This window comes from Carlito syrichta, unplaced genomic scaffold (assembly GCF_000164805.1).
Source record: "Carlito syrichta isolate Samal-C Ts95f unplaced genomic scaffold, Tarsius_syrichta-2.0.1 Scaffold108683, whole genome shotgun sequence".
Taxonomy (NCBI): Eukaryota; Metazoa; Chordata; class Mammalia; order Primates; family Tarsiidae; genus Carlito; species Carlito syrichta.
Window position 1 is genome coordinate 29,426 of NW_007052779.1, and position 138,579 is coordinate 168,004.

General features: G+C 39.9%; 1 pseudogene; it reads left to right on the plus strand.

Moving 5' to 3' along the window:
• Positions 1 to 49,698: 49,698 nt before the first annotated feature.
• LOC110596518 lies at positions 49,699 to 121,671 on the plus strand (annotated as a pseudogene).
• The last annotated feature ends 16,908 nt before the right edge of the window (positions 121,672 to 138,579 follow it).

A 138,579-nucleotide genomic window follows, 5' to 3' on the forward strand; every position in this document is an offset into this window, starting at 1 on the left:
GTGAGCTCAATTTTCAGCCACTATCCACTGAGGTCTATCTTTTGTCATCAGCAAACACATTTATAAATTACTTGTTCTAAGCAAAAGTGTTTTCCTATAATTAGAACAATTCCAAATATTAGAGAATTATGTTTTGACCAACGACTTTGCATTTTAATTAAATTTCATTGTGAACTACAATATACGTTGATGAAAATGTACAAAGCAGGAATGTACAACACAACCCTCTCTCACATAGTGAACTTCTGTTTAATGACCCTGAAGATTTTTGGCATTGGGGAGTACAAATAGTTTTTGTATGCATGGCTGCGTTGTATAGTGACAAAGAAACCTGGGCTTTGGGTTTGCCCACTGCCCTCACTTGTACACATTTTACTTGATGGGTGGTTTTTTCGACCCTCCACCCCTTTCGACCTTATGCCTTCTGCACTTTCCATATTCATGCATTTCTACCATTCTGGCTCTCATTGTTTCTAATTCTGTCCTGAATAGAATCTTTAGTTAGCTGCAACTTTAAAAAAGTTATCTTTTAATATGTGCTTGTAAAATGCCTACCAGGAAGCTAGGAGTGACAACCAGGAATGGGTCATCTGGGTTGTTTTGGGTATTGACTGTAAGTGAAAAACATTCAGTTGGTCACCATCTGAAAAAGCCTTCCCTGTTGTGTAGCTGTCAGTGCCTTACTGTGCTGCACATACTCTTGAACATTTCTCTAGGATGCTGTAGCTTCAGAGGTGTTGTTTAACTATTTTTGAGCCCGGTATGTCAAGGCTATGAAAGTATTGTTAAATCTTCAAAATTATCTTTATGGAAATGTGTTGTATTATTAGTGTCATCGTCATTACTATTGTAAACTCTTTTGCTTTTCCCCAGTTTGGATGGGACATATCACAGGGCTAATGACTGTCTACTAAAAAAGCCCTTCCCTCTCTAGTTACTGTCTAATCTTGCAACTATTAGTACAGAAATAAAAATATTGCATATTTTTTTAAAAAAAACAAAGCCATCAACTGAAATACCTCCCTCAGATCCTGTCAAAATCGCTACTTCTTTCCTCCAAAAATAACTTGAATCTTACAGTATTTATTTCCTTTCTTTCTTTGTGGTTTTTAACTCCTAAGTACATGTCCTTAAACATTACGATTTATGTTTACCTAATTTTTTTATATTAACTGAATGATATAACCTAGAAGTGTCTAGGCCCTTCTGTTCAGCATCACGATTATGGAAATTATGTATGTAGCTCTTATTCATTCATGTTTTTATTTCCTAGTATTTCATTGTTTGGCTTAGTACAATTTATGTATTCATTTTATTTTCAATGAGTTTGAAATTATTGCTAGCTTGAGATATTACAAATAATAATGCATATTATTTTATGCTTAGTGTACAAGTGCCCACACTTTTGTTAGGTAGAGATGTATGGGTAAAATTGATGAGTCGTGGGTGATGCATGTCTTTAACATTGGTTAATAATACCAAACTTTATTTCAGAGTACTTTAAACAATTTATATTCTTGCCGACATTTTTTTTTTTTTGAGTTGGGGTCTCACTCTGTCACCCAGGCTGGAGTGCAGTGGCACATTCACGGCCACCACAGCCTCGACCTGCTGGGATCAAGCGACCCTTCTGCCTCAGCCTCCCAAGTAGCTGGAACTACAGGTGCACACAACTACGCCTAGTTGATTTTTTATTTATTGTAGAGATAAGGTCTCACCAAGTTGCCCAGGCTGGGCTCAGGCAATTCTTTCGCTTCTGCCTCCCAAAGTGTTAGATTACAGGCTTGAGCCACTGCGCCCGGCCCCTTGCCAACATCTAATAGAGATTCCACAGCACACATCCTTGCCAATTCTTAGTATCTCATGAGTGTATGCACAAGCATGTGTGTGTTTTTTTAATTTTAGTGATATTCTACTATTATTTAATCTGTATTTTGTTGATTACTTGAGCATATTTCATATGTTTATAGACAACTTTTTTTTACTTGGGGGGAGGAGGAGTTTGAAGTGCTGATTCATATATTTCTCCATTTTCTATTAGGTTATTGAAATTCTTCTTTTTTTCCATTTTCGTATTAAAATTTACATAATACAAATTTACAAAATTGACCATTTTAAGTGTACAGTTCAGTGATATTAAATATGTTCATATTATTGTGCAACCATCATCACCAACCATCTCCATAACTTTTTTCATATTGTAAAACTGAAACGATAACATTCTGCTTTCTACCTGCAAAGGAATAATTCCCCATTCTCCCTTTCCCTCAGCCTCTGGCAGCCATCATTCTATTTTCTGTCTCTATGATTTTGATAACTTTCAGTACCTCATGTAAGTAGAAACGAAGTATATGATTTTTGGGGACTGGCTTATTCCACTTAGCATAATGTCATCAGGGCATATCTGTGTTGTAGCATATTATAAAATTTCATTCCTTCATAAGGTCAAATAATATGTTATTGCATGTATATACCACATATTGTTTATTCATTCATTAATCCATGAACACTTTAGTTGCTTCCATGTTTTAGCTATTGTAAATAATGCTGCTATGAATCTGCATGTGCAAATATCTCTGAGACCCTGTTTTCAATTATTTTGGGTAGCAACCTAGAAATGGAACTGCAGAATCATATGGTAATTTTATTTTTAATTTTTTGAGGGATAACCATATTGTTTTCCACAACTGTTTAACCATTTTACATTACCACCAACAATGCACAAGGGTGTCAGTTTCTCCACATCCTGGCCACCACTTGTTATTTCCTGTTTTTGTTGGTTTTTATTGTAGCAACTCTGTGAAATAGTATCTCACTATAGTTTTGATTTGATTTTTCCTAATGATTTGTGATGTGTGATGAGATTTATAATGCATATTTGTAAAGTGCATTTCTACTATGTATTCCTGGCACTCTTGTCAAAGGTCAGTTGATTGTATATGTGTTGGTTTATTTCTGGACTCTCTATTCTAGTCCACTGATCTATATTTCTCTTTTAATGCCAGTACCAGTGTTCTTTCTCAAGATTGTTTTGACTAGTGAGAATTTTCTGTGGTTCCATATAAGTTTTAGTATTGTTTTTCTATTTCTGTGATGAATATCATTGGAATTTTGATTGAAACACAGTGAATCTGTGAATTGCATTAAGTAGTATGAACATTTTAACAACATTAATTATTCCAATCCATTAGCATGAGATATTTTTCCATTTATTTGTATCTTCTTTAATGTCTTTCATCAATGTCTTATAGTATAGACATTGTACATATACAGTGCACAGGTATCTCACCTCCTTGGTTAAATTTATTCCTAATTATTTTATTCTTTTTGATGATATTGTAAATGAGATTGTTTTCTTAATTTCATTTTCAGATAGTTCATTGTTAGTGTATAAAAACACAACTGATTTTTATATGTTAATTTTTTATAATGCAAGTTTGCTGAATTTATTAGTTTTAACACTTTTTGTGGAATTTTTAGGTTTTTCTATATATTAGAAGCTCTTCCTTTCTCTTTTTTATTTATAAAATAACACCAGTCCTTTATCATCTATAGTCATAAAACCAGTCTTTTATCATATATATTTATCAAAAATGTCTTACACAGTTACAGTTCTATTCCCACTCTCACAGTGCTATCTTTTATAAACAACAATTAAGTAAAAGATGGATTAAATGGACTACATTAAAGTTAAGGGTTTTATGGTCTCATAAAAATTAGTTGGGCAAAAATCCTCAACAGTTATTAGCAAATTGAACAGCATATTAAAAGGATTCTTCATCATGACGAGGTAGGATTTATCCTGGGAATGCAAGGATGGTTCAACATAAAAGAATCAATCGATGTTATACATCACATTAATAGACAAAGCAAACACACATACACACACACACAAACACACGCACAATTGTCTCAGTTGATACAGAAAGGGTTTTTGACAAAAATTCAACATCTTTTCATGATTAAAAAGACTCTCATAAAACTAGAAATAGAGTCAAAATTCCTCAACATGATAAAGAGTGTTTATGAAAAACCCACGCTAACACTACACTCAGTGGTGAATGTAAAAAAGTTTTCCCTGCAAGATTAGTAAGAAGATAGGGATGGCTGCTTTCACTGATGCTATTTAGCATTATACTGGAAATTCTAGCCAGAAGTTTGCTTTCTTTTTAATTTAAAAAATGTTTGAGGACCTCCAAAACAGAATAGCCAGAGCTTTAGACAAGAAAAATAAAATAAAAGGCATTCAAATTAGGATAAAGGAGGTAAAACTATCTATTTACAAATGACATGATTCTATATATAGAAAATCCTAAAGTATCCACAGGAAAGTTTCTAGAGCTAATAAACAAATTCAGCAAATTTGTGGGGGTACAAGAACAGCAAACAAAAATCAGTTTTGTTTCTGTATACCAGCAATGAACAATTCAAAAAGGAAATTAAGAAAATAATTCTATTTACAATGACATCTAAAAAAATTAAATTCTTAGAAGTAAATATAACCAAGGAGGTGAAATACTTGTATATAAAAACTACAAAGTATTACTAAAAGAAAATAAGAAATGCCTAGATAAATGTAAAGACACCCAAGTTCATGACTAGAAAGACATATTGTAAAATAACAGTACCACTCAAATATCAACAATACCAAAGCAATATATAGTTTCAACATGGTCACTATCACATATTCAACAGCCTTCTTTATTCAGAAATGGAAAAGTGACCTTAAATTCATAAGCAATTTGAAGGGGTCCTAAATACCCTGAATCTACAAATAGAAGAGTAAATTTGGAAGGCCCACACTTCCCAACTTTAAAACTTACTACAAAGCTCCAGTAATTAAAATAGTTTGGTACTGGCCTAAGGATAGACATATAGACAAATAGAACTGAATTAAAAGTTCAGAATAAATCCTCACATATATGGTCATTTGATTTTCAGCATGGGTGCCATAATCATGCAATGAAGAAAGGATAATCTTTTCAACAAACTATGCTGGATATCCAGATCCAAGAGAATGAATTTGGACTCTTACCTTATATCATATGCAAAAACTAACTTAAAACGGATCAAAACTCCAAACCTTAGTGCTAAGACTATAAAACTTTTAGAAAGTTGAAGAGGTGCCCTAGAATATATTAGACCTCTATGGTTCATAAAAAATAATAGCAATAATAATTGAAGTGAAAGTCTCCTAAATCTTTGTAAGATTTATTTTCCACTTTCTTGGACATGTGTATTACCAGATTATTTTCCATTTCTTGCTTTGACTTCTATTAACTTGATGTCATCATTCACAACTTTATGATTTGGTGGATCAGATCATAGTGAAGAATCAATATTGCCTTTATGATGAAAGGGGTCTGGTGTTATCAGTAAGGACTAGCGTTTTGGTCTGCAGAATATTCAGATGATTAAGATCTCTTGGAATTATGTATGACAGAAAACAGGTGAATGAAGATAAATCTCGAGCAAGACTGTGGATGTATTTTGCTCCAAGTTAAAGCAAATCGCTTCTTCTCCTTCTTCCTGATGGGGTGGAAAACGAATATATCTGCCAAGTTTACAGTACTCCATCATGTTCAATCAGTTTCTTTTTTGCATGGCATGGGCTGGGAAACTTGTCTCCTTTAATTCTCTAAAAATAAGTCCAATCTCTCCTAGTTCACCTGGAATGTGGCATTGCTTCAGAATTTCAATTCTGCCTGGACAGTACATTTTAGGCACTTAGGTCATTACTATGACTATGACTCTCACTCATTTAAAAATTTTTTTTATTTTAAAGATGTGAGGCCGGACTCGGTGGCTCAGCCTGTAATCCCACGCTTTGGGAGGCTGAGGTGAGTGGATTGCCTGAGCCTGAGGGCTCGAGACCCGCCTGGGCAACTTGGTGAGACCTTGTCTCTACAATATCGTAATACTATAAGAAAAGGATTGACAGTGGTGGGAAACTATGGGGGGGGAGGGAGGTGGGATTAGTGGTAGTAAATATCTGTCTGGGGGCAGAGAGACACCCCTTATCAACAAGGGTTCCTGAACGAAACATATTTGTATACCTAACCCTTAACTGTACCCCACAATACCAAAATAAAAAATATTGATTAATAAAAATAAATTAATTAAATAAATAAATAAATAATAAAATAAAATTTGGAAAAAAAAAAACCAAAATTAGCCGGGCATGGTAGCGCGTGCCTGTAATTCCGGCTACTCGGAAGACTGAGGAGGAAGGATCGCCGGAGCCCAGCAGGTCGAGGCTGTGGTGGCCGGGAGCGGCCACTGCACGCCAGTCTGGGCGACAGAGTGAGACTCCAACTCAAAAAAAATAAAAAATAAAAAAATTAAGATGCGAGGTACAATTCAGGGTTAAGTATACAAATGTTCATTATACAGGTACCCTTGTTGATGAGGTGTGCTCCCCTCCCCTGGCAGAATTCCACTACTCTCAATCTTGCCCCAGCCCCAGCAATTTCCAACTACTGCCAATCCTTTTCTTATAGTATTACGATAATTGTTCAAGGTCCACTTATGAGTGAGAACATGTGATACTCAGTTCTTTGTTTCTGTGATGGCTCACTCAGTATTATAGACTCTAAGTTCATCTTAAAGTGAGTGTTGTGACAACTACTGGGTGTGTTAATTCAAATTATCCACTGGGGAAATGTTCACAGAGTTGTTAGGCTGACTGGAGCCACTGTCATATGGTCTTGAGCCATAACTCTATTTATCATCTGGTTCCTATAACTTCCTTTAATAAGGAGGCTATGGTGTTGTTTTTGTACCCCGTGTTGTCAGTGTAAGTTCATATCTTATATCTAACAGTTTGGGGAATGTCTAAGTATCTCCTTTTTAATGTGCCTATGGGTAAATGGCCACAGGTTTTATATGCAATACTTAGGGGAATTGCTACTGTGTATACTTACTATGACATATCCTTCCCTTCAGTCACCGGGCTTTGAGTCTAAGAACTACTTCAATTTTGGAAATTGGGCAAGGGATGAGGATTTTGCGTTACAACAACTAACATCAATCTTTTGATCTCTTGTTTTTGTTGGTTATTTTTATGAATCATATAAGTGTTACTTTAGACTTATGCTTTTTTTACCCCTAAATGCTGCACAGTGTGTCCTAAGAATGAAAAAATTATTTTTCACTACTGTAGTAAAATTATCAAAATTGCCAAATGTAATAGATTCATGACTATATTTTAATCCACGGTATATATTCAAATTACGTCAACTGTCTTATTAATGTCTTTTACAGCATTTTGTGGGGGTTCAAAAGTCAATGAAAAAATAATAAATGAAAATTTTAAAAAGTCAATCAAGGATCACATTTGCATTCTGTTTTCACGTCTCAGTTCCTCAGTCTTCTTTTTTGGTTTTTGCCATGACCTTGACGGCTTTAAAATGAATAGGCCAATTACTTTGTAGAAAAATGATCATTTTAGGCTTGTCTAACTTTCTTTATGATTGCATTTATGTTATACATATTTGGTAGAAACATCACAAAAGAGGTTCTGTGTCCTTCTCAGTAGATCATATCAGGAAACTCATGATGTTTTTTCATCCTGTCATTGGTAGTGATCTGAGTGCTAATCTCTTGGTTAAAGTGGTGCCTGCCAGATTTTCCACTGCTAAGATAACATTTTCCCCTTTGTAATTAATAAATAATGTATGCAAAGACACTTTAAAGCACTCTTTTTTCATAAAAATTTTATTCTTTTTTACACATTTGTTGTTGATTTTGCCTGAATCAATTATTACCAAAATAATGATTTTCTAGTTTTATGATTCTTTCTAAATTTACTAGCTGGCATTTTACTGTTAGGAAGAGCTTTCTCTGTTTTGCATTTATCTGGTTTTTTAAATTATTATTTGCATCATTTAGGACTCAGAGATTCTTATTTTATTCAATGGCATATACTCAGCTATTATTATTATTAATTTTGCTGCTCAAATTGTTCCAGGTTTGGTCAGATCAAACTCTTTTAAGCTCATTTATGTGTTCTTCAGATGCATCTTTGTCATTCATTGTAGACTTTCTGCTTTGTGTCACAACAAAATGTTCCTGGTCCATCTTGTCCATTTCCTGACCCAAAGTTGAATTGTCTGTTTCCCCAAGAATCTCAATTTTTTTTAGTAGAAAATGCTATTTAAAAATCAAGATTTAGGCTTTAAGTGTGTTGTTACTTGAGTGTTATTTCAGTTCTCTTCAGTGATCTATGTTTATATTTATATTTGTATCTATATTTATATGTATATCCATATTCACATCTATATTCACATCCATTTCCACATATCTGTACCTATACCTTCACCTCCATCTATATGTATTTAAAACTCTCTTTTTTAAGCTATCACTTCGTATTTTATTCCCACATGTTAAATACACAGCCATTTATGAAAATATTTTGAAGTTTGAACTGAGGTAGAAACTAACTATGGAATATTTAAAACACTCCAATTCCAATTACAGTTCAACACTATATGATTTACTTTAGTCCCCTCCCTTTCCATATTTGTAGTTCTCTTTACTATCAGTGATAAGCATGGTTTTCATTATCTACATTATATTTGCTGGCTTGTTCAATGCTAGAACATGCAGAATGTAGTTTCAGAATTTCTATCAAATACCACTGCAAAAGTCAAACCTACTAAGTAGAATTCAATAATCATTTGCTGTTCTTTTTCTTTATACTTAGAGTTAATAGTCAAAATATTATGTTCAAAAGTTACTAGAGTTAGTTTCTTGCTAGTTTGCTATTTTGCTTTTCCTTTCAGTGTGGTTATGTTGTTAATTTGAAATACAGTTAGGTTAATTTGCTTCACTTTGAATTCTATTTTAGGGATTTTTTTTCACATCCTTGCTAATTTTGTTTTGTTTTGTTTCAATTCATTATATATTTCAAATACCTAAAACTTCAAAATGCTTACAAGAGTCAAAACTATATGAAATTGTACACTTAAAGAAGTCTTGCTCACCTCCAGTCTCCCACTTCCATTAGTTTCTCTTTTATCCCCTGTAGGTTATCAATCTCACTAGTTTCTGGTTTGCCTTTCTCATATCTATTTTTTTCAAAAATAACAAGATGCATACAGTCTATATTCCTATTTTCTCTTCTTTACACACAAAAAGAAACACACAAATACACATTGTATTTGCCTCCCCCCACAATAAATCCTGTAAATCACTCTACAAGGCGGGACCCCGAAAAACCTGAAATTTATTTATTAAAAATATGTGTTTTTGTTCTTGCATGTGTAAACTTCAGTCACCTCCAAAGTACTCTCCATTTAATGCAATTCACCTATCAAGATGCTTTTATCACTGCTCAAAATAGTTTCTGAACTTGTCAATTTTGATGCCTTTCCATGCTTCTGCTGGTTTTTGTTTCATCGTTTCTACATCAGCAAAATGTTTTCCACTGAGGGCTTTTTCATCTAGGGAAACAAATAAAAGCCTCTTGAGGTGAATAGGAAGGGTGGGGCACGAAGTTCATGCCGTTTTTCGTCAAAAACTGCTGAACACTCAGTTGAAAGAATCTCCAAAAAAAATATACTAAATGCAGTTTCTCACAACGCTAATTGGTACACTGATGCTAATGGGTTCCTAGAACACTTACCCAGCAGGGGAAGCCTGTACTAGAAGGCACCCGCCCTCCAAAAGATAATTCCAGGTTGTTTTGGGTTCCCCTCCATATATCTTAAAATAAACCTTCCAGTGAAGAACTCTTTCTGTGTGTGTGCTATAAATTACTTATTTACTCGTCTATGTATGGACAGTCACATTGTTTCTAGTATTGTTCAGTAAGAAAAAATTGATCACAAATATAATTGTGCTTTTTGTGTGTTCTTCTTTTGCTTTGCACTTTCTTCTCCTCCTAACATTTTTGGAATGTACTCTATACCTAAATTTCTGAGAATAGTACTGTTGGGTAAAAGGGTAAAGGCATAACTATATTTTTTAGATTTTGTCAGATTCTCCACCATAATTATACTATTGAACTATTTTGTATTCTCCCTAGCAATATATGAAAAGGCTTGTCCTCCATGTTCTTACCAACAGAGGGTGATGTTGGGCTCTCAAATTTTTGGCAATGAATATGTGAGAAATTGTGTATAATTTGAATTTACATTTTCCTTTATATAAGAAAAAACTGTCATATTTTAGTAGATTTAAAAATCATTTTGTGTCTCTTTAAAATTGTTTTAAAACATAAAACTGTTAATGTCCTATCCATTTTTTCTATAAGCTTATTTAGGTTGTTAAACATCAACTTTTAGATTTATGTACTAGAATATTAATCATTTATCTGTAATGTGTGTTGCAAATATTTTTTTCCAAATAGTCATTTTTTTCCTTTTACTTTTCTCATGTTTCTTTCTTTTTCATTTTTGGTCATGCAATTTTTCTTTAATTTTAAGCAGTAGACTTTATCCTTTCTTTGATTATATCTGGACATTAAGTCATAATTGAGACAGTTTTTCAGGAGTTTGGATATGCTACTAACAAATAGTTTTTTAGAAGATTTTTTGTTGGAAGGAAGCAGCAGTCATTTTGATGATGACGTGCTGATCTGCTGACTGATCTCATTGATATGAAGCCACACCTAGGCCTGCAATTACTCTATCTTCTTTGAATCTTTTTTTCATTTTTCTGATTTCTGGGCCAACGTGTGATCAAGTTTCCTGTCTGCCTGTGATCTTCTCTTCCTGACTGCATACGCTGTGGATTTCATGTCTTTGCATCAGATGTGGAGAGAAAGCCTTAAAAAGAGTGCTTATCCAGTTTCTACAATTGGGAATGTTATGTAACGAATCTCTCTCTTTCCCCTATAACCTATCTAATCGTCCACCTGTTTGCTTCTCTAGATGAACCCTCTCTGACAAAGAAATGGTTCCACTGGCAAATTAATTGGGGGAAATGTTGCAAGACTTATCCCTTTTTGGAGATTTGAAATAGCCATTATCATATTAATGTCTCTAAGAACATCTGGAATAAAGAAATCGTTCACTATATTTATCACAGCATTGCCATACTTTCTTGACTTATTACCAAACACACCTACCTAAAATTAATTGATATCTCACAGAAGCAATATCCCAATCCAGATGAGATGGATTCAATTATAAAAGAGTCAACAGTTGAGTGGATAAAGAAAATACTGTATACATACCATGGAATACTATGAAGTTATAAAAAAGAATGAAATCATGTCATTTGTGGCAACATGGATGAAGCTAGGGGCCATACTCTAAGTGAACTAAATCAGAAACAGAAAACCAAATACCGCATGTTCTCATTTATAAGTGGGAGCTAAACAATGGTTACACATGAACATAAAGAGAGAAATAATAGACACTTGGGACTCCAAAAAGTGGGAGGATAAGAGATGGGGCAAAGGTTAAAAAATTACTTACAGGGTACAATGTTCACTATTTGGGTAATGGGTACACAAGCTCAATTTCCACTAGTATGCAACATACCTGTGTAACAAACATGCACTTGTATCCCCAAATATGAATTTTTATTTAAAAATAGTTATGTTTAGTCTTTCTTGACATTGAAATATGAAAGCCATAAATTCTGGTTATTCTTTTTTATTTAAAAAACTAAGTCTTAGCCGAGCTCAGTGGCTCAGCCTGTAATCCCGCGCCTTGGGAGGCTGAGATGAGTGGATTGTCTGAGCCCGCGGTTTCAAGAACCACCTGGGCAACTTGGTGAGATCTCATCTCTACAATAAATCAAAAAAACATTAGCCGGGTATGGTAGTGCGCTCCTGTAGTTCCAGCTACTTGGAAGGCTGAGACGGAAGGGTCGCCGGAGCCCAGCAGGTCGAGGCTGCCGTGGCCAGGAGCAGCCACTGCACTCCAGTCTGGGTGACAGAGTGACACTCCGACTCAAAAAAAAAAAAAAAAAACCTGAGTCTTTTTCTAAAGGTTTATTACTTTCGGTCTATAATCAATAAAACTGAAAATCTAACCACTATTAATTTGCCTGCCACTTTTCCATTATTATTAACACAATCCACAGTAACTAGGAGGGTTGAGTTCTGAACACATATTCACAGACAATTAGCCACGAGGGCAAGTGGGGATTAAAATCAATTCCAAGTTCTTCTAATCGTCATTTGCTTCATAGGGCAGAGCTACATCTGCCTGGAGTAAGAAGCATCTTTTCTAATTAGTACTAAGGTTCCTCCTGCACTACAAGATGCATGACTGTGGGGATGTGCACACCTGGAGAAGCATCTATATCTTATCTGAACAAAGATATCATCTTTATTTGTGCATAATGTACCTAAAAATTCTATGAAGATTTTCTTATTTTCATTCTTCCAATAAAGAAATTGTAGTTTGAAGAGGATAAATAATCTGCTCATAATCCCATAGCTAGTAATCTTACTTCAATCTCCGTTGATTTCTTTTTCACTGTAATAGACTGTCTTCTTACACTGTATTACCGCATGCAATGTACTTCATGTGTTATGTTTTCTAATTATTTGTAATGCTTACTTTCTTGTGCATGCTGTTAAAAATCTAGATTATGATCCCACTGTGACAAATGGAAAATGAGTGTCTTTCATTCTACTGTATATTGTTCAAATGTTTACTATATATATAGAACATTTTGATGTGATTTCTGCAATTTTATTTTGAAATTTTACTCTGCATATTTTGAGTTTTCTCTAAGCTCCTGTGTTTTTCTAGCAGTTTTATATCTACAGCCAATCATGAAATAGAAAAATATACTTAAGTATCCTCTATAAAATTTCTAAACTATCTGATATTACAGTGTAGAATACTGCCAGTGTAGAATACTGTTATTTATGTTAGAACCGTAAATAACAGAATTGCACACTAAAAATTATTTTAGTTTTTGAAAGAGTATCCATTTATATTCCATATTATTGAAGTAACATTATACCTTTAATAAACATCTCTAGATACAATTAGTTTCCCTGACCCAAAAACAGTGATGATTCCTTCATTAATTGTCTGAATCATAAAAAGGCAGGGATTATTTTTCAAAGAAACTAAAAAGAAAATGTTTAATGACTGAGTAATTCAAAATACATGGACTAATCACTAGATGGCAGACAACTGGGTATTTTATGAATATAAAAACATAAGTAGATTGTTTGCAATAAAAAAATGAAGCCTGTCAAAAGACATAATATAATAAATAGGTAAAATAATGAAAGGTTTATTTTTAGCATGTTTTAGTTTTCCCAAATATGTCATAATCCTGAGTAAACAAATAAGGGAACCACATTGGTTGCTATGTAAAATGTTTAATCATGTGATTCAGTTTATAGCTTTTAAGATTCAGTGAAAATGTTTAAGTTCAAAGAAAATGTTTAAGTTATATTAGGCAAAAACACCACGTAATGTAAGTGTACGGCAGGGCTTATTGGGAGAAAATTTACAAGCAGAGAAGTGGTAGAACACACACATTTCCCTGAAAACTACCTCTCCCCAGTGAATACTGAACATAGATCTGCACACATCACAATGTAGATAGCAGAAACCTTCCTCTCAAACCTCTAGGATCAGAGAAAAATCTATGAAACTAAGTAACGGAGGAACTCCCTGGTAAGAGACGTGACCTTGCTAGAAACATGGCCCCATAACTGGAATCAGTCTGTTATTTTGAGGAGTTAATTCACTACTTGAGCCAGTCTTCTAAGCTATTAAAGAGGGAGTGACATTAACCCAGGACACTCCTTTCACCTTATGTATTGAAATTGCAGTTAGATGGTTTTAAAGCTTAAAAATATAATGGCAACTTCATATATGCAATGTATAACTTTTTCTATAAAGAAAACTTAATTTCCCCTCCTCATATTATTTTGATAAGACTAAGTCTGCTGAAAATATTTTCTTCTTTCATTGAGCCAGTGGCTGCTGCAAGACCTGGTGTGTCCAATCAGTTTTTCCCTGGACAATATCCCCCAGAGACATGGATAGAGATACTCTCTCTGATGGAGATGTTAAGTTGTAGACTATGAGTCTTGGCTGCCAGCAGCAATTCCTTCCTCACTAAGAGAATCAACATAATGAAATAAGCAGTTGTAAGAGTTGGGGAAAGAAAAAAGAGCTAGTGACATTGTTTAAGCTTTGTATTAACTTATGACTTAACCCAGGTCTATATTCCTTTGTGTACATAATTTCCCATATCATCTTACATTAATTTGAATTGAATTACTCTTTCTTGCATATGAATAAGCCATAAATGGAATAATAAGTTTTAAAAATCTTCTACCCCTATTTTTGCTTTCAGAATGAATTATTCCAACTGCTGTAGAATGTATGAGACTTATATTTCCAATTTTTAGGTAATTGATGTACTTTTTTATTATATTAATATTATGACTGATGGTTGATATTTCAGAAGTCAAAAAACTTAATTTACTCTCTAGGAGAAAAATCATTCAATATTGGAAAGATCAAGAGAACACTATATTAAACACTTGAAGAAAGTATTAAAAAAAAAGCAGAGATTACTATAATCCAATCATACCAGAAGTAGCAGCAATGATATCGTCAGCCACAGGAATTTTCTATTCATATGTACTTTCTTCACTTGAACAATATCATATAAAGCAAGAATCTAATTGTTTACTTCCTTAAGAGGGGAAAAAGTATTTACAATATATTCCATTTACTTTTTACAAAATATTCCAGCTGATAATTTAAAACAACTTTCTTAATTATGTTGCTGGGTTTTACTCTATAAAAGTACATTCTTACTCCTCTAAAAATTCTGTCATCTATCAATTATCCATGTATCTCTATTTTTTAATCAGAAATAGAAAAGGAACACCACTAGTCACATGGGATATGAAGGAAAAGGAAATGTTTCTAGTGCCATTTATTTTATTATTTATTTCTGAAGTTCATAAACTTTAAGAGGTTTTAATGGCATTGTGAATCTTTCAATATTAAAGATTTAAGTGATTAGGAACTTAGTATTTTAATATTCTCTTCTGATCTATGTTTCAGTGATTCTGTTCAGAGTTAATTAGAAAAAGCTTAAAAATGGTAATGAACAAAAGCTTTATTTGTATTGGAATTATGCTGAAGAGTTAGAATATAGAGTGGACTTCTTAAATTGCAAAGACTTGGTGAGCAGTGAATCTATTTCTGGGTTACTTTTTCAAATTAAAGATATATATTAATAAATTGTAATCAGCTATGAAATATTTTATTTCTGGGTTTAATCATAATACAAAGAAAAATTCCAAAAATATTTATAGCTTCTGGCAAATTAAAAACTTGAAGGCATTTAAATGTGTCATCATTTCTTCTTTATTATTTTATATGCTTTTAAAATTATATTGATTAAAATTTTTAATGGCAATAAAATTATATTGATTCATTATGTCCAAATGTGTTCTAAAACTATTCATTCTAAAAAAGGTTTTACTTTTTTAATTTTAAAGCAAAGTAGAAACAGAAATCTTCTGCAAAAACATCTGCAGTGACTACAATGGAGATGAGTCAGATATCTGTTTGTCCTTTCATGTTTAGCATTCATTTTTCATTTTTAGTGTAGGGAGAGTTTAATTTCCTTTTTTTGAGGGACTAGATCTTTCTTCTCTGTCACACAGCATTTTTCCCTACCACTGATACCTCTAACAACATTGGTCTAGCAAACCATATGTACCAAAGGCAGAGATCCTTGCACACTAGCATGGAATTGCTGCAGAACACTTTTTTGCTCTGAGCCTGACTCAAGCTAGAAGCCTTTTGTGTCATCTAGTATATGAGACAAAGCAGTGTCATTTGGCATGGAAATTTTTTTTACTAAACATGAGGCAGGTCACCAGGCTTTGCACTTCCTTCTCCATAAAAGGAAGCCCATAATGTAATGATTCCTCTTTTATTTTGGAGGATATGTCCTGGTATTCAGATCCACAAAGATTGTTTTGATATAGTAGTTTCCTAAATATTCTTCAGATTTGTATTTCATCCCCTAAAATGCACCTGTCTTACCAGCATCTCCGTTGTGATAGTCACTTCTTGATCATCCTGCCTGATCAACATAGTATCTGTGGGGTATTCAGACAGTCCAGAACTCTTCAAACTGTGTTATAATAGAGAGCATTACAGTTAACGTAGCCCTGAGGCAAGAGTGCTAATGAATTAATTTGTCTATTCCACATGAATTCAAACTGTTACTGATCTTTTTTTTCTGATTAAAATAGAAAGAACACATTTTCCAAATCAGTGGTCACATACCATGTACCTGAGGCCATATTAATCTGCTCTAACAATGATACCATGCCCACCAGGGTGACTGTAGTCGAGGCTACTACTTGTTGGAGTTTGCAGTGGTCTACGTTCGGTTTCTGCAGCAGCCAAGCTGGTGAATTAGACAGAAATTCAAATATAAAAAAAGAGACCACCATCCTTGTAGCTTTTAGATCCTTAGAGGTAGCACTACTTTCTGGCAACCCCTCCAAATGCATTCGTGTTTTTGATGTATTCTCTTCGCCAGGGAGGAGAGAAAGTTTCAGAAACTTCCATTTAGTTTTTCCCACTCTGATAGCACTTACCTCGAATTGTTATAAACTCAAACTATCAAAATATGGATAAATTCTATAAAATGAAAAACATTATTGCCAATGCATTGATCACAACACTGTACACTGTGTTTTCATTGTCTAATACCCTAAGCATCATGCTGTTTCCTTTGTCAAAATAAACATTTATTATGTATATTTTTGAAAAATGTCATACACACAGATATATTTAATGGTAAAACAATTTCTAAACTGGAGAATAAGTCCATCATAACACTTGCTATGAGACCAAATTTACACAAAGGATATTGAACATTTTATTCATGTAATTCAAATCCCACATTGATTCAAGTTCTACATATGATTACAGATTCTTATGTATATTGCTTAAACATTTCATCTTAAGAGTATATACTTATTGTAGGTATGGTTTTTTTTCTTGTTTGATTATTCCAGAATACTTGAAATAACCTCATTAAGCCTAGAGCCATTCAATGAATAGTTTTTGAGGATAGATATGATTTGAAACAGTTGTATGCCTGGTCTATGGGTTTATGCTATCCACCCAAACACTTTAATATATATGGCTTAACAATATTGCAAGCCTGATTTCATTTTAATGGTGCACTAGCTGGGTGAGCATGATTTATTGTGACAGAGTGTAAATTCAACTATTGAGTCTTTAACAATAAATAACGAACAGGGTGTGTAATAGAGAACAATAAAGCATTATGTTGATAGAGGCAGAATTGAAATGATGACAAAATATAGCAATCTACTAGCAGACAACATAATTAAAGTTTAGCTATGGGGTGCCAGAATTCTATTATTTTAAGGTGATTTGGATGTGTGCGGGTGTAAGCTAGAAACAATTATTTTCTATTGGACAACAGTATTTTGGTTTCTTATTAGAAAAGAATAACTATATAAATTTTGTTTAAAAGCATCAAATATATGTACTAAGCTTTAACAATAAAATCAAGAGTCATTTGGCAGGGAATCCAGTAACCTGAGAATGGAAACACTGATGAACTGTCATGCATTTGAGGGGCATGCCAGGGGACACTCCTAGGAAACTGGCTTGTGCTTCACCTAAACTCACACTGGACACACAGAAATTCATTTGGTTTGTTTCTCACTTGCTGTTTTGTATCTGATTAATAGGTTGACATTGTAGTTACAATTTGCAAAACAACTCATTGCCACCACAGACCCGAAGGAAATAACTGCCACCAGAATGACAATACTAATTCCAGTGGTCTCTCCCACAGCTTTGCCTCCCATCAGGAATTTAGGGAGATCTGAGAAGTTAAATCTCCCTCTGGCATTGTTCACTATCCTCTGCTTTTTGTCAACTTCTGTCTCTTCTCTATTAAATAAATATACATCCTATACCTTGTGATATTTTTCACACCATTCTGAGAGTTTCAGTGCAATACTTGAGCTCTGTTGGTTTCTGGTTTCTTCATCTATAAAATAGAGATAAAGCAATTGTGAGGTAAACAAGAGATAATAATGGGAGGCTTGGCCCATGTTTCTTGGTATGGTAAGGGAAAAATACACGTTAAATCTTCAATATCACGTCTTCAGATAAACAGCCAAACAATAGAGGCATAGTTATAACTTTTGAGATGTCAACTCAGTTTAAGAGAAGGCTTTTTCTCAATGAAGTATTGCCCCAACCCCTGTATATAGTTGTGTGAGTGGTTGAAACCATGGTAACAGGACACACTCTCATTTTGTGTACTTTTGGATGAACCGGTGTTGGACACCAGGCCTGAGCTGAGTTAATCAGATTCTCTCTCCTAAGAATATGAAATTTTCATGAAGTTAGGCACTGAGATTGCTGAAATAGAGAGACTAAAACGAACTTAGAGAAGGGGCTTTCTTCTTTCTTAGTTGCAAAAAAAAAAAGTCACAGAGAAAATAAGATGATCAGGATAATAAGACTGAAGCAGGTAAAGAAGCAAAAGGGATAGAATGGAAAAGGGTCACCTACATTCCTGTAACTTTTTAAATTTTTGGTCCTAGTCCTCCTTATGTGCTGGCTCCCTTTGAATAAACACTCATTGCTGGTTAAGTTAACTGGAGCTATCTCCCATTATGTGCATTCAAAAGAAATTTAGTTAAAGCTAAAAAGTGAAACAGTGTTCACCAGACTATATTATTTACCAGCATTAATATTTAAATTACTTACTTTTGGTCGGGCTCGGTGGCTCAGCCTGTAATCCCAGAGCTTTGGGAGGCCGAGGTGAGCGGATTGCCTGAACCCGCAGGTTCGAGATCCGCCTGGGCAACTTGGGGAGACCTCATCTCTACAATAAATCAAAAATTAGCCGGGCATGGTAGCGCGCGCCTGTAGTTCCAGCTACTTGGAAGGCTGAAGCGGAAGGATCGCCAGGGCCCAGCAGGTCGAGGCTGCAATGGCCGGGAGCGGCCACTGCACTCCAGTCTGGGTGACAGTGAGATTCCAACTCAAAAAAAAAAAAAAATTACTTGCTTTCTACCTGTTTACAATATAATATCAAAGTCTACATGATCAGTGTGTTAAAGACTTAAAATATTTTCGTAACATTCCCTATTTAATTGGTTATGTTTTATATTTAAGTAAACAAAAATCTTTAAAATAATTTTTTGCAGAGAAAATTGATTTATTTTGAGACCAAAATAAAGTCTTTTACTTAAAATCTAAATAAAAAATACATTATAATTGCTTCAAAATGTTAGCATACGTGTTATTCTAGAGCAAGAGAAATATAACTTTATATAATTGCTTAATAAAAAAATAAAGATTTAAATTAATTAAACCATTATCTATAACATACAACATATAAACACTTATTTTCCTTTAGAAACAAAAAACTATATCATAAATTCTTAATCATATTAATTTAAAAGCTAAATTAGTTCGAGTTCTAACACTTTTTTTTCCAAATTGTGCTCAATGTCATAATCTTTTATCTTGGTGTAGTTACTAGAGTTTTTAAATGGTGAAATGAGAAAAAGGGGAACAAAAACTAAAAATAAGACATTTAAAGAAGAAATTAGGAGAAAAATTGACTTGAGAGAAAAATGCCAAAATAATCAGTGAAAGAAATACTGGAATAGAGTTTCAAAAGAAGATTAAATTCAGTGTAGCAAAGAAAATCATGATTATTTGTGAAAATATGTACAGGAGATAACTTCCGCTGAGTTAAAAAGCATGGTTCGCATGCAGCAAAGAGTGCTATATCTTGCCTCTGTGTCATGGTAGCTTAGTATTCAAAGTGAAAATGCTATGAAACACAGCTGGAGATTAAATAATTCTCTGTTAAGTAGTCGTAGATCTTGTTTAAGAGACTCAGTCCATTTGAGAAGACTATGAAAAATAATGATAACCACTGAGACCACTGATGCTCTGTTCTAGAAAATAACATAGCAAATCTCAGAGGAAATTGGACATCCTATGCAGGAAAGAATTCATGAAAAAATTATTTGACAATAATTCATACTTCATTATTTCTAGTATCATGTGGTAATACAAGCTCCACAAAATAGAATTATTGAAGTTTGCTTTTATCCAAGACATAAAAACCAAAACCACATGATTTGTTTTCCATTTTGATTTATGCTGTTCTAAAATGATTAATTAAGTCTTCTTTACCTTCGTAAACAGCATAGTAAGCAAAACAGTATTTTGTTATAATTCATAGATACTGTTAGTTGTATTGATTTTACTTTGCTCTGTTTTGTTTCAAGTTCCTAATCTTGTTTTTAATATATTTCTGACCTCCTTCCTTGATTTAATATTGTCAACTGCCATACTTTTTGTGCATATACTCCTGCTGCTGAAAGTTCCTTCACGCTAATTTGACACTCCTAATACAGTTTGGGGAATCAGAAAACCAAACAGCTGTAACTAGCATGTTGGGTAGGATAAGAGTACAGGTAACCTCTTTCAGCATCCAATAAGTTTTCTAGAGTTAAAGTGCATGCAAATAAATACACTGTATTTTAACTGCTCAGAAAAAAAATTTAATTTCTCTATCACTGCTTGATTAGGAGTCATTTACCAAAAAATGAAAAAAAAATAACTAGACATATGTTGTGTTTGTGCAGGAAACAATGTACCAAAAAAGAAAATATTCAAACTCAGAGAATATACTACTGGGAATTTGAAACAGTGTACAGTTCTTTTTTGTGAATTTCTTAAAGACCACTTTCCACACCATAATCACATAATTTCTATAAATTTTTAAGACAATCAGTGCTTGTCCTTATTTATGAGTTTGTTTCTATCAAGTCCATGTCTGCTCTTCTGCGTCTACTGGATAGAGAATTTCCCTCAAGGAAGTGGTACCAAATTAAGTAGGTCTGTGCCCATCAATGTTAAGTCTACCAAATCTGGAAAAGAGTTGGAAAATGCATCTAGCCTCAGTCCTGGTATCTGTCCAGTTTCAAGAGTTTGAGATAGATAAGTCACAATCTCTGTACATCAGTCTCCTCTTGCACTTCACTGCTTGTTTTCCTCAGAGCACTACTATTCTAGTCTATTTTATTTTCCATTCCTGATTAGTTCCACTGACAGTGAGAAGTCAGGTATGTCACTCTTGTTTGAAATGAAGTACAAGATTATTCAGAAAGTCTTCATTGCAAAAAGCATCTGCAAGAACCTAGTCCATTAGAACCTCTTTCTAATGCCTGTGGCAAATATCTTACTGATCTGAACAGACGAGGGCAGCACTTTTACTAGTTGGTTGATGAATTTAATCCACATATAGTGAAGCATATTTTCCCATAAAGATGGTTCTGCTTCAATGTTGCCAAAGTCTGCAGGACTTCAAATTCCAAAATACTAGTGCAATATATAGCAAAATACTATACATATATATGACTTAAAGAAGAAAAGTAACTATTTTGCTTTTTTTTTTCCTATTACAGGCATACCTCTATTTATTTATTTATGTATTTATTTATTTATTTATTTATTTATAACGATGTGGGGTACAAGTCAGTATTAGTTACATAAGTAATGTACGTGCAGATGAAGTTTGGGCCTCCAACTGGTCCTCACTTTCCCTGATTTAGAATCAGGTACCCTTTGTGTTCTTACATGCCCTCCTCTTCCTCCCCTCCTTGTCAGTGTCCGCGACTGCCGATCCCTCCCTTGTGCTATTGTGATTAATGTTTAGGTACCACTGTACAAAAACATTCTCAAAAATTTCTTCAATTTGGTGACCTCACTCACAGCTAAAAATTTTCATCAAAGACCAAATATTCTCCTGTACCAGTTACACAACATATATTGCAAATGGCTGTATTATATGAGACATAATAATCCAAATTTCCTTGTAAAAGTGGAATGATAAGAGTGAATAAAAGAGATTCTGACTAATTTTGATGATTATTATATTCTTGTGTGCAATGAGCCTTTTTTTTTTTTTTTTTTTTACACATGACATCCAAAATCCCAGATGACAGATTCCCAAACATAACCCAGATATAGGCAGGTCCAGTCTCACAGTCATCTGACGCTAGACACTTTGACCCAATGTGTATCTCTATTCTAATTTTCTTAAAAGAAGCTGTGTAGGTGTTTTCCACAATGTTCCACAAGTAAAATATTTTTAAAAACTGATTATTCATCATTCTCTCTCTCTAAATTTTGACATTCATTGAAGTTACCTTTGTATCTGCTCTTCAGCACTTTCCACTGAATTTGTTCACCATCAGACTGCCTTTTATTATTTCTTCATCCATTATTTATGATGTTACAGAAGCAAGTCTAGAATTTCCACCTATGCCTACCAGTCTTGTAATATCATGAGCCAGAATGAATGTCTGTAGAGGGAAGGAAGGACAGACCTCTACTTTCATATCAACAGTTTCACTAATATTCATGGAAAAGTTGATGAATGCAATTCTACACTTTGTCACACTAGTTAGAGACAAAGATTTTTTAAGGGTCAAACGAAAAAATATATATACAACATTTCTTATTCATTCATTCATAAGATACTTATAGAGATTCTGCAATGTGGATACCTCCTTACTAGACACTAGAGAAAGTGGACATAATAAAGCAAACGATCTGACTGGCTTTTCTCTATAAAGCCAGCCACCCTCCCTTCCTTTCTTTTCTTTAATATACCTTTTTAACCACTCAGGAAAAAATAAAGCAAAAGATGTGATGTGTAGTCTGCATTCTTCAGAAACATATTGCCCAGATGAAAAGACAATGACAACTGTCTTGGGTAACAGTTATTGAGACTGGCAGTTCAGAGTATGAACATGACATAAAATGTAGAAATGGTCTGCTAGTATAGCTTACACCTAGAAAGTTTTCTCCTTGACTAGCACCTTAATGCTCTAAACTGTGTAACTTATTATTAATATTCTGCATTTATTTATTTTAATTTCTATAGAAATGAGGTCCTGCTATGTTACCCATGTGGTCTTGAACTTGTGGCCTCAAACAATCTTCCTACTCCAGTCTCCAAATGCTCTGGAATTATAGGTGTGAGCTATTGCACCTACCAATAACTTATTATGCATTGAATTTCAATCTCCAAAAGCAAAGTGAAGGAACAGTTCACTATTCATAGCAAGTAAAGTTACACGATCATGCCATTGCTACCATAAGAAAGATCAGGCCCTGAACCCCAATATCTTCCTGGTTGGTTATTAGAGAGTGAAAGCTGAGGGTCTGCTGCCCGCATATGAATGCAGAGAGCGGTTACATTGCTTGAGTCTTTGGTGGAAGAATTCAGTAAAAGTGTACTGTTGTGACTAAATAGAGAGTATCATAAAACATCACAGTGTAGTTACTTAAATTTTTTTGCTTTGCAGAACTTTTCAGTTTGATGAGGTCCCACTGTCTATCTTATCTCTTATGGCATGGGCACTTGGGGTTTTGATCAGGAATTGGTTGCCAGTCCAATTTCCTTAAGGGTGTCTCCTGCATTTTCTAAGGTTCTTGAATAGCTTGAGTTTTTATGTTTAGGTCTTTGATACATTTAGAGTTGATGTTTGTGTATGGTAATAAGTAGGGGTCTTGCTTTCATTTTCTGCATGTGGTCAGCCAGTTTTTCCCAGCACCATTTACTGAACAGGATCTCCTCTCCCCAGTGGTAGGTGGTGGAGGCTTTGTCAAAGATGAGTTGCTTAAGAAATTGAGGTTTTTCTTCTGGAATCTCTATCTATTCCATTGGACTATATACCTGTTCTTGTACCAATACCAGGCTGTTTTGACTATTGTAATTTTTTTTTTTTTTTTTTGAGTTGGAGTCTCACTCTGTCGCCCAGACTGGAGCACAGTGGCCGCTCCCAGCCACCGCAGCCTCTACCTGCTGGGCTGCGGCGATCCTTCCACTTCAGCCTTCCGAGTAGCCAGACTTACAGGCATGCGCTACCACGCCGGGCAGATTTTTTGATTTATTGTAGAGATGATGTCTCGACAAGTTGCCCAGGCGGTCTCGAACCCGCGGGCTCAGGCAATCCACTCACCTCAGCCTCCCAAAGCGCGGGATTACAGGCTAAGCCACCAAGCCCGGCTGACTATTATAATTTTATAATAAAATTTAAAGTCTGGATGTGCGCTACCTCTCGCTTTGTTTCTTTTGCTGAAAATTGTTTTGATTATTCATGTTCATTTATGTTTCCATATGAATTTCTGTATTGTTTTTTCCAGGTCTGAGAAGAATGATGCTGGTAATTTAATGGGTATTGAGTTAAATCTGTAGATTACCTTGGGTAGGATGGGTATCGTTACAATATTGATTCTTCCAATTCATGAGCATGGAATTTCCCATTTGTTTGTGTCATCTTTGATTTCTTTGAATGGTGTTTTGTAGTTTTCATTGTAAAGGTTTTTTCACTTCTCTGGTTAGGAAGACACCTAGTTATTTCTTTTGTTGTTGTTGTTGTTGTTGTTATTGCTATTGTGAATGGGATTGTGCTTTTTATGTGGTTCTTTGCCTATTGTTGTTAATAGCCCTATTAAAATTGGGCAAAATATATGTATAGACACTTCTCAAAAGAAAGCATATGAATAGTCAGTAGACACATGAAAAAATGCTCAATCTTACTAATCATCAAAGAAATGCAAATTAAAACCACACTGAGATACTATCTAATTCCAGTCAGGATGACCATCATCACTAATTCAAAAAACAATAGATGCTAGAGAGGATTCAGAAAAAAGGGAACAATTCTACACTGTTGGTGGGCGTGTAAACTAGTACAACGTCTGTGGAAAACAGTGTGACGATTCCTAAAAGAACTAAAAGTCGACCTTCCATATGACCCAGGGGAACTCAAATCACTTTATGAAAAAGATACTGGTACAAGCGTGTTTATTGCAACATCAGTCATGATAGCAAAAACATGGACCAAATCGTGCTGCCCATCAAAAGTGGACTGGATAAAAAAAATATGTGGTACATATATCAGATGGAATGATATGCATCCATACAGAGGGACAAAATTCTGAACTTCGCAGCAACTTGGATGGACTTAAGAGTCTATAACACTCAGTGATCTATCGTAGAAACAAAGAACTGAGTAACACATGTCCTCACTCATAAGTGGACCCCAAACAATTATCATACTTCTATATGAAATGTTTTGGCAGTAGTGGGAAACTACCAGGAAGGGAGGGAGGGAGACATGCTTTATCAATAAGAGTACCTGATCTCAAACCAGGTGAAATGGAGACCATTGTGAGGTCCAAACTTACCTGTACAATGACCATTTGTATACCTAACCCTGAATTGTATCCCACATCTTTAAAATAAAAATTAAAAATTTTTAATTAAATAATGAAAAATTAGGACACATCATTATTCTATTAACCTTGTGAAAAATGTGAATGTCAATAAATAGCTGCCTAGTGGTTTCAAATGTTATTGGACCAAAACATTTTTTAGGTAAAATCTCCCAATATGGCATTGAGTATAACAAATAAATTGTCACCAATCACAAAGTGTCTTTAAATTTCTATAACTTTTAACGCTATCTAGCTCTCTAAACCCCCAATTGATAATAACACATATTTCATATTCAGTTGAAACAAAATAAAAATGTACAACTATGACTATCAATGTTGATTGAAATATAGCTGAAATAGTTCTGTTCTGGTATACTGTACTTCAGAAATATGCCTTTATATGTTGTAGGTTTGTGATATCAGTTCATGTTTTATGATTTCTGCTTCTGGCTCTATGAAAACTTCTTGGCTGAATCTCCAGTAAATGATATACGACTTAGTCCCTTTGCTTGAATTAAAGTCTCCAAATGTATTTTGTGTGATTTTATATCATTTTGAACTTTATAATGCAGGCCATAAATAATTCACTTCAGTTGAATAAGAGGCATCTAAAGGTGAATAAGTGAATAACTAGAATGATGCATTTTAAATATGGTCTCAGGGCACTTTAAATTCCTAAGCTGTTTTGTAGGCCAAAAATAAGTGTAAAAAGGGTACACTAAGGTTTGAAAGGTTGTCATCCAGATCTCAAAAATAAGCACAGAAGTTTGCAGCAAAAACAGGAAGCAACAACTCCAATAGAAAGTGTACAAAATGATAAATATAAAAATTAAAATTTTTAAATACACTGGTAATAACAAAATATTAAAACAAAAAAAACTGCATTTTCCTTAAAGAAGGTAAGAAGGCTGCTGTCCCGGGTCCCACAGAGAGTACCAAATATCACAAAACAAACCAAAAATTTCTTAGAAAACATGCAAGTTTCTCTGTCGCTTGTAATTTTGTTAGTATAAAAATTACAAATCTTGCTTGCAAAATATATATATAATTATGTTTTCAAAAGTGTAGCTGTTTTAAATAATTTTGAGTTTCTTGAGTAAAGTGCTTGAGGTTTTTATTTTAATAGATAATTTTGAATTTATTGGGAGAAAATTATTTTTTAAATCATGGGAAAAATGTTAATTTTCTTGTTTCTTCATATAAAATTTCATATATATCTTATTTTTCATATCTTTATTTTCTCTATACAAACTTTCCTAAGCCTGCCACTACAGTACAAACTCCATAGGAGCAGGTGTTTTATCTGTTGCTTCTTTGCACCAAGACCAGATCCTGGCAGTGCCTCAATACATATTTTGAATGAAGAAGTAGTACAACTAGGGATGTATGAAGAGGAATGGGATGGACCATAATAATTAAATGAAACCTTTTCTGCAAATTAATTGCCTTATTGCATTCAAAAATAGAAAAAGCGTATGAGAAAATATAAACAGTGATTATTTTTATGGTAAGAATAGGGTTTTTAAAATATTTTCGTGTACATTAAAAAATTACCAAAGTTTAAAAATGACTCTCAAAAAATGAGATTAAAAAAATCATTACTAGCCGGGCTCGGTGGCTCTGCCTGTAATCCCGCACCTTTGGGAGGCTGAGGTGAGTGGGTTGCCTGAGCCCGTGGGTTCGAGACCCGCCTGGGCAGCGAGACCTCATCTCTATAATAAATCAAAAAATCAGCCGGGCATGGCAGCACATGCCTGTAATTCCGGCTTCTCGGAAGGCTGAGGCGGAAGGATCGCCGGAGCCCAGCAGGTCGAGGCTGTGGTGGCCGGGAGCGGCCACTGCACTCCAGTGTGGGCAACAGAGTGAGACTCCAACTCAAAAAAAAAAAAAAATCATTACTGATACAAAGGATATGCAAACACTTGATATTCTTAATCAATATTGCCAGATTTTTAAAAAAATAGAAAAAACCCAGTACCGAATAATAAATTAATATTTTAAAGACAGTCTAATAAATCTATTTGATAACATTTTAAATAGCCATTAAGTCATATGCTGCCACTCAAAACATCTAATTACATGATAAAATGTTTCAGATAAAATTTTAAGTGAAGAAAGTAGGTCATGAAACAGTGTGCAGAGCAAAACCTTCAATATTCTGTGTGTTTGTGTATATATATGTACTGGGAGAATTTATGTATTGAAAAAATGTGTATTTATTATTACATATTTAAACTTCAGTCACCTTCAAAGTACTCTCCATTTGATGCAATACACCTATCGTGATGCATCTCCCAGTTTTTGTTTCACCTCTTCCACAATCACTCATCATGAAATGGACAACAGTGTAAGCAGGTGCCCCATAAGTCACCCATCATGAAACAGGCAAATGCTTTGAAAGAATCTCCAAAAAAAAAAAATTACTGAAGCCTAACGCAGCTTCTCACAACAATGCTAGTTGGTACACTAATGCAGATGGGCTCCTAGAACACTAACCTAGTGGGCAAAGCATGTACTGCAAGTGGCCTGCCCTCCAAAAGATAATTCTGGGTGTTGAAGTTTCTCCTCATATTTATGTATAAAACATAAACAACAAAGAAAACATATAACATTTTAACAGAATTTCTTTCTAAGAAGTGCTTTTTAATACTTTTAAAAATTCTTGTGCAAAATTGTATAATCAAAAAAAGATACAATTTTTTATAAATCAAATTCACTCTGCTGTATTTTATTTCTGCACTTAATAGGGTTATCTGATATTTAGGAGCATTTATAGATTTGTTCTAGTAGTTGCCATTATAATATGTTCATACAATTAGCTTTAGTCTTTTATTTCCTTATACAAGTGTAATATTTCTTATTGTGGGTGGATATATTATTCTCTGATATCTTTTCCTTTCATTTCCTCCCTCTTCACTATTACACTTTCCAATTTTATTTAAAAGTATCACCTTTCTTAGTTTTTGCCTTTGTATGGTTTTGTTTTTATTCCCTCATCTTTTATGATGACTACTCACTGAATATTATAATTTTCTGAGCCTCAAAATATAGATGAAATGGTCATTGTGTAATCACAAAATATTGTGGTTATCAGGTTCCATAAGAGTGTGTTAGAGCCTGTAATACAAAAATTATCTATGCTTCTCATGTTTGTGACTACGAGTCAAGCCTTTAGAATTAGACACAAACTTTTTTTGTTTTTGTCATTGTTATTACTGTTATTATTATTATTATTATTTAAGCATTCTTTGCATTATATGACAAAATAATTTATAAGTAATAATGCTTGAAGCTTTTCACACTCCAGTAAAAGTCCTGGAGGAAACAATCTATTGTTGTTCAAATGAAGAAACATTAAATAAAAGTCTCCTTATGGAGGTGTGAGTAGATTCACGGCAACAAGCAAGGATTCGCACCCACAAACAAGCTCCAGAAGAAAACTTTCAGCACGCTAAAGTCTGGAGATGAAAAGTAAGGAAATAGTGTCACTGGATCCCAGAGAGAGCTGGTACCAAAGAGAAGAAGCCACTAAGTGGAAAATATGGTTGTGAAAAAAGCGGCAAGAAATGTAGCACCACAATAAATACAGAATATGGAAGAAATGTTCTACATCTCTCTAGTCACACTCTGGTTTTTCATTGAGATAATGCCTCTCACTGACTGAATCCAATGAACATCCAGGAAAGAAGGGAGTTTTCAAGATTTAGTCACCCGGGCTTAGCCTTCCAGGTGACTGATCAGGGAAGAGAAGGGCAAAAAGGCATGTGTGTGTGTTTGGTAATGGCAATGGAGAATAACTCTCACAGGCTACCACTTTTGCCACTTAGCAAATATAGAAAACTTTACTTTTGTCTAATGCTAGTATTTTTTGCAGGCTCATCTTCAAACCAGACCTATTTTTATGACAGTAGACTATTGTTTTGATCATTGTAACTTTGTAATATAATTTGAAACCAGGAAACATGATGCTTCCAACTCTTTGCTTTCTCAATATTTCTTTGGCTATCAGCTGTCTTTTTTTTTTGTTCCATAGACATTTTAGAAGTGTGTGTGTGTGTGCCATGAAAAATTCCATTGGAATTTTTATAGGGATTATGTTGAATCTGTAAATCACTTTGGGTAGTATGGATATTGTACCAATATTAATTTTTTTAATAAGTGAGCACAGGATATCTTTCTATGCCCCACTAAAAAGATGTAGATTGGAAGAATGGATAAAACACACACACACACACACACACACACACACACACACACACACACACCTCAAATATCTGCTGCCTTCAAGAGACCCAGTTAACTCATAAAGACTCCTATAGATTCAAGGCAAAGGGGTAGGGGAAAAGTATTGCATGCAAATGGAAACCAAAAATGAGCAAGAGTAGCCATCCTCATACCAGATAAAACAGACTTTAAATTAACAACAGTGAAAAAAGACAACAAAAGTTATTATATAATGATAAAGAGATCAAGTCAATGAGAAGACTTAACAATTTTAAATAGATATGCACTTAACACCAAAGTTTCCAGCTTCATAAAACAAATTCTACTAAATCCTCCCCAAAAAAAGTTAGACAGCCATACAATAATAGTGGAAGACTTCTGCACCCCACTGACTGCAATAGACTGATCATGAAGGCAGAAAGTCAACAGAAAAACATTGAAGTTAAACTGGATTCTAGAGCAAAGGGAACTAATAGTCATCCACAGAACAGTCCATTCCAAAACTGCAGATATACATTTTTCACATCAGCACATGGAACATTCTCTAAGACAGACCATAAGATAGGCCACTAATCTAGCCTCAATAAATTCAAAAAATCAAGGTCATATCAAGCACACTCTCAGATCACAGTGGAATAAAACTAGAAATTAACTTCAAGAAGTACTTGCAAAACCATACAAAAACATGAAAGTTAAACAATCTGCTCCTGAATGATCTTTGGATTAACAATGAAATCAAGATGGAAATTTAAACATTTCTCAAAACCAATGACAACAATGCATTGGGACACAGTCAAGTTTTACTCAGAAGAAAATGTTTAGTGTTTAAAACCTACATTAATAAGACTAAAAGATCACATATCAACAACCTAACATCACATCTTAAGGAACTAAAAAAAATGAATAAATCAAACCCAAAGCTAGCAAAAGAAAAGGAATAATGAAGATCAGAGCAGAACTAAATGAAATTAAAATTTGGAAAAAAATAGCAGTACAAAGGATTAATGAAACAAAAAGTTAGATCTTTGAAGAGATTTTTTAAAAATTGATAGACTGCTAGCTAGATTAATTAAGAATTGAAGAAAGAAGATTCAAATTCAAATTAGCACAATCAAAATGAAAATAGAGACATGACAACTGATAAGACAGAAACTCAAAAAATCATCAAAGGCTATAATGAACACCTTTATGCAAACAAACCAGACAATCTAGAGGAAATGAATCAATTCTTGGAAACATACAACCCCCTAACCTTGAAGCAGGAAGAAATAGAAACCCTGAACAGATCAATAGTAAGAAGCAAGATTGAAACACTAATTAGAAGTCTCCCAACCAAAGAAAAAAAAGTCCAAAACCTGATGGACTCACAGAAGAATTCTACCAGAACTTCAAAGAAGAACTGACACCGATTTTACTGAAGCTATCCCACAAGATTGAAGAGAATTCTCCGTAACTCATTATACGAGGCCAGTATCATCCATTACCAAAGACAGGAAAGGACACAGCAACAACAAAAAAACTATAGGCCAATATCCCTTATGAACACAGATGTGAAAACCCTCAACAAAATATTAGCAAACTGAACTCTTCTTCAATTTCTTTCTTCATTGTTTTATAACTTTCTGTCTACAGATTTTTCACCTCCTTGGATAAATCTATATCTAAGTATTTTATTCTTTTTGATGCTATCATAAATGAAACTGTTTTCTTAATTTCTTTTTCAGATAGATTGCTGTTGGTGTAATGAAATCCAACTAATTTTGATAGATCTTGTATCATGCAATTTTACAGAATTCATTTATTAGTTTTAACAGTTTATGAAGTTTTTAGAATTTTATCCATATAAGTTTATAGCATCTGAATACAGGAGTGATTTTACTTTTTCTTTATGACTTGGGTGCCTTTTACTTCTTTTTCTTATCTCACTGCTCTTGTTAGTACTCTGAGTACTATGTTGAATAGAATTGGTTAGAATGGGCATCCTTGCCTTTTGCCAGATTTTAGTTGAAAAGTTTTCAATTATTCCTCATTGATTATAATGTTAGCTGTGGACTTTTCATTCTTTTTTTATTTTGTAGAGGATATGTCCTTCCATACCTATTTTTTAAGAGTTTTTCTCATGAAAGAACACAGACACACAGAGCAACAGAATAGAGAATCCAGTAATAAACTGAAGAATATTCAGTCAAATAATTTTTGATGTGGGCACCAAGAAGACACAATGGGAAAAAAATAGTTTTTTCAATGAATAATGTTGGGAAAACTGGATGTCCACATGCAAAAAATAAAACTGGACACTTATTTTTCATCTCACACATACACACCCACACACACACACTTCAAAATTAATTAAAGACCAAAACATAACAACTGAAACCATAAAACTTCTAGAAGAAAACATGGAGAAAATACTCCTTGACATTGGCCTGTTTTATTTTTGGATACCACACGAAAAGCTCAGATCACAAAGTCAAACATAAAAAAGTGGGACACACCTAACTGAAAAATTTTTGCATAACAAAAAACAACTAACAAAATGAAAACGCAGTCTATGGATTGGGAGAAAATATTTGCAAATTATATATCTGATAAAGGTAGATATATAGATAGATATAATAGAGAAGGAACTCATAACTCAATTGCAATAATAATAATAACATGATTAAAACATGAACAAAGGACTAGAATAGACATTTTTTTAAAAAAGAAGACATACATTTTTATCACAGCAATGTTCACAATAGCAAGAACATGGAACCAACCATGCTTCCCATCAAAAGAGAACTGGATAAAAAAATGTGGTACATATACACAATGGAATATTGCACAGCCATAAAGAAGAAAATCATGAACTTTGCCATCTGGATGGACTTAGAGTCTATAATATTGAGTGCTCTTTCACAGAAACAAAGAACTGAGTATCACATGTTCTCATTCATAGGTGGACCTTGAACAAGAAAAGGATTGACAGTAGCGGGAAACTGCAGGGGGTGGGGGGCGGGGAGGTGGGATTGGCAGTAGTGGGAATCTGCCTGGGCAAGGGGGGCACACCTCACCAACAAGAGTACCTGCATAATGAATATTTGTATACCTAACCCTGAACTGTACCCCACAATTTTAAAATAAAAATTTTTTTTAAAAAAGAAAAAGACATACAGATTGTCAACAAGTGTATAAAAGGGTGCTCAATTTCACCAATTATCAAAGAAATGCAAATCAAAGCCACAATGAGACATCACATCACATGTGTTAAGTTGGCTAGCATCCAAAAGACAAAGAATAACAAGTGTTGGTGAGGATTTGAAGAAAAAGAAACTCTTGTACACTGTTGGCGAGAATGTAAATCAATACAGCCATTATGGAAAGCAGTATGGAAGTTTCTTAAAAATTGAACTACCTTATGATTCAGCACTCGAACCAATAGGTACTCATTCAAAATAACTGAAATTAGGATCTCAAAGAGATACTTGCACTCCCCTGTTCATTGCAGCATTATTCACAATAGCCAAGATATGGAATCAACCTAAGTGCTCAATGACAGTTGAATGGATAGAGAAAATGTAAGATATAAATATATACACGATAGAATATTTCCATCCTATAAAAAGGAAATTATTTCATTTGTGACAATATTGATGAATCTGGATGATATTATGCTAAGTAAAATAAGCCAGGCACAGAAATACACATACTCCATGATCCTACTTATATATGAAATCTTTAAAAAAAATAACTACAGAATACAAAAGTTGTTATCAGGAATGTGGAAGGAAGAAATAAGGGGATGTAAGTCAATGCCACAAACTAGCAGCTATGGGATGAATAAGCCTAGAGATTTAAAGAACAGCATGAGGACGATAGTAAATAATTATTTTATTGTATACTAAAAATTGATTAAAAGAGTAAATTTTAGGTGCTCTTATCACCAAAAAAGGTAGCTGTGAAGTTATGGATATGTTAATTTGCTTGACTGTAATGATCATTTCACTAAGTACCAGAGTGCCAAAAAAAGTATACGTATTTTAGGTATGATGTTTGCTCAAAAGATGGTGTTAATCAAATGAATGTTAGTGTCACCATGCAACAGGAAGGACAGTCAAAGAAAATGACAGAGGTATGGTTGAGCAAACATCATACTAAACATTGCTACTGTAATTCAATTCAACTTTGAAAAGTAATACATAGATAACATTTCTTAAAATATGTACACATTTTTTGGCACCCCCTTTATATTGAAACATCATGTTGTACACCTTAAGTATGTACAATAAAACAGAAAAGAAAAAAAAAATCAGACATACATACTTTTCCTGTTCCATTATCTGGTCATAAAGAACTCTCCGTAAAAACATAACTATAAGCTGAAAGTAAGGTAGCAAAGCAGCAAGAATGAACATTTGAAAAAAAATAAATCTCTCTCCTCTGGAACTGCAACTTCTTGCTGGTGACTTCCATTAGTTAAACCCCACCAGAATGCAGAGGGCTAGGTAACCCAGGAGATAGAGTCTGCAGGCAGCATCTTAACAGAGAAGGATAGAAATTTGCTGCAAGGGTAGGGGGACATGAGCAAATAACCATTGCAACTTGAATCTGTTAAAACTGGGTCTTGAAACAATCAATAAGGGTACCTGAGCTCAAACAAGGCGATGTGGGGACCAAGGGTAAGCCCAAACTTGTCCTTTATGATGACCACTTGTATACCTAATCCTGAATTGTACCCCACATCTTTATAATAAAAATAAATAAATAAATTTTTTTTAAAAAAACTGGGCCTTACAATGACCCAACTCTTAAAACTGCATCAATAGAAAATTAGAAAGGGCATACTTTAAATGAATAATTTTAATAATGTCATCCCTATACATATGGTTCATGTAATATTTCCCTTTATTCAAAGTCTACAAGCATGTTTTAGTGAGGGTATGAATTTGAGAGTAAGGAGAATCGAGAAAGATGTTATTTCACTATGTTAAATCAATTTTTGTCAAAGATAATTGGCAAAAAATAAGGAAGTAACATGTTAAATTTTCCAGATCATTCTAACCTGTGATGGTTGACTCAATAGGTTTCCCAGAGAAATATATTCCCTTATCGTTTAGTTAGCCACATGGTCAATAGAATCACAGCTTTTGGATTTCCATACATTCTAGAAGTGGTTTCTAGAACACCATAGCTTTCACTAATGACAAATTACTTCCTGTGATTCTCACAAAGCTAAATAATTTTGTTTGTTTTCTACATGATAGTATGAACAAATAAAACTCTGTATTCTTTCTTTTGTGACCATTCATTCTGCTTTATACTTTGTAGGATGTTTCTTTATGTCATAAACTCTTCTTTTTGAAGTTAATATTTCCAGGACATGCACCAGAGATGCTTCAAATTTACTTTAAATGCCTTAATATGATATCTATAGTGTGACATTTTTGTTTAATGCAAATTAAATAAACCTCTCCTAATAGAGTTTATAAAATGCTGGGATGGTCATATGTTCATATCATATTTATAACATAAAACAAACAAATTTTGAAACATCTTTTTTCTTCACTCTACCTTTGACATAAAAGTCAAAGTCAGTTTATAAAAAGAAGGAAGTATAGATTATTTTATCTAATATTGTGCATTGGAAAATATAAAATAACATTTGTATCCAGCATATCCTTCAGCCTTCACACAGTGTCTTCTTGTCCAGTTTTTAATTTTGCTATATCTAACTATTTTATTCTGATACACACTCACACACAATGATGTACAAATCAATGATTCATCATAAAGTCAACAATCTGTAACCACTGAACTAGATCAAAAATATAACATTGCAGCATCATAGAAGACTCTCTTGTGCCACCTTCTGGTTACAACCATCCTCCTTCATAAAAATGACCACTCTTATCTCACTTGAGAGTATAATAATCAAACATTCCCTTTCCTGCATAGTTTTACCAAATAGGCACCTATTCTTAAATACTTGGATTTAATTGTGTGGTTTTCTTTGTAAAGATGTTATTGTACGGAACCTTTAGCTTAATATTATATTTTTGAGAAGTATCCATTGCATGCACCTTGTTTTATCCATTTTCATTATTTATAGTTTTATTTATTTGTTTGTTTTGAGTCAGAGTCTCACTCTGTCACCCAGGCTGGAGTGCAGTGGCATGCTCCCAGCCACCGCAGCCTCAACCTGCTGGGCTCAGGTGATCCTTCCACCTCAACCTTCCAAGTAACTGGAACTACAGGCATGCTACCACTTCCGGCTAATTTTTTTTATATATTGTAAATTGGTCTCGAACCCCTATAGTCTTATTTTTAATAATATACAATAATTAATTCTGTGGTCTTTTTATTGGTATATATTCATGAAGTCAAGTTCAATTTTTAGGGCTTTGAGTGCATCCATTACTGGAGCAATGCACACTGTACCTACCAAGCAAAATATACAATAATCTATTCTTTCATATGACTCTTGATTTGGAATTTAGGTAAACTATGGCTTCACTTTTATAAATATTGTCGTTAAGGCCACTCTTTTATATGCCTCATTGCACAGGTGGAGAAAATTTAAGTATTGAGCAGTCCAATTTTGGAAGTATACTCTTTTATGAAATTTAAGTCATGTTTATCAAGTAACCACTACCACCATCTGGATACAGAATAGCTCTCATGCTATCACTTAATAGTAACATTATTGACTCAATACTTTTACATATGATAAGAACACCCAGCATGAGGTCTACCCTCAACAAATTTTTAAGTGCCCGATACATTATTATTATTTATAAGCACTAGGTTGTACAGCAGATCTTTAGAACTTACTCATCTTGCATAATGCAAATTTAATACCTATTGAACAACCTCCCTTTTCCCTCTTCCCCCAGGCCCTGGCAACCACCATTTTACTCTCTTCTTCGATGAGTTTGCCTACTTTAGATATTTCATGTAAGTAGAATCACATAGCATTTGTTTTTTTGTGTCTGGCCTACTTCACTTAACATAATGTCCTCAAAGTTCATTAATGTCACAAATGACAGAATTTTCTTCTTTTATAAGGCTAAGTAATAGCCCATTGTGTACATATACCACATTTTCTTTATCCATTCAAATGTTAACAGACATGTAGGGTTGTTTCCACACTCTATTGTGAATAAAATTTCAATTAATTTGAATAAATACCCAGAAATAAGATTGATGGATCATATATTTTAATTTTTTGAGGCACTTCCATACTGTCTTCTATAGGGACTGGACTATTTTACATTTCCATCAATAGCACACAAGGGTTCCTTTTCTCCACATCCTTGTCAACATTTGTCATTTATTTTGTTAACAGATCAGGAGCTGATTACCTATGTAGCTATGCAACACAGTCAAGGTTACTATTTTATTATTGAACTTTGCTATATTTAAATGGAAATTTTATTTTATTTTATTACAGGAATGTGGGGTACAAGTGAGGATTAACTACATAAGTAGGCTGAATGCAGATGAAGTTTGGGCTTCTAACTGGCCTTCACACCCTGGGTAACAACCCAAGTACCCTTTGTGTTGTCATGTATAGATGCAAATATTTTTCCAGCCAAAGTATATTATTGTTTTTCAGCAATTCCCACCTTCTCTAATTCCCACGTCCTTCAAATTTTCCCACTCCTTTATTTCTCCTGGGGAGAATATTTTCTTTTTCTCTGATTATATTTTGCAGAATTATTGCAGTCATTGATAATATAGTTGATAATTTATATCAAAATAACATTTATCTTTTGAAGACAATAAAATGGTTTCTTTTAGAATCAAGTAGATACCCTTAAATTCCAGCTTTGAAAAAGAGCCCTATAAACATGTCATAATGCATGAGTGATACACAGAATACTACTTTCTGACCTTCACACAAATTCTTCTTATGCCCCACTGCCTAGAGGGTTGAGAGCCCTTTAAACTTTCTGACCTACTTAGCCTGACTGTAAATGTCATTCTTATTCATAGCAACATTTAATGCTTTCCTGGATTTTGCTAAACTATTTTCCACAATGATATATTGCAGAATTGAATTCCACAGCTTGATTGTGTATTGCATAAAGAATTGTATTGTTCATAAGTCTAAAATGGAATGTGATTCATTTTCATTGAGAGTCACCTTGTTTCTATGGTATGAGAATAGGAGGAGAAAACACCTTGTGTTTTCAGTAAAACATTCATTACTTTTATAGCTGTTTTCTTTTTCATAGTTTACTTCTCTCCATGACTAAGTAAATCACACTATAATGTCTCCCAGACATAATTGTTACATTTATTTTGGTCTTTTTATCCAGCTTTAACATTTGCCCTGATTTTAATCTGTCACATTTTACATAATCTTCCTTATAAATTGACTACTGAGTAAAACTGATGCTCAGAAGAAATCTGCAAGCACTGCAAAGAAAAGTCACCAGCATCATACAGTTAGGAATAAAACAGAATTGAAAATTCTGAATTCTTAGGTTCTATTTATATGCATGCTCCATGTTGTTTTCCCCTTATTATTTCTGCTAGAAAATTAGAAAGAATTTCTTTTATCAGAATAAATACTTTTTTTTAGAACAAAAGTTTTATTTTTATTTTGAAATTTAATTTTACATTTTTAGTTACAAAAAACAAGTTTTTCATAGATTGTACTTTTGGTGTTCTTTTTTTTAATCAATATTTTTTATTATGATATTGTGGGGTACGGTTAAGGGTTAGGTATACAAATATGCTTCATTCAGGCACCCTTAATAAGAGGTGTCTCCCTGTCCCCAGACAGATATTTACTACTGTTAATCTCATCTCCCTTCTCCTTCCCCCCATAGTATCCCACCACTGTCAGTCATTTTCTTACACTATTAACTTTGGATGTTCAAGGTCCACTTTATGAGTGAGAACATGTGATACTCAGATCTTTGTTTCTGAGAGAGATCACTCAGTATTATGGACTCTAGTTCCATCCAGGTTGTTGTGAAATTCATGATTTTGTTCTTTTTTATGGCTGCATAGTATTCCATCATGTATATGCACCACATTTTTAAAATCCAGTCCTCTTTTGATGGACAGCATGGTTGCTTCCAGGTTCTTGCTATTGTGAACAATGCTGCGATAAACATACGTGTGCAGGTATCTTCTCTATAGAGTGATTTGAGTTCTTCAGGGTATATTCCCAGTAAGGGGATTGCGAGGTCATATGGAAGGTCAATATTTAGAGTTGTAGGAATCGCCATACTGTTTTCCACAGAGGTTGCACTACTTTACACTCCCACCAACAGTGTAGAAGTGTTCCCTTTTCGCCACACCCTCTCCAGCAACTGTTATTTTTTGAGTTATGATTTAAAATAAATACTTACATATAATCAATATTGAAATAAGTTATTAGGTAAAATTTATCTTTTACATATGTGAAAGTAAGTGTACATATGTTCATGTTAACTCTAAACCCAAATGGCCTCAAGTGAATGTTCTTTGTAAAAGCATTTAGAATTGGTACTTCTGCCCATAAAAATACTTCAAGAGCACATTACTAATACCAACAGAAAAGGAATACAATTATTTTAGCTATGAGAAAATTGTTGACAATAACATTCTTGAGTACTAATCGTAAAACCACTGGTATATGCACATTCTAAATTATTTCCTGTGCATATAATGCCAACTGAAAACTATTTTTTAAATGGATTGAAAATAAAAAACATATCACAATTGATAATTGATAATGTTCATAATCACGCTGATCCTCAAAAAAAGACCATAAGAATTTCATAAAATTGAACTTGAATAGTTAATTTTTTGTGCATAAGTTTAGATAATATTGAAAGCTCCTTATTAGAAATATCATTGATTTGATTTGTTAGATTCTTTTTATATTTTATTTCAGACATTCTTCCTTAACTTTTAATATTATATATGATCCATGATCACCAAATCTAGAAAGCTGCTAGGTAAACTTTTCATAGCAAATGTACTGCTTTTCACACATTAACTAATTTAATTGTTTAAACAAATCAAATGTATGCATATTAATAATCATATCAAGATCTCTAACCCCTCCAGACTACAATAATAAAGTAATTTAACAGGAATTGCTTTGTTCTTCTACAAGTCTGTCAGATCTAGGTTTTAATTATCATCCCACCACCTCTAGGTCTTTTCATATTCAGATGATATGTAAATTAATGTAGTCTTTCATTTTGAAAGAGTTAAAGGATAAGAATTTCTTGAGAATATTTCTCTCTTCCCTGACTTAACCACACATTGCCTTCCTATAGAATGGAATTCACAAAGAAAATACAAAAAGTTAATTCTGGAGAGTAAAATGGGTAGGAAAAACTTCTGTTTCTCAACAAAATAAACACTAATAAACTTTAGGATGTTCAATGTGTAATTCAAGGAATATTAGCTTACAAATTAATTTTTTCACAAATTTCAAAAAAAGCAACACAACATTCTACCTTCATTCAAATAGGTTTACAAACATTTACAACAAACATTTTTAAAAACACCTACATTTTTGAGATGCTGTTCCAAACTGGGCTACAACCCTGAACTAAAAAGAAGGAGCTTCTGTCTTTACTTACATCTTACCTACTAGGGGAAGAAGATAGACAATAAATTCTGAAACACACACATACATGTACACACACACACACACACACACTCCCACCTATAGTCAGAGATAAGAAAATGAGGTAATGACAGGGAGTCAATGAGAAGAAAATCTAAGGACTCACAAAAGGCTTCTCTTCATACATGAAAGTTTAGCAGAGAATTTTAGTAATGGAGTGAAACATAGATATCTATAGGGAGAACATTAGAAATGATCAAGTTTAATTCCATACTTTAGAGTCTGATAGATTAAACTAACAAGATAGAATTACCATTAACTGAAATGTAGAAGAAGACTGGCAAAAATCAGGAGTTTGGATTTGGATTTGGGCATGTAACTTTTGAAGTGCCTATTAGACTTCCAAAGGGAAACCTCAAGTAGACAGTTTGATATGAATCTAGAATTCTAGTGAAAGATCTGTAGTGAATTGTAAATTTGTTAGTCATCAATATATAAAAGATATTTGAAGTGTGATCAATAAGGGAATAAGAAAATGTGAAGAGAGGAGACCTGAAGATTGAGTCCTGAAGATTTCTGGTATTTAGAGTCAAGAATAGGAAGACAATATAGCAAGAGAGACTGAGAAAAAGAACTCATGTGATCAGGGAAAAACTAAGAAAAAGTGCCTTGGAAGTCACGTGAAGAAAACTTTTTAACTAAAAGAGAATGAACAATTGTATCAAATGCTGTTAACTGTCAAGTACAAAAAATATTGTGAACTGACCATTGGAACTCACAAAGTGAGGACCATAATAAAATGTCACTAGAGCTATTTTGATGGAGTTGTTTGGGTAAAAGCTTGCTTGAAGTGGGTTCAAGAGAGGACAAAAGAAAATAATTAGAATCAGAGTGTACACGTTTCTCAAGGGCTATATGCAAAGAGAAGCAAAGAAATGGAGAAATAGCTGTAGAGGTATGTTAGAGTGGAGTGAGTTTTCTTTAGTGAAGGACTTAGCAAAGCCCATTTATGTGCTGGTGAGAAATATCCAGGAGAGAGGGAAACTCAAGAAATAAGACAAGAAGAAAGCTATGTCAAGGCAAGAAAAAATGATATAACAAGTATAAGAGTTAGACTTGGATAGCATCAATAATCATTCTTCCATGGCAATGGGAGGGAAGGGAAAATATATGATTACAGATGAAAATAGATCTGTAGATGTGGTGGTTAAAGTAGAATGTTTTATTTGTTAAATTTTATTTAATCAGGAAATAAGAAAAAAGGTAATTAAGTGAAAGCAAGTAAAGAAAAGGAAATATTCGCATTTTGGGGAAAAGAAACAAAGTATGAAATAGTCATCTACGATAGCAGAACAAATGCATTAGAAAAATATAGCATGATTAAGACTCATGCATGTACAATGAGATCCTGTTAACACCTTTATGTGTTTTTCTCATTTAGCTGCTTAGGTGCAGACGTGAAACGGGCAAGGGATTATATTTAGCTATGGTTGGAGTTTTGTTAGCCAAGTACAATGAAGTGAGAGGTGACAAGGAAATTGAAAGTGTATGTGAGGGCAGCTAGGCTGGGGTAAGAATAAAAGTGGTGACTGAGGAGTTAAAGGATAGGGAGAACACAAAGTTCAATTAATTGGTAGTCCCTGAAGTTAAATAATATTGAGAGTCAGTTTACAAGGTGGAAAGAAGTGGGGGGGAAAGGGAACAGTTTATCAGAAAGGATTATGAAAATGAGATAAGGGAGTGGGTACAGATATCAGTTATATACCTATGAGACAGAGAAAGAGAAAGAGGTGAGAGAGAGAGAGAGAGAGAGAGAGAGAGAGAGAGAGAGAGAACATATGAGCTGACTCCTTATTCTATATTGAGCCAGGAAACAATTGAGTCATGGTTTAGCATTTGTTTCATTGGTACAAAGACCCCAAGATCCCAGGATCCTCATACCATAAAACTGAAAATTCTTTAGCTTGTCATTATTTTCTTTTTTGTCCTTCTCTCAGGAAATCAGATGTGGGAGAGAATTGTTAGTCCAAGTGAATTATTATTGGATTTGTGAGTCATCCAGACTTTATTTTTGTCCTGCCTGCTAACACCTTGACCAATAGCTTGATAACCCAACTCAGCATCTGCCTTCATATAGCATCCTTGGTTCATTATCTTCTGATAAAGGACTCCTTTCTCTGGAAATCAGCTTGGTTTTGTGCCTCCAATCTTCTTTGATAATCCTTTAGAAAAGTTTGAGCTCTATTTTATTTAGATTTATCTGGATTTTACTATGGAAGCAAAAATATTCTGCATGCCTTTACATCCTCCACAGAGTGGAATTTGCTTGATGCACGTCCTATTTATAAACCTCATCTCTGGGAATAACCTTAACCAATGCCTGACAAAAGAAAAAGAAGCAAATATTTTTCATATTCTTTCTGAATGACCATGATCACTTTTTCTTCCCTGAACTTCCATAGTAATCAGTATATTTGGAGACACATACCACACTCTGCTTTACTATTCTCTCTCCAGTATTATTCTTGCAAATTCTTAGGAGGGATTCTTATAAAATTTCTCTTAAAAGTCTAGCCTCACAATTTGGTCTTCCACAATTCTCATGATTTTCACCTCCATTTTTCTTTAATCAACCACAGCTTAGAATTCAGAACTGTTCATCACTCCATCTCTTAGTATACCTGACACAACGCTTTGCCAATACTAATCAGATTCATCATCATATTTTTCAGCTGAATGAATTCAAGTTTGTTTATAGTTCTGTAATATGGCATCTACAGCTGAAAACACCCCTCCATGTTCAAGAGCCATGCAATAATATTTCATTTCTTTACTTTATCATTCCAGTTTATGATGTCTGAATTTCTTTAGTTTAAACTGCAATGAGAAATTTTTGGTTTGGTTTCATATTAAGCTTCTAGTCAAGAAAACTATCTGGGTCACGTACTTTGGAAAGGAAAGCAGTTTAATGTAGTCAACTGCCTTGTCATTGTGGAGTGACAAACAAGTTGAGCAAAAAGTCAAGATGTTATTTCTTTTGCAATTGATTTTTTTTGTTACAAATCATAATTACACTCTATGATATCTTACTAATTATTCATTTTCATCCAATGTACTAAGTATTGACTCATGTTTTTAAACATAAAATTTTTCTTAAACATTTTCTAGAGTTTTAAAAAATCAGCTCTATTGTGGCATAATTTACATACAATAAAGTATACTCAAAGTGTACACTTTGATGAGATTTGACAAATATATATATATATATATATATACAAACTTTTGTAACAATCTCCTTAATCAAGGAAGGAAGCATTTCATTCAATGTTTGTCCTTCACTACTGGGAGTATTATTCTAAGATTGATTTAATTATGTCACAATGTATACATATATCAAAATATCATGTTGCATACCATAAACATACAATTTGCCATGTTGATTAAAAAATATAAAAAGAGAAAAAGAATATTCCATCACCCCAAAATAGTATTTCATTCTCCTTGGTAGTCAAGTTTGCTCACCACAGTCAGGCACTGATAAGATTTGTGACACTAAAATGTTGAAGAAATGGAATTTGAGCATATACTCCTTTTTCTCGTTTCTCTCATAATAAAGTGTTTGGTTTTCCACCTTTATTGAGTTATAATTTACAAATAAAAATTGTATACATTCATTTTTTTTATAATCAATATTTTTTATTATGATATTGTGGGGTACAGTTAAGGGTTAGGTATACAAATAGGTTTCGTTCAGGCAACCTTGTTGATAAGAGGTATCTCCCCGTCCCCAGACAGATATTTACTACCGTTAATCCCTTCTCCCTTCCCCTTCCCCCCCATAGTTTCCCACGATTGTCAGTCATTTTCTTATACTATTATGTTGGATGTTCAAGGTCCACTATATGAATGAGAACATGTGATACTCAGATTTTTGCTTCTGCAAGAGGTCACTCAGTATTATACACTCTAGTTCCATCCAGGTTGCTGCGAAATTCTTGATTTTGTTCTTTTTTATGGCTGCATAGTATTCCATGGTGTATATGTACCACATTTTTTTAATCCAGTCCTCTTTTGGTGGACAGCATGATTGATTCCAGGTTCTTGCTATTGTGAACAATGCTGCGATAAACATACGTGTGCAGGTATCTTCTTTATAGAGTGATTTGAGTTCTTCAGGGTATATTCCCAGTAGGGGGATTGCGGGGTCATATGGGAGGTTGATATATAGAGCTTTTAGGAATTGCCACACTGTTTTCCACAGAGGTTACACTAGTTTACACTCCCACCAACAGTGTAGAAGTGTTCCCTTTTCGCCACACCCTCTCCAGCAGCTGTTATTTTTTGAGTTGTTGATAATTGCCATTCTGACTGAAGTTAGGTGGTATCTCAGTGTGGTTTTGATTTGCATCTCCCTGAGAATTAGTAAGGTTGAACATTTCTTCATGTGTTTGTTGGCTGCTCGAATGTCCTATTTTGTGGAGTGTCTGTTCTTATCTTTTGCCCATTTTATAATGGGGTTGTTTGTTTTTTTCTTTTCAGCACATTTTAGTTCCTTATAGATCCAGGATGTTAAGCCTTTGTCAGACCTGGTGTTGGCAAATACTTTTTCCCAGTCAGTAGGCTGTCTCCCTGCTCTCTTGATGGTTTCTTTGGCTTTGCAGAAGTTTGTCAGTTTAATAAGGTCCCACTTGTCTATCTTCTCTCTTATGACCTGTGGGTTTCAGGTTTTGTTCAGGAATTGGATGCCAGTTCCAATTTCCATGAGGGTATGTCCTTCATTTTCTAAGGTTCTTATGATTTGAGGTTTTACATTTAGGTCTCTGATCCATCTGGAGTTAACCTTTGTGCATGGAAATAGATAGGGGTCCTGTTTCAATCTTCTGCATGTGGTCAGCCAGTTTTCCCAGCACTATTTACTGAATAGGTTCTCCTCTCCCCAGTGGTAGGTGGTGGAGGCCTTGTTGAAGATGAGTTGGTTGAGAAATTGAGGTTTTGCTTCTGGAATCTTAGTCTATTCCATTGATCTATATATATGCCTGTTCCTATACCAATACCAAGCTGTTTTGATGATTGTAGCTTTATAGTAAAGTTTGAAGTCTGGTAATGTGATACCACCTGCTTTGTTTTTTTTGCTGAGGATTGTTCTGGCTAGTCTTGGACATTTGTGTTTCCAAATGAATTTCTGTGTTGTCTTTTCTAGGTCTGAGAAGAATGTTGCTGGTAATTTGATGGGTATTGCATTGAATTTGTAGATTGCCTTAGGTAAGATGGACATCTTCACAATGTTGATTCTTCCAATCCATGAGCATGGGATATTTTTCCACTTGTTTGTGTCATCTTTGATTTCTTTGAGCAGTGTTTTGTAATTTTCATTGTAAAGGTCTTTCACGTCTCTGGTTAGGAAGATGCCAAGGTATTTCATTTTTTTGTGGCTATTGTGAATGGAATTGTGTTTTTTATTTGGGTTTCTGTTTGTTTATTATTGGTGTAGAGAAATGCGATTGTCTTTTGTACATTTATTTTGTATCCTGAGAATTTGCCAAAGGCCTTTATCAGTGTAAGGAGGTTTTTGACAGATTCTCTTGGGTTTTCAAGGTACACAATCATATCATCTGCAAAGAGAGATAACTTGACTTCCTCTTTTCCTATTTGGATACCCCTGATTGCCTCCTCTTCTCTGATTGCTCGAGCCAGGACTTCCAATACTATCTTGAACAGAAGGGGTGAGAGTGGGAATCCTTGTCTTGTTCCGGTTTTCAGGGGAAATGGTTCCAATTTTTATCCATTTAGAAGTATGCTGGCTGTGGGTTTCTCATAGATAACTTTTATTATTTTGAGGTATGTTCCTCGTATGCCTAGATGTTCAAGGGTTTTTATCAAGAAGGGGTGCTGGATTTTATCAAAAGCTTTTTCTGTATCAAATGATATAATCATGTGGTTTTTGTTTTGACATCTGTTGATGTATTTAATTACATTTATGGTTTTACGAATGTTGAACCAGCCTTGCATCCCAGGAATGAAGCCTACTTGGTCATGATGGATGATTTTTGAGATGTATTGCTGAATTCGGTTTGCTAGGATCTTGTTGAGAATTTTAGCATCTGTGTTCATCAAAGATATTGACCTGTAGTTCTCTTTCTTTGTTGGATCTTTACCTGGCTTGGGTATCAATGTGATGTTGACTTCGTAAAATGATTTGTGGAGAGTTCCATCTTTTTCAATCACCTGGAATACCTTCAGTAGGATTGGTATCAGCTCCTCCTTAAATATCTTGTAGAATTCTGGAAATCTGCTGGAAAGCCATCTGGACCGGGGCTTTTTTTGGTAGGAAGTTTTCTTGTTATGTAGTCGATTTCCTTGATTGTTATTGGTCTATTTAGGGTCTCAATTTCTTCTTGTTTCAATCTAGGTAGGTTGTGTGATGTCAGAAAGTCCTCCATTTCCTTAAGGTTTTCAAGTTTGTTTCCATACAAGCGTACGTAGTAGTCTCTAATGATCTTTTGTATTTCTTCAGGGTCAGATGTGACTTCATCTTTTGTGTTTCTGATTGTGCTTATTTGATTTTTTCCTTGTTTTTTCTAGGTCAGTCTAGACCATTGATCTTGTTTATCCTTTTGAAGAACCTGATTTTTGTTTCTTTTTTTTTTTTGTATTATCTTTTTGTCTTCTATGTCCTGAATTTGGGCTTTTATTTTGGTGATCTGGATTCTTCTGCTGAAATTACGGTTTTTGTGGTCTTGCTTTTCCAGCTTCTTTAGGTGGCTTGTTAGGTTGTGAATTTCTGTTCCTTCCATTTTCTTCATGTGTGTTTGTAGGGATATAAATTCCCCTCTTACTACAGCTTTCAGGGCATCCCAGCGATTTTGGTAAGATGTTTCTTCATTTTCATTTATTTCCAGGTATCTTTTGATCTCTGTTTTGATTTCATCATTGACCCAGGAGTTGTTTAGCATCATGCTATTTAGTGTCCATGTCTTTGTGGGTTTTAGGGGGACTTTGTTGGTGTCAATGTTTATTTTTATTCCACTGTGGTCCGAGAAGGTGCATGGTACAATTTCAGTCCTTTTAAATTTGCTTATGCTTGATTTATGGCCAATTACGTGGTCGATCTTAGAATACATTCCATGTGGTGATGAGTAGAGTGTATATTCTGTGGTCTTTGGATGGAGTGTTCTGTAGGTTTCAATTAAGTCCATTTGATCCAAAGTCACATTGAGGTTCCAGATCTCCTTGCTGATTTTTTGTCCTGATGATCTGTCTAGGGTTGTGAGTGGGGTATTAAAGTCCCCAGTTATGATGGTGTTAGAGTCAACATCTTTCTTTAGTTTTCCTAGAAGTTGCTTTATGAAAGTTGGTACACCTATGTTGGGTGCATATATGTTTAGGATAGATATTTCTTGTTGATGGATTGAGCCTTTTATCATTATGTAGTGGCCTTCTGTATCTTTTTTGATTTTTAATAGCTTGAAGGGTATTTTGTCTGAAATTAAGATCGCTACTCCTCCTTTTCTTTTGTATTCCGTTTGCCTGAAAGTTTGTTTCCCATCCTCTTACTTTGAGTCTGTGGGTGTCCTTTCTAGTGAGGTGAGTCTCTTGAAGGCAATAGATTGTTGCCTGATGATATTTTATCCATTTTGCCATTCTATGTCATTTCAGTGGTGCATTTAGTCCCTTCACATTTAGGCTAATAATTGAAATGTAAGAGTTGATCCCTTTCATAAAGTTCTTACAGAGTTGTTCCTGTTTGTTTGTTGTCTTTCTTTGGGTTCTGAAGTTGGCTCATGTGTCTTTTTAATGTTTTGCCTGTACACGTGTGAAGAATGTTGTTGTTCTTTTTTCTTTTTCTTCTGTGTTCAGTACTTTCTTAAGTGTTTCTTGTAGAGGTGGTCTGGTGGCAGCGTTAGTTCTTAGGAATTGGATATCTGGAAAAGATTTCAATTCTCCCTCACTAATGAAGCTTAGGTTGGCTGGGTAGGTTATTCTTGGTTGAAATTGTTTCTCTTTTAGAACTTTGAAGATAGGGCTCCAGGCTCTCCTGGCCTGAAGGGTTTCTGTGGATAAATCTGCTGCTATTCTAATTGGTCTTCCCTAGGTAGTCTGGCCTTTTTCTCTTGCTGCCTTTAGGATTTTTTCTTTTATAGCTACTTTGTTTAGGCGAATTATTATGTGTCTGGGAGTTGGTCTTCTCATTTGTTGTCTTGCAGGGGTTTTCTGAATCTCTTGTGTTTGAATTTTTTTCATCCTTGATGAGATGAGGGAAGTTTTCTTGAATGATTTCATGAAATGTTTCTTCCAGTGTGGCTTCTGTTTCTCTCTCTGCCTCAGGAAGCCCAATTACTCTTAGGTTTGGTCTCTTGAAGTGGCCATTCATCTCTTGCAGGTTTTGTTCTGTCTTTTTGAGCTTCTTTTCTATGCTTTTGACAGTTTGGGTTAGTTCTGTGTTTTGGTCTTTGAGCTCTGAGATTCTTTCTTCTGCTTGGCTGATTCTGCTTTCCATGCTTATTAGTCTGTTATTCATTTTCCTCACAGTATTCTCTACTGCTGTTATTTCTGACATCAGCTCCTTCCTATTTTCCTCTTGTCTCGCCTCAATTTTTTTAATTCTTTAATTCTGTCTTGATGTCTGGGTTTGTTGCATGTGACCAGTCATTCTGGGGGCTCTTCAATGTTTGTGTTCCAGAATCTGTTTTCTCAGTGTCTGATCTCCCAGGGGTCTGTGTGAGACCTATATTCTTCTTCTGGTTTTTCTTCATTTGTGTGGTTTTTTCCCCCTCCCTACTTTTTCCTTCCCTCCACATCACCATCTTATTTAATTCTGTTATTCAGGGGTAAAGGGATTGGTTTTACTTCTGTTTGTTCAATCTCCTATTCTTTATGTATGCCCTCTTACTTTGTTCAAATCTGGATTGCACTGTAGGTTGGGGTGGTCCTTTTTGCAGTTTTTGGATTTACTCAAGGGGGGAGCTGTGATTCAAAATCTATCTGCAGGTCCTGGTATTCGCTGACAGGTATGTGGATAATCTGGAACCCACTTTCCACTGCCTTGGAATCTGTCCATGCAGTGGGGCTGTAGGTTTACTCCCTCAAATAAAATGTGGTTAGCAGAGGGAAGAGAATGGAGCAGTCAGTGGGTTGAAGAGCAGGCTGGAGAGATAGAGGAGTAAGGGGGGGAACAAACATGTGCCAACAAATGGAGAGAGAGACCTACACTGAAACAGATAAAAACAATAGACCACAGCTACAGACGAACCAACTCCCATATAAAAAAAAATAAAACATATAGTGATGCTAACATACAAGCTAACCAACCACTTTATTGGTGTGCTGTTCCTCTATACAAAGATATGGTTTACAGAGAGAAGAAAAGGAAAAGAAAAAGAAAGAAAGAAAGAAAGGAACAATACAGTAGGAATAGAATTAAGTCACTAAACTAACAGAATCAATGAAGCACACTCTGAGACTTTTCGTTTAAGTCCAATGTCCTTTCAGTTCTGATTTCTAGCTTTCTTTTCAAGCTGGCAAATTAGTTTGCAGTTAGGGTCAGTTGCCCCTGGTCTGCTGTGAAGGATAGTTCAGCTCACCCTCCGTTCACCACTCTGGCCGATGTCTTTTTCAAGCTTGTTTCTCCTGTTTCAGTGTTGTTACCTTGAATCGCCAGCAGGTGGTGCTATCTCAGCTGCTCGCCCCAGAGGGGGCGGGGCCGGACAAGAACCGGCAGAGACTGGAGATGGATGCCTGCCTCAGGGCAGATGGCAGGAGACTCAAGGTGGGCAGGACGTCTTGGTCACAGGAGAGGTGGCAGCGATCCCAGCAGATCTTCCCTGAAGGGGCTTCAAGGACTGAAGTCGTGCATCGCCTCCGGCCTGGGTGGTGCAATGTGCTACCGGCGGCGGCAGCAGTGTCTGCGTTGCAGTGGCTGTCCAGTCCACTGCGATGCCCCAGCAGTGACAACGGCCGAGCTCCATATGAAGAGCAGGCTGCGATGTTGGGATCCGTAGCCCCCGGGGTGAGAACCAGAGACCCACTGCAGTTCTCCTTTGCAGAGGGTTTCACAGACCAGGTTGCCCCCTCACCATCTTGCCAGAAGTCCCTAAATAATATTCTAAATATTCTTTCTATTGCAGACATCACCTCGCTCCTAATATGACATCTGAGTCTTTGGATTTCAGTTCCATACATCACAACTCTCCCGGAATAGCCAAGTAACTGGGCAATTCTCTCAATCAACCAATAATTACTAATGTACCAATACTCTGCTAGGGAATAGCACACAGTAGTGAACAAACAGGTACCCACTCTGCCTTCATGGAACTTACCACAAGGTGGGGTGTTGTCTTAGTTCATTTTCCTGCTATAACAGACACCTAAGACTGGGTAATTTATAATGGACAGAAATTTATTGGCCCAAAGTTCTGGAGGCTGAAAAGTCCAACACAAAGATTCCAGCAACTATTGAGGACATTCTTGTTGCATCATGACACGGCAGAAAGTGAGAGCAGGAGAGAGTAAGAGCGGGGTGAGCCTGCCCTTTTATAATGGCACCAACCCCACTCATGAGGGTAGATCCCTCATGGTCTAAGCACCTCTTAAAAGTCCCACTTTGTAATATTGTTACGATGCCAATTGAGTGTCAACATGACTTTCGAAGGAGACATTCAGACAGTAGCAGTTGCCTTAGTCCATTCAGGCTGCTTTAAACAAAGGACCATAGATTGAGTGACTTGATAACAGCAGAAATTTATTTCTCACAGTTCCAGAGGCTGAAGTCTGAGATCAGGGTGACAGTATGATTGCATTCTGATGAAAGTCCCTTCTAGGTGGCAGACTGTCATCTTGTTGTGGTATTCTCAAATGGTGGAAAGAGATTGAGTGCTCTCTGGGGTCCCTTTTGTAAGGGCACTAACCTCATTCATTAGGAGTGCACCCTCAGGACCTAATTGCCTCCCAAAGGTTCCATCCACTTCCTGATAATGCCGTCACACTGGAGGTGAGGATTTCAACACAGGCATTCTGAAGGGACCAAACATTCAGCTCATTGCATGAAGTCTTCCTTGAACAGTTAATTATAAAGTTTATTATTCAATTACAAGGGTATCAAATTCTGAAAAAGAAGAGCGTAGAGTATAAGCATAAGTAAAGGGAGTTTGACCAGGCCTAGGAGAGCATGGAAGATTTTTCTGAGAAAGTTATTTTCAAGGTAAGTCTTGAGAAATGAGTACACAAGGCCCCGAATACAGGAAGGAAAAGAGAATGACACTTCTGAGACACATAAAGCCAGTGTGGCAGGATTGCAGAGAGCCAGGGAGAGTGTGGATGTGACAAGATTAAACTTTATATTAAGCACTAGCATTTGTTTTTCTACAAAAAATGCAACTCTGGCTTCAGTGAATATCAGAAGGCAGCAAATGTGTGATCCATGAGGCAGGAAACTGCTACCAAGAGATGATGGAAGCTTACACTACGACATTAAAAAGAAGCAGCTGATCAAACTTGTGACATGATATCCCTGCCCCACAGCAAATAATTCTAATTTTCCATTCACAGTATTACAGAATATTAGAAGTAGAAGCAAACCTCAAAATTATAGAGTCTAGTCCAAACTCCTGTCTCTAAGTCAGGAAACTGAAGGTCAGGGAGCAAGGGGTTTGTTCACGGTGAGTGGACCTTGGACAGAGCCGAAACTGGACTCCATGTCTTCCTTTCCCAGTTGTTTTTCACTGCTCTAGCATGTACATAGTTCTTTCCCACACATCACACTTTCCCACACAACACACTAATTATAACAACAACTAATTATAAAGTTTGTTATTTGACTACCAGGGTGACAAGTGCTGAAAAAGAACACAGGTTTGCCTCTTGACAACTTTAAGTAGGCAAGGCAGATATTAGGATTCTAATTTTATTCAGGAAGAAAGTGAGGACAAGTTTATGCAAATTTCCCATGACTAATAGTGCCAGAGTCAGAACTAAAACCCAGGGCTTTGGCGTCTCGGCAACTCAGTTAATACGGTTAGCATTGACAGAGCACTTGCTTCATGTAAACTGCAGTGAAAAAGCCAAATTAATAATTCAAAGACTTTATAACCCAGCAAGGGAGAAACTTTACCCCTGTCACTTCTGGTGTCTGGGAGTCTTTGAGGAAACACATAGTTTTCTCTTGACTATCTTGTTCTTACTACATCCAGGAAGACTGGAGTGTGCAGCCTATGTGTCCGGCCTGTAGCTATTGGGTAGGCCTTTATAAAAGCTAGACTTCTTTGGTCTAGCTAACCAAAACTGGCTGCTCAGCATAAACAAAGTGCCTTTACTTGAAGATGATCACAGAACTTATGGGAAGACTGGAGAATCAGACTTAGAAGCAGGCAGAGCCCAGCTGCTCCTGAGGCTGAGAAGTAAAAGTCAGGAATTATCTTTAACCATACCTGTCTGCTAATGGGATGCATGGATTCCTACCACATTCATCTCTTTCCCCTCTACCCAAGATTCGTATTCCAGGGAAGGAACATCTAGTTGGTCTAACTTGGGACAAATCTGACCTCTTGGATAGCGAAATGCAGGGGACCTGATTCTAGTTCCTGTGCAGACAAGGAAATGAGTCTAACATGACACTCTTAGGAAAGGGGAAAAGAATTTAGGCAGACAAAGAGGGAAAAAAATCCACAAAACTCAGTGCATACTGTAGGTATTAGAGTAACAGAATATCAATTTCCTTCCCGAGAGCATAAACCCGAGCAACAATCATCAGCTCTTAGTCTGTAATGACTCCATGTGAACCACTACTGGCTTTTCTTTCTAGCAAAATAATGAAAGAATTTTGTAACTGTTAGTGGCCCACATATCACCTACCACTGTTGCAGCATGAGTACAAAAAAAATTCCATATTCCACCATGCTGAGCTTGAGATACCCTTCTTCAGGAACACAAACAATAATTGTTAATGTGCTCCTGCCACTTGTGATTACTCAATGCTGCTGATTGGAGAGAGGGGTAAAACAGAATAGGAATAAGAAAAATAACTGTAGCTAGAGGACCTACTGTGTGGCAGAAATTTTTCCACACACCACGCTAGGCATTGTGCACACATTCGTTTTTCAGTTAGTCACACAGCATTATGGTGTGCAAAATTCACGAATTGCAATTTTATTCGGTCTCATGGTTGTCTTTTGCCAACATTTTTTGCTTTTTATTTCTAGAATTCTCTAGGGATTACCTCTGTCACCAACAGTGGATGCTATAGGTCTAGTTGAAAACAAGAAAGATATTCTGCAGAAAGGGCTTCCAGAGAATAAAAGTTGCAAAGAATAATGCCTTGAGCTTTCTCAGGGGCCAACTCCTGCCAGTCTGCAATCTTTCCTCTGGTTGAAGTATTTTGCTTTTTTATTGACTTTGTAGGTGTAACATAAAAGAGAAAAATCAAATTGGCTTGCAGAAATAGATCACAGACTGACCTGAGGCCCTGTTCCTGCTGGGCAACGGGTAACCTGAAGAATTTACCTTTCCAGTCAGTATCCGGGAAGAGGCGGAGGCTGCTTTGCACTGGCTGCCTGCACCTGGTAAGCGACAGGCACATTGCCAGGGTCTCCAGAAGGGCCAAGAGAGGCCAAAGAATATAAAGATTCCCACAAGGTGACAGGTAATCTTCTTGTGCCTGGCAGAATCCTCACTCTGTACAGCAGGTTGGAAGGTTTGATGAGTTGGAGGAGCCCATTTATCAGTGTAGGAACACCTTCGTGTCTATTTTGTGTAGTTATCCTAAAGCAGGTGGTTTTTATATACTTTGCAATCGAATAAATGCTGTTTGCATAAACGGTATCTTTCAGTGTTTTTCCATCAGTCACAGCACCATCATGTACTGATGCACACACACAACTCCTCAGAATATTCCTGATTCAAACAGAGGCAGGTTGAGGGAAGAGAAGAGCTATTGAGTCAAGAAGTGTTGGTCTCCAAACTGGATAAATGGAGAAGAGGGATTTTATCTGAAGCACATAAAGGTGGCAGTGGGAAAAATTAATCTCATCCAGATTAAAGTCAAGGACCAGCTGAAGATAAAGCCAAGCAAAGAATAAACATGTCAAAACACTGAACAAAAAGAAAAGGTAGGGAGAAGGCTAATCTTAGAACACTGTGCATTTTTTTAAACTATAAGATTGGAATAATGTAAGGAATTCAGGCCATTGTTGAGCACCAATGGCAGATACCTGGAAATAGAGATAGGAAGACATTGAGATCTTAGCCAATATCATTTAAGGTGTTAGACTAAAATGGACATTATTTCAGGGAAGGCAAAAGAAAGAAAGTGTAGATGAAAGAGTGTATTTAGACTTTTTTGAGATGGTAAAACTTATTAGGTCCCCATTATATTATATTTGGAGGCATACTATAAGGATAGGTGAAGAGTGAGGAAGCATAAGAAAATATCTGAATAGCCGAAGGTCACTCTGAGGCCAAATGCCCAATGTCAAGAGAAAGAAGAGGCTCCACCAAGAGCTAGAATCTAAGTTTTCCATTGTTCAGGTCCAGCAACAGCTCTGGGAATCCAAGTAATCATACCATCCCATCAGAAGTAAGATTCTACAGTTTCCAGCTGCTTTATTTATGGATTTGTATCTCAAATTCATATTTTCAAAAAACGGGTTTGATCAGGTCAAATTCAGAACACCATGCATGTTCCAAATTGCTACATGCATCTTAATTTCCTGTGAGTTCAAACTATATGGTGTGGCCTTTTCATCAATAATTTCAACAAATGTTCATTGAATACCTGCTATGGTTAGTCATTGGCTCAGGTACTTAGGATAGAACCAGAATACTAAATAGGATAAATGAGATCCCTGCCCTCACAGAGTTTACAGGATGGGGCTGGGGAGGTGGGCAAACATAGAAAGTATAAAATAATAAACATAACAACAGTCTGAGAAAGACATGGTGCTCTTAAGAACATTAGAAAAGGTGCCCAACTCAGACCTGGAAGGTCAAGTCTGTTTCCCAGAGGAAGTCACACCTACAATAAAGGTGTTGTCCCAATGTACATGTGTGTGCATGTGCACATGAGTGTGTGTATGCACGCATGTTTGGGGAGGAGGGATGGTCCTAATTCAGGAAGAATCAAATATACAAAGGTCCAGAGATAATATGGCCCCTGGCCTTCATGGCAAAAAGGTACACAAAGTAAGTTTGGTGGGACTGGAGCCTGCAGTGTGATTGGGTGGCGAGGAGAGTTAAGGCTACAGCCAAAGACAGCAATCCATCAATACAAAGGGAAGCCACTTCCAAGTTTTAGGCAGAGAGTGACGTGATCACATTTCCATTCAAGGAAGATCACTCTGGTTGGTTATTCTGGCTGTCGTGAGGAAGATGGGAAAGAATAAGAATGGAGGAAGAGCCGGGCTCGGTGGCTCAGCCTGTAATCCCCCGCCTTTGGGAGGCTGAGGTGAGTGGATTGCCTGAGCCCGCGGGTTCGAGACCCGCCTGGGCGGCGAGACCTCATCTCGACAATAAATCAAAAAATCAGCCGGGCGTGGTAGCGCGTGCCTGTAATTCCGGCTACCCAGAAGGCTGAGGCAGAAGGATCGCCGGAGCCCGGCGGGCGAGGCTGCGGTGGGCGACAGAGTGAGACTCCAACTCAAAAATAAATAAATAAATAAATAAGAATGGAAGAAGATTATGCCAGGGAGGAAAGCCAGAGATAGAGGGTGGTCGAGTGGGTGGGGATTTGGGGCAGGGCGAAACTGCAGAGAAGGAGGTAATTGTGGAAGATCCTTAGGAGGTGGCATCAATAACACTTCACAATTCGTTGACTGTGGGGGTAAGGGGAAAAAATGAGATCAAACTGAATAGTTTGCACCATTTATGAAGATGGGGAATCAAGAAAGAAGTACAGGTTTGAAGAGGAAGATGACGAGTTCAGGTTTGAATATGTTGAACTTAAGATGCATGTGGGACCCATGAAGAAATCTAGTAGACAGTTGATATAGGGATATACAGAGAGAGAGAGAGTTGGCTGTCTAGAGTGAGCTCATCAGAACAGTCTACCGAGAGATCTAGTTTTGAGAGGCATCAATATGTGGATGGTAATAAATGCCAGGGGTTTGACATGCTTTCCCAGCACGAGTCAGCTGGGACCAGAGGGCAGGGCATGCTACATAAAACTGCCAGTTTCAGCTCTTTGAAGAAAACAGGATATTGGGTAATAACCAAAAAGGTTTTTTTTTAATTTTTTTATTTTTTTTATTTTTTGAGTTGGAGTCTCACTCTGTCGCCCAGACTGGAGTGCAGTGGCCGCTCCCGGCCACCACAGCCTCACCTGCTGGGCCCCGGCAATCCTTCCGCCTCAAACTTCCAAGTAGCCGGAATTATCGGCATGCACTGCCAAGCCCAGTTGATTTTTTTTTTTTTATTGTAAAGATGAGGTCTCGCTGCCCAGGCGGGTCTTGAACCCACGGGCTCAGCAATCCACTCACCTCAGCCTCCCAAAGGCACGGGATTAAAAAGGTTTTATTAAGAATAAATTTTTGTCAGGTTAATCCATTCTGTTTCCAAGATAGCAAGGCAGAACTGGTAGATTGAGGGGTGAGGAGGGGAGGATGTGTAGTTTTGTGAAACAGGGGTGAATGACACCAATTTGCTGAGAAGATACAGCCATACAGCTCAGCAGATTCAAACTACATCGACTATCTGACACGGGGCAGACACCTATATGTCTGTGAACATGTAACAACAACAACGGCTCAAAGATCTTGATGAAAATGCTGAAGGGTGGTTATCACCATTCTAGAATTTCAAATTCAATGAAAATAGTAGCATTTCTCTGACTCTAAAGCTTCATCTTTAAATGGTACTTATCAAGCAATTATAAAATAGAAAGAAATCAATCAGGTCACCCACTAAAAGTAAGCAATTATAAATACTCAAAAATCCTCCCCCAGGATCCAAATTGCAAGGCAAGAAATTTGTATTATTAATATTTGACAGGTTCCATTGTCTAGTTATGCTCCCTGAGAAAAATAACAGGTACTTGCCTTAGGAAAAGAAAACCATACCAGTCTCAAATATTCTGTCTTTTGAATAACATTTTACACCCATGGCAGCTTGCTTCTGAAGACTTCAAAACACTGTGCAAACAATTATGATCTCCACAGTCCTGAGCTGTTAAGGGAAAAGGAGCTTTGAGAAAATAAAGCCTGCGCAAGGTGACCGTGTGAGCCAGTGGTGCATATAGATGAAACCCTTAAATCTCCATTTCTATCTTCCTGTTTCAAATTTCTCACTCAGGAAAAATATGTATATTATTTCTGTATTCCTGTCAAATACATGGCCCCAAGAATTTTAAACTTGAAATGAAAAGCATCTTGTCACTGTCACCAGCTGAAAACATAAAGACACATAAATATATCAGAATAATAGAGGCACCGTGATCTGACCATTGTGCTCACAGCCCCCCACCACACTGCCTGGCATATGATAGATATTCAGTAAATACTTTTTTAAATTAGTTAATCCAATTAAATATCCACCAAGAAAGCTATTTCTCTCATGTACAAGTATATAATCAAATTGACCCAAATCCATAAATCACACACTTGGTTGTTTGGAATGGAAAGTTTTTAAGTTTCTTTTCCATAAGAATATTAAAAGCTTTCCCACATCCACAATAGCTATGTCAAAACAGAATGGTTTCTTACTTAAATTTAAACTTCTCCACTAATGCTATAGAATGTGGGTTCTGAACTCAAGGAAGCATTGTGCTATGAATTCACATCAATTTCTCTCAAAGACTCTGAAAAGAAACTTTGATCAGTAAAATTGGGGCAGAAAATCATTAGGTACTTAAAGTATAAATGAAAACCAGAGATTTGATTTCCAAATATGTTTAGATGCCAGAAATTACTTATTAAGAACAAATAATCAAAATATCACCAGAATACATCTAAAAGGAGAGAAAAGGCAGAATACAGAAGTTAAAAAAAAAAAAAAGACTGTATCTTGCATAAACCAAAAGCACCAACTCCAGTCTCAAATGTTCTGTCTTTTGAATAACATTTACACATGTGGCAGCTTACTTTTGAAGACTTCAAAACACTGTGCAAACAATTATGAACTCCATAGTCCTGAGCTGTCAAGGGAAAAGGGGCCAAGCACAGAGACTGAAAATTTGATTTCTGATTAAACTAAATTTTGATTTTTGACTCTTTCTGCAGAAATACTTTTTTAAATAATCACCCATCTGCTACTCTAGATACTGAAGTATTCAAAATTTATTTGTGCATTTTAACCTTTGAATGACCAATTTTGGGAACTTTTAAAATATTGCCTAATGAAGAGTATTTTTCATATTCATGTATCAGAGTGAACATATGGACTACTTCAGACTCACTTTCACTTGAGGCCCCAAGATAGGAACCAATCACACTCATATCTCAAAATGAGCTTGGTAGACCACCACGCAGGACTGGCAAAGGAAATGTTCATGCCCCTTGGGCACAACCTCACTGAAGCTAGAAGTTTTAAATTGAGACAAGAGACCAGAGACTTCTCTGGAAGAGCTGTATGAGCCCCACTTCCCCATCCTTTATGGGGGGGGGTGGATAGGGTATTTTGTCTTCACCTCAAGCCTAGAAACAGGGTCTACATGGAAACCACTCAGTGAGGGTTATATGGCTCCCTTGGAACTTGGGGCACAGTGGACTTGGCTCTGACCCACCTCTGAGGGGTGGCTATGAGTGAAGTTCCCTGCCAAGAAGTTAATGACAAGAGTGCTATGTTTGGAAAATAACTAAACTCCCACAAATGATGAATAAAAGATGCATATTTTAGGTAGATCAGCTATGGGAAGTGAGGAGGAGTGGGGAGAGAGCAGAGGGGGTGGCTGATATGACGTTATCTTAGATCCTGATCAAAAGATCATCCTGGAAGATGCAGGGCTCCCAGTAAAGAGACTGGAGAAGAAAAGTCAGATTCCAGGGAAAAAAGCACTAAGCAAACCCTAAGCAACTAGTCAAAGCAGGTGCATTTGCTTACCACAAGGGAACTATAAGCGAACTCCAACACGGGGGAAGTCTCTGAAGAACCCAAAAATATTACCCCGAAAGACACTCAGCTTTGGTCACTCTCTGAGCCCAGCAAATACCAATGAGTTCTCAGCCTTACCAGTAGGTCAGACAATTCCTGCCCTCTTGTCCTCATCCCATCCCCAACTTAAATACCAGCTGAAAGTGTAGATAGGAAGATAGAGGAGGAAGGCATGAAACTCAGGTGGAGAAGCACCATATAATTAGCCATTCCTACTTTCCCCATAGCTGAAGTGCAAAGTAAACTTGATTATAACACTGGGTCAGATACACCAAACTGAACGGAGTCTTTTTAGAGTACTCAAGAAGACAGAAAACTTTTTATTCATGAGGCAGAAGATATAGAATCTATCTTAAAATTCCATTCAAAGCTAGGCTCGGTGGCTCAGCCTGTAATCCCGCGCCTTTGGGAGGCTGAGGTGAGTGGATTGCCTGAGCCCACGGGTTCGAGACTCGCCTGGGCAGCAAGACCTCATCTCTACAATAAATCAAAAAATCAGCCGGGCGTGGTAGAGCATGCTTGTAGTTCCAGCTACTTAGAAGGCTGAGGTAGGATTGCCGAAGCCCAGCAGGTCGAGGCTGCGGTGACCGGGAGCGGCCACTGCCCTCCAGCCTGAGTGACAGAGTGAGACTCCAACTCAAAAAAAAAAAGTTCCATTCAAGTGGCAAACAAATGAGAATGCTTATGTGTCGGCTATTGTGGGACAATAAAGCTGATTTTATAATTTTGCCTTTATATTGTATATTTCAGTGTCAAGTTTACATCAACACATAGAGAAATATTTGTTCCATGAAGAGCACATAAAATATAAATCTCGTTTTTCTACCAGATATTTCATTTGCTCATTCCATCCTACATTCATTCATTTCAAGTCACTGAATGCACATCATATGCCAGGTGTAACTGCACAAGTGGCTATTGGGAACAGCGATTAAGTAAAGTCCTAAAGAAAGGAGGCATGTTAGCATATTGAAAACCAACACAAGTTGTTCATTGCCTGTTTAACACATCCTGCCTCTAGGGTGATGATAATAAAAAGTAAAATAAGTAACAACTTTGTAAAATCAGTAAAGCAAGAGGCAAGCTGTTTAGATAAGTGATCCCCAACCTTTTCGGAATCAGGGGAGGGTTTCATGGAAGACATTTTTTCCATGGACAAGGTTGGGGTGGAGAACGCAGTGAAACCTCACTGCTAATGTTAATCTGTATTTGCAGCTGCTCTCCAGAGTTAATATCACTGCCTCAGCTCTACCTCAGATCATTAGGCATCAGATTCTAGTAAGGAGCAACCTAGACCCCTCACATGCAGTCATGATAGGGTTCTTGTTCCTACAAGAATCTAATGCCACCACTGATCTGGCAGAAGATGGAGTTCCACTCACTGGCAGCTCACCTTCTGCTGTGTGGACCAGTTCCTAACAGGCCATGGACCAGTACTGGTCTGCAGTCCAGGCTACTGGGGACCTCTAGTCTAGATTGCTAGAAACATAAGCCATCTTGGGTTCGAATTCCATACTGACTTCATGGTGCCTCAGTTATTTCATCTGTATAATGGGATAAAAACACCACCTACTTCATAGAATATTTGTGTGGATTACATGCAATTTGCATAAAACAATGCTATCCTATTACTGTTGTTGGTGTTCTTATTAGATCATATTAACAATATTCTGCTGAATACGGGGGGGATGAGATTTTTCAGAATCATTAAATGTTTTAAATTTTTTTTTAAAAAAGAAAGAAACATAAGCCAACTTCCACAGACAACCAAAAGAGGGAGACTTTGCCCCTATACAGTCATTGTTACTTTCAGGTCCAAACTGGAGCACGATTGCAGATACGCAGCTACATGACATACCTGCACTGACTCCACAAGAATTCCGTGGAAGAAACAAGTCACAACACTCAGTAACTTTCCTAGGCATGTTGAGCAAAGTCACCTCCTTAATACACAACTTAAAATCCTTTCCCTTCATGACTTTCTTGTTCATCTAGGCCACAAACCCATCTGACCTCCCCAGATCTTTTCCCAAGAAGGACCTAGCTAGGGTGTTTGCAGCACCACTTTTAATTACTTTTGACTGCCTTTTTTTTTTTTAAGTGGGAGTCTCACTCTGTCGCCCAGACTGGAGTGCAGCGGCCTCGACCTGCTGGGCTCCGGCGATCCTTCCGCCTCAGCCTTCCAAGTAGCTGGAACTACAGGCACGCGCTACCACACCCGGCTAATTTTTTGATTTATTGTAGAGATGAGGTCTCACCAAGTTGCCCAGGTGGGTCTCGAACCCGCGGACTCAGGCAATCCACTCACCGCAGCCTCCCAAGGCGTGGGATTACAGGCTGAGCCACCGAGCCTGGCATTAACTGCCTTTTAACATAATGCCTTCCTCTATCCTCAATTACAACTTTATTAGTATGAAGTAGGGGCGTCATTTCTAAGTCAACAGGACATTGAGCTATTCCCTCTGCCATGTGTGAACAAACTACGTTCTTAGTTACCTCACTGTTCTAATGAAAAGATTGCAAACCACTACTACTGCTTTCTCTTCGTGCTTTTTCTACAAGTATCCTTAAATCTGCTGACTTCACATTTTCTATTTCTACTGTTTAGCCTCGATACCTTCCCTCCCCTTTTCCAATACAATAGCTTGTCTTTCATGCGGATATCACTTGCTTAAAAGAGAAAGATATATGAATCTCAGAATATCTATTCTCCTACTTAACACCTAAGACACACGTTTTTCTAAAACTTTTCACACATAATATTTTCTAGGTACAGTTGATGCCTAATTAGGCAAACTAAGATGGTAATAGGAATACAAATAATCTTTAAAAGTTACCTCTGTGTGATCTAGTGAACATTGTGCAATCTTTGTTTTGATATAGTATCCACCAGTTTATTTTACTAACTCTACTTTTCTTGAGCAGATGTTAAAGTAAGTTTGCAATCCACAGCACAGACTAAATGGGGTGGGAATTTGGAAGCAAAATGACAGAAACATCATATATATATGATATATCATATTATATATGATATATATATAATTTAACATATCTTTAGCTAATTCACAAAGCAAAGATGACAGACTACCTAGTAAAGCATAGGGATGAACAGTCTTCCACAATGAGATGCTATGCATTATTCATATGCCTGTACAGCATCCATAGAAATTATCAACCAGTCCATTTACAACTGGCACCAATTTTTCCACAATAGCTAAAGTGCAAGAAATGTCACATTTCTTTTTATGATTATTATTTTAGATTCAAGGGGTACACAGGTAACATACCCCTGTAATGTATTTATTGCATGGACATATTGTATAGTGGTGGGGACTGGCCCATTTCCCAGATAGTGAACACTGTGCCCCATAGGTAGTTTCTGAACCCAAGTCCCCCTCCACTCCCCCTTATTAGTGTCCCCAGGGTCTATTATTTTCATTCTTGAGACCATTTAGCTCCCACATATGAGTGAGAACATGATGTGTTTTTTATTGAGTCAGAGTCTCACTCTGTCAGCTAGGCCGGAGTGAAGGGGCATGATCACCGCTACCACAGCCTTGACCTTTTGGGCTCATGCGATACTTCTGCCTCAGCCTTCCAAGTAGCTGGAACTACAGGCACGCACCCGGCTAATTTTTTTATTTATTGAAGAGACGAGGTCTCATCATGTTGCCCAGGCTGGTCTGTAACTCCTGGACTCAGGCAATCTTCTCACCTCGGGTTCTCAAAATGCTGGAATTACAGGTATGAGTCACTGTTCCTGACCCTGTTTATTTTTCTAAATCAAATCAAATGCAATTCAAGTTCCAAATGGTCAACACTGACAAGAATAAGATCTATCAGATGTCAGAGATGTCTTATAAGAAGAGATCAAAAATCAAAAGCAAACACAAGATGTTAGGACTTACATAGTCCAGAAAATTGAGAAGGCCTAAGTTCATGTAAGGTTATGGGTTTCTAATATTCAATGTTGCCCATGTAGCATTCCAACCTAGGTTAGTCCTCCTCTAGGGGCTGCTTTCTGGTAGAATTAGAACTCCTTAAATTCCTGAACTACCACCCCATTTCTATACCAATCTCAGGGAATCCAACTGCATGCCTCCAGAAGGTGGACCACTGCTCTTCAACCTTCAAACTTAAAAGTTCTAATCAACAAATGCCTGAACAGTCTAGCCAAATCATCTTGGTATTCTGCCTTTGAAGTAAAAAAGATTTCTCTCCTATTTGTGAAGAAAGGATGAAAAATCATGGTGGAGAAAACATTTTAAATAAAACTAGTTATAATTGGAATAAACTTCCAATATTAGTGACTCAACATAGCAGAAAAAACTATGAATTTTCTCAGTGAGCATAATTCCCTTCTCCATCCAGGCTGACAGTAGCTCAATCATTTTCAGCTGGTGCCTCCAAAGTTGTACTGGGCATTGACATCCAGCAAATTGAATGGGAAAGAATGAAGAAGGCTTCTTATTTATCTTGACTCAACACTGGCATCCATTAAGTTTTCTTATATTCTAGTGGCAGATCCCAGATACTCTTGCACTTAAGTGTACATAAGTACAAAAGCACTGATAAATTCTATACTATGGAAAAGAAGTATATATTTTGATTTATAACTAGCCACCTCTGCTACCAATCATAGGTAATCCAAAAATTTATTTGCTCAGATGCTCTTCTCATTTGGTAACGAGACTCTCAAAATGGCCAATGAGAAGAGGGTATATACAGAAGAGGAGCAGAAAATAAGTTAGATCATGACCCCTCTGCATAATGAAGAGTGCTGGACAAATGACAAATCAGAAATTCATAGTGCAATAAAGCTGTGAAGGACATAGGTAGAGACTGTCTGACTCAACTCCTTAATTAGCAACAAGGACGTTAAGTTACTTTCTTTAAACCACAAAACTAGTTCATGGCACGGAAAAGAAATAAGAGCTAAGATCTCTTGAGCTTTGTCAGGTGCTTTTTCCACTAAAACTTAGTTTCGTCAGTTTTTGTTTTTGTTTTTAGCAAAAGACACAGACCCAACTCTTTCTAAGTAGAATTTTAAGACTCCAAATTGTGACTTGAGAGATGTAGGAAAAGCAAAACAACTTTTCCTCCATTCTGGGGCATGCAAATTAAAGTGACAAAGGTTAGATTAACATGAGCAGAGGCATAAAAACAGTATTCATGTTCTTAATTTTATGGACACAGGGATTTCACAAAAAACTGAAGACCCCAAAGAAGCAGTTAGACATGGAACCCTTTTTTTTTTTTTTTTTTTTTTTTTGAGTTGGAGTCTCACTCAGTTGCCTAAACTGGAGTGCAGTGGCAGCTCCTAGCCACTGCAGCCTCGACCTGCTGGGCTCCAGCAATCATTCCGCCTCAGCCTTCCAAGTAGCTGGAACTACAGGTGCACGCTACCACGCCCAGTTAATTTTTTAAAATTTATTGTAGAGATGAGGTCTCACCAAGTTGCCCAGGCAGGTCTCAAACCCACGGGCTCAGGCAATCCACTCACCTCAGCCTCCCAAAGCGCGGGATTACAGGCTGAGCCACAAAGCCCGGCTAAGGAAGCCTGTTTTAACAAAGGAAAATAAAACGTGGAGCCTGGACGAAGGAAAGGGGAATTGGGCTTCTAGGGCCAATAAATTATGGGAAAGTGACTAGGAAATATGTGGAAAAACCAATGGAAGTTAAGGGTTATTTTGGTAACGTTTGTTTATGCAGGCTCATCTCAGTGTCAACTCTCCATCTCCTTATCCTGATACAGGAGAAGGGTAGATTTTATGCAGGAAGGAGGAGGAAGTCATTTGATGCTTCTCTAAGTGGCTTTAGCTCAAAATAGTCAACAGGTTGAAGTGGCATATGTTGAAATGGCACATCCTGGTCCCCTTTGGGGGAAATACGGAGAGAAAGAGAATCTTCACATTCTTACCAATTACACCTAAAATCAATTGCTGAACTCAGTGTATACCAATGATCAAGGTATCACTTTACATCCCCACTGCCACTAATTATCAGCAAGGGCTCTGCTTTACACATTTACAAGCAAATATCTTTAAATGGTCAAAATGTTCCCATCTTGAACCACAGACAATTTCATTAGGTAATTTTTTTCCTCTCTGGCAGCATTCTTTCCAAAAACTGTACAAATTTATTGCTAACAAGAAGTGCACTTTAAAGAGTCACAAAAAAGTAAAGACCCCAAAGAAGCAAAAAGCCTTTTTTTTTTGGAGTTGGAGTCTCACTCAGTCGCCCAGACTGGAGTGCAGTGGCCGCTCCCGGCCACCGCAGCCTTGACCTCACGATGATGTGTGGGGAAAATTGAAACTTCAATTTGGGAATAATTCTGCTTCAGAATTGAATCATGTTTTTTCAGAGTGGTTTTCATCGCATTTGGAACAGTATGCTTGGAACCCCTAAGTTTATTGGCTCCTGTTTTTTATTCTTCACCTGAAGTCATCATCTCAGTTTCTGATATTAAAATCTGTTACTATGGAAACAGTGATGGTTGTGTCAAGAGACCCAAAGATAATGACTTCACAGTAGCCTGAGTAGCAGGAACAGACAGAAACCTCAGTAACAAAGATACTATTTTTACACTGAAGTTGCTAGTAAGATGTGTTAGAGAAAGGGGTGATAAGAAAGAAAAATAAAATGTCACTTGGATGTGTCTGCTTTCTTAAAGAAAACCTGTTAATCTTAGTTGGAATAGTAGAAGTATATTATAGGCTCATGATCCCTCCAGAGTATTCCAGAAATACCATTTCACATAATTTACCTAAGTGCCAGAGCCTCTGTGCCTGTATTGGCAGAAGGCAACTGTAACTCTTTCTGTGAACCTTCTCTTTACAGAAGAGATGCCAAGACAGGCAACAGGGCCAGGGAGACTCACCAAAAATGGCAACAAAATAGAATGTCAAATGGAGTTTCTCTGTTGATCATGAATTTCAGCAAAGGTCACAAGGTGGAAAGCTACAGGTTATTTGTACACCCTACATTCTAAAGAGAGCCGCTCAGGGGACACAGCCACAGCACCGTGACATTTACTAACAAGTGCTGCTACCATCACCTTTCATCCCACTAGACTATATCAGTAGTTTTCAAACCTGGCTGCACATTAGAATAAGCTGGAGAGCTTAAACAAAACTCCTATACCTGAGCCCAACTAATCAAGTCAGGATTTCTATCGTTGAGTCTAGACATTGGTATTCTTTTAAAGCCTTCCTAGGGGGATCTAATAAAAAGCCAACGTGGAGAACCACTTGTTCACAAGAACAGAAGGTTAAGGATTTTTAGGATTGTACAGTGTTGGCTTGTGGTAAGCGCTCTGGCTTCTCTCTCTTCTTCCCTGGGCCCAGGTCAAGGAACTCTGCATTGAATATACCTCTGACTATGTCCAACAAAAACCCACTCATGTACCCTACAGAGAACTAGCACTTGGATGCCAGCCACACTGCAGTCATAGACACACAGGCAGGGAAGGACTGCAACAGAAGCAATAAAGTCAAAAGACTTTGGTTCTTTTCCAAGATCTTTCTCATCTGCTCTAACCCATGAGGAGCTAAAAGCAGAAGAGGAAGGAAGGAAGAACAGACTGTGACCACTCCCACTTATATAAATCCTCAAGCTGAGTCCTGGCTAACTGTGGGGTCAGGGAGGTGGTCAGCACTAAATTGGATGTAAGATAAACCAGATAAGGCTGGACTTTTCAATATCAGAAAATAACTGAAGATTTTTAGGATCTTCCTAGGATGTTCTTAAGGGACACAAAAAGAAAAGGCGATTCAAAAGGGCATATTTGAAGGAAGTAGTGGGAGAAAAACAAACCACTTCATATTTGAATCCCACTGAGTTAAGACGGTCAATAAGCCACTTGCAGTCAGTGGCTATACTTCCTGTATGGATTAATTACACCATGAGTTGAAGACATGAGAAAGAAATAAATTACATGACCTCCTGTGGTCCCTCTTTCAATGATCCCATCATAGAAAAGATATCAGACACTTTAAAATAAAAAAGAAAGAGTTTGATTACAAGATGAACAAGTTCTGGGGGTCTAATATACAGCATGGGTGGTAATGGATGTGCTCACTAATTTGTACTAATCACTACACAATGTACACATATATTGAATCATCATGCTGTATACCTTGAATATATTCCATCTTTGTCAATTAAATTTTTTTTTAAATTTTAAAAAGGAGGAAATTTCAAAAAGGAAAATACTCTTCTTTATTTTCTAAATCTAACCAAAAAGAGAAGCTAGATAGGCTAGGGTCCAGAGAGTTAGGGTGGTCCTCTTGAGATCATTTTACTATTTTTGTGAAATGTACTGAGCAGAAGAATATCTGGTGTTGGGAGCCGGCCATGGAGGCCTACTGAGGGTTAGGGATCAGGAAGGGCCGTTGACCCCGAGACCACTAGGATGCGTTCAGGAGCTATTGACCCCATTTCCTCCCCCTTTCTACTCAGCACTAACCAGATTAAGCACCTGTGAGCTCAAAACATAAAAACTCTGAGACCGGGACAAACACAAGCTAACTTTAGAAGCTCATTGCTCCCATTCTTCCTTGCTCTGCCTGTCTCTACAGAGGGGTCCTATCCGTCCCGAAAAAGAAAAGGAAAGCTTACCTTGAGGCCCCACGTCAGGCGCCACTTGCCGAAGACCAGCTTCAGCCAAGTTCAGGGTACCCCAAGGGTGGAGATGGCGTCGGCGATTAGGGGGAAGAAAAGAGAAAGAAAGAGACTAGACTCCAGTCTAGTACAAAAGCAAATGAGTGTTATTGGGAATTACAACGGGTCTTTTATACACAAAGTCAGATGTGGGAGGGGTGTCCCCCACCCACCAGAAACCTTAATCCATGAAAATTTAATCAATGATTGCCTTTAAACCCTTTTCATATGAGAATCTTAAAATCCCATAACAAATGATAACCTAATCTGTGACTGACATATTCTATAAACTTTTTTCATCCTAAGCTGATTGATTTATGCCAAGTTAAACAATTCTATAGAAGCTTAAGTATTTACTTTACAAATGAAAGTGGCCCATCCCAGAATGTTTGGAATGTGGCCCAGTCCAAAGTTCACAGTGGGCTACCTGCAAGTAACCCAGCCGCATTCTTTCAACAAAATGGCTGTCTCCTAAAACTGTATTCTACAATTTACACCCTCAATAAATCCTAAGATCATGACCCAGAAACCTGTGACCAATACTAAGGCTCTTAGATGTGACACGAGTTTGAATTATAAGTTGTGTGAAAGTCAAAACTGCAGTTTGCAGAAGAATGGGAGCAATGAGCTTCTAAAGTTAGCTTGTGTTCGTTCCGGTCTCAGAGTTTTTATGTTTTGAGCTCACAGGAGCTTAATCTGGTTAGTGCTGAGTAGAAAGGGGGAGGAAATGGAGTCAATAGCTCCCGAATGCATCCTAGTGGTCTCAGGGTCAACGGCCCTTCCTGATCCCTAACGCTCAAAGGGCCTCCGTGGCCAGCTCCCAACAATCTGGGAGTCAACCACTCCCTGGACATTTACCTATTAGAACTGCTGGAGTGATTGGACGGTCACCAGAGTGACCTGAGACCTTCACCTCAGCTTCTGAAATTCTTGAAATTTAATAGAGAGCTGGAAGTCCATTTGAACTGAACCACTCATAGGTGTGGATTTCTGGAGCCTCCTGTTATCCGATCTTGCTTTATTGTTATCATAACTGACTATCTTTCTGACTCACCTTCTGGTTACATTTTACCCATGAATGAAAGATGAAGGCAAAGTTACAGAGACCCACACCACAAAGAACCATAAAGAGTAAGCCACCACACAGCTCCTTGAATAAAGAGGTTGGTTCAAGCCGGACTCGGTGGCTCCACCTGTAATCCCGTGCCTTTGGGAGGCTGAGATGAGTGGAGTGCCTGAGCCCGCGGGTTCGAGACCCGCCTGGGCAGCGAGAACTCATCTCGACATAAATCAAAAAATCAGCCAGGCATGGTAGCGCATGCCTGTAATTCCGGCTACTTGGAAGGCTGAGGCGGAAGGATCGCCAGAGCCCAGCAGGTCGAGGCTGCGGTGGCCGGGAGCGGCCGCTGCACTCCGGTCTGGGCGACAGAGAGAGACTCCGACTCAAAAAAAAAAAAAGAGGTTGGTTCAGTAGTTAACTAGGTTATCCTGAGGAAGAGCATCTTGGCAAGAACATAATTGTACAATACAACAAACCATAAAAGAAGAGGAAAAGAAAAATCTCTTTCCACAATCAAATCCCCAAACCACTGGATGTTGACTAAGAGGTATCCCACCGACCTGCTGTTTGTATTATTATCAGTCAATTAATATGGAATTCTTTTCATAATCACTAATAGATAAAAGTTCCAAAGGGTAGATATCACCTCTAGGAAAACCAAAATAAACTGTGTATATTTCTTTTTCTTTTTTTTTGAGTTGGAGTCTCACTCTGTTGCCCAGGCTGGAGTTCAGTGGCACACTCAAGGCCACCCCAGCGTTGACCCACTGGACTCCAGTGATCCTTCCGCCTCGACCTTCCAAGTAGTGGGAACTACAGGCGTCCGCTACCGTGCCCAGTTAATTTTTGGATTTATCGCAGAGATGAGGTCTCGCTAAGTTGCCCAGGATGGTCTTGAACCCGTGGGCTCAGGTAATCCTGCTGCCTCAGTCTCTCAAAGTGCTGAGATTTACAGGCTAACCGTGTATATTTCTTAAGATTAATTCTATTCCATTAGTATAGCATGTGCTACATATATCTGTATATTGGGTAGATGGATAAATGGATAAGTGAATGAACTGCAAACAAATGAACAAAGAACATACATGTTCAAGGTAGGGCAAGTCTAGAACAATGCCATATTGGGGAGGGGCCTGGGGGAAGTGAAAAAAGGAAAAAGACGCCACAGAGGAAAAGAGACCTAAAAACAGAATTTACATCTAATTTTGCTAGAACTATCCTATTAATAATTATTAAAACAAAAGTGTCATCCTTCCATCATTAATACATTTCTACAGTCTCTTTTTTTAATGATCCAAAGTTTAAAAGCCATGGTTTGTCCGTAAAAGGTGACCTAGCCTTGGTCTTCCCATTTAAAACTGCCAGACATTTTTTCTCGATCCACAGCTGGCAAACTGCAGTTTGAACCAGACATGAGCAACTATATACATAATGAAACTTCAACTAAGCAAATTCTCTGAACTCAAAGATTTCCCGCAAATTAGGCATGTCCTAGGAATCCACTCTTGATAAAACCGACGCTGAGTCGCCCTAGACAGTCGCATCTACGCATTTGAAGGCTTTGACAATGCTGAGTGCTGAATTTGTAATTTCAAACGTAAGTTCTGGTTATTTTAAGCTATTCCTGTCTCTTTGATGGCACTGTAATGAAAGAACCTCGGAGAGTGTTTTTGTTCTCTCATTAGTGTTTCTAGCAAAAAAATAATTTAAAAAATACTCATTTTATTTGTGGGAATTTTCCATTATCTAAAAAATGTATCCATTCCATAAAAGGATCAGTTATTAAAAGTATTCATCAGGACATACAGAATAGAAGCCAACTGTCCGGCTTGACTTCTCATTAATCAAAAATGACTTAGGCTTTTCAATTTCCTGTGAAATCAACATACAATTTATCTGTTGATAGATGTGCAGCTACAAACCATTAACAACAAACCCATGAATCTCTGTGATCAGGTCATGGGTTCATCAGTTTCAATGAGATGCAGCAAATGGGTAAAGGCCATTCTAACTTATATCTCTGGGCACTGGGGAACTGTTTGTATAATATAAGAATTCCCCCAAGCCAGGCTCGGTGGTTCAGCCTGTAATCCCGCGCCTTGGGAGGCTGAGGTGAGTGGATTGCCTGAGCCTGCAGGTTCGAGACCCGCCTGGGCAATTTGGCGAGACCTCATCTCTACAATAAATCAAAAAATTAGCTGGGCATGGTAGCACATGCCTGTAGTTCCAGCTACTTGGAAGGCTGAGGCGGAAGAATCGCCGGAGCCCAGCAGGTCAAGGCTGTGGTGACTGGGAGCATGCCACTGCACTCTAGTCTGGGTGACAGAGTGAGACTCCAACTCAAAAAATAAAAATAAAAAAGAATTGCCCCAAAAGCCAAGATCCTAAAATGCATACTTCGCTGCTCTGGAATGCTACATTTGAGTCATTCCTTTGGATTAGATGAGGTCTTTGGAATTAAAAATAATTGAAATCTACACTATTGGCAAAAATGTATTCCTCCAATCCTCATATGGAGGGATCTCCCTAGAACAACATACATGACCTCACCCCACATTCTCCCTCACTCCTCTCATTGGAAGGACTGGCCTCATCGTACTTCCTGCATTTCAGCAATAAACCCTCTAAAAGACAAAAACAGACCACTATGAACCCTGATTTTTTTTTTTGAGTTGGAGTCTCACTCTGTCGCCCAGACCGGAGTGCAGTGGCCGCTCCCGGCCATCGCAGCCTTGACCTGCTGGGTTCCGGCCATCCTTCCACCTCAGCCTTCCAAGTAGCTGGAACTACAGGGGCGTGCTACCACACCCGGCTTATTTTTGATTTATTGTGGAGATGAGGTCTTGCTTGCCCAGGTGGGTCTCGAACCTGCGGGCTCAGGCATTCCATTCACCTCAGCCTCCCAAAGTGTGGGATTACAGGCTGAGCCACTGAGCCTGGCCCCTGATTATATTTTAACATTATTTAAGTAAAGTTTTCACTGGAGTATAATACACATACAGAAGAGTACACAAGTTCACAATTCAATTAATTTGTATTGAGTATACTTACTCATGAAACCACCATCAGATCAAGAAATTAAACATCAGCAACAACCCAGAAGAATCCCTTGTGTCTTCCCTCAGTCATTTTCCCATAGGTGGCTTTAAACAACAAAGATTAGTTTTGTCTGTTTTTGAAATGAAATATAAATGAAATCCTAGAGTATTGTGCCTGGCTTTGTGGTCTGACTACCTTTGGTCCACATTATGTCCCTGAGAGAACACATGTTGTTCCTCGTGGCTGTAGTTGTTCAGTCCCTGCTGTGTACTATTCCATTGTGGGAATATGGCACAACTTTATCCATCAGATTGTTAAAGGAGATTTGAGGTGTTTCAAGTTTGGGGCTATCACAAATAATGTTACTATTAAAGTGCGTGTATATGTTTTTGATGCAGTCATGCACAAATTTCCATTGACTATCTACCTAACTGATTGCCTTTTGACTACTGATAAAGATGAGTCAATGAAGCTTCCTGCTAGGGAACTGTTTATTTGTTTAGTTCATATCTATTGAATGATACACTGCACCATCTTCCGTTCCTATTGATTGGTTCCAGAGTAAAATGAGGAAACATTACCGCCCACAGAGAACTTTCTCATAACTGTGCTCAGCTGGAGAAAGAATTATATGACCCGCCCAGTGGGCTCATTTAGCTAAGATGGAATTTTATGGAAGAGAACAGCACCTGTTATGAATAGAAATGAACTGTGATGAGGCTAGATGTGATGGAAAGGACTAGACTCTTCTGGGGGACACCGTGAGCATGAGAACTTGGGTCCCACCTGCTATTTGCTCAGCCTGGGGACTAGTATGAGAGACCAGCAACTTATATAAGACAGAAATACCAGCCACACTCAGTTGTATGGGGTTTGGGTTTTGTCAATTTACTGCCAAACTTTGTGTGCCAGCATCAAGCAATGTCATGCAGAGCCCCACCCCGCCCCGCCACTGTCCGCTAAGTGGTAGGGAGGCTGCCCCCACCCAACATGCTGGTTTGAACAGACCATCACAACATATGCCTCTGTGATGGGCAACAGTGCAGTGGGAGGTCACAGAGACAGAGAGATTAAGAGTTAACAATAGAGATAACAGTAAATTTCCTCTCTCCTACTAAGTGCTTTTTCATGGGCCATTCTGCTTCACTGTGTCTCCATTTTTTGACAAAGAGGACCATCCTGATGCCACTTATTTCACAGGCCCTATGGCTATTCTTGGACCTACCTTCTCCTACTGTGGGAGCATTGTTGCCAACTCAGCTGCTGTTGCAAACATTAAATTCAACATTGTATCTGGCCATGAAATTTTGTATTATTCTGTAAGTAAACAACAAAATTGGTGATTTTGAAAATGTACTTATGAAAATGATTATCAAGATTTTTTAAATTGCCATTTATAGATTTTTTAAATTTCCATTTATAGATAAGCTTAGAGAATGTGTATACACACCTGCACACACACATAAGCATGCATGCACACACACATCATCTCCATCACCACAAATGGGGCCCAGTACGCTCTCACGAGCTGTGAAACCAGTCCTGATTTCTGGGTCTAACACAAAAGAGGCCTAAACTCTAGATTATTTTATTCAACAAAGATTCATTCTAAAATACTTATTGAGCACCTAATGTGTACCAAGAAATTATGAGATTACCAGCAACAGAGACATACTTCCTCCGGTTAGAGTCCTACACTCTACATAATTATTTGCACAGAATCTCACTCCTCAGAGAATATCTGGTAGAACACTTACCCTCAAGAAACTTCACTGCAAAAGGGTTCTGTGGTCAAGTAAGTTTTGGAATCCCTGCCTATCATGATACTTCTCGACATTAAATTGTTCATTTTGTGTGTGTGTGTGTTGGAGTCTCACTCTGTCGACCAGACTGGAGTGCAGTGGCCGCTCCCGGCCACCGCAGCCTCGACCTGCTGGGCTCCAGCGATCCTTCCGCCTCAGTCATCCAAGTAGCTGGAACTACAGGCGCGTGCCACCACGCCTGGCTAATTTTTGATTTATTGTAGAGATGAGGTCTCGCCAAGTTGCCCAGGCGGGTCTCAAACCCGCGGGCTCAGGCCATCCACTCACCTCAGCCTCCCAAAGGCGCGGGATTACAGGCTGAGCCACCAAGCCCAGCAAATTGTTCATTTTTATTAATAAAAAATGCTTAGGGCTATTAGTACAATATCTTTGGAGACAAAAGTTTCTACATCAGCCTTCATGGTAGCTCTAACCCAACAATGCCAGTGTTCCTAATCCCAGTAATGGCTAGTTCTTACTTATATTTCTTTGTATAAAATTTAAGCAAAACTCTATAAGACATGAAGGTGGGAGATGGCAGGAGTTGGGAGAGAGAGAGATGCATACACACATATCAGTGTATGTATCACAGCAATACATTTTCAGTTCAAGACTTTTAAAGTAGGCTTTACCTCAATGTAAATATAAAGGATTTAGATTATGTGAATGACTGGGAAGAATGAGGTTTCATCCCTCAACACAACAAAATTTCACACTCAGTTTTTTAAAAGCATAAACCATTTAAAACCCACTTTCCTTTATCAAGAGTTAAACCTGGCCGGGCTCAGTGGCTCAGCCTGTAATCCCGCACTTTGGGAGGCTGAGGTGAGTAAATTGCCTGAGCCCGCGGGTTCGAGACCCACCCGGGCAACTTGGCGAGACCTCATCTCTACAATAAATCAAAAAAATTAGCCGGGCATGGTAGCACACGCCTGTAGTTCCAGCTACTTGGAAGGCTGAGGCAGAAGAATCGCCAGAGCCCAGCAGGTCGAGGCTGCGGTGCCCAGGAGCGGTCCCTGCACTCTAGTCTGGGTGACTGAGTGAGACTCCAACTCAAAAAAAAAAAAAAGAGTAAAACCCAAGAAATTTACTTCACTGAAGCCAAAGCAGGAGGATACTGCCAGAAAATTGCATATACATAATTCAGGCAAAGTAGTATCCACAGAATTCCCTGGCAGGATGAATATGGATCATTCAAGGGAACCATGAGTTCTTCTTTTCAGGAAATGTTTAGAACAAGATAAAATCCTTTTGGAACCATCTAGCAAATCTCCTTGAACGTCAAGAGATAAACAAGAAGAACAACCAATCTTTCTCAAACCTCTTCAAAGCGTGTTATCACTGGGTCAGAAATATAGTAGGAAAGAGCACTGACAAGACAGAGTCAACTTTAGGTGATGGCCATATGTCAAGCCTTCCAGTCAGCTGGAATGGTCTTTGGGCCTGTTCCTTTTCACTGTGAAGATTTATTACAGAAGGTTCTCAACACATAGAGCGCTTAATGTTCCTCTTGGGCCCCCCTCAACCTGCACTTAGTTTGATGAATCGCTTTAATATGCACTAAAGGATTGAAAAATTAAAAAGTAATGTGTGCTGATCAGTAAGAGCTTTAGGAAAAGTCTCCATTTCTCAGTTTTGTTTGACCATAAAGGGAAACTTGCTTGTGGTTCAAAAGTGTACTAAGTAAAAAGACTAATAATGTAGAAACTAAGCTCTGACTGAACCAAAGTCATTGCCAACTGGTATATCACAAAGCAGAATGAGCCAATTAGCCCCTGAGTTTCTGTGTCTTGTGATTTCACATAATGAATTGCCAGAAAGAGGGGCAGCCAGAGAGCTGACACAGTCCACAAAGATGCTCATGGTTGGTTGGAAGAAATTTGGAGATCAGATCTTATGGCCCTTGTCCCTTCTATCTTATTCCTAACCTGGGTTATCCCAGGGGGCACTTGAATCTGCAGGAGCAGCTGAGAGGGAGTCCCCATGTCATTCTGATTTGATGGGCATGGCTAAGAGATAGCCTGACTATAAACGTCTCCCCCAACTCCAACCACCATGGAGCTAGAAACCCCTTCTTTTGAGCATCTTATTGAGATAAGCCCTGGAAGCCTTCTTTTTTTTTTTTTTTTTTTTTTTTGAGTTGGAGTCTCACTCTGTCGCCCAGACTGGAGTGCAGTGGCTGCTCTCGGCCACCGCAGCCTTGACCTACCGGGCTCCAGCAATCCTTCCGCCTCAGCCTTCCAAGCAACCGGAATTACAGGCATGCGCTACCACGCCCGGCTGATTTTTTGATTTATTGTAGAGATGCGGTCTCCCTGCCCAGGCGGGTCTCGAACCCGCGGGCTCAGGCGATCCACTCACCTCAGCCTCCCGTAGGAAGTGGTAGAGCATTATGATTAATGTCATTAGCAGATGACAACTAGTAGAACCACATAAATCAAATTATCTGGTTTCTATACCTATGAGCATTCCTCCAGAGAAGGATAAAGGTAGACTTGGGGAGGGCAACTTAAGGCCAGAAAAAAACCAAAGCAAACACGGTTCATTTCAGGGCTTCCCTACATCATCTCCTGGGAATGGCAATCCAAAATTAAGCCATCTTTGATTGTGACAGCCACTGTGTCTTGACTGCTTCCTCCTAGGCATTTGACTGCATAGGAAAGGGAGTGAACTGACAAGTCTGCATTATGTTAATTGTGTTATGACAAGTTCTTATCAATACTACTATCTATCCAGAAGGAAATTCTGTTTATGAAAGTTGAGATCTATACTGTCTGGATAGATTATCTTTGATAAGAACTATCTTACTTAGCAGAAGTCAAGAATTTCTGTTCAATCTGTTCTGTGCTGTAGCCGGGGAAAGCAAATTTTTTTAATGAAGAAAAGAATTTCTGTTCCCATTTCTAAGAGTAAAACCTTCTAGAGTGAAAAGAATACTTCTAGCTCTCATCTCTAATAGCCTATGTTCTTGCCCTTTGTGTAATTACCTAGTCAACAAATGACTTTCTCTAATCTTTAATAGCATTTTCTGTCTTTTTGAAGTGTTGCTTCTTCCAAGATTGGCACAAGGTACTTGGACACACCTGTGCATGCCTGAAAGCCTCACCCACTCTGCTACTCTCTCCTTGTTCCTCCTTCATGAGTCGAATCTTCCTAAGTCACTCTTTTTTCTCTCCAGTAGTTTTTGTTGTTGCTGCTGTTTGTTTGGTTGGTTTGGTTTTTTATTTTTATTTTTATTTTTTTTATATATTTTTTTTGAGTTGGAGTCTCACTCTGTCACCCAGACTGGAGTGCAGTGGCCACTCCCGGCCACCGCAGTCTCGACCTGCTGGGCTCCGGCGATCCTTCCGCCTCAGCCTTCCAAGTAGCCGGAATTACAGGTATGCACTACTATGCCCAGCTGATTTTTTGATTTATTGTAGAGATGAGGTCTCGCCGCCCAGGCGGGTCTCGAACCCACGGGTTCAGGCAATCCACTCACCTCAGCCTCCCAAAGGTGCAGGATTACAGGCTGAGCCACCGAGCCCGGCTGGTTTTTTAATTTTAGATTAGTAGAAGTACATGTTTGTTACAAGGATAAGTTGCATACTTTTGGGGATTGGGTTTCAGATGGTCCATTCCCCAAATAATGAGTATTGTAGCCAATAGGTAACTTCTGAACTCTAACCCTCCTCTCTACCTCCCCTCTTTTAGTGTCCTTTTATTTTCATCTTTGTGGTCATTTAGCTCCTGCCTGCAAGTGAGAACATGTAGTGTTTGGTTTTCTGTTTCTGAGTGAGTTCACTTAGGAGAATATTCTCCAACTCCATCCATGTTACTGCAAAGGACATGATTTTGTCTTTTTTTTTTTTAATGGCTGTGTTGTATTCCATGGCATATATATATACCACATATTCTTTATCCAGTCTATTTTTGATGGATATTTAGGTTGGTTTCATGATTTTGCCATTGTGAATAGTGCCACAATGAACACATGAGGATGGGTATCTTTCTTTAGACAACAATTTATTTTCTTTGGGTAGATCCCTAGTAGTGGGATTGCTGGGTAAAATGGTTGTTCTATTTTTAATTCTTTGAGAAATCTCCATAGAGGCTGAATTTGTTTACAATTCCACCAACAGTGCATGAGCATTCCCTTTTCTCTGCAATCACACCAAGGTCTGTTGTTCTTTGACTTTTTAATAACAGCCATTCTGACTGGTATAATATGAGATGCTCTTTGTGGTTTTAATTTCCATTTCTCTGATGATTAGTGATGTTGAGCATTTTTCAAGTTTCTTGGCCACTTGTGTGCCTTCTTTTGGGAAGTGACTATTCATGTGCTTTGCCTGCTTTTGGATGAGTTTTTTGTTTTTTGTGTGTTAAGTTGTTTGAGTTTCTTGTAGATTCTGGATATTAGTCTCTTGTCTGAGGCTTAGTTTATAAGTGATTTCTTCCATTTAGTAGATTTTTTGTTCACTCTGTTGATCATTTATTTTGCTGCGCAGAAGCTGTTTAGTTTAATTAAGTCCCATTTGTCTATTTTTGTTTTTGTCTTGTTTGCTTTTAAGGTCATAACTCATCATAAATTGTTTGCTTGGGCCAATGTCTGTAAGAGTTTTTCCTAGGGTTTCTTCTAGGATTTTTTATAGTTTCAGGTCTTATAGTTAAGTCTTTAATCCAACCTGAATTAATTTTTGTATATGGTAATTTTTGTATAGGGGTCCAACTTCATTATTCTGCAAATGGCTAGCCAATTTTCCCAGCACCCATTATCGAATAGTACATCCTTTCCCCATTGTTTATTTTTGTTGGCTTTGTCAAAGATCAGTTGGTTTCGGTATGTGGCTTTATTTCTGGGTTCTCTATTCTGTTCCACTGATCTATTAGTCTATTCTTGTACCATTACCAGACTGTCTTAGTTACCACAGACTTTTAGTATAATTTGAAGTCAGGCAATGTGATGCCTGGCAATTGTTCTTTTTACTTAGGACTGCTTTGGCTATTCTCATTTTTTGTTGTTGTTATTCCATATAAACTTTATTTATTTACTCACTCTGTCGCCCAAAGAAGAAGGAGTGCAGTGGCATGACCACGGCCACTTCAGCCTCAACCTGTTGGGCTCAGGCAAACCTTCAGCCTCAACCTTCCAAGTAACTGGAACTACAGACGCACACCCCCACACCTGGCTAGTTTTTTTCCTTATTGTAGAGACAAGGACTTGCCATCTTGCCCAGCCTGGTCTCAAACCCCTGGACTCAGGCAATATTTTCACTTCTGCCTCCCAAAGTACTGAGATTACAGGCATGCACCACCACGCTCATCTTTCATATAAACTTTAGAATTGTTTTTTTCTGATTCTGTGAAAAATCTTTGTTGCCATTTTGCTCAGGATTGCATTGAATCTGTAGATTTCTTTGGGCATTATGGTTATTTTTACAATATTGATTCTTCTGATCCATGAGCATGGGATGTTCTTTAATTTGTTTGTGTCATCTACAATTTCTTTTATCAGTATTTTATAGTTCTCCTTGTAGAGCTCTTTCACCTCCCTGGTTAAGTATATTCCTAGGTATTTTGTGTGTGTGTGTGTGTGTGTGTGTGTGTGTGTGTGTGTGTGTGTGTGACTATTGCAGATTGGATTGCACTCTTGATTTGATTCTCAGCTTGAACTTTATTAGTGTATAGAAATGCTACTGATTTTTTTTATTTTTATTTTAAAGATGTGGGTTACAGTTCAAGGTTAGGTATACAAATTGTTATTATACAGGTAAAGTTTGCTACTGATTTTTGTACATTGATTTTGTATCCTGAAACTTTACTGAAGTCGTTTATCAGGCTTAGAAGCCTCTTGGAAAAGTCTTTAAAGGTTTTCTAGGTTAACAATCATGTCATCAGCAAACAGATAGTTTTACTTCCTGCTTGCTGATTTGAATGCCTTTTATTTGTTTCTCTTCCCAATTACTCTTGGATTTCCAGTGTGATATTGAATAGGAACGGTTCCAGTCGTTTTCTAAAATACTTTTCTACTTGGAAGATAAGTAATTAGTACATGTGAATGCCCCCCATAAACAAAATGTCTGTAACTGATTCCAGTTACTTCTTATGCACCTGCCGCCACCCCTTGGATTTCATGAAGCCAAAAACACCACCATCATTGACACTGCCATGGTGTGTGTCTACTCTCACTTCCCCATAATGATGCAAAAGTTCCTCTCAGACCTCAAGGCCAGTCAGCCCCGCTATGTTTCCTGTGCTTGCCTTCCTTGGTCTCAACAGCATAGCCCACAACTTGGCAAGACCTCATCTCTACAATAAATCAAAAATTAGCCGGGCGTGGTAGCACGTGCCTGTAGTTCCAGCTCCTTGGAAGGCTGAGGGGAAGGATCGCCGGAGCCCAGCAGGTCGAGGCTGCGGTGGCCGGGAGCGGCCACTGCACTCCAGTCTGGGCGACAGAGTGAGACTCCAACTCAAAAAAAAAAAAGTAATCCATATCTATAAATCTAAATGTTCTAGTAGCCACATTTAAAAAGTAAAATTAAATGGGTGGGATTTGTTTTAATAATATATTTTATTTAACTCAATATATCCAAACAGCAACATGTGATCAAGATAAGAAAAATTATCAGTGCCATATTTTACATTCTTTTTTTATTACCTCTTTGGAATAAAATGTATATTTTACACTGATGGCATGTCTCAATTTTTTTTTTTTTTTTTTGAGTTGGAGTCTCACTTCGTTGCCCAGGCTGGAGTGCAGTGGCACACTCACAGCCACCCCAGCATTGACCTGCTGGGCTCCTGCAATCCTTCCACCTCAGCCTTCCAAGTAACCGGAACTACAGGTGTGCATTACCACACCCAGCTAATTTTTTATTTGTTGTAGAGACACAGTCTCATCAAGTTGCCCGGACTGGTCTCAAAACCCTCAGACAATCCATTCACCTCGGCCTCCCAAAGTGCTGGGATTACAGGTTGAATCACTGAGCCCGGTCCACATCTCAATTTTATTGGAAGTACTTGGTCCGTAACTAGGTTTCATAAAATTTACAATGGAAAAGTAGATTCACAAACACAAGCTGTTCCAAAAACACTTAAAAGTTTTCCAATAACCAAATTAGTACCCATTTTTAAATTTAAATTAATGAAAATTAAAAATCAGTTCTACCTGCAGCCAGACTCCTGAGAAGCTGTTCTTCTCCCACACCCCGTGTAGCTTCAGAATCAAGTGGGGGTGTTGCATTTCTCTTTGTTCATTTATGCCACTCTCAACTATGCTTGTAAAATGTCTTCCTTCTTTGAAGCTCCATCTCCTCTGGCTCATCATTGCCTACTGACCACTGAGTTTTCTCCTTCCACTTACCAGACTCTGGCATCTGGTTTCCTCTCTTCCTCTCACCCCAAGTCCTTCCACTCTCTGGATGATCTCAGTATTCTGTGTCCCAGTCAACAACCTCAGAGTTTGCTGACCCCTGAATTCCAGTGACCTTCAATTCCTTTCCATCCAGCAACTTAGATCAATGACTACCTTCTAGATTTGGTCATAACCCCAAACCACTCCACACCTCAAATCAGGTGCTCACCCTGCTTGATGTCCATGCTCCCCTAAGATCTGAGACTTTACAGAAACTTCCCTTTCCTCCCAGTCAAACCCCTAACCTCTATCCTCACAGCACAGAGGACTGAGGAACAAGTTCCCTGCAACCAAACTCCCTGGGGTTGCATCTAATCTCTGCCACTTGCTAGCCATGTGACTTGGAGCAAGTTATTTAACCTCTCTGCACTTTATTTTTTCCCTGTCTAAAATAAGGATAGCAACTCTATCAGGGAGGCTCTGTGAAAATCAAAAATAAAACACTTAGTAACATGCAGTCATTATATAAATTTGTTCAATAAATTTTTCTACCCAGCCAGGGTAGAACAATACTCTCCTCAGCAAACTCAACTGTTTTTTTCCTTTGTCCTTCTGCCCTACCCACTAGGCAAAACCACAACCCTGGTCAATGCTGCTGGCTGCTTTCTTGTTATCTACACCAAGGCAACTAAGCCCTACTGGAGAAAATTCAGTGTCTCTGATGTCAGCATTACTGGATGAACAATTGTCTTCAGCCAGCCCTACCTATCATTTTCTACACATAACTAGCTTTTCGCCCATCAGAACTGAATTCTATGAAGGCCAGGGTAAGCTCTAGCAAAACTCTAATGAGAAATTTGGGGAGAACTGAATATTAGTCATAAAATAAATGGGTTTTCTGCTTGACTTCAAACTGTAGCATAGGTATGTTATAGGAAAATGTAAATGGCTTCTGCCCAGGATAACCCATCTAGGGAGCAGATTTGCCCACAGCCTGGAGGAACTGGAATTTCGTAATCACAACAGAGCAGTGAAGAAGCAAAAGAAAAAAAATTAAAGAAGATGTGGGGAGGAAGCTGAAGAGAGGAATTTTCTTTGGAACAAAGTGAGGCTTTTAGAGGCTAGCTCGAAAGAGAAGTGTCACTGTCCTTACTCTTAAACATGGTATGGTAAGCTAAATAATGACCCCCAAAGATGTCCTCATCCTAATCCCCAGAACCTGTGAATATCATCTTATAGGATAAAAGGGAATATAAAAATGTGATTAAATTAAGGAGTGTGTGTGTGTGTGTGTGTGTGTGTGTGTGTGTGTGTGTGTGTGTCTCACTCTGTTGCCCAAGCTGGAGTGCAATGACCCAATCATGGCTCACTGCTTCCTGGGCTCAGGTGATCCTTCTACCCAAGCTCCTAACTACAGGTGTGCACCACCATGTTCAGCTAATTTTTTTGACTTTTTGCAGAGACAAAGTCTCCTTGTGTTCCCCAGGCTGATCTCAAATTCCTGGTCTCAAGTGACCCTCCTGCCTTGCCCTCCCAAAGTGTTGGAATTACAGACATGAGCCACTGTGCCTGGTCAAAATTAAGGATCTTGAGGTAGGGAGGATATTCTGGATCACCCAGTATAGGCCCTGTCATCCCAAGTGGGAAGCAGAGGTAGATTTAACATTGAAGTGGGAATAGGCACAGCAGAAACAAGAGATTAGAGAGATGTAAGAAAGGGGTCTTGAGCCATGGACTGCCAAGGTAGCCCCTAGAACCTAGGAAAGATAAAGAAACAGGTGTTCCCCTATAGCTTCCAGTAGAAACCAGCCCAGTGGAACTGATTTGGGACTTCTGAGCTCAAGAAGTGGAAGAGAATGAATTCCTGTTGTTTTAAGTCACTGAGTTTGTGGTCATTTGTTACATCAGCCAAGAGGAAATTTATATACACAGGTCGTGTAGAAAACCTCATGTGCTACAGGAGCATTTCTAGGTGACAGGTTTGGGCTGTGCCGCAAGAGAACATGCTCAGGTTTAATCGCTGGGGCCTCAGCCCTGATGCCAAGGTGAGACTCCAAAGGCCAGCCATGAGGACAGCTGTGGACATACGTGGACCTGGATTTGTGTGGCTCTGACAGACGGTACCTCCTAGAAGGAAGCAGTTGCTCAGAGGGAAAAGTGACCAAGGTTTGCCTGGAAAATGCGCACTTTTGGAGCTCCCAGAACTAATTGACTCTTGACATATCTCTCACATTGGGGACCCCACCAGGCCAAATTGAATGGTGTATGTTAGGAAAAAAAAAGTTTTAGGTAGAACCTAAGGAGACAATAGATAGTGCTGGCCTGATACATGGTAAATGTAAAAAAAAATCAGGGTGGAAAGAGAAACAGGTTAAAAATGTTAGAGCTCAGCTGGACCTGCCTCAAAGAAAGGGGAGGAGAGAGGAAAGCACAGACCTTCTGCACCTCTGCTGTTGCAATAACTGGCAGAGAGGGGTGTTCCAACACCTAAAGGTGCACCAGGCCCCCAGAGGCTTAAAAAAATTACATGTTAAGAAAAAGGAAGTCAAGGGGCCAGTGAGGTGTTCGCTAGAGCCCTGGGACACTAGTGCTGGAAATACCAGGCTCAGTCTCAGTTCAAGAATGTGAGGGTGATTCTCTAGCTGAAGTGACTGTAGGCACAGAGTAGAGCAGCCCAATGGTTCGAGGGATCACAGGGCAAAAGAGAGCGGTGTGGGGGTAGGGTCTGCATGTCTCCTTCCAATTCTCCGGGTATAGGAACCACCGCTGAGAACGCCTTGGGATATTGAGGGAGAAAATGTTCAGAAAAGCTGAACCAGCAGAGACTGTGAGGAAAGCATTCGTTTCTGGGCCTTATTGATTATTTACCTGCAAAACACAGCTCACTTTCATGCACAGCACATCCACAGTTCTTACCCAACTCCACCGAGCAGTTGCTCTTATAATTGCAAAACAACATGCTTCTATAATTAATTGTAGGCTTGCAACAACAGCTACAAGAAGGGGAAAAAGAGCAGTTTATATTGAGAACTGGAAAAGAATGTTACCTGAATGACATGGAAGCTGACTTCTCAACCAGGTCATAGACTCCTTGAAGGAGGGGCAGATGGTTCTTCAATGAGGTTCAACCCCCACCGTAAAACTGGGGGTTTGTAGTTGGAAGTCTGGTGGATTTTTGAGCTGCCTATTGATCCCACCCTTTTCTGATTATGGCCATAATTACTGAAGAACAAACAGAGGAGCACTAAGTCATAACAGATTTGTAGTCATTACTCCAGAGCGAACATCTTCTAGAGAATCAAATGCAGGAAACACTAATTGCAATCAACTCAGATCGGGGTTGAAGCTTCTTAACAGAAACTTCTCAACCCAATCCATGGTGGGTCAGCAAGTGATGTAAATCAGGGAAACAGGAGTCTGGTCCAGAGAATAATTTTAACATCCTGACTTTGTTCCATTCATTGGACAATTCACATGCCTGAAGTCATTATCCAATGCCTTGTTATTTTAAAACTTTCATCCAGGTCTCCTCTCCCACACATCCCACCCTCAGGGGTCTGTTTTGCCAAGGTCACTACCAGCTTCAAAGGTCTGTTCCTTGAAGACTCTGGTTCTCATGGGCCTCCCTTTCCAACTGTTCTTAAGAATGGCTAATGGAAGTTAATCATTTTCTTTCGAATTCCTCCACAACTCCACAACTTAGCCTCCACCACCCAAAAAAAGACAAGAAAACACTAATCACTCAAGCCTAAGGAGTCAGAAAGATTTGCAGTGTGGCAAAGCAAACAATAAACAATCTTAAAGTGAATATTAAGGATCCCTGTTCCAAAAGGGTGAGATAAAAATAAAATCCCAGCTGGGTGCAGTGGCTCATATCTGTAATCCCAGCACTTTGGGAGATAGAAGTGAAAAGATTGCCTTAACACAGGATTCAAGACTAACCTGGACAACTTGGTGAGACCTCAAATCTACAATAAATAAAAAAAATTTGCCAGGTGTGGCGACATGTGCCTGTGGTTCCAGCTACCTGAAAGGCTGAGGCAGAAAAATCACCTGAGCTCAGCTGATCATGGCTGTGGTGGCCATTAGAGTGCCACGGCACTCCAGCCTGGGTGACAGAGTGAGACTCCAATTTGATAGATAGATAGATAGATAGACAGATAGATATAGATAGATAGATAAATCCTAAACCCCCTAGCTGACTGAATGGACCCCCTCTTGGCCAAGGGGACCCAAGAGAAACCTTAAAAACTGAGTTCTCTACCATGATGGGATGGGATGTCAGACACACCTCAATACGTCCCTTCCTTGTTAACCTTTAATAAGACTTATTCCTAAGGAGTAGGCAGAAACCAGCTCTAGAAAACAAGAAACAGATAATTCATTCTTTTATTGCCTTTAGTCAATCATCTGAAACTGAGACCAGACACACTCTCCTTTTTGGCTGTTTCACAACTCATCCCTTTCTAAAAACTGACCAGCGTCTCCAGAACAGTTTTGGCCAACACATGGAGAATGCAAGGTGAGGGTTTTCATGTCCTCTGCTTCACCTTTTGACATCAGAGGGCCAAAAACTCCACCTTCAGATCGTGCTAACGCCACCATTTTTTGAACATGTGACCCATGAAGAGGCATGAAGCTCTATTGCATGTGTGCATGTTTCACCTTTCATAAATACTCATGACTCCTCCTACAGCTTATTAAATATGTATGTTCGGTCACCTGTGTCAGCATGAATTTCTTTTCTCTTTCCTCCTCCCTTGAAGTCCTTGCTCTCCACAGAAGCCAGAGGCTTCTCTTCCCAGCCTGTGGTGGCCAGCCTACAGACTGCAATCCTTTATGAGAAATGAAGCTCTCCTTTCCAGATTTATGAATGTCGTGATTCTTCAGTTGACAAGGACTTGCCCATTCTTCCACTGGCAAGGCCTCTTGGACCACCTCTTTCCCCAGACTCCAACCTCCTCTCATGTAATCTGGCCTCAATCCTTACACCAAAATACAAACATCTTTTGTAGGAGACCGAAATATACCATCCCAAAACATACGCTTTGGCAGAGGATTATTTTGAGTTGAAGGTAGTTGAGAAGAAATACATACAAGAAAAGCTAAATGTATAAAGAAAAGGTGTACTCTTTCCCTCTTTACCAGGAAGGACAAGAGTTGGTCATTGAAACAACATTTGGTCCTCATCAGCCTGGATACAGTACCCGAGAAACCTGGATGACAAACTTGGCTGACTCCCACGCGTGCCTCTCCACAATTTATTTTTTCTTTTCTTTTCCTTTTTTTTGGAGTCAGTCTCACTCTCACTCTGGAGTTCAGTGGTACAATCACAATTCATCACAGCCTTGACTTCCTAGGCTCAGAGGACCCTTGCGCCTTAGCTTTTTAAGTAACTGGGACTACAGGTGTGTGCCAACACCATGCTTGGCTAATTTTTTATTTTTTTGTAAAGACAGGTTTCACTATGTTGCCCAGGCTGGTCTCAAATTCCTGGACTCAAGTCATCCTCCTGTCTCAGTCTCCCAAAATGCTGAGATTACAGGCATGAGCCACCTCACCCAGTTCCTCCCTACAATTTGCTGCCTCCTAGAGACTCAAAGTTCTTTTTCTTTGTCTTGATACTTCCCTAAAAATTCCCTGTTCTTTATTGAAGATGCCGTATAGGCCAAAGGTTTGATCCACCTCTTGGAGAATTATTCATTCCCCTGGGTATCTCCCAATTATATATGAAATATATATATTAATAAATTTCTGTTTGTCTTTCTCTTGTTAATCTGTCTTTTGCTACGGGGGAGTGTGTCCCAGATAAGAGATCAAAGAGTAAAGAGAAAGTTCTTTTTCTTCCCCTACAAGGTCATATGAAGATCATATTCCTTCCACACTGCCAGAAACTCATCTCCTGCTCCTAACTGAATTACAACAACTGACCTAGATTAAAACATTGCCCTCCCTAAGACAGTTTCTGGTGCCAATAACTAAGATGAAAAGGTTTTTTTATTCCCAATACTATTCAGATCTGGTTTAAATTGGTTTGGAGAGTTGCTTTTTTTTTTTTTTTTTTTTAGGCCTACTTGTTTTGCTTTATTTTTTAAAGCCAATTAATGTGACTTGTTCCATTTTTTAGTTTACTGCTGCATTTGGCTCAAGTTTCTGCTTCTAAATAAACCTACTCTGATTCACCTATTCCATGCATTTTTGCTTTGTATCATGTTTTGACAAATTCTGACAAAGTTAAAAAGAAATATGAAGCAACCAACTGCCTCTACTTCAAACTTATGTTAAGAAGTTAAATTTTCTTCTTGCTAAGAATAGCCAGCAAAAGGGTACTCATAAATATTAGGAAAAAAAATTTTCTCTAAACACACACAAAAAAAATCACTCCTTTGTAAAATTACTTGTACTAACAGAGTGTAAGAAGTTTATATCAGGTTATTAAATTAGTCACAAATGTATATGCTTCCAATTCTGGGATAACATTGGAACCTATAAATGATCTCATATATACTTGGACCCCCACAGTGCGTTTAAATTCCTTTCATCTCATGGTAAATTTTAAAAACAGAAGAAAAAGAAAGCAGGATTCTTCTAATAGGGATGGATTGGCAACCCTGTTATGTCCTGCAAATCCTGGAGTTTTGCTGTTTTGTTCTGTTTTAACTCTTCCCTTCTTCCCCTCACTTCCCACCTCTACTCCTCACCTATCTCAGGAGTTCCATGTCTCTACTTTCTAGTCATCCCCTTAAAGAGTGAGTTCTATTTGAGTGGAAGTAACTAATTTAGTGAAAAGAACACAGATATATGGTTATTTAAATTCTGGCTCTGTCATTTCTAGTCATATAAGCTTAAACAAGTTACTTAGTCTTTTTGAGATTCAATTTTCCCATCCATAGATTGGAGTTACCAGATAATTTATCCAAAATCTTGAAACTAGTAAAATTAATTACCTGGGCTTCTTTCAGTTTAGTACTCAGTTTTCCTTTCTATTGTCTGAAATTTTTTAAAATTTACATTGTAAATTTTTGTCCAATAGAAAGGCAAATGATTTGCATCCAGTAAAGATATAACCACAAAGATAATGGTTTGTGGCCTTATTGAACATTACTCGGGTTTATATCCTACCCAGCAATCTCATCTCAAAATTGCCTACAAACTACCTCACTTCTCAAATGCTCCCTGAACTAGAGTTCACATCTTAATGGCTCTTTCATTAATTGGTGTAGTAAATAAAATCTTACTGGCATAAGACCCATGATTTTATCTTTCTGAAAATTATGCCTTAACAGAGGTAATCACCTCTGTCCCCTTGGATTATCAGAGGATTCAACGAAGTGATACAATAATGCTAATAATATTTATATTTTATTGACCACTTACTCTGTGCCAGCACTGCTCCTAGACATTCATGTTACAGTGGCACAACCTTGTAAGGTAAACATCATCCCCATTTTATAGACAAGCAAACTGTGGCGTAGCTGATAGAACAAGTTACCTAAGGTCATAAAGCTAGTGAGTGTCAGAGCTGGTATAAAACTATTCAAGAAAGGTAAGGGACCTAAGTGCCCCTACTTGGCAGAAGCCTTTCTCTTCCTTTTCTAGGACTTTAGTTGTCCCTAAGATTCAACCTCTGAAGAGAACATGGTAGTTAACAACTCCTGACCAGCCAAGCATTTGCTGGGTAATCAGTAGATTGCCTGAGTGGAACCACCTTCCCTCCAGCCATTCACCCAGCCACACCATCCCCTCATCCAACCTTCCTTCACATTCAGCTCCAGAACACGTCCACCAGGTATTACCCCAGCCTCTAGGGATGTTCCTTTCTCTGAACTCTGACAACAGTCTTTAAGAAATTAAAAATACTGAAGCACTCTGTTAATTACTATTGCCAGTAACAAGATGCCCCTCGAAACAGCCTAATACTTGAGGAACTGCAATTAACTTAAGGGAAGACAAGGAGACACCTGGAGAGTTTCTTTATGTCATTGTTCTCGGATAACAATTCTCATGGCTGAAAAACTGGTTATTCTGTCCCAGGCTTATATGAAAGAAAGGAAGATGCAAGGATAGAACTTTCCCTTTCCCACGTGCATAACACAATGATTACCACCCACACTTTTGGAAAGAAGAAATAGAACATTACCAGAAAAGACAAATCAGCTGGCCCTAGTAACCTTCACCTTCAACCTAGAAACATATGTTCCATTCTGTCTTCTCTTTGTGCCTTGCTGTCCTTAAGTGCTGAAGGATCCTGACTTTTCTAGTCATCCTGATGCCTAGGTCTCTCTCCTGTGTTCAGCCTCAAAAGACCTGAGAAATAGCCATGATTACACCACTGACACATATCACCTGAAAGATCAATCCCTCGGAGTCGGGGTTCTCAAAGTGTGGCTGCAGACTCTAGAGTGTCCCTGAGACCCTATTGGGTGGTCCATGCAGCTGAAATTGTAGTCATTACAATACTGAGACATAATTTGCCTTTTCCACTGTTTCTCACACTTGCTGCAACACTATTGGGTAAAACTGCTTCCATGATACCACAAATAAAGGCAGTGGCACCAAGCTGTGCTAGTGATCATTGTATTTTTTTCCTACCATTTACTTATAGTTAAGAAAAATGCCAGTTTCACTTAAAATCTCTTGATGAATCCATTAAAAAAAACAACCAGCAATTTTATGAAATCTCAACCCTCACACAAATTTCTAAAAACCTTTGTGTCAAAATAGCACATAAAGCACTTCTGTGATCTTAAGATTGTCTCAAGGAAAAAGCACTTTGATAACCAAGTTGAAAGCAGAACTAGCTGCATCTCCATGGAAGGCCATCTTATACTTGAAAGCATGACTGACACACAAACTGGTTGCTGGACATTTTCTCTACATCACACCAAATAAGCCTGTCACGCCAAGGAAAACTGATAATATTTGTTGGCAATGACAAAAATTTGTGTTCTCAAGCAAAAATTAGAGTTTTAGGAAACTTCTATTCACCATCATGACCTTGAAAGCTTCTGAATATTTGAAGACTTTTCTGATGAGATGGGTGATGACACCAACGATTGTGATTTTTTTATATCATATTAACAATATGCATCAACATTTGGAAAAGCTGCATAGCTCAGCAACCCAATATTTTCCAAATGATTAATGCATTATGCTACAAAATCCCGTACAGATTTTTTTAAAATACATTCAAAGAGAGAACAATGGGTTTTAATGGACAGAGGACAAAGAAAGTATTGATTTGTTCTCAGACTCTACATTGCAAGTAACTCTCAAGAAACTGTCTCTTGTAGAGTTGTGGTTTAGTATCCAAGAAGAATATCCTGAGTTATCTGAAAAGGCTAATGAAATACTTGTCTTTTTTCCAACTCAATATCTGGCTGAATCCAGATTTTCTTCACATGCTTCAACCAACACAACAGATTGCAACAGATTGAATGTGGAAACAGATATGAAAATCCAGTTGTCTCCATCTAAGCCAAACAGAGAGATTTGTAAAAACGTAAAACAATCTCACTCTTCTCACTAAATTTTTGTTTTGAATAATAAGATATTTTTCATAAAACATCTGTTATTTAGGTTAAAAGTAACAGGTTTATTATTTTTATTTTTAAATATTTTATTTTTAAATATGTCCATTTGAAGTACTAATACGGTGGCCGGGGTTTAGGGATCCCTGGGTTAGAGGACTGTCCCTAAGTACGGAATAAGAATAATTCCCATTTATATCAGAAGCTGCCCTAACACAATGTCTCTCTTTCTTTATCTGTACCATATCCCTCTCTGCAGCAAAATATAAGCATCCTTGTGGATAAGAACCATGACTTCTCTTTCAACTCTGCCAAGTGCCTAACACGTGGTAAATACTTTATGTTATGGATAAATTTTCATCAAGAAAATATATATCCTAAGAGGCTATGTTCTTCTGTAGATGGACTCAGTCAACTTGTTGTAGCACTTAGATGGCTCAGGATGAAGCACACACTGCCTCTTTCAGGAAGGATCATTCTCTTCAACCAAAAGGGCCATAAGGAGGGGAGAGGACTTCCCTCTGGCCAGCCAGACCAACCCAGACTTTCTCAATCTGATATTGCAACCAGATCCCCCACACCTGAGCCAAAATTTTGCATCAAGAAGCATAATAAAACAATTAATATATGCATAGCAAATAAGGAGGAGGCAGTTGAGTTTAATAATTTTACATTTGTATAGCAATTTGTCCTTTCCAAATCATTTACATCTCTCACTGGATTCTCACAACACCACTGTGAGATGGGGTGACCATTATTACTTCCCGTTAACCAACACGCCAGCTGAGGCAAGGAGAGATGAAATCACATACCAGAACCTATACAACAGCTTGGAGCCTCTTTAACACTGGAAGCCAGGTCTCTTGACCACCAGCAATGGTGCTCTTTCCATTCCCTGTGGGCACTCTGACTTCCATTGCCATTTTGGTGTTGAAGCGGACAAGAAAGCCAGCAGCCATCTTTGCTCCTTTATTCTTGTTTCTTGTAAGTTCTGCTCTAATTCTTGGGTTCAGATACAAGACTACTTGATTCTTAAGTAAATTACATCTTGGCCTGGGATATTTTCACCTTAAAAATATGTCCAATATGTCTAGGTGGTTTCTTATCGTTACCCCCACAAATCACAAGTCAATACACCTTCTCCAGAAACAAGCAAACTTTGCTCTGTGGTATAGTAATGTAATTATTTGCCGTCTCTCTGGTCTCTTGCCTAGTAAGGTCTGTCAAAGTGCTGACGTTGTAGCAGATAGAGACGTGTATACTCTGGCAGTACATATTTCTATATTGTCCAGATGGTTTGTTAGATAGAGACCAAGTCTGGAGAGCACCTTCCAACTGTTAGAAAGATATAGGAGCTGAAAACCAAAATACTCAAAATTTCAGGGCTTCCTGTTTCATATCACTCATTGTTCCAGGTGTCTGAAATAACAATTTTGGGTCCAGAACACTACTAGTACAGCACGTGGGTGGAAAGCCTTCTACGACTCTATGAGTAAGATTGTGGTGGTTATACACAGGCACACTTGTTTTTGTCCCTAGGCTACAACTATACAGAATGTATTAAGAGGTTGGAAACAGTCTGGATGCATATTTTCAAAGACATTATGGGTCATTTTTAAGCAGGGAAGATTTGTACTCAGATTTGATAGGCCACCTTCATAATAGTGATAATCAAGTTATGACTGATTTCACCAGGAATCTCCCCACCTTCACCCACGTCAAACCATGGAGATGAGAACAGTTAGACTGTCCTCATCTGATATCCAGCCTCCCATTCAGAACTCAGGTCTTCCAGAGATGTGCATCTAGCAGAGGTTTGCTCCAGCTTGAGGTTAAAGGGAAGCAAAATATGCAACCCCAAAATTTGCCACTTTGGCATAAGGATTATTTTGAGTTGAAGGCAACTGAGAAAAACAGATACAAGAAAAGCTCTCTGCTCTCCTGCTATTTGTCCAAAAGCAGGACATAAATTTGCAAAGCTCCCCCCGCCTCCTCTCTCTACCAGGATGGACAGAACTTAATCATGAGAGACAAATGTAGACCCTCTTTAGCACAAAGACAGCATTAGAGGAGTCTGCAAAAACAAATGTCACTAGCTAACCCTTACCTTTCACTAGTTTCTCCCATATATTTACCTCCCCATCATTTGCTGCCTGTAGAAGCTCAAAGTTTTTTTTTTCTTTTGCCTTGTTATTTATGTAAAAAGCTATTGTTCAGCCTGGGCAACATAGGGAGACCTCATCTCTACAAAAAGTAATAATAAAAATATTAGCCAGGCGTGGTGATGTGTGCCTGTAGATGTGTCCCAGCTACTTGGGAGACTGAGATAAAACGGTCACCTGAGCCCAGAAGGTCGAGGCTGTGCTGAGCTGTGATCGTGCCAAGTTCTCATCATCTGTTTGAGTTACTTATTTCTGATTGCTGTCTCCTGTGTATGGCCCCAGCCAGTGAATCTAAAAAGCGCAGAAGAAGATATTTTCCTCTTCTACAAGCTCCTTTCAAATGTGTGGATTCTTGATTTCATGAACATTAATTAAGGCTAGAAATGCTGGACTTGAGGCAATTCTGTTTCTTTTTTTTTGTTTTTTTTTTTCCTTTTTTGTTGTTTTTGTTTTGTTTGGTTTGGTTTTTGAGTCAGAGGTCTTACTCTGTCATCCAGGCTGGGATGCAGTGGCACAATCACGGTTCACTGCAGCCTTGATCTGCTGGGCTCAGGTGATCCTTCTACCTCAGCCTCCTGAGTAGCTAGGACTACAAGCACACACCACCATGCCCTACTAATTTTTTGATTTTTTTTTTTTTGTAGAGACAAGGCCTTGCTATGCTGCCCATGCTAGTCTTGAATTTTGGCAGCCTCGGCCTCCCAAGCTGCTGGGATTACAGACAGGAGCCACTGCCACTGGCCACAGCTGCTACTTTAAATTTCAAGGTGATCAGAGTTTGCAGTGGTCAATGGAGAGATCTATCCTACTTTTCACTTCTTATTTCTTTCTCCTGCTTTCAGTTTTCATGTCTGCCAATGCCTCAGGTCCATCAGACAAGCGCCTTCAATGAAACCAAGACACACAGAGCCCTTGGATTGCCCTACTGCTAACTCCTGACTCTGGGAGAATGGGATAACACTGGGTGGGTCATGCCCTAATTACACAGTTGATTTTAGCACATTTCCCAACACAGCTGTTGGAAGCAGAGGCCTACTCAATCAACTCCTCTTGAACTTTTCCCAATGACATGTACACGGTTTTGATGCTGAACTTTGCCAAAACATGACTAGAATGTTCTGAGACTTGGTTTTTGAACTCAGACAGTCCTAGTTTCAAATCCCAACAATGGTCAGGCTTAATGGCTCATGCCTGTAATCCCAACACTTTGGATGGCTGAGGCAGGAGGATTGCTTGAGCCCAGGACGGCCAGGTCGTGGTGTGCCATGATTGTGTCACTATGCTCCAGCTTGGGTGACACAGTAAGACCCCCGGCTCAAAAAAGAAAAAACAATCTCAATAGTACTCCATATGTAGCCCTCAAACAAGTTGCTTAACTCCTCTGAGCCTTGATTTTTTTTTCTTTGTCTGTAAGTGGGGAACAAAAACATCCATTTGTAAAGATTGAAGGAGATATTTTTATGTAAAGCTCCAAGAACAAGGTCTGGTACATAAATGTAGTTCCTCTGCGTTTCATACTATTATCAAAAGTAAGGAGAGAAAGTCAAGTCAGTCACCACAGAAGAGCAATAGCTCTTCCTAAGGACTCTTCACATTACATTTGTTTATCCAGCAGAAGGTACTACACTTAGCCTCTTAGTAATCAAGACTTATAGCCCAGATACACCCCTTTCTTTGGTAAGGAGGAGGATATTGACAAAAGTCTGGAAAGATTAGCTCTCTCAACTGCAGGTTAAACCAACGCTCTTTTTTTTTTTGAGTTGGAATCTCACTGTGTCCAGGCTGGAGGGCATGCTCCCCGACACTGCAGCCTCCATCTGCTGGGCTCAGGCGATCCTTCCGCCTCAGCCTTCCAAGTAGCTGGAACTACAGGCAGGCACCACCATGGCCAGTTAATTTCTTGATTTATTATAGAGGTGAGGTCTCCCCAAGCTGCCCAGGCTGGTTTCGAACCCGTGGGCTCAGGCAATTCTCTCACCTTGGCCTCCCAAATTGCTGGGATTACAGGCATGAGTCACTGTGCCTGGCCTAAACCAATGTTCTTAACTTGGCGGCACCTTAGAATCACCTGAGGAGCTAGAACAATGCCAAGGCAGGTTCTACCCTCAGAGATTCTGATTCAATCGGTCTAGGGTGAGGCCTAAGCACCTATATTTTAAAGGCTCCACATGATTCAAGTGTGTAAAGGGCTAAGAGTCACTGATTCCAGTTGAAAAATACATGGGTTACCCTGAGACTTTCCCAGTCTCTTCTCCATAGATAACCCTGTCAGAGGTTGATTTATAACATTAATGTTAGTTTCCTCAGGGCTGGCAAGCAACTCTAACCAGATATTGTTAGAGGGAACCTTGCTCTATTCAGTTATTCACACTTTGAATTTTAAATTCCGTCTCAAAGTCTCAACCTTCTGATCTTGTGTAAAGGAAATACAGCCTCCACTGTTGATGGTGGGTTAAGGGGGTTAGGCATCTGGCTCTTGTTCTTTCTTTTGTGTTTGTCTTGGGACATTGTGTGCTCCTAACTTGTGGTCATACTTTTATCTATAATTTATTTCCGTGATATCTGTCATTACTGATTCCAGACAGTCCAACAACAATAATTGGTTAAACCTTAAAACATTCAAGCAAAGAAGAAAGCATCATGTATATTCCTCTCTCCTCAAGTGGGAATTAGATTGCATAAGAAACTTTAAAGAATTTCCAGTTTTATTCTCTTGTCTCATGTAGAGAGATCCAAACAGACACCGGGGAAGGAGTTGGAGGAAGAGTAGCTACAGCCAAAAGAGTAAAAGTCCCTTAGAGGAAGAGTTTTCAGACAACCACGTTCTGTAGTTCAGGTTAGTTGAGCCCTGCTGGAACACCAGTGTCTGGTCAAGAAGCAAAGACACTCCAGTAGAGGAATGTCCAGGCTTCTTCCAGGTTTTCCTCAAGGGATCCCAGGTAGATGAAAAGAACTGGTGGCTGTGACTTCTAGTGTGTGCTGCCACCTTCTGGGGAAGGTATTTATTTCAGCCCACAAGCATCCTTAGTAGAAGTTTGTACCACAGCCCAATTTACAGACAGGGAAACAGCCTTTGGGAGGCAAGTCACTCAGCCTCAGCCAAGATCAAGATCAAATCCCTGTCTTCCAAGTTGTGTCTCTTCCACAAACCCACATGTGACTAGGACGATGCTTTTTTTCTTGAAGGCACGAATCTCATTCACAATAAAAGTAGATGTACGTGTCTGCTCTGAAATCACAAAGAACGCTGGCCCAGTCATTGTTGGGCAGATTTCCAAGGGTTGGCTAAGTTCTCTGAGCAGCTGACAGCCTGGTGAATCTGACTGAGCATTAACGATTTGCTCCCTACCCAAGCAAAAACTTTGCATTGTTTGTTCTCTGACACAGTCAATAGAAACTCGCCACATGGGTTCCCTCAGCCTTCAGGCCCAGCTGAAATCACTTATCCTCAGCTGGAGCTGGCTGCATCCAGGTGCCTCTTCACAAGTTTGTCCTTTTTTTCTGAATTATCCCTCAACTCACCTGCAGCAGCTGTCTGTCTCCAAAGACAGCAGAGCAGGGTCCTGGCAGTAATCTCTCATTTTGGAAGAGGTGAGAAGCATGCCCACCTCTCTTCCAGTTCTCTCTCAGATGTTACACTGAGAGATAAGAAGGCCTAGGTGAAGCCACCCAGGTGCAGGGAGCCTTCACGGAAGTCAAAGAGTCCATCACAAGTAGCATGCATTCACTACCACAGAACGAGGTTGATAGGGAGAGTCATGAAAATAGAAGATGCTTTACACCACCACAACGCTTCCAGAAGCCTATTATCAAATTGGGTGGGAGGGATGGTTGATACCAATGTTTGCAACCCTCATCATGCATCACAGTTACTGAACCTTGCTCCCAGAGATGCTGATAGGAAACAGTCAGCAGGACCTTGTAAAAGATGACATGCATTTCTAATGTGAAGCCAGCATTCAGATCCACAGACCTAGGCGAATGCAACCAAGATAAACTGAACATAGTACTCACTCACAAGAGGGTGCTGTGGAGAAATATGCAGCCCAACAAGGCCAGCAACAATTTGGTAAATTATATTAAGGAAAGAGACCTCCAGATAAAAATTTACCAAGAAACACTGATAACAGCGTAGAGCTGTAAAAGACTGGATAACCAGCTGGAAAACATTTGTTATTGGTTTCACAGTCAACAAAGAAAGTAGTTAACAACTCACTGCTAGTGCTTGGTTCCATGACAAACAAAAAGACAGTCAACTATTGCTGTTAACTAACCTGATCTTACAAAAGACCACCATCAAATCAGCACTTCACAAACCTCTGGAAACTTCCTTTCATAGACCACCCCCAGAGACAACTCCCCTGGCCCACACTGGACCCATCCTATAAAAATGACCATCTAGGCCAGACTCGGTGGCTCAGCCTGTAATCCCAGCAGCTTGGGAGGCCAAGGCAAGTGAATTGCCTGAGCCCGGGGAATCGAGACTCACTCGGGCAACTTGGCGAGACCTCGTCTCTACAATAAATCAAAAATTAGCCAGAGGGTGGTCGTTAAGGTGATTGGGTGGTGGTCAGCTCCACAGCATTACAAAGGGGCAAGTAAGCACAGGTACTGATGTCAGGTGATGGACAGCAAGCAGATGGGTGGCCAGTCACATGACTGCTGCCATGGTGATGAGTCTGTGTCATGAATGGCTGATTAGTTTAGCTTGTTTACGCAACAAGCTGGGGAGGGTGAAAGGAGGTAACTATAGAAACCGAGAATAAACTCAGATTAGTGTAGTCTCTTTGCCTTAGCATATCCATTTTTGCTTAGACTTTACCCCTGACATGCTTTGAATCTAGTTCAGGTTAGACATATATAAATTTCCAATAGGCAGGTTTTAGGAAGCGTTCAGATATTCTACTGCAGGCCACGGAGCCCTAAATTGTTCAAGTAACAGTGGGTGGAGACCATGTTCCCACCTGCCTCCTCACCTTTTTGTTCAAACTTGTTAACTATAACAGCTCCATCTGGGGTTGGAACCCAGTATTCTTGAATCCCCAAGTGGCCTTCTCCAGTAGCTCTGGCCCCAACACTCAACAGTCTCCTGGGGAGCTGGGCTGAACTGGGCATGGTTGGAGCATTGCAGGTCAAGGGTAGGAGAATGCTTAAGACATTGGACCAAAGCAGGCCTAACAGACCCTGGGCCTCTTTCCCTTATCCTCGTTTCAGCCTTCTATACTGTATCACTCTGATGATAAATTCCAGGAAATGCTTTCCTAGGAAAAGAGGGGAGAGAGAGGCTGTCTCCTAAGAGCCTCAGGTGGAGCTGACCAAGTCACCCTCTCAAAGTCTTCCCATGCCAAGAGCACATCCGGGCTCATTTTAGCCCCACCCCAACTATGTAAAATAAGAGAGAGAAGCTGTGCTTGAATATCCTAAGGGAGAAGGTTTCCAAGAAGTCTTGCCTTAGGGAGCAAAAGCAGTTCAGCCCCTTTGCATCTAAACGAGAAAGCTCCACATGAGAAACCGTGACCCAGTAAATGTCCCGGAACCTTGCCACCCACTTCACAATGCTCTCCATGGGTGGAGGACTGAGGGGTAAAGGCCTAAAGCATGGAGGTGGGGCAGACAGGAGGCTGAGGTCTCCTTATGAAGCCCAGAACTCGAATAACCCACGCTTTGCCTTTGAGGGCAAGAAGACTATCCTTGGTTTCACCAGGGATCCCCCCCTTCTGTTGTTCATAGGAGCATGTTCTGAAGCTCGAATCTGGGGTCATTTTCTATTTGAAGGTGGTAAGCACTTTGTTCCTAGCTCCTTGAACACTGAATTTTCAAGTTTGCCAATGATTGTCCAAAGCAACCAACAATTTGTTTCTATGTCTGCCTCCCCTACTGGGCTGCAAATATCTTAAGGGGTAGGGTCATTATGTTTTTCGTTTGTTTTCATTGTTTTCTTCTTTTGTATCCCTACTGCCTAGTATATAGAATCTAACACAAGAAGAACTTAATACTTGTTGAATACAAAAATAAATTAATGCTTTTCTCAGCACTGCCCCAAGTTCCAGCATTACCAGACTTGCTCGCTTCCTCAAATACTTGAAAGTTCAGTCTTTCTCCAGCCTCTCTTATCCCAATCCTTTTCATATTTCACCCTAGGACCTCCTTTGTAAACTTTTCACTGTGAACCAGTGACACCTTGCATGATTACACTCAGATGTTAATGGAATCCTTTAGGAAAATTTGCTCCTGATGCTAAACAACAAAATATCGGCCCTTCATCTGTTTTCACCAGCAATGCAAATTTTTAAAATATTAATGAAATTCTGCCCTTGGCACATACAGTTCAGTACGTTGAGCTCTTCAGAGTAGTAATTATATTTAAAAATTGACAATAATCTCCTTCAGTGAAGCGAGAAGTGCCTCTCCAGTGTAGCTGACTCTGAGAGATACTAGAGCAATTCTCTGAAATCTTTCTGAAGTTTTTCTGTGAGCTTCAAAATCAGTAGAACCTCATGTTCTCTTTGTAGGAAACAAAAGCTTTGACCATCAAAAGGCATGGAGTCATTTCCAAAATGGAAATAAATCCCCCTCTTTAATCAGTTGTCTTCTTCCTGTTCTTACATAGGTACCAGTGAACCAGTCTTTACTGAACACCTACTGTGTACACACTGAATTTCTCTTTACCCATGCAGGGGAGGAAAAATCTTTTCTCTATTCACCTTAGGTTCTTGGCTGGGTCCCTGTAACAAAAGACATACTAACAAGAGAAAAGTATGCAAATCTACTTAATATAAGTTTTACTTGACAAGGGAAGCTTCATAAAGAAAGACTGAGGCGGAAGGATCGCCGGAGCCCAGCAGGTCGAGGCTGCAGTGGCCGCAGCGGCCACTGCACTCCAATCTGGGCGACAGAGTGAGACTCCAACTCAAAAAAAAAAAAAAGTGATGAAAAGTGGAAAGTTGTGGAAAATATGAGAGGGCAAAAGGGTGTTAGCTGAGAGTAGGAAACTGGGGGAAACTTAGCAAGACTTATTCATTCAGATTCCTCTGAGTCCCCCTGTCTTTGGAGATATGGGTGTTTCATGCCTCCAGATATAGGGAGGGCACCTCTCACATGAAAGGCTTATGAACTGCTTCAGAGGTCAGAAAGTCTTTCTGGCACCTGTGGTTTCTGAAATTCTTTCATCTTAAAAGATTCAGTATGCCAAGTTGCCCTATCTTGAGGAACTGAAAAAAGGGACCGTGAGATACTTAAAATAAACTAAGTTCACATTTTTGCCTCAGCATAACCATTTTTGCTTAGACTGACATGTTTTGAATCTAGCACAGGTTAGTCATCAATAGATAAATTTCCAATAGGCAGGTTTTAGGAACTGTTCAGATATTTTACTGCAGGCCAAGCTGGCAGCCTACCCCACAACCTCAGCAAATCTCTATCAGATGCAAGACAAGGACAGCACAAATCTTTCAATTCATGGTTTAGCATAATAATCTCTAAGAAACTTTCAGGTTCCTTATCAAAGCGGAAGGTCAAAGATCAGGCCTTAGCTGGCCAAAGCCATAGAAATGATAATAAGACAACCTTTTTGCTAAGGAGCTTGTGGATTGGAAACATCTGACAGGTCTCTTGCAGGAAAAACCTTTCCCCTGTTGAAATGGTGGTTTGGTAACTCCATTTTGTAGTAGTTCTTCTGTTTTGTCTTCCAGTTCCCTTTCTCACCCCTCTTCCATGAGATTGCTCTAATCTTTCCAGTAGGCCATAAATCATGTCCTGTGATTTATGGCTTTTTCTTTCCCTCCCCTGGAGGACTATAACATTTCTAAAACAGTTCTGTCATGCTATGTAATTTACACGTTCCCCCACCCGCAGTTTAACGATCTGTACCTTGAAAAATCTCCTTTGTTCCCTACCCAGAACCAAAACTCTGTAACCTTATGATTTTTTTGCCCTATAAACCCCTTGTTTGCTGCAGTTGGGGTCAAGAGTTTCTTTCTGGCATGAGCCTGCTCTCAACGGCCAGCAATAAAGGACTAAAATTTTGACTCTCAGTGTGTTGGTGACTTCTTACTCATGGTGCAGCTATAACATTCCAAAGCCATAGAAATGATAAGACTAACTTTTTGCTAAGGAGCTTGTGGATTGGAAACATCTGACAGATCTCTTGCAGGAAAAACCTTTCCCCTTGTATCCTCCCATCTAACCCACCAACAAGGCAGCAATCATGTGACTAACCCGCCCATCTACCTGCTATCACCTGACATCAGTACCATCACTTATCTGCCCCTTCATGATGACATAGAACAGACCACCACCTAATCACCTTAATGACCTTCCCCCATCAAAGGGAAAGATTAAAAGGACTCAACCATAAGCAAACCAGCCACCACTGCCTTGCTAAGCTATGGTGTGGCCATGTGCTCTTGGAGCTATGGCCAGGCCATGATTCCTGACTTTGGCTCCCCGCCCCTACCTTGGGAAGGTGAATTTCTTCTTTCTCTAATTTACTTTCTAAATAAACTTTATTTTCCTATCTAACGTCTGTGTAATCCTTTGCATCTTTCTTTTGGCACTGAATCGCACACCAAACATCCACACCCCTGGTGGGTCTCAGTTAACATTCTAGATACCCTCACTGGGAGTGTGACTTTCTGGAGGTCCCTACTGGGAATGTGACCTAACATTTTTGGAGGTCCCACTGAGATCTAACAGGTACCATACCCTAAACCTCACCACCCACAAGTCAGCACTTAGCTCAGATTATCTCCCAGACAAAATTAAGCTCTTTCTGACTTCCCAAAACACAAGGCTAGCTCCAAAGAGTCATATAATATGTGTTGGTGAATATTTTGAGTCCTCCCCAAGTCTTTAGAATAAAAAGAATGTCAATTTCCTGACTGATAATTTACCCACAAAATAGCAACAGGATATCAATCACTAGCCTCTCATATAGAATTGCATGTATCACCAAAACATCTTTATGAGATAGATAAGGCAAGGCCAGATTCACCACAGGCAAATTATACAAAACCTTTATAAAGTAGATCAGGAAAAGTAGAATGATGCCAGCTTCTGTAAGTTATGTTTCAAATCAGTAATCACTCCCTGAGATCTACAACATGCCAGCACACAGCTGAAGGTCAAGACTGGGAGACATGAAAAAAAGAATGTTCAAAGCTTGTGGAAAGTACTATCAAAGAAGTTTGTGCAAAGACTATGGGAGGCCAGAAGAGAGAGATTCATCGACCCTGAAAGAGCTGAGGATGGCTTCATGGCACAAGTGACATCTAAGTAAGTGTTGGGATGCATCAGCACTTACCAGGCAAGACTCGGGGAGAAGGTGACAAATGTCAGGCACAGGAGAAAGCCTGGGGGTTGCAGCATGGGGGCTCTTGGTGGGGGTGGGAGGAAGGCTCTGAGCCTGAAGTTTGGAATGCATCCTATAGACAACAGGGAGCAAACTTGTGTGACTTTTAAAACAGGATGTCATATAATAAGTATCTAGAAATATCCGGCAGACGTGTGGAAATCAAAAGGGAAGAAATGGGTGAGGAAAGAGGCAGGCAAGCTTTAGCTTTCCTTCAGAAAATGTGCAAATCATCCCTGTAGGTGTTGTTTCGTCACCTGGAAGTAGCCTTGAGGCATTCTGGGGATTCATACCCTATCTGTAAAGTCTGCATTTCAATACCCACTACATGGAACTTGATTTAGGACAACTGATGTTGCAGAGGAAATTGTCCTGTTTTTAGCTCAGTCATTATTTGCCCATCAAACACTCTAAAACAAGATGCAATGGTTCTATTTGCAAATATTCTGTATTGAATTCTTCAGTTTCTCAAGATCCTGAGTTTCTAACACCATTCTTGATTATTTTAAAGTCACAATTTCTGTAGCAACTATTTTCATATTATCAGACAAGGTATTTGTTAACCTCTTCCAATGACAGAAAAAATGTCTAAAGGAACTTGTCTTTGATCCTGTAAACTGCAGCAACAGAGTCAGAGCTGAATTTTTGAAGCTCAGAGTACCAAGTCCACGTTGGAGTATGAGGAAATATGGCGACCAAAGCTGCTTCCCTTAAAATGAATTTTAGAAAATCTAGAACTCTATTCCTTATTCTCTTCTAGAGCTATAAAACTGCTTCCTTATCTTTAGACTTTCTTATTTTTCCAGGAAGAATGAGTGAACTGATCTGCAGTTTCTCCTTACCCCTGAAGAAAGACCAATTGCTCCAAAGGCATTATGAACCCTCTTCTATTTTAAATGACATCTCCCTATAAAGTCAAAATAGACCCATTGAGTCCTTCAGCTCAACTGTCATAGAAAAAAAAAGATGCATCAGAATCAAGCCTTTTGAGGGGAAGGACTGCCTGCTGAGCTTTCTTTTCAGTCTGGAAAACAAGAGATTTCCTGTCAGACAATGAGAACACACACAAAGAGGACAGTGTCCCCTTGTCTCCTAGCACCATCAGACCCGCTGTCATATCCGGTTTTCTTGTCTGTCTTCCCATCCACATCTCAAGTGAGGTCTGAGTCTCATTAATCTCCACTGGCAGCGTCTGTAACGGTGGTTGACTCACAGTCATAAGGATGGCTAATATTAAACGAGGGCCCACTCCACAATGGGCACTGGGCTGGTTACTTCTGAGAGACGTGGCATTACTTGATTTACCTGACAACCCTATTTATATATGGAAAGGGTTATGATCTCACATCTACATATGGAAAACTGAAACTCAGAAGGTTTAATCAACTTGCTCAAAATTACCTATATAGAAAGAGTCAGCAAAGTTTTCAGCTCCGTCTTAAGACTCCAACCCTCTGCCCATTCTACTGATCACTGGTCCCTCCAACAGGGAGAACTGGGCTGAGCAAGGGCTTCAGCTCTTGAGTGAATTCTCCAAAGTGCAAGTAAGTGTGTGTGGACTGATTCACTTGGCAAAATTACATTTCAAAGCAAGTGGCAGTGTCCAAATGCAAATTTCCATTTGACTGCACTATAAAGTCAGAAAAATAGTTCCCTAGGAAAAAAAGTCCTCTGGTAGACCAAGGTGGAAACTTGATAGAATAGCAGTTATGATTCCTAGCATGAGCAGCATCTGGGAGCCTTTTAAAGTTTCAGAATCGGCCGGGCTCGGTGGCTCAGCCTATAATTCCAGCACTTCGGGAGGCCAAGGCGAGTGGATTGCCTGAGCCTGCAGATTTGAGACCCACCTGGGCAACTTGGCAAGATCTTGTCTCTACAATAAATCAAAAATGAGCAGGGCGTGGTAGTGCACCCCTGTAGTTCTGGCTACTCGGATGGCTGAAGGGGAAGGATCACAGGAATCCAGCAGGTCAAGGCTGCGGTGGCCAGGAGTGTGCTACTGCCCTCCAGTCTGGGCGACAGAGTGAGACTCCAACTCCAAAAAAATAAAAATTAAAAAAAATAAAGTTTCAGAATCTCAGGTTTTGCTCTACTGGAATGGAAGCTGCATTTTTAAAAGATCAGATGATTCATGTGTGCATTACAGTTTTAAAAACACGACCCTCATCTTTATAAACCTTTATAGCACTTCGCCCAATTATCCTCATATTGTCTTAACCATCTCACCTCTTGCCTAAGTTTCAATCTTTCTTTGCAAGATTTCCACAATTTCACCCTCGCCAACTGGTATGCCTCCCTAAATATGATTGACAGAATGAATACTCACAACCAAGCTCAGAGTTACAATCTAACCACAATGTACTTGAGTAGATTGGTATCCATATGTTAAATTAGCAACTTAATCCAGTGGGTCTAAACCCTGGATGCACATGAGAATCACTTGGGGAAACTTTTAGAACATACTAATGTGCAAGTTCTACCCAAGTCCACTTGTATCAGATTCTAGTGGGCAATAAGGTCAAATGCCTAGCCTAACCTATCAATTATAGTGTCCTGTGCATAGTAGATGCCCAATAAATGCTTGATGAATCAATCAATTATATCTGAAATCCCATTATTTACTTAGAGGGACATTTAATGTCACTGAAAATCCAGAGCTTTTATTCAAATGACTTATTTAGTTGGAGTTTTACTCTCCCTAATTTGATCATAAAGCCAATTATCTTGTCTCTCTCTAAAATACCATGCATTTAAGTGAGCAAATATGGACTGCCAGGCATTACATTTATAAGCAGCTCATGACAGTGATTGGCCAGTAGCAGGAACGAGGGGCAGACAGGAGAAACCAGTAGGGTTGGATTCTGATCAGAGCTGCATTTATGGTTTAAAAGTCTCTAAGTGTTCCCCAAGGCAGCTGTGACCCTGTAAAATAGCATGGCAGCTTCCAGAAGTTTCTCCCTGTGGCATGTGGTAAGTGGGTTCCACTGATGGCCCAATAATGCTTTCTGGGCATCCAAGTCCCTTGCAATGTGACTTTATAATGTAACAATATAGAGAGGTAGAGTTTCCTCCCTATATTTTGTATCTGGTACTTGTCTAATAAAATGTTTTGGAAGTGATGGTGGACCTGTTCTAAGCCTAGGCCTCAGGAGGCCTTGAGCATTCCTATTCTATTCTTTTGGAACCCTTTTCGGCCATGCAAACAAGTCTACACTAGCCTGTGGGAGGATAGGAGCCACTTGAAAGAGACATCAGACATTCTAATGGAGCTTGTAAGAGCCTAGCCAAGATCAGCAGAGCTGCACATGCAACCCACAGCTGAACAAAGTCACATAAGTCATCCAAACTAAGACCAGAAGAGGCACTTAGCTGTGTGCAGACACTAAGCAATAAGAAGCATGTCTTGTTTTACAGCTAAATTTTGGAGTAGTTGACCCCACTGGGCCAAGGCAAATGACTGATGGGCCAGTTTCTTTAAGGTAAGAATGGTTTAACTTGGTGATGAGGGCCATCTTCCTGGTCCACTCACGAGAAAATTTATCTCCATAAAAACCAGTCATGTCTTACCTGAGGATTTATAGTATGAATGCATAAATGTATTGCTTACCAGTTAAGATATAGGATTCTTTTTATCATTATCTTGCCAGTTGAGCACAAAGCAAAGAACAGCCAGTCTATCCTATTATTAACCATCTGTCATATTAACTGTTATTGACTATTAAGTTGAATTAACTTTGGTACTCTGATCAATTTTCAGTCAATCTACCAGGCTAAGTACAAAGACTCCATCAATAGAATCTCCATGATGCTTTGCAAACACATGCAAAGCAGTCAATTCTGCCCAACTCATAAGAAAATGATGAGAAGTATTTCCCCTAATAAGTAGAACTCATAAGCCTTCAATAGCTCCAGTCTAGCCCTAAGCAAATCCTTGAGGTTCTTCCCTGGAGTATTCTGTAGACCCCCACAAGGTTGGAAACACATAGCCAGATATGACAGACCTGATGGTGCTAGGAGACAAGGGGATGCTGCCCTCTTCTTGTGAGTTCGAGATGGAAGAGAAGCAAAAAGTATCAGCCTGGGAAAAGGGCAAAAGAGCAACCCAAGACAAGCCACCAAGCACTCTTGGGTCTTAGCAGGAGGAAAGAGTAACTTGAAATCGAAGGTTTAAATTGTCAGTCATTATACTGGACTACATATATTAATCACAGATGGGAGGATTCTTATTACCTAAAAGTGACCTTAAAAGTCATGGAACTGCCCTAGATTTTCTTTTCTTTTCTGAGTCGAAGTCTCACTCTGTCGCCCAGGCTGGAGTGCAGTAGCACGCACGCTCACGGTCACTCCAGTGTCGGCCTGCTGGGCTCTGGCGATCCTTCTGCCTCAGTCTTCCAAGTAGCTGGAACTATAGGCACATGCTACCACGCACGGCTAGTTTTTGATTTATTGTAGAGACAAGATCTCACCAAGTTGCCTGGGTTGCTCTTGAACGTGCTGGCTCAAGCAATCCACTCGCTTCGGCCTCCCAAAGTGCTGGGATTACAGGCTGAGCCACCGAGCCCAGCCACAATTTCTACAGCAATGGAGGAAGAACTAGATCTACCCAAGGAAGTGAAAGATTGTGCTCTGCTCATACCACTCGAGGCTGAGTTCTTCATTATGACTTTATAAGCATTTGGTGCTAACTCCAGGTACACAAACCTGCTGCAGCCAAAAATCCATGGAGCGAAAGCAAGTCTAGAAAATAGACCAAAAAATAAATAGACAAAAAAACCAAACATCTCTATATACATAAGGAACATTTTGTCCTCCTGCTACTTCACAAGCTTCTTCTATAGTCCTTCAGACCAATTCTGAAGTAGTGACTGGGGTGGGTGACTGGACCCCACTGCACCTCAGTTTCCTGTGAAGAGTAGTAATAATACCATGGCTATTGAAGGGTTTTTAATAATTTCCTATGGCTGCTGTAATAAATGACCTCAAATGTGATGGCTTCAAACAGCAGAAATTTATTTTCTCACAGTTCCAAAGGCCAGAAGTCTGAAATCAGTTTCACTGGACCAAAATAAAGGTGTCCACAGGACCACATTTCCTCTGGACGCTCTGGGGGACAGTCTGCTCCCTGCTTTGTTCATCTTCTAACAGTCACCAGCATTCCTTGCCTTGTGGCTGTGTCACTCTAATCTGTGCCACTATGGCCACATTGCCTATTTCTCTTCTGTCTACTAAAATCTCCTTTGCCTCCCTCTTATAAGGATACATGTGATTGCACTTAGGGCCTGCTCTTTTTTTTTTTTTTTTAAGTTGGAGTCTCACTCTTGTCACTCAGGCTGGAGTGCAGTGGCACGCTCACGGCCACCGCTGCCTTGACCTGCTGGGCTCCGGCGATCCTTCTGCCTCAGCCTTCCAAGTAACTGGAACTACAGATTCATGCCACCACACCTGGCTAGTTTTTATGATTTATTGTGGAGACAAGTTCTCACCAAGTTGCCCAGGCTGGTCTTGAACCCCCGGGCTCAGTCAATCCTTTTATAATCCCTGGACCCACTTTTATAATCCAATAATCTCCCCCATCACACATCCTTAATTTAATCTTTTGCCATATGAGATAATATTCAGCAAAATATTATATATATATAAAATATTATATATATAAAATAATAATATTTTTTCGTGTAAGGTAACATCACAGTTTCCAGGGATTAGAATGTCTTTTTATGGGGGTGGGAAGGGTAGCATCATTCATCCTACCACAGATACTGAGGGAATTAAAGAATGCATTTAAGGTGGGGTTTACACCTAATGAATAATCTGAGGCACAGGGCGGTTAAGTCACTTCCTTAAGGTTCCACAGCTACATAGTAGGTGAGTCAGGTTTTGAAAAAGCTGAGCCTCCTTCTGACTAGTCACAGCTTTGCATTCTACCATACACGGTGACAAATGGCATTAGGATCCTTTATTTGCTGGAGCTATTTTCAAGTTTTATTCAAGCATATTGCAATGGTTTCTTCAAGAAAATCTCTGGAGTCTTCTAGAAAGACATGAAAGAAAGAAGTTTCCAAGGAACTCAACATGCTAGAGTTCTCATCCATTTCTGCTCCAGTATTATTGAGAGACCTCACAGACCAAAGAATAAAACATGGAATTTCTTTTCTGGAAGGGAAGGTGCTGGAGATACAATAAAACAACACCAAGCAGTGGTCACAAAAGTCTAGCTGTAGAGAGTTCTCAGTGAGCACCTCTTTGAGCAGAATCATGTCCAATCACGAAATTACGGAGCAGAAGAGCCAGCCAGTGCTTGTTACCAGCCTCTCTATTACCTAGGTGTAGACAGAGCTTATTATGGGTCCCTGTGTTGATGTGGGGTCTAAGCGTTTGCTTCACGACACTCACACACAATTTACCGAGAGAGGTTTATTAGTCAGGTTTGACTGGCCAGGGCCACCCATTAGACTCACAGGTCTCTAGGCGAGGGCCCCACGTTGCAGCAAGGGCCTTTCTTGAAAGCCCACCTAATTCACAAGGCCGTTATAATTTAAATTCGAACAACACAAAGCCCACCAGAAGAAGGGCTTGCCCACCACAATTCAAACAGAGAAAAGCCTGCCAGAATTTGAAAGGGGCTTATCGCATGACACTTACACACTGCCAGCAGGGGATACAGAAGCAGAAAAAGCTGGTTAACTTATCTAACATAGCCACTTGGGGTTTCCAAGTAGGGCGTTCTTTCCCGGGTTTCCAAGAATTACTAAGTTTTAGGGGAGAGGTCACAGCACACGGCTTCAGCATACTTAATATATGAGGTTATAGTTTGATTACATTTCACATAATTCATCACACTTAATATATAAGACTTCACACAGGTTTCACACAATTCATCACCTCTTACATTTCCCCCTTTGAGTTGTTTTTAGAGTCAAATCACTGACGCTTCGTATAGGGGCCTGGCTTGGGTTCTTAGTATTAAGTTTGTGGGCATTAACCTGTGCTTTATGTAATTTAGAAGGGTTTTAATCACGCCCTACGATTACACATATTAGAACTAAGAGCAGAGGTTCTGCAATGGCTGAGACCAAGGTTTGTGAGCCAGGGAGACCAGGAAAATAAGGATTGATACCAGTTTTTTGAGGCCTGTATTTTTTGCTTTCTGCGTTTAATACTTTCTCTGACTAGGGCAAGAGTTTCTTGGATTATTCCTGATTTGTTGGCATAAAAGCAACAGGTTTCCCCTGGAAACCTTCTTTCATGAAGAGGAGGTCCAGCTCCCTTTTATTTTGGAGCACTACTTCAGTAAATGAGTTTACCTGTTGTTCTAGCTGGGATATGTTAGTTTTAAGATTTTGGAAGCTGGGCTCGGTGGCTCAGCCTATAATCCTGCGCTTTGGGAGGCTGAGGTGAGTGGATTGCCTGAGCCTGCGGGTACGAGACCCACCCGGACAACTTGGCGAGATCTCATCTCTACAATAAATCAAAAATTAGCTGGGCATGGTATCGCGCACCTGTAGTTCCAGCTACTTGGAAGGCTGAGGCGGAAGGATCGCCGGAGCCCAGCAGGTCGAGGCTGCGGTGGCCGGGAGCGGCCACTGCACTCCAGTCTGGGTGACAGAGTGAGACTCCAACTCAAAAAAAAAAAAAAAAAGATTTTGGAGATTCGTGTTAACATGTATGCTTAGCTCTCTAAGATTTTGGCTTCCTGCAGTTAGGGCTGCTACACCCAAAGCCGTTGATCCTGCAATTCCTAACCCTACAAGGAGGGGCACCAAGACGGGGACTCGTTTAGTCCCAGTAGGGGTTAGAAGTTCAAGTTGCTCCCGCCCTGCAGGCCCTTCAACAATATATACCTGGGGAAATATGTGTACTAGAATGCAAAGTTCTAAACTGTCTTGGAGGAACTTCATGGCAACACACGGAGTTATGCCTCGTGTTCAGGCAAACTAGGTAGTGGGGGATGCAACAGCTGTACAGAGGCTTCCAGGAGGGCTAAACTGGGAGACATTTATTTTAGTAGAGGCCATGCCGGTTTTTCGGTATGGGGAGCTTTCTATATTATAGGATGAAGTATGGAGGCAGGTTTCTTGGCCTTGGAGATTTCCTAAGGTGAGGGCCGGATCTTCACCCCAAGGACATAATCCCCAAAACTGGGCAGTGGTATAGTTGAGAATGCGTATGTGCTTCTCAGCATTAACTATTGAGGAATTGACAGCTAATCCTACATAATACCGGGGACGGGGGTCTAGGCATAACCAACAGTCCCTTGCCAAGTTAGGGCGTGTAGCGGTAGCAAGCTGGTGAACTGCTGACAACATGGAAAGGAAGTGACTTACACTTCCGGGTAGGACAATGGGGAGAGCAACATTTGGTTTTCCAGGTTTTGGAGTAATTATACCTACCTGGGTAGAATTGGCTGACTTGGATTTTTTCTGAGTGGTTCGGGAGCTCGTGGCATTGGCAGGAAGAAATTATGGTTAGGACCTACGGGGGTATGGACATGGGGTATAACCTTTTTCTGTATAGTGAATCTCATTCCGGGACCCACTGCCAAGGCATCCAATCTGAAGCGCCATGTTTTCCCTGACTGCCATTTGTCCCGTTGCAGAACAGTAATTTTTAGTGGATTGCAAGTTCTAATTTATTTGCAAGGGGAAACAGGCTTCTGTTTATGAAGGCTTGTGAAGGCTTGTTAGTTCCCCAGGTGGCTATAGTTACACAGCCTCATGATGCACAGTGGAACTGCTGCCATTGGTGGCCGTGGTTGGGACCAGCAGCCAGGCAGGCATAGAAGTTCCACTTTGTAAGCTGTTTTTCTGCTTTTAAATTGTTAGCACTCCATCCCCATGTTAAACTAGGTTACAATTCCCAAAGGTCAAAGTTAAAGACTGGTTGCCCATTTCCATAATAAGAAGAGATTACAGTTCTAGTTTCAGCATTTGTTAGGTCCCAGGAATATTTTCCTGGGGCATAGTGATGAGCTTCATAATGGGGAAGGTTTAAAAGAATAAGGAGGGCTATGGGCCCCCCTGAGAGGGCGGGACACAGTTGTCTCCAGTTACACGATGGACCTAGGGAATCAGGACCCACAAAAGTCTTATCTTTAGTGGATCTTCTCTGGCGGCTGGCTTGATGACCTTCCATTTCATTGGCAGTTCCTCGCTGGTCTCGGCAGGGGGGTTCTGCCTTTTTTAGTTGGGAATGATGGATCCAGGGATGGATACCGGTGACCTTTACTGCCGTTGGGGTAGTCAAGATTACTACATGTAGGCCTTTCTATTTTGGGGTTAGAGCCTTGGTTTTGTGCCGTTTGACTCATAGTTGGTTTCCGGGTTGGTATGGGTGAGGATTTACCAGACCTGGTTTTTGGAAGACGGCTCATATGGTCTGTTACTGAGTTTAATACTTTCTGAAGTGACTGAAGTAAATTATGCTTAGACAGTTCTAGCACTTTTTCTAAGCCTACTGTTGGAAGTAGAGGCGGGGGCTGCCCGAAAAGGATTTCAAAGGGGGTTAGGCCCTTGATGTAGGGGGCACATCTTGCCCTCAGGAGGGCATAGGGAAGGAGCGTCACCCATCCTTCGCCGGTCTCTAGGGTTAATTTGGTTAAGGTCTCCTTAAGCGTTCAATTCATTCTTTCTACCTGTCCTGAACTTTGAGGATGATAAGCACGGTGTAATTTCCAATTTATCCCCAGAACCTTTGCTATACCTTCCAGACAAAGGCCAGACCATATTTCGGGATGAGATAGGGAGACCATATTTCGGGATGATGTCGTTTGAAAGCTTTTTAACTGTTACAGATGCAGTTTCTGCTTTTGTAGGAATTGCTTCAACTCATCCCGAGAAAGTGTCTACCAAGACTAACAAGTATTTATATCCATAATGCCCTGGCCTTACCTCTGTAAAATCTATTTCCCAATGTCTCCCAGGGGTTAATTTCTGGGGTCGGGCCCCTTGGGTGGATACACTGACCTTAGTAGTGTTAGTCTGCTGGCAGGGTATGCAGTTTTGGAAGAGTTCCTGGGCCAGCTGGTCCAGGTGGGGCAAGTAGAACTCCTTTCTGATAAGTTCAGTTGGTTTGGTTTTTCCCAGATGAGTGCCTCCATGAAGTTGTTGTAAGAGCTTGTGTCTCAGGGCTTGGGGAAGGAAGGTCCTTCCGTCTTGGAGCTGTATCCATTTATCTAGCTTCGTGGTCGCATTTAGTTTTTGTGGCGCACAGAAATCTTCGTCTGTGTAAACCAGCGGCTCATATAGTACCGGAGAAGGAAGTGTCAGCAGGCAGACAGCGCAGTGGCAGGCCACCTCTTTGGCCATTTGATCCGCTTTCCTGTTGTCAACCGCCTCATTTGAGTCCCCTTGCTGGTGGCCTAGGCAGTGTATAACAGCCACCTTTGTTGGGGCCCAAACTGCCGCCAAGAGGTTTAGAATTTCCTCCCTGTTTTTTACAGTTTTCCCTTCAGCGGTAAGCAGTCCCCTTTCCTTGTAGATTGTTCCATGTACATGCACAGTTGCAAAGATACCTGCTATCAATATAAATGTTAACAGTCTTTCCTGCACCTGGCTTTTAGGGCTTCAGTTAAGGCGTTTAATTCTGCCTTTTGGGCTGAGGTCCCGTGGGGAGGGGCTCGGCCCATATTGTGTCCTGTAGCGTTACCACCGCTGACCCCGCGTACCTGGTTCCATTCTCTATAAAGCTACTACCGTCTGTGTAGAGGGTTAAGTCTGGTTCTGGTCAGGAAACATCTGTTAGGTCTGGGCCGGCTTCTGGAGGAAATCAGTGAGCTTGATGCAGTCATGGGTGCCGCATGTTGCTGCCGGCAGTAAGGTGGCAGTGTTTTGGCTGGCAGTACGCTGGAACATGATGTATGGCTGGTTGAGAAGTAAAGTCTGATAATGGGTGGGTTGGGCGTTGGAAATCCATTTAGCTGGGGCCCCTCGGAGAAGGGCTTCTATTGCATGTGTGGCTGTGATAGGTCCTGTCCTAGTGTTAACTTGTCTAAGTCTTTTATCAGCATAGCCACAGCGGCAATGCTTCGTAGGCAGGTTGGCCATCCTGGCACAACTGGGTCTAGTTTTTTTGATAAGTATGCCACTGGCCCATTCCAAGGCCCAAGTTTTTGGGTTAGGACCCCCTGGGAGACTCTCTGGTTCTCATCTACAAAGAGGTGGAAAGGCTTTTCGAGATTTGGTAGGGCCAATGCTAGAGCTGAAATTAAGACTTTCATCAAGGTTTGGAAGGCTTTCTCCCTCTCTGGGGTCCATTGGAATTCTTTTTCTGGGCCCTTAGTGAGCTCATATAAGGGCTTAGCGATTTCAGCAAATCGCAGAATCCAGAGCCTGCAGTATCCTGCTGCTCCCAGGAATTCCCTGACCTGCTTTTTTGTTCCTAGGACCGGGATGTTGACCACAGCCTGGACATGCTGACTCGATAGAGCCCTCTTACCTCCCTGAAGGACGTACCCAAAGTAGGTAGCTGCAGTAGTGCAGAGCTGGGCTTTCTTTGTCAACACTCGGTACCCCAGCATTTCCAATTCCCTCAGGAGGTCTCTGGTGGCCCATAGACAGTCTTCATTTGTTTTGGCAGCAATGAGTAGGTCATCTACATACCGCAACATGGTTACCTGAGGGTTGCTCCTCCAGAAGAACAGCAGGTCTTCTTGGAGGGCTTCACTGAACAGTGTGGGAGAGTTCTTAAATCCTTGCTGGAGCTGTGTCCATGTGAGCTGGCCATGTTGTCCCGTCTCTGGATCTGCCCATTCAAAGCAAACAGGAGTTGGCTCTGTTTGGCCAACGGGATGCTGAAAAAGGCATCTTTGAGATCTAAAACAGTGTAGACCTGTCACTCAGAAGGAAGCTTAGTTAAGAGAGTGCACAGATTTGGGACTGTTGGGTGGATGTCCTCCATTCTCTTGTTGACTTCCCACTGTACTGGACGGCAGTCCCCTGTACCAGCTTTTCTTACTGGAAGCAACAGCGTGTTCCAAGGTGATTGACAGGGCACCAGAATATCAGCCTCCTGGAGGCAGCGGATATATCTAACTATGCCTTTTTGTGCTTCTTGGGATATAGGGTACTGACGAACCCAGATAAGCTTGCCTGACTTTTTAGGTGCACCACCACTGGGGGGGCGGTGACTTGCCAGCCCCAGTGGGTTAGTTTCGGCCCAAACACTGGGGAGCTGGCACCAAAGCTGGGTTAGGAGCTCTGAGTCCATCTTAGGTGATGGAGGTGGCTTACCTTCTGCCAACAGATACTCGTCTCGGAGAGGCACTATTACGAGGATCTTGGTTGGTTCTTTTAAATCCACTGCCGCTGTAGTTTCCTGAAACCCTATATTTGCTTTGAGTTTATGCAGAAGGTCTTGCCCCAAGAGCGGGTATGGGAAGTCAGGTATTACCAGGAATGAGTGAGTTACCTCTCCTTTTCCTAGATTCACAGTTCTTTCAGGGGTATAGTTGAGTTCCAGTTACCCTCTATACCAGAGTATACTTATCTTGGAGAGAACCATTATATATTTTGAGAACTGAATGCTCTGCCCCCTGTGTCCACCAAGAAGTGGACAGTGTTACCCCCTACCATAAGTTCAGCCCTGGGCTCCGGGGGATTTTTCTTCCTGTACCCTTTCCTCTGCGTTCCCCTGTCTGCTGTATCGGCAGAGTCCTTTCCAAAGCTGCAACCATTACTTTAGCTAGTTTCTTTGCCTGTCTATCCTCAGAAGAATCTCTGCTATTATAAACCTTTTGGGCTACCTCAGTTAATTCTGACAAACTTTTTCCTTCAAACCCTTCAATTTTCTGCATCTTCTTTCTGATATCAGGGGCCGACTGGGAGACAAAGGCTATGACCAATGCCTTCTGATTTTCTGGGGCTTCTGGATCTATCAGAGAATATGTCCAGTAACCCTCCATGAGGCACTCCAGAAAAGCGGTGGGAGATTCCTGTGGTCCCTGAGTAACCTTGCTTACCTTAGACAGATTTGTAGGGTGCCTTGCGGCAGCCCGGAAACCCCCCAATAGAGTCTGGCAATAGGCGGTGGACACTCCCTACCGTGATCAGTGTTGAGATCCTAGTCCGGCCTGTCAGAGGGGAAGATACGCTCCAGACGTGCATGCTCAGTTGGTCGACCGTCAGGTCCCAGGGTTAGCTTTCTTGCTTCCTGCCGAATTTGCTCCCTCTCTTCCACGGTGAAGAGGACCTGGAGAAGCTCTGGCAGTCATCCCATGTAGGCTGGTGCATATAGAAAACAGTTTCTAAGAGAGAAATAAGGTTTTGGGGTCTTTCAGTGAATGGCGGGTTTTGTTGCTTACAATTGTACAAATCACTGGTAGACAAAGGGACATAGACCATGAAAGACTGGGCTCCCATCCCCTCCACATTCATCCCCATGGCTTGCCACAGAGGAAGGATGACCAGGGTTTCCCCGCGGTCTCGGAGGTTGAGTCCAGACTTGTTGGCTGGTGGGGGGCTGTTAGACCCTCTATGGAAGGCAGAGGGAGAGTGGGATAGAGGGACTGGTAAGAGGAACCACTCCTAATATGTGCTGGACTAAAGATTTCTCATTCTCCCTGTCCCTGTCCCACCGCAGGATATGGTGGTGGAGTCTCGTCATCCTCCAGCGGAGGCGGGAGGACTGGAGGCTTAGCTTTAGTAGTTTCCTGTAAGCCTAAAACATGAAGAGGGTTAGATTCAGCCTTCCTCATCCATGACGGCTGCTGTAGGACAAGGTAGTACCAAGCAGTGATGTGTGGGATCTGGTTCGGGTGGTCAGTAGATGATCCATTGAACTTTCTCTATTGCTGAGGGGTTAAAAGTTCCTTCTGATGGCCAATTACTGTTTGCAAGATTTGGCCATTCAGAAGAACAGAGAGTAGTTAGCTTATTCCTAAATACCTGATCTTCTGTTTGCTGTGCAGCATTTTGGAAATCTTTAAAATGATGCAAGACCAGTTCTGGGGGGGGTGTTTGGCCGAGAGCCTGACTGCCCCATGACATCAACAACAATAAGAGCAATAGAAGGCACGACAGTTACAAACACAAAGCACAATGAGACAAAGACAAGGACCGGCCTGATTGCCCGAGGGCAGACCCAAAACAGGGGACCCTGGTGACGTCTCACCGGGACCCTGGACTCAGGAAGTAACGCTGCGTTCAGCTTCCCTGGAAGTCCAAACAGACATGCACACATACAGAACAGGAACCTGGTGTACCTCTCTGAGGACTCCAGAGGCATTATGAGTCTGCCAGGGATGGCGAACACTGAGCCCGCCCAGTAGTCGGCCACCTGAGAGTCCATTCCAGGCCCGTCCAACAGCCAGCTGCTCCAGTGCTAACAAACGTCACAGGTATATAGGCTAGCAGGCTCACAAGACCAGTTGGCGTAAAGGACCATGTCAAGCACTCGATTCCCAGCCAGCACACCAAATGATGTGGGGTCTGAGCGTTTGATTCACGGTGCCCACACACAATTTACCAAGAGAGAGGTTTATTAGGTTCAACTGGCCAGGGCCACCCACCAGACTCGCAGGTCTCTAGACGAGGGCCCCACACTGTGGCAGGGGCCTTTCTTAAATAGGCAAAAACCTGCCTAATTCACAAGGCCATTATAATTTAAATTCGAACAGCACAGAGCCCTCCAGAAGAGGGGCTTGCCCACCACAATTCAAACAGAGAAAAGCCCACCAGAATTTGAAAGGGTCTTATCGCACGACACTTACACACTGCCAGCGGGGGTTACAGAAGCAGAAAAAGCTGGTTAACTTATCCAACATAGCCACTTGGGGTTTCCAAGTAGGACGTTCTTTCCAGGGTTTCCAAGAATTACTAAGTTTTAGGGGAGAGGTCACAGCACACGGTTTCAGCATACTTAATATAGGAGGTTATAGTTTCATTACATTTCACATAATTCATCACACAATATATAAGTTTTCACACACGTTTCACACAGTCCATCACCTCTTACAGTGTCTGGGAGGTGCAAGCCATAGTCTGGATTGAAAGAAGCAGGGAGGATTAGCCCAACACTGGTGAACAATGAGGGTAAGAGTCAGCATTTGGAGAAGTTCCCAAGCTATCCTGTTACCAAGACTTCTGCAATGCAGGAACACAGGCATTGAGTTCATGTAGATATTGGATCTGGGACAGGGAAAATTGGAAGAGAAAAGACCTAGGGGCACAGGAGAGCTATGAAGTGAGAATCAGCTCCTGGTGGGCCACCTCTCTGGGGACCAGGGGACAAGGTAAGAAAATGGATGGCCTGGGATGGTTAACATTCACAGAACGTTATAGGGATTTCTGCATCACTATCAGCGTGGGAAGCTGAATTTCCATGGCAGTCTAAGAAAAGTCAAAGGAAGTTTAGATAACTTGAGAAGATCTTGTCTTAGGCATCATGAGATCAGCAGGTTTTGCAAACTGCACTTATTTTAAAACCAGTGGCTGTCAACATGCTAAATGCTAAAAATATGTCTGTCCCCTTCTCCATTTTATAGACCTGAAAATATTGAAGTTACAAGAATGTTTCCACCTCTGCCACCCACTTAGTGTCAGTTCAAAGGTGAAACAGTGTTAATTAGCCATTTTCAAATGATCTTGACTTTCTTCTGCCTTCTTCCAAATTCAGGGATCCAAAATCTGTTAAAGATGAACTTGCCTCTCCCCCCCACTCCCCAAAATTGTCAGCTAATTATATCCTTGAGTTGAGCAAACTTTGTTTGCTTTCCTCTTCCTGGAATCAAAAAATTCACTCTTTCCCTTTCTGAGGTGCAGAAGGGGATAGTGACTCTTTCTGGATTTTCCACTCAGGCCTGACTTCTGCAGTCTCCAGACTAACTTTCTATCAAAAAAGAGAATCCTTTACTTTCATTGATTTTGTTGATTTTGCACAGATTCAGCCCAACACTGAAAGTGAACGCAAGGAAACTGACCTTCACACACACAACCAAAAGTGTGTTTAACAACAGAAAATACAAAAACAATGGAAAATATCTGAGCTGACTCAGACAAACAGTTCTCCCCTCAATTCTGAGTTCACTGTTTATGGCTCCAAGGTCCTGCTCCTTGGAGGCCCCTGTTTCTTTATTATCCCATTTTCCATGTCAGTTTTTAGTGTAAAGTAACATGGCAGCTAACCTTATAATGTTTTCAGGTCAGAATGATGTTACCTTTCAACTGCCACCTTGGGTTTTTCTATTTGTTTGTTTGTTTGTTTGTTTGTTTGTTTGTTTGTTGAGACTGGGTCTTACTCTGTCACCCAGCCTGTAGTGCAGTGGCACGATCATAGCTCACTGCAGCCTTGAACTGCTGGGCGCAGGCGATCTTCCTGCCTCAGCCTCCCAAGTAGCTGAGACTACAGGCATACACCACCACGCTTGGCTAATTTTTTATTTTTGTAGAGTCAAGATCTGGTTATGTTTTTATTATTATAGAGTCAGAATCTGGCTATGTTGCCAGACTGATCTCAAACTCCTGACATCAAGCCATCTTTCTTCCTGGGCCTCCCAAAGTGCTAGGATTATAGAAGCCATCCACCATACCCAGTCCCACATTGGGATTTTGATACAGACACTTCAGTCTGAAGACAAGGCCCACTTAGCATTTCAATCCAACCCATGATCATAAATGGCAAAAATAATCCTTCTGCTTGCCTACACTGACTAAGGTGACTGCTTGTTGAACACTTCTGGGAAGGATTCTGAGGCTACAAACTGGTTCAGTGGGAAAGAACACCATACCGATCTGTAAGAGCCTGGCAGTTCAATCCCATTCAAAATGGAGTCACCTTAACATCAGCAACCCTTGATCAAGTGCATCCTGGCCTGCCGCACACAGTTCTGGATACTCATCTGTGGTCAATCTCCTGTGATTTCAGACAGTATCTCTTTGCTTTACTTCCTCCTGCAGGAAAACAGTCTGTTGACAGTAATCCCTCTCAGGGGCACTTGAAGATGAATGGGCTACTTTGAAAGCACATAGAGCACTTGGAAGGAGAAGCACTCCATAAATACCAAGCAATAGTACTGTTATTGTCTGGATTGCCTCACTAAAGAAACAGGTCTCCCAGGTCATTGGAGTTCTTTGACTGGATGTCAGTTTCTGTGAGGTATAAATAAATTGCTACCACAGGAGGCTAAGACAAATTGACCAATAAGAATACTTTATAGGTTTAATCTATAATTGAAGAGTTTGACATGCTCTGGTAGCATCATCTGGTCAAATCTCTGACATGCAAACAGAGCACAGGACTGGAGGATGTGATCTCATCTGGTCAAATCTCTGACATGCAAACCGAGCACAGGACTAGAGGATGTGATCTTCTCAAGCACAGACCAGAGATGACCTCTACTCTCTTGCCGTGAGACTGGTAGAGTCTGGAGCTGTGCCCCATGCCTCTCTGGACCGCCATTCCCTTGGTCACTACACTGTTCTCAGTCTCCTGAGCCAGTCATGCTTCCAAGGAGCAGAGTCAAGGGGCTTATCAAAAGATAATCCCAGGGTTCATTTTACCTCAAAGCAGCAGATGTAGGGGCTTCTGTAGCTGGCACCCTGAACAGGAAGCAAATATCGGCAATGGCCTAACACATAGACATATATACAAGACGGATGTGTATGTGTGTATGCGTGTGTGCATGCGCACATATTTCTTTTTCTTTTTTTTATTCTTTCTTTTTTAGAGACAGAGTCTCACTCTGTCATCTCCTAGGCTGGAGTACAGTGTTGCAATCACAGCTCACAGTAGCCTCGAACTCCTGGGTTCAAGTGATACTACTGCCTCCTGAGTAGCTAGGACTACAAGTACACACCACCACACTCGGATAAGTTTTGAATCTTGTGTAGAGATAGGTCTCACTATGTTTCCCAGGCTGGTCTCAAACTCCTAGCCTCAAGCAATCCTCCAGCCTCAGCTTCCCAAAGTGCTGGAGTTGTGTGTGTGTGGAGTGTGTGTGTGTGTGTGTGTGTGTGTGTGTGTGCGCGCACGCGTGTGTGTATGTATCAATCACAGGCTTTGCAGAGAATAAAGAATAGAAACAAAACTATCTTGAAAAGACTGTGTCATTAACACAGTGACGAGAATGGAAAGCATATATATAATGCAGCCTCGACTGGATAATGACAGAGAACCCTGGAGTTGGCGAGATGAAACCCAAGTTCTTGTCAGCTCTGCTGCCCAGGCAGCCTGAAGACAGGTCATTTGGCTCCGCATCTCTTCACTGGGATAGGAAAACATTGGACTAGGTGATCTCCATAGTTCTTCCAGTTCCAATTCTGTAATTTTTTAAAAAATAACTTACTTTCATTGTGAAAGCAATATGTCATAAAAATTAAAACCAAAAAATTGAAAGAACATGGAAAACCCCCACAATTTGGGAATATATGTTTAAGATTTCTTTCCTTCCCTCCCTTTTCTTCCTTCCTTCTCCTTTCTCTCTCTCTCCCACACACACTCTATAGTTTTTTGGTTAAAAAATGTATTTTTTTAGCAATATACTATGAATGTATTTCATTAGCAACAAATGTTCTAGTATCTAGCTGATACTAATGGATATATGGATATATCCTTATTTATTTATTTAGCTGAAAGGCTTTATTGTTTCTGTTAGTCTGTGGCTTAAGAGAGGACCCCGGAGTGTTTTTAAAAAGTGCTCTGTGATTCTTTGATTCTACTTTTAGATACTAGACAAGGTGGTACCCGTGAGCAAAATCTATAGCAATCTGAAATCCATGGGACCTCTGTTTACTTCGGAAGGTGTTTAGCCACAGTAGGTGGGCATTTCTAGGTGTCAGGGCCACCTGAGGGAAAGTGCTGAAGCAGCCTTCTTCAGGAGGAGGCATCTGCTCTAATGTCTCACTCAGCTTTGGACTCTGTAAGGCAGGAGGGCAAACCCATCCAGACACTGTCCAGGATGAAGGTGAACAAATGGGTCAACCTTTGCACCTTCTAACAGGACCACAAACCAGAGAAACCTGGAGTACCTAAAGTTTTACTAGCATAAATAAGAAACTTGGTTACTGAGTACACTGGAGCCCCTTGGAGGAAAGAGCTCCCCTCTGCACGCACTTTCTGCTAGTGGAATTAAATAGCAGGAGTTGGCTTTGCAGATGCCGCCGCCTTGAGCCTCTTCCCATCAGCCATTGTCAACCCCACCGTGTTCTTCGACATCAACGTCCACAGCGAGCCCTTGGGCCACATCTCCTTCGAGCTGTTCCAAAGACAGCAGAAAACTTTCATGCTCTGAGCACTGGAGAGAAAGGATTCGGTTATAAGCGTTCCTGCCTTCACAGAATAATTCCAGGGTTTATGTGCCAGGGTGGTGACTTTACACACCATAATGGCACTGGCGGCAAGTCCATCTATGGGGAGAAATTTGATGATGAGAACTTCATCTTGAAACATACCGGTCCCGGCATCTTGTCCATGGCAAATGCTGGACCCAACACAAACGGTTCCCAATTTTTCATCTGCACTACTAAGACTGAATGATTGGATGGCAAGCATGTGGTTTTTGGCAAGGTGAAAGAGGGCATGATTGCTGTGCAAGCCATGGAGGGCTTTGGGTCCAAGAATGGCAAGACCAGCAAGAAGATCACCATTGCTAACTGTGGGCAACTCTCATAAATTTGACTTGTTTTATCTTAAGCTACCAGATCATTCCTTCTGTAGCTCAGGCGAGCACTCCCTCAATCCCATTTGCTCACAGTATCCCTATAATCTTTGTGCTCTCGCTACAATTCTTTGGGTTCCATATTTTCCTTATTCCCTTCCATGTCTAGTTGGATTGCAGAGAAATAAAAACTAAATAACAACAACAACAACTACTAAAAAAATAGCAGGAGTTCCCCTGGCCACTCCTCTAATGGTCTGGTCCCTTAAAGCCCTAGATCTTGAAGAAGGAGAGGGGCAAGGGCTATCTCACCCTCTGCTAGGGAAGGCAGATGGTGCGATCCGTAGAGAGATCAGAAGAGACTTCTTTCTATGGCAAGGATCCTCTGTGACCAACATAGGAGTGAGAACTCTGGGCTGGGAAGACAGCGCTGGATTTGGTCTTGCGCAGGTTAGGTTCCCGCCAAGTGGCTGTGAGGTAATTGTCCCGACATTGACTCTCTTCCCTGCTCTCCGGCTTTGTTCTGCCCCAGGGAGCAGCCTCTGGCCAAGGTTGGTCTCTGCAAGAAAGGCATATTCCCCATTTTGAGTCACGGGATGCAGGGAATTGAGCCAAGCTGAAAACAAGGCAGGTGGCACTCTTACTCACTGTGATTGTGACCACTGTGTAGCGAGTTGAGTACTTAACTTGCTTGATTATAAAACTGCTTGCTGGGCAACCCCTTCGGGTCCCCTCCCACTGTGGTAGCTTTTCTGTTCTCTCAATAAATCCTGATTTCAAAAAAAAAAAAAACTGCTTGCTATACTGTCCCATGGAAAAGATTCTTTCTTCACTGACTGCCCACCATCAGTCCCTCCTGTAAGTTCTAATAAACCAATGTCTTTCCATGCTGAACCTCCAGGTGACTTCTTTGGACTAGCTAAAGAATTTTACATGCACTGTGTTCCGGTGGTGATTTCAATAAATTAAAATAAGACTTTAGCCTTAGCTTGGTGCTTCAGCACAGTAGCCTTCAAAACACAAAGCAACTATTGTGTAAAACCCTCCTAATAAAAGCCCTGAGTCAGCTGGTCTACCTCAAACCTTAAAGAATAGTGAGTGGCGCTTTCAACGCCATCCCTTCCCAACCTGAAGAACACTTTGATTTTAATAGAAAACCAAAACTCTTTTAACTGCTTCAGCATTTGTAATTTGTATAAAAATCTTGCTTTAAGTAGTTCTACATTTCACTTCTTTTGGGGGGTTATATTTACCAGTTTATGATAAAGGATACCAAGTCAAGAACAGCCTAATGGGAGAGATACCCAGGACACTGTCTAGGGGGTGGGAGGGTGAGGCACAGGGCTCCCAGGCTCTCTCTGGACACCTCGAAGCATCTCAACGTGTTCCCAATCCGGAAGCTCCTATTGTAAAAAATATTTCCCCATGATTTCCAAAGGGCTGTCACCCAATCACAAGCCCCCTCACGGATGTGATGTTTCATGGCTCACAGCCACTCTTCCATGGGCTACTACATCCAATACCCAGCAAGAGCAGCCCAACACCATACTGACATGTTACAAATGCAGAATCTGCCTCCTCTGAGAGGGTTGATGGCCAAGCCTATCTGGTTTAGGCTTATTTTGCCCTAGAGAGAGAGAGAGAGAGAGAGAGAGAGAGAGAGAGAGAGATCGTTTTGTTTTGTTTTTTGAGTCAAGGTCTCACCCTGTTAACCAGGCTGGAGTACAGCGCACAGTCACAGCTCACTGCAGCCTTTACCATCCTGGGCTCACGTAAGTCTCCCACCTCAGTCTCTCGAGTAGCTGGGACTACAGGTGCATGTCACCATGCCCAGATAATTTTCCTTCATTTTTGGTAGAGATGAGGTCTCCATATGTTGCCTAGGCTGGTCTTGAACGGCTTAGGCTCAAACAGTCCTCCCGCCTCAGTCTCTCAACATGTTGGGATTACAGGCGTGAGCCACCATACCTGGCCTAAAGAAACATTTTTGGGAGTTCAACCCTCTTCCTCTCCCCCTGAGGAAATCCTTCCTGGGATGGTTTTGCCAAAAAGTTCCACAGTGGTATTTGTTTATAACTGCCTCCAGAACTGCAGTCTGGAAAGGAAGAGCTGTGTTCATGATCAGTTTCCCTATTAAAATTCAAATAAATCTGAAACAAACTCATCATAATGACTTGGACTTGACTGGTCAAACATATGGCTATCATTGTTTTCTTTTTTTTGAGTCAGAGTCTTACTGTTGCCCAGGCTGGAGTGCAGAGGCACACTCATGGCCATCGCAGCCTCGACCTGCTGGGCTCAGGTGATCCTTCTGCCTCAGCCTTCCAAGTAGCCGGAACTATGGGTGCACGCTACCCTGCCCAGCTAATTTTTGGTTTATTGTAGAGACGAGGTCTCACCAAGTTGCCTGGGCTGGTCTCGAACCCGCAGGCTCAGGCAATCCGCTCATCTGGGCCTCCTAAAGTGCTGGGATTACAATCTAAGCCACCAAGCCTGGACTGTCATTGTTTTCTTAGAAAGGATCCCAAAAAAGCACAAGTTGGCAGAACTTCTTAGAACTTCTATGTTGTAGATCTGTTGGATCAGCTTTCAACCAAACCAAGAGGTGTCAATATCCCTCTGCAATCTTCTGCCGTCTTTCAATTCTTACCTCTCCAAGAACTGGTGGCCTCTCCTGTCTACCAAACCCTTCATAAAGACATCCCCACATTTCATCAAAATCTAAAACAGAAGTGACATAATGTTATTGGCCTCTTGGTGTGAACACGTTGCTCACCTTCTTAACTCTCCCAAGTATATTTTATATTTTAAGCTTATTTCTTTGTTTCTTACTTTCTTTTTTTGAATTGGAGTCTCACTCTGTCGCCCAGGCTGGAGTGCAGTGGCACACTCACGGCCACCGCAGCCTCAACCTGCTAGGCTTGGGTGATCCTTCCTTGTCAGCCTTCCAAGTAGCTGGAACTACAGGCGTGTGCCACCAGGCCGACCAATTTTTCTTTATTGTAGAGATGGGGGTCTAGCCAAGTTGCGCAGGCTGGTCTCAAACCCCTGGGCTCAGGCAATCCTCTGGCCTCTGCCTTCCAAAGTGCTGGGATTCCAAAGTGCGTGAGCCACTGCACCCAGCCAAGCTTATTTCCAATATTGAATGAGAGACAGTCTTTTCTGTTGTCAATAAAACATTAGGTGTTGGAAACAGTTGGAATATTTGAAGTATTTGGAGTGGTCAGGAAAAGGTGAACGAAGCTTCCTAGGAACCCATAAAGAATTTCTTGTCTAAGATAGTAGCTTGGTGTACAAACTTGGTGTACTGACCCAAAGTTGAATGGGTGCCCAGTTTGGGATGAAATCCAAAAATTGCAATGTGAAGTCATGCCAGTTATTAAGATTACTGCCTTTAGTTTTTTGTTCTGTAAATTTTGCCTTTGTCTGAATGCCTCTTCAGGAAGCCTTGTTGTGTTAATGCATATGTATCTGTATGTGTGAAGCACTGTGTGTGGTGTTTGTTCATGTGTGTGTACCTATGTGCATGAAGATGTGGAGTTTTACAGTATATTACACTTAAATTATTGCTGAAAGTAATTATTACTTACAGGTGAAGAACCTGAGTAGCAAGGAAGATGACATGGCCTGTTTAAGACGGGAGAATAGCCAGGCTCGGTGGCTCAGCCTGTAATTCCACGCCATGGGAGGCTGAGGTGAGTGGATTGCCTGAGCCTGTGGGTTCGAGACCCACTTGGGCAACTTGGCAAGACCTCATCTCTACAGTAAGTCAAAAAATTAGCCAGGCGAGGTAGCGTGCACCTGTAGTTCCAGCTACTTGGAAGGCTGAGGCGGAAGGATTGCTGGAGCCCAGCAGGTCGAGGCGGCGGTGGCCGGGAGCAGCCACTGCACTCCAGTCTGGGTGACAGAGTGAGACTCCAACTAAAAACAAAAAGACTGGAGAATAAGTCCCTGTGGAATCAGACACAAGTCTTCAACCCACAAGCCCACATGTCTTCTTTGTACCCCACCTACTCCTAGCCCCTGCCCTTCAAACTCAGTGCTTCTCGGAGACTCACCAACATCTCTTAGCCTTTTTCTCATGGGTCACGATTGGGGTAGATTGTTAATCTATTTGCTAATGATTATTACATTAGATAATTATTAATTTACTGAATTAGCCATTCTCCAGCAGTCCTAAGGAAACACCAAAGAATATATTCAGATATTTGAGCCTATACTCAATCCTTGTTTCTACCCTATGTCTCAATCCATGCTGGGCTACAGTGCCCAGTTATTTAGTTGAACCAATCTAGCTGCCGTTAAGGTATTTTGCAGATGTAATTGAATTATCTGATAAGTTGACTTTGAGTAAGGGAGATTCTCCAGAATAACCTGAATGAGCCTAATCAATTAGTTGAAAGACCTAACCTCATTTGAAAGCAGGGCTTCCCCAAAAAGAAAAGAAATGCTTCCTGTGTATAGTAGCCTCAACTCGTGTCTGTGAGTCACAGCCCGCCCGTGAATTTCCAATCCTTAGAAACTGTCCTATGAACTTCAGATTTGCTTAGTCAAAGTTCCAATTGCATAGCCCAACTCCCTGTAATAAATAAGTGAGTAAGTGGATGGAGGAATGGATAGACATGTACAGCTGTGAGTATGAATATGGATATAGATATATAGAAGCATAGATGAACAAAAATATAAATATATAGACATAGATCTCCTACTAATTCTTCTTCTCTGGTTGAACTCTGACCAATACAGATTTTGGAACCAGAAGTGGAATTCAAATCCATGTAGACAGTTAAACCCTGACGAATATGCCCACGTTTCCCTAAATTCTATAACTTGAAACAATGTACAAAATGAGAATAAAAGTAGAGGCCATAAAAGTAATTTGCTATAGATCTGCAGTGTAAAAGACTGCAAAAAAAAATCCTCAAAATTCTTCCCCTCCCTCAAGAGGCGGAATCGATTTAACCCTTGCATTCAGGTTGGCCAAATGACCTCCTTTTGTTGTAGGGCTTTGGAAAATGTGATGCAGAAGCTTAAAAAGCACTCACATATGGGGGCTTGAGCTCTTGCTGCTCCTGAGAACTCCGTGACCGCCGGCATGTGAAGATACCTAAGCCAGTATGCTAGGTAACAACGGACACGTGACTGGTTGTTTCTGTTGTACTGCTTGACAGTCTGACAACTACCAGAATCACCGGCTGATATATATGTGAGCCCAACTGACATCCACTGAACCCACCAAGACCAAAAGGACCACTGAGCCAACTCACAGGATTCTGAGCTAAATGAGTGGTTACTGTTTTGAGCCACTACATTGTGAAGTGGTTTGTTAAATAGCAGATGCTCACTAATACATGAGGGGGCTGTGTGTTGCTACATTTGAGATGAGGTCTAGGGGATATTATAGAGTCTATTGTCTTCCTGTGTTCAACTTCATCCACACTTCCACAAACATACCATGTCATTCTTGACTTATGATTTTTTTTTTTTTGAGTTGGAGTCTCAATCTGTCACCCAGGCTGGAGTGCAGTGGCACGCTCACGGCCACTGCAGCCTTGAACCTGCTGGGCTCAGGCAATCCTTCCGCCTCAGCCTTTCATGTAGCCAGAACTACAAGCATGCGCTACCACACTCAGCTAATTTTTTTATTTACTGTAGAGACAAGGTTTCACCATGCTACCTAAGCTGGTCTCGAACCCGTGGGCTCAAGCAATCCTCTTGCCTTGGCCTCCCAAAGTGCTGGGATTATAGGCCTGAGCCACCGCACCTGGTCAGACGTACAATTCATTATGGGTACCAGGCATTTCTGTGTATCTTACAAGCAGAAGCACTGTCTATCCTTGTTCCAGAGTATCTTCTCAAGGATTTCTGTTTAGTAAATAGCCTTGAAATATAGTGTCACTCTTCAGAGCATAGGGCAGATATACTTTGTCCAGTGTAAAATATCCAGATTCCATAAGCTCAGAGGTCCTCTCCTATAATACAGCTCACTGCCTGTGCTGGTGTCGCCTGGCCCTGTTTGGTCACCCAGACACAAGAAATTGCTGATACTCTGGCCACTGTTAATGCTGTGAGTAATAAAGTCTTTTGTCTCTCTCTCGGGAGTCTCCAGTCTTGCACCAGCATCCATGAAACTATGGCAGGCTAATTTATTAGCTTGCAAGAGGGTAAAATCTTAAGCTTTCTACAGTTCTTGACACCCATATATCAAACTATCAGCCAAACTCATGAAGGGGATCTTGCTTAGTGTTTGTAAAGGCCCATTTCTCTGCAAATTACTCTGTGCCACTTTTCAGAAACTTCAAGGCAGTGGCATCTGCACGCATCCTTCTCTTTCCTTTGGAGGACACAGGATAAAGGCATGAAGCCAATTCCATTTGTTAAATCATTAAAGAAAAAGGAAATGGCAAGCTAGATATAGAGAGACTAAGATACAGAGGCAAGAGAAAAATATAGCTGATCTCTCTACTTCCTGCTTTCTCCCCCAGTAGTCAGTGAAAAGGAAGCTGACCTGAGTAGTCTAAATACACAAACTTTATCACAGGGCACATAGATTCAGAAATCAGTGAAGCCAGAAAACTTTTTAAGCCACTATTATAATAGCTTAGGAAAATCAATCATGGTTCTTGTTCCATTGACTACATACCAGAACTTTTCAGACATCCTAGCATTTTAACACGGTTCAAAGTTCTCTATTCTCAGGACAAGAGAGTTACACATTTGTTCCTAATCCTAGTGTCTTCAGTATAGCTATTTCTACCAGGAAGTTATATCTACACGCTTAACTCTTTCTCAGGTTTGTCAAATAAGTCATTGTTCTCGAACTGGAACATTGGGAGGAGAGATGATGTGAGAAAGATGTGAGACTCCCTTAGGACAGCAGTTAAATGCCTACTGCCATGTCCTCCAGATGAGGAGTTACTTAATAGGAGCACCTCGACTGAGCCCTAGTGGGGCTTCCAGAAAGTGTTCTTTCTTGTCTTCTGTCTTCGGGCAAACATTTGGGGGTGAATATATTTTTCCCACAAGGCTTACATCCTGCAGTATGTGACCCATCTCCATGTTATGTCAGCCATAAAGTGCTAGTTGTTCCAGATATGTGGGGAATGATGGATCTCCACCCTGATAAAAACACCTAGGAAGCTTTTTTAAGAGTGCTGATTTCCGGCAGCTCCACCCTAGGCTAACTAAATTAGAATCTCAGGGGAAGGAACATAGAATATTGATAATGCCATTAAAACAAACAAACAAAAGGAAAAAAAAAAAAAACTCAACTGATTGCAATGTGCAGCCAGGAGTGAAAACTTTGCCAGCTCAAAACATTAAAGTGCAACTCTAGACATGCAAATATCAAGTCAAATGGTCTTCTCCTAAAATCCATTCCATTATGTTGAATTTTGAGATATATATATATATTTCTGCTGGAATTGAGGATCAGAGCTCCTATTCATTGGTGAATTCATTCAATAAATATTTGTTAATCCTCTGGTAAATGTCAGGTATTACCCTCAAGGAGTCTCAGTCCAGAGGAAAAGATGGAAAAGAGAACCAACAATTTCAGTGCCATGAAGGAGAATGTGCAGAATGCTGCAAGTGCACAGTGGAGGGGCACTCACCCTTCATTTGGGGAGCATGCATCTTTCTTCTTCTGCCTGCTTCAGTCCTTGACCTCCTGCCCCTCGGCCCCAGACCTCCAGTCACTATGCACTTGTGACTGTGAGGTCAGGGATCTAAAGGGCGCTTCATCACTCACAATCATTTCCCCAAGCCACATGGTACCTCTAATAAATCTTAGGAGCACCTGAATAGCCTTTTCCTGTCTGATTTAAAACAGAGATTTCCAGAAAGAACAGGAAAAAACAACTGACATTCCTAAACCCCAAGGCTATGTGGAAATTCAGAAGAGACACATTCCAGGGGGTTTTAAACTAGAGAACAGGCAGACAAAATGGGCCCCGGCACAATCTACATCGTGGAGGTGCCACAGCAGAACATCCTATGGAAAAAATATCTGACCAGAAAGAGCTGCCAAGGCACACATGCAGAATTGGAGCAAAGGAAGACAAGATCACGCTCAGACCTCGACACTACAAAATACAGGGAATGCTGTATTACTTGCTCTTGGAAGATGAGTAACTCATCCCAAAACCTCTTCACAAAGTATAATTTGTCTTTTTTTTTTTAATGTGTTATCAAGCATCCTCCACAAAGTGAGCAATAGAGACAGGTCTTTCTTCTGGGAATGCTGAATCCTGACGGTCCCTTTTTTGATTTTCTGGACTCAACACTGCTCCTGTATGCCTTCATCCTATGCTGTGACTAAGAGAGGAAAATTGGGTTTGAATGTGAGCTCTGTGACTTGATAGCTGGATGACACTAGGAAAGTCATTTAACGTCTCTGGATGCTTAATGAAGACAATGACCACGGGAGACTGCTGAGATTGAAATTATTCAGATAAAACTTTTAGTTCAAGGTCTGGTGCATAGTAGGTGTTCAAACAGAGGATCTATCGGGATCTATCTTCACAATCCAAACCTATCCTTCCAATGTAGCAACTTTGAATTCCTGACATCTTGCAGCAGTCCTGTTCCTTTCTATTTAGTAAGTCAAAAAGAAAAAAATCCTGCATTTAATACACAGGACTATCTCCTAAATCAGTACTGAGCAGACACAGGATGATAATCAGGAAACTGACACACCCAAACCCAGCTCTCTCACACTCTGCCAAATGGTGGAATGTCTGTCATATCCTGTTGCCGCGTGTCTAGTTAGCATTTTGAGCATTAACACTTTTAGGTCAAGTTCTCCGAAAAATGTGGTAGACGAATAAGGAAAAACCGCACTCCATCTCCGTATTTCAAAATCCTTTTCCCAGAGTCAGGCTCACCAATGTCAACTGAGGGGGATGAGCAGTGTGGGGGTAGCGAAGTTAATGGTTCTTTAAGAAGCTCAAAGACGAAGGGATATGGGCATCCTGACTGAGGGCATATCTGGGACTGGAGTTTTCTGGGCTCGGGGACAAGCCAGGAGAGCTGGCCTCAAACTGCAGGACTTTTAAATGGCACACGTGCAAATCAAGGGCCATTCTTCATTTCCTCAAATCTTCTACATGGCTCTTCTTGGTGAAGTACAAACTCAGAGCCTTTACAGAGGCAGCTCGAACAGGGACTTCCCACCGTTCACCGAGATGCCAGACATCAAGCCCTCGTGTCCTCGGCTCCCAAAATAATGGGATTATTTATTTTAACTTGTTTAGCGGGCATGGTGTGGAAGCAAAATTGGACTTGGGAAGCACCTTCTCTTCATCTTTAATTTTAACATTTTCTTCTTTTGGCACTGACTAGGGAATGGATAAATTTAGATATTACTTTTCTTCCTGACTTATCTTAGTTGGCCACATCTCAGGCACTGATCTAATGCTACATTTTCTTATGAAACAGGAAGCTACTTCAGAAATGTATATGTCATTTAAAAATAACATGTAGGCACTCAAGTGTCTGCCATATCTGCGATTCCCCAAAAGTGAAAAGAAAAGGGACAATATTTTAGAAAAATATTGAAGAATCAAAAGAAAGAAAGAAGGAAAAGTCTCCATGTTTATCATAAACAAGACCATTATATCTGGTCCATTCATTTTAAGAAATCAAAGTCATAAATAGATACATCCTATCATAAATATGTTGTTTTAACTTAAAACACAGAAATGCATATCTATTCATCAAGGCCTTCTCACTGGGTATAGGTATATTAATTCAAGCTTCTCATTGTCTTTCTTGCAAAAACAGTAGTCAAGATGCATCATTCAGGTTAAGACTCTTCATCTAAATCCAGTCCGTCCCTATAATAAAAGGGTTATTGCTCAGTATGTTTCTGCCCTAATACTACTGCATATTTTCCAGTTTCTCTCGCAGTTAGGTATGGTCACTTGACTGACTTTGTCAATGGATTGTCTGCAAAAATGATATATGACACTGCTGAACTTATGCCTTAAGGTGAAGGTTTTGGCTCCTCCAAGCTCTCTTTCCTCTTGCCGTTTCCAGAACCTATGAAAACATGTCTTATTTATTTATTTATTTGAACTGGAGTCTCACTCTGTCACACAGGCTGGAGTGCAGTGGCACGCTCATGGCCACCGCAGCCTTGACTTGCTGGGCTCAGGTGATCCTTCAGCCTCAGCTTTCCAAGCGGCTGGAACTACAGGCACACACCATCACACCCAGCTGATTTTTAAAATTTATTGTAGAGATGCAGTCTCGCCAAGTTGCCAGGCTGGTCTTTAACTCGCGAGCTGAAGCAATCCTCTCACCTCAGCCTCTCAAAGTGCTAGGATTATAGGCGTGAGCCACCATGCCCAGCCAAAAACATGTTTTCAACCACTTAGATAACAACTAGGTTTTATAGGCCTGCAAATCAAAATGATTTAAAAAGAAAAACAACCTGCATCCCCAAATGATTGCATAGAGCAGACTGCCCCTCTGACCCAGAACATTTGCGTTAGAGTTCTACACAGAAATACAAACAAGTAAATAGAATTCAATCTTCTTTCAGTCACTGAAGTCTTGTCAGGTCTCTTTGTGCAGCAGCCTCAGTCTTCACTCTCAAATCCAATCACTCTATGATGTCTAGTTTCAATGTGTTAATGTGGACTAAAAACATAAAGAGAAGTAGGAAATAATCTGAGGGTAGAATCCTTCTGTAGTTGTACAACTTTCCCTCCAGTTATCACAGGTGTCTCACCCGTAACTTATTTGGGAGCATTTTTTTAAGGTTTATGTTTTTATCAAATCTTCACAATGCATTCCATTTAGTTTTCACAGGAATAATTTTCTTCATTTTCACACTCCTGTCATCCTTTAAAAATAATATTTAGGCCAGGTGTGGTGGCTCAAGCCTATAATACCAGCACTTTGGGAGGCTGAGGTGAGAGGATTGCTTGAATCTAGGGGTTTGAGACCAGCCTGGGAAACTTGGTGAGACCTTGTCTCCACAAAAAATCAAAAAATTAGCCTGGCATGGTGGCCCGTGTCTGTAGTTCCAGCTACTTGGAAGGCTGAGATGGAAGGATCACCTGACTCCAGCAGGATGAGGCTGCGGTGCTCTTTTGCCCACCTCAGCCTGGGCGACAGAGTGAGACTCCGACTCTCAAAAAAATAAAAATATTTAATTAAATTTTTAAATTTCAAAACAATACAGTTGGCAAACACGCAGTGGGAACACATTGACCCTTGGTGTATCTGCTAGCCATTGCTTCATTGCAAACCACCCTCAAAACTCAGTGATTGAAAACACTGGCCATGTTTTGAACTTATAACTCTGCATGCAGGGATTTCAGCTGGCCTCTGCTGGGCTCCTTCATGTGTCAGCTGTTAGTCAGCTGGCAGTTCTCCATCTGGGGTGGCTGAAAGTTGGCTGAGGCGAAGCGGGTGGCTACGCCAGCATGCAGCAGGCTACCTAGGCTTGCTGAACTGCACTACATAATGCCAAGGTTCAGATCAGCACCATTTTACTTTCGTCACGGTCTATGATTCAAAGTAAGTTGCAAGACTAGCTAAGATTCAAGGGAGGGAATTAGCTGTGAACATTCTTTAATTTTAATTTTAATTTTATTACTACTATTATTATTATTTTGAGTCAGAGTCTCACTCTGTCGCCCAGCTGGAGTGTGCTGGCATACTCACCGCCACCAGAACCTCGATCTGCTGGGTTCAGGTGATCTTTCTGCCTCAGCCTTCTAAGTAGCTGGAACTACAGGTACCCGCTACCATGCACGGCTAATTTTTTTATTTATTGTAGAGATGAGGTCTTACTAAGTTGCTCAGGCTGGTCTCAAACCCATGAGCTCAGGCAATCCTCTCGCCTCAGCCTCCCAAAGTGCTGGGATTACAGGCTTGAGCCACCTTGCCCAGCCGAATATTTTTAAATAAGCAGTCGTCTACACCTGCTCAACTTGAGGGTGGGAAGAGAAATGAATGAATATATCTCGAAAGTAACCCTGCAGTCACACTCAGCATGATTTCCAGAGGGCACGGAGATCAGTTATTGTAGGAAATCCATGATGCAGAAGCCATTAAAGAGAGCTCTTGCTATTTCCAAAACCTGAGACACTTGTGAAGCAAGATGAACTGCTTTCACTGGAAGGTCATCACCTTCCAAGTGATGACCATTTTGAAGTAAGAATGATGTGGGCGAGACAGTGGGCTGGTACTCACTAAAGTCTCCACACCTCTTTTCCTCCTTGTTGGGGACATGCAACTAGTTTGGGCTAGGGACTATGTTACTTCCAGGCTGAAATAGCTAAAAGCCAGTGTGTCTCCTCAATTCTTTTCCCTTCTAGCAGTGACTTTGAACTCTTCACCTACCAGACAGTGTAGTGATAAGATTAAGGAGGGTCACTCAAGCTAGATCAAACTTTACGTGAGGGATAAAATTTTGCTGTGTTGAGCCACTGAGATTTCAGGGTGTATCTTATACTCTAGCATATGCAAGTCTACACTGACTTAGTTGAAAATGTACAAGGACTCTAGGGAAAGCAGAATGATCTGTGAAGCATATCTGTACTCAAGAATCAGAATTCAGTCAGGTGCAGTGGTTCACACCTGTAATCCCAGCACTTTGGGAGGCTGAGGTGGGAGGGTTGCTTGAGCTCAGTTCGAGACCAGCTTGGGCACATAGAGAGACCTCATCTCTAATATATATATATAATATATAACATATATATGTCTCAAAATATTAGCCCAGCACAGTGGCATGCACCTGTAGACTACTTGGGAGGCTGAAGCAGAAGGATTGCCTGAGCACAGGAGTTTGAAGTTGTGGTGAGCCGTGATCATGCCACTGCACTCCAGCCTGGGCAACACAGTGAGATCCCTACTCAAAAAAAAAATTTAGATTTCAATAATTCTTTAACTCTTGTGGTTCTTAAAAGAGATTCTGAGGAACACAGAATGACTACAGTGTCCAGTCAGTTATACCCCCAAACAGATACTAGTTTGTTTGTTTTTTTTAATAGAATAAAAGAGTTCTTTGCCAGGATCCACACATTCCAAGCTCCAAGAAAAAAATGACTTGAAAAATTATTCTCTGTATCTCCAAAGTCACCCTCAACTCTAGAGCCTTGGTGTGGGGTGGTCAGATCCTATGATAGGTGAAAGAGGCATAGTATGTCTATTTTGATTTTACTTTGAATAAGCCTCACTACTCAGGACCACTGGGCACTGACTCGATTTAGAGACCATCTACCATTTTCCCAAATGGAGGAATGGGAAGGAGGATTGGTTTCAGATCAATAGACTGGGAGTAGGCAGAATGCAAGATGCATCCCCGAGTAGGAGCCTGACCTCACCCCAACCCTATCCCCTGAAAGATGTGCTACTCTCACAATCCCTGATTTAATGGTCAAATCCTAAACATGGGGATTCCAGGCATAACGTTCTAAGGAGAGCTCAGTAAAACTACCCTGGCCTTAGTAAGACAGACAGTTCATCTGGGTGCAAGTGAAACCTACTACCTGGATGCACTTTTGTCCCTTTAGGGATGTGTCAACTTCTTTGCCACAATAATTAGAATGGAGCAAAGTGGCAGATACGTGTGTCTGTCCATATTATGTCATAACAATATAGCAATTACAAGTACATATTCTGAGACACTGAAATTAAACAAACATCCAGAAATATTTGTATGCTTTCAGGGGTTTGAGCTTCTCCCTCCGACACTACATCATTTGTGATGACATCTCTCTAATTCTGTAGCATCCAGCCAACCTGCTAAATGCGGTGGGTATTGTGAAAGGATCAACTATAATGTACTTGCCTTCCAGAGCTCTGCAATTAAAGAAAAGGAAATAATTGAGAAGGCTTGAGTTGGCACAGAAAAAGATAAAACAAAAAATATATCAACTGAAGAGATGATGCAAATAATTCAATTCTCACACGTTTAGAATCAGCAAAGTGCATTATTTTTTGATGAGGCATCATGATTGATTCTAGGGTCCTGGTCACCTAACATCAAAAATTGACACCTGGTCATCTGCATTTTCCTTATATTACAAGAAATACCAGTGTTCTTTCTCCTAGGAATATTAATTGAAATATCCAACTGTTCCAGCACAGACAGCAGTCAATAAAGCACAAGCAAAGATCAATAAGACACAGACAGGGACCAATCCAGTCAGCTGCCTGCTCTACACATCCAGGCACTGTACTGAGGGCCTTATACTGTCTCACCCAGCTCAAGCACACTCACTATTTTAAAAATGTGTTTTGCCTCACCAAAAAAGGAAACTTCAAAACCACCTTCCAACTTGAGAGGGAAAATAACGTTCAATATGTTCTTGAACCTCTTGCATGCCCCCTGGAATATTCAGCTCTCAGGAGTATCTGGGTTAATGACCAAGGCGACAAGGATCTGGGGGACATCAAGGATCCAGGAAAGTTAGGGAACAGTGTCAGATCCCATATCCAAACTCTTCCTGGTCCTTCAGGTCCAGCCTCAATGCCACTTCTGGGAAGTCTTCTCAGAAGATCTTACCCAGAAGAAAGCTCCCAGAGCTCCTTACCCATAGCTTTCTCACGACATTGTTCATGTTCTGTCTTCTCTCTTCTATCAGACCTCAGACTCCAGGATGGCAGGAGCTTAATCTTTGCATCCCCTTCTAGGATAAGGAGGGTGCCCTATCCCTTACCAACTGAGTGGACACGGGTGGCTGCACAAGTCCAACGTGGGGTAAAGGGAACAGAGGGGAAGCTGAATCAGAAGGAGAAGAGTGTGGCAATTCAAGTTCCCAAGCCAGGAATAAATGTGGGCAGACTTGGTAATGCCCAGGGCACTAGTGGGTGAGGTTGTGACCCTGTCCCTGAGGAAGATGATCCTGGGTTCCCCTTTGGGGAAATCTGACAGCATCTCATGCGCATTTTTCTGCCTCACCTCCCTTTTACATTCCTCTTCTTTTCTACTTCCCTTTTCTCCTGTAGGATGCCATGGTACCCTCCTACTGTAAGTCAATATCTTATAGGGTATACAATTAAATCAGTAAGTTAGTATAGAATACCTATTATGGGAGAAGCGGCAAGATGGCGACGGGGCAACCCGGACTGGGAAGCCCTCTGCAAAGGAGAACTGCAGTGGGTCTCTGATTCTCGCCCCGGGGGGCTGTGGACCCCAACATCGCAGCCTGCTCTTCATACAGAGCTTGGCCGTTGCCACCGCTGGGGCATCGCAATGGACTGGACAGTCACTGCGGTGCCGCCACTGCTGCCACCGCCACCGCCGCCACTGCCGCGGCCTCCATGCCAGCCGTAGCACATCACACCACCCGGGCCGGAGGTAATCCACTTCAGTCCTTCAAGCCCCTTCAGGGAAGATCTGCTGGAATCGCTGCCACCTCTCCTGCGACAAGAAGTCCTGCCCGCCCCAAGTCTCCTGTTGTCTGCCCTGAGGCAGGCAGCCATCTTGGTCCTGTCCGGCCCCACCCCCTCTGTGGCGAGCAGCTGAGATAGCACCACCTGCTGGCGATTCCAGGTAACAACACCGAAACGGGAGAAACAAGCTTGAAAAAGACAGACCAGAGTGGTGAACAGAGAGTGATCTGAACTGCCCTTCACAACAGACCAGGGGCAACTGACCCTAACTGCAAACTAACTTACCAGCTTGAAAAGAAAACTAGAAATCAGACCTGAAAGGACATTGGACTTAAACGAAATGTCTCAGAGTGCATTTCATTGATTCTATGAATTTAATGACTTAATTCGATTCCTACTGTATTGTTCCTTTTGTTCTTTTTTCCTCTTCCTTTTCTTCTCTTTCCTTCTCTCTGTAAACCATATCTTGGTATAGAGGAACAGCACACTAATAAGGTGGTTGGTTAGCTTGTATGTTAGCATCACTATATGTTTTATTTTTATTTTTTATTTTTTGTATGAGAGTTGGTTTGTCTGTAGCTGTGGTCTATTGTTTTTATCTGTTTTAGCATAAGCCTCTCTATTTGTTGGCACACTCATTTGTTTCCCCCCTTACTCCTCTATCCCCCCACTCCCCTCTTCAACCCACTATCTGCTCCATTCTCTCCCCTCTGCTAACCACATTTTATTTCAGGGAGTAAACCTACAGCCCCACTGCACGGACAGATTCCAAGGCAGTGGGAATTGGTTCCACATTATCCACACACCTGTCAGCGAATACCAGAACCTGCAGATAGATTTTGAATCACAGCTACTCCCTTAAGTAAATCTCAAAACGGCAAAAAGGACCACCCCCAACCTACAGTGCAACTCCAGAATTGAACACAGTAAGAGGGCATACATAAAGAGTAGGAGATTGAGCAAACAGAAGTAAAACCAATCCCTTTACCCCTGAATAACAGAATTAAAGAAGATGGTGATGTGGAGGGACGGAAAAAGTAGGGAGGGGGAAAAACCGCACAAATGAAGAAAAACCAAAAGAAGAATATAGGTCTTACACAGACCCCTGGGAAATCAGACACTGAGAAAACAGATTCTGGAACACAAACAATAAAGAGCCCCCAGAATGACTGGTTACATGCAACAAACCCAGACATCAAGACATTAATGGAGAGAATTTAAAAAATTGAGGAGAGACAAGAGGAAAATAGGAAGGAGCTGATGTCAGAAATGACAGCAGTAAAGAATACTGTGATGGAAATGAATAACAGACTAATAAGCATGGAAAGCAGAATCAGCCAAGCAGAAGAAAGAATCTCAGAGCTCGAAGACCAAAACACAGAACTAACCCAAACTGTCAAAAGCATAGAAAAGAAGCTCAAAAAGACAGAACAAAACCCGCAAGAGATGAATGACCACTTCAAGAGACCAAACCTAAGAGTATTTGGGCTTCCTGAGGCAGAGAGAGAACAGAAACCACACTGGAAAACATTTCATGAATCATTCAAGAAAACTTCCCTCATCTCATC